The sequence below is a fragment of the Microcebus murinus genome, chromosome 16 (assembly GCF_040939455.1).
Source record: "Microcebus murinus isolate Inina chromosome 16, M.murinus_Inina_mat1.0, whole genome shotgun sequence".
Taxonomy (NCBI): domain Eukaryota; kingdom Metazoa; phylum Chordata; class Mammalia; order Primates; family Cheirogaleidae; genus Microcebus; species Microcebus murinus.
Genome location: NC_134119.1, coordinates 34024769 through 34166651, shown reverse-complemented (window position 1 = coordinate 34166651; position 141883 = coordinate 34024769). Strand labels below are relative to the sequence as shown.

The window sequence follows — 141883 nt, the reverse complement described above, 5'->3', positions numbered from 1 at the left end:
GTTTTGAAAACCCTTAGCCTCATCAGACAACAAGCAATGCTAAATTAAGAAATGGTTTTCAGCTGGGCGCAGTGGCTTATGTCTACAATCCTGGCACTTTGGGAGGCCTAGGCAGGAGGATCACTTGAGGCCAGGAATTCGACACCACCCTGGGCAACTTAGTGAGACCCCATCTTACAAAAAATAGAAAAATTAGCTGGGCATGGTGGAGCATGCCTGTAGTCCCAGCTACTCAGGAGGCCGAGCCAGGAGGATCACTTGAGCCCAGGAGTTTGAGGTTGCCGTGAGCTCTGATGATACCACCGCCCTCTAGCCTCGGTGACACAGAAGGAGCCTGTCTAAAAAAAAAACAAAAAAAAATAGAAGTCACTAGTCCATAGTATTCTGAAGTCTAGCTAGGGAAATGTCCTTGGTTAGGACTCATCCAACTCTCACTCAGAAATAATTTTTCAAGGTTCTCTGCTCTTGGTGTCTACTAGTGAGCAGGATAAGGTGGAAGTGACAATGTACAACCTCAGGGACAAGATCATACAAGTCACCATGGCTCCCTGAGCTGGCTTGCTCTAGTGCTCTGGCACCCTCACTCCCTAACATCGCTGTCAGCTGCCATGTGGCGAGAACACTCAGGCAACCCGTGGAAAGCCCACACGGTGGGGAGCGGGGCCTCCTGCCCACGCCCTGTGAGAGATCCGCCATCTTGGAAGCAGACCCTCAGCCCCACTGGAAGCCTTCAGGACGCTGCGGCCCCAGCTGTCAGCTTTACCGCTCCTCACGACAGAACTTGAGCCAGAACCGCTCAGCCAGGCTGCTGTCAGACTTCTGACCCTCAGAAACCGTTAGAAAATAAACAGTTGTTGTTGTAAGCTGATTCGTGTGGGGGTAATTTGTTATGCAGTAAAAGATAATACACTAAGTTAAAGAGCTTGGAATTTCTCCCAGATGTTAGGGAAAGAGAGTGACGTATTAATAGAAAGTTCCAGGATTGGTGTTATGGTCTGGATGTTTGTGTCCCCCTACTCCCCAAATTCATATGTTGAAATCTAACCCTCGAGATGATGGTATTAGGAGGTGGAGCCTTTGGGAGGCTCTGGCCTCATGAATGGAATTAGTGCCCTTATAGAGGGGGCCCAAGAGAGACCTGTCACCTCTTCCACCATGTCAGGATACAGCTAGGAGGTGCTATCTCTGAACCAGAGAGCCCTCACCAGGTTCCAAATCTGCTGGTGCCATGATCTCAGACTTTCCAGCCTCCAGAACTGTGAGAAATAGATGTCTGTTGTTTATAAGCCACCTGGTCTATGGCATTTTGTTATAGCAGCTTGAACAGACTAAGACACTTAGAAGTCTCCTTGTCCAGGTGTAGAGAGGGAACTAGGAGTCAGGGGATGCAGAGAACATTGAATAGAGGTGGAGACTCTGCAACTGGGTGTCTGTGCCATGTGGTCGAGTCAGGAAATTGCTCTCTGGGCAGAGGAAGGAGGCTGTGCCGGGCTGGGGAGGCCAGACATTGTGTAGTGTCAGGAGCAGCGGGGACAGGTGGAGAACGAGATTGTGAGCACAAGTGTGGATGGACAGTGAGCTGCTTAGGGCCTGGCCAGGCCCCCACACCTTCTCCACCCTATCCTCAGCCAGCACCAGCAGTGCTCCAGCGTGTGCGGGACATCTATGGAACCCCAGTCAACTTAAATCCCCTGTGAGCCCCACGGCCAAGCTGGCCCATCCCACTGCCCACTGGGGGTGCAGCAGTGAGCACACGGACAACGTCCATGTCCTCATCAAGTTTCCATGTTCATGGAAGAAAAGAGGTAATGAGCAGAAGAAGGTTGGTGGAAGAAGATAAACATTCTACTATTATTTTTTAAAAGTAAACACATCAAAGAGAGAAGTACACAGTGTAATGGGATTGCAAGTTGAGGCAGCTGCAATTCTGAGTACAGTGGTGTCTTAGTCAGCTCAGGCTGCTATAGCCAAATGCCACAGACTGGGTGGTTTAAACAACAGCCATTTATTTCTCACAGCTCTAGAGGCTAGGAAGTCCAAGATCAAGGTGCCAGCAGATTTGGTGTCTGGTGAGGGCTCTCCTCCTGGTTTGCAGATGGACACCTGCTTGCTGTGTCATCACTTGACAAAGAGAGAGGAGAGAGAGGGGTCTGGTCTCCTCCTTTTCTAATAAGGGCACTATTCCCTTCACCCTCACGTCCTCATCAATACCTAATTACCTCCCAAAGTCCCCACCTCCAAATACCACTGCATTGGGCATTAAAGCTTCGACGACGTATGAATGTTGGGAGAACACAAACATTCAGTCCACAGCAGGTGTTTAGGGAAGGGTTCCCTGAGAAGGAAACATTGGAGCACTGTGCAGTGAGCGAGCTGGCCACTTGGATTTCTGGCAGAAGTGTTCCAGGGGGAGGCGACAGGCCCTGAGGTGGGATTATGACTGTCAGTGCGTCCACTAACCAATAAAGAGCTTTATGAAAATTAGAAAAAGGCAACCTGGACTTCTACTTCTGATCATGAAGGAGTAATAAGAACCGGATTCACCCTTCTGCCATAAAGTAGACAAAACGTTAGAAACCACTGTTTGCAGATGTTGAACAAGTATTAGCATAAGACTGTGATCCCTGGGAAAAGGTAAGCAAATAAAGCAAGTTCTACAATTGACAGAGCTTTCTGCCTGGAGGCGTCTTCGGTGCAGGGAGGGGAAACTCAAATAGAGTCTAGCGGTATTGCTGGGTTGATCTTTGCAACAAAGAACAGAGTTCAGGGAGGCTGAGCTGGCTGTACGCAGAGGGGCAGAGCACCGGGATGGAGGAAGCTACACAGCAAAATAGCTGCAGAAATCCACATACGTGTCCCCTTGAATCACTGCCAAGTGCAAGGCTGCACATGAACAGGGCGAAACTCCACGCGGCCAGGCAAAGAAAGACTGAGGCCTTTGAATCTGAACAATTCCCAGAACTCACACGGGGTAGGGAGACAGTCGAGTTTTGACCCCAACCTAGCCCTTGACGTGTATCCAGGGCATTCAATCAGGCCTTGGTATTCATATTTGAAAAGTAAAAGGCAATCTTTCTTCTAAGCAGAGGCAACCCCAAACAGGCGTGGAGAACAGCAGAAGGGCCAGACTGTGGCCTCCACTCACAGCTTCTGCGGCTGCCCTCACGCCGTGAGCGCCGAGTCTCACGGTTCTGGTGTCTGTTCAGGGAACACCAAGGAGGCCAGCGTGGCAGGAGCAGCCTGAGCAAGGGGAGAGGAGGGGAGGCGGAGGGAGAGAGGCGCCAGGAGACAGGAGCGTGAGGCCCGTGGGCCGAGACGAGGATGCTAGCGTTTACCCTGAGAGACGCGGGAGCCCTGGGAGTGTTTGAGCAAAGATTGATGATTCTTCCGGAGGCTAGGCGAGGCTAGTGGAGGATGAAGAAGGGGCGAGAGTGGAGGGAGGAGGACCAAGGAGGGACCTCTTCCATTGTCTGGGCACAAGATGCTGGGCCTGGCCAGAGACAGGTCTGAAGGCTTAGAAGGGTCTCAGAGAGGCCCCTCGGAGGGAGGCTTGGCAGGGAGTGGGACAGACAGACGGCGGGTGGCAGAAGTCAGAGATGACGCCGGCTTCCGCCGCAGCCCCTGGCAGGCCACGCACTCAGTGCTAATGAGAGCAGGGAGAGAAACTCATTTCCAGGTGTGAAGATGACGCAGTGGGTTGGAGCCTCCTGGGAGGGGCCTGTGGCTTGACAGAAAGCGCTCGGGGCGGGGTGGGGGTCTTGCTGCCGGAGCAGCGAGAGAGAGAGAGAGAGAGAGAGAGAGAGAGAGAGAGAGAGAGAGAGAGAGACAGAGAGAGAGAGAGAGAGAGAGACAGGACAGACAGACAGACGGACGCTGCCCCGGAGCTAACTACGCATGCTGCGGGTGGCCGGCCGGATGGGCAGACAGATGAAGAGCCATGACAGTGACAGAGAGGGCGGAGCCCACCCTGGCCATGCCCCAGAGAGCGACGCCGCATGCGTCCACACGTGCACACAGGCGGCGGGGACGGCGTGCCGCCAGAGCGGTTCCGTGGGCTCCTCTGCAGCGGGCGGAGGGGGCTGAGGGGGGAGAAGGGAAAGGAGGGGTCCAAGAGACGGCACGGGGGAGGGGACGAGCACACTGACTCATGCATGTGAGCCATCTCAGGTTCTGGCTCCCGGAAGGTGCTCAGTGTCCAAGGTGGGTGGATGAACGGACAGGAAGTTGAGTGGGTGCTCAGGGGCGAAAGCCACCTAGAAAATGAGAGTCAGAATGAGAGAAAACTCCAGATAAAGAGGAACCCATGGGTGTGACCTGGGGTGAGGCACACGGACACCACTGTGACACCGCGTGCAGACAAACCGAGAGGGAAAGTGGAGCAGCGGGGGAGAGATCGGGGAGGAAGGAGAGAGACTCGAGAGCAGAGAGGCAGATGTGTGCACGCCTCGGCCTGACCGCGAACACTGGTTGAATGCGTTCAGACTGTCACTTGCATAATTGAAAATTAATTTTTCCAAAGAAAATAATGGAAGAGGAAGCACAAAGGGGGATAAGAAATAGGGATTTGGAGAAAAAGAAGCTGCCCATGGACAGACATGTCTTCTGTCCATCCGTCCTCCCCTCCAGCGATAGACATTCCCCAGCCTCCCTGCCACCGTGCTAGCGTCATCGTGGCTGGGGATGGGACAGAGAAGTCACCAAGTGTGAGACTCTGGCCTGCTCCGGAAGCCACGAAGCAGACTGATGAGCTTGAACTCCATCGGGAGGGCGTGGGGAGTGGCCAGGTGGGGCTGGGCCAGAGCAGGGCGAGCCACCAGGTGGGAGGTTCGGAAACGGGGCTTGGAAGCTCCAGCAAGTGCAGGCTGGAGAGGCAAGGCTGCAGACGGGCCACCCAGGAGGCCCCGGTAGGGCAGGGTGCCTACCTGGCACCCAGGTAGGACAGCAGTGGCTGCTGGAGGCAGACAGTGCCCCTAGTTCTTACAGGGGACACCTGACAGCCCCCCGGTGGGGCTGGGGGAGTCCAGCAGGAGTCAGGAAGGTGCCTGAGACTTGGTCCACTTGCGTTGGGGGCAGGGAGCTGGGCAGGGAAGGAGGTTGGAGAAGAGATGTCCAGCGTCCAGCGTGGGTGGGGCAGGGAAGGGTCCTCAGGTGTGCACAGGGAGCTCCTCCCCCAGTCCTGTTCTCAGGTACATGGGTGGAGAGAGCTGTGGGCCCGAGAAGGACAGAGGGTCGCAGCAGAGGTCCTGCAGGGGAGGGAGCCGCCCTTGGGAATCTGAGAACTGAGCCCAGAGCGTCAGTTCTGAGGAGGGTGGAGCGCAGGCTGCAGGGGGGACCGGCCCAAGGGGTGTGCGGACAGCCTCACAGGCTAGGATGGGCACCCGCTCAGGGCCCCTGGGGAGCCAAGGAAATGAGAAGGCAAAGGGGCTGTGAGACAGATCCAAGCAGTAGGTCCAGGGAGGGCTCACGGTGGCCGCGGTTGCTAGGGATGGGGCGAGGTCAGGGCGAGAACAGATGAGCAGACCGAGGTTCCTTTCCCAGATGGTTGGGTGGACGGAGGGAGGAGCGACAGGTCACCAGAGCACGTCAGTCCCCACGCAGGAGGAAAGTGGACTCGGGAGGCAGGAAGAAGATGGCTGTCACCAGGGCACCCCCCGGCTGTGGGTGGAAAGGGAGCAAAGGAGGAAGAGTCAGCACGATTTGAAGGAAGGAGTCGGGGAGGGGGACGCCTGGGGGTATGACCGAAGGGGACTGAGGAGGGGGTGCACACACACAGTGATGCTTAGAGACTTCAGAAGCCCCATTACTCCATCTTCCTGTGGGTGATAACTGGTTTTGCCTCCCCTGGGACTCTTTAGAGCACAGCCTGGGGTCTGGGATCGCCTGTCCTCGGCAGAGCACCCGGGCACTCGGTGGATGTTGGTGGCTGGGTAGACGGGTCAGGGAATGGGGCCTCTCGCAGCCCCTGGGAAGGAGAGCTGGCAGGGAGGGGGAGAGACGGGCCACGGGCAGCTAAACAGGGGTAGTCAGACAGGCAAGGCGCCCCAGGGACAGCAGTGACATTCTGCGTTAATGAGAACAGGAAAGCAGCCGGTTAGGGGTGCATTTGAGGCACCTGTGGAGGGCCCAGTCAACCCTGGCTCTAGCCAGGCATGGTGGCGCATGCCTGTAGTCCCAGCTACTCGGGAGGCTGAAGCAGGAGAATCGCTTGAGCCCAGATTTCCAGGCTGCAGTGAGCTATGATTGGGCCACTGCACTCCAGTCTGGGTGATGGAGTAAGACCCAGTCTCTAAACAAAACAAAGCAACAAAACAAAACACTGGCTCCAAATCTGTGGCATGCCAGAGAAATGGGGTGGAGTGGTTTCAGGGTGCAGGAGGAGATCGAGGTGGCCGCCCAGAGGGCTCTGTGTCCAGAGTGAGCTTGTGCAGGGAGCAGGTGCAGTGGGAGAGGACGGGGATCAGGGACGGGAGAAGCGAGGACAGACGGACGGACGTGGGTCTGGAGCTTGCTGGGCACTCTGCGTTCAGATGTAGAGTCCATGTGCGTGTCAGAGAGGCTGGGACCCAGCCCTGACCACTCCTGGGAGAGTCGTGACTCACACGCATGCCCACGCGAGCGCGCACACACGGAGAGAAGGAGTAAAACTCTACAAGCCCCAGAGAGAGAGGGAGGGAGGGAGCCGGCGGGGAAAGCGGCGGGCGCTGGGGCACGCACAGGCTCACACACACAGCAGCAATGACGCACGAATCGGAGCAAAATTCAATAAGGCTCCTCTGGAGAGCGGGAGGGAGCGCGGCTGAGCGAGGCGCAGGCGGGGGCAGAGCGGGGGCCACGTCAATAATAAAGTTAGAAAATAAATTGAAGAGGGGGGTAGGAGCCTCGGGGAGATGAGAGGCAGACAGAGGCAGAGATGCGGGCACTCGTGTGCACACCGGAAACGGGGGAAGGAGGGAGGGAGGACGAAACCCGCTACAGAGCCTGGAAAGAGAGGGGCATGGCAGTGACCCACACGCCCACACGGAAGCAGACCCAAACTCTGACCCTCAGGGCAAGGGCGAAATCTGGAGAAGAGAAGAAATGAGGAAGAAAGAAGGAGGGAAGGAGAGAGGGAGCGTGTGACTGCTCAGACAGACAGACAGGTGGGAACCCACACACTGGGCATGAATTCTGGGGGCCACCCGCAAACCCAGAAGACGACATGGCAGAAGGAAAGTTCCGGGCTCTCGGGGCAGGGGGGGATTCCTGATGCAATCCCGTGCCCATTCCTGCGGTGTAAATGCTACCCCTGTGCCAGGTGCAAGCTGCCAGGGTGCTCTGCTGAGCAGAGCCGGGAAGAGATGCCCACGGCCGGCTCTTGCCCTGGGTGCAAGCCGGCTCCAGCACTCTGGTGGCCGTGCAGCCACGTGCTCAGGGAAAGGACGGGGCCAAAAACCCACAGGCAGACCCTGCACACAGCAAATGGCATTTATATTTAAAAACACTCCCAAAAGCAGCTCTAGCAGGATGAAAAGCTAGATGCTGACAGTACGTCTGGGTCACACAGAACCAGCCATGGTGGCTTTTCTTGGTGGTCGGGGGGCTGGCATGGGAAGGGGGCAAAGAGACCTCAGTATTCTCTGTCATGCTTTAATTTTGTGCAGAGAGAAGTTCTTTGTGTATCACATGTACTATTACAAAAAGAATATTTTAAATCAGAAGAAGGAGAAAATGGAGGGGACAAAAGGGACCGTGAGAGGGAGGAGGAGGAGGAGGAGGAAGAGCTCTCCAGATCCCCAGGCCGTCCATCTACCCATCCTCCCCTCCAGCCACAGACATTCCTGCTCCCCACTCTGTGCTGATGCACATCCTGCCCTCGAGGGGGTGGGGAAGATGCCCAAACGCACCTATACTGGGTGCTCAGGGCACGGGAGCCCTCGCCCTGATAGGATGGCCCGGGAAAGGCGGCAGAGACCTCTCTAAGGATCACACAGGGCCTCCCCTGAGCCGGCCCAGCAGAGCTGCAGGGGTGGGACCTGCAGGAGTGGGAGGGGAGGGCTAGGCGTGGTCGGCATGAGGGTGGCCACCCAGGTCCAGAAGGAGACTCCCTGGTGGGGGAGACAGCGGGGAGAGGGAGGATGGGGCCCCGGGAGCAGGGACACAGAGGGGCGGCTGGAAGCAGCAGAGACTGCAAAGGAAACAGGAGGGGTGACCCAAGGGATGGGAGTCCAGGAAAGAAAGGGGGTCCGGAAACCAGGATTGACCCCAGCATCAGACGCCCCGTGGAGAGAAATGGGCCATGGGGTTTGGAGGCCTGTCCAAGCCCCGGGGGAAAGGGCGCAGGGCCACCCCTGTCGTGAGCAGGGAGGGAGGGACATGGCCAGATTGAAAGGGCTGTGATGGAGAGGAAGGACAGCAGGGTGATGGGAACCAAGGTCAAGGGAGATCGGCCCCCTCAGGTGGGTGGGAGGTGAGCATGCCCACCTTCTGAGAGAGCCCGGGGGAGGGAGGATGGATGGGCAGCCGTTGCCAGGGCAACCGCACTGACCAGGAGCGCAGAGGGGATCAAAGGAGGTGGAGAGGGAGGCCGCAGGAAGAGCCAGCCCCGGGTGGAAGTGGCAGGCGGGCGGAGGGCAGGGCCTTATCTGTGTTTCAGTCCTGGATTTGGGAAAATGGGAAGCATGGAGCAGGTGGAGGATTCGGTCCTCAGTGGGGTCTGGAGTGGACCCAGAGGTGTAGGGCATCCCGCTGTCACACATGCAGCCACACACGCTCAGAGTGACATAAAAACATGGGATGTGCTCATCGCCCCGTATTCTCAGTGCAGGTAACGGGTCTGCTGACCCATGGAACCGGCTCCACCGGGATGCAGGCTGGGCTGTGGGATCTGTGTCCTTGGCAAAAGACCCAGTAGGTGTTCAGGGTGTCCTTGTTGCATAGATGGATGGATGGGTGAGTGGGTGGGTGGATGGGTGGGTAGATCAATGGATGGATGGATGGAGGATGGATGGACAGACAGATGGAGAAGGATGGGTGATTGACGATGGATGGATGGATGAACAGAGAGATGGATGGACGGACGGACGGATGGATTAACTCAAGGAGTAAGAATAAAATCAGATAAAGGAGCCTGAAAGAGAAAGGCGCCTGTGCGATTACTTTGCTGGTCATCATGGTGATAGCCGAGATTACTTCTGGGAAAGGGGGTGGGAACGTGGATCAGGGAAATCAATGAGACTTTCTGGGCTTTAGAGCAAAACTCCACAAGCCCCCAGAAGAGAGAGCGCTGCAGGGGAAAGGCAGCCAGCACACGTTCCACACACTCTCAAACACACACACACTGCAGGAATGACGCACAGCCTCAGAGCAAAATTCAATCATTCTCCTCTGGAGAGAGGGAAGACGCAGAGATGAGCAAGGCCAAGTCAGACACAGGAAGAGAAGGGGGCGTAGCAATAAGAAAGCTGAAAACAAGAGCGGGCAGCGGACATGCAGACAGGGGCTGGGGGGAGCGGGCAGCGGAGATCCAGCTTGGGCTAACAGGTGCCCCGACCCCTCCAACAGGTGCCCCCCACACGGGGCGCCCATGCACACTGGTTGGCGGGATGGGTGTGTAGATGGGGTGGATCGATGGAGTAACCCAGAGTCTGGAAATAAAACCTGATAACAGGCCCAGACAGAGAACATTCTAGATGTCTTCTGCCTGCTGCTCCAGCTCCCCTGTGCACCCCTCTCCTCTGCTGCAGGGAGCTGACCACACCGGCCACCCTCAGGGCCTCCCCTGCCCTCTGGCTTCCTCTTGGGCTTGGTCCATGGGATGCCCTGGCAGGAGGCAGGTGCAGGAGGAGAGTGAGACGAGGATGTTCATTCCCCCGGGTCACCTCAGGCCGGTGGCCTCTCCACTGAAGACCCCAGCTCCTCTCACGGCAGCCCCTCTCTGTGGCTATCCATCCCCTGGGCCTGCTCGTCCTCCCGCCCGCACCCCTTAGGGAGGGGGATGGTCACAACCTCCCCAACGTTAGCTCTGGGTTTCTGCAAAATCTGTCAGCCTCTCTCTACTCCCACGTCTCGCAATATAGCACCTTTGTAAATAAACTGCTCAGATTTTCCTAAATTTGAGTGTTCTCTCTCTTCCTGTTGGGACCCTGGCTAACACATACACCCACAGTGAGAAAAAAACAGACAACACACACACACACAGAATGACGGCACGGCCACATGTAGAAAGAACAGGGACAGATGACAAGCTGGGAGGGAGTGAGGAAGGCAGGAGGGACAGAGAGTGACCCGGAGCCTGGGAGGTGGAAGTGAGCACCCACAGACAAGGAAGAGGAAGCAGAGGCACAAATGTTTGTGGCTACCTCGTTTTAGTGGCAAAAAAGCTGAAATCTGTCCTCTGGAACGCCACGCAGCTGACAAAAAGCCAGTGCACACCTGTGTGCATCGAGAGAGAAAGAGACCCCCAAGACTGCCGAGCTCCCCCCCCCCGCTGCAGGACCACGCCCGTAGCTCGGCGTACTTCCTGCAGGAGAAAACACCCTAAGCCAAAACCTACCAAAGAGCACTTTAGATTTCTATAGGGCAGAAAAAATATATATTGATGTTTAAAAATAAGTATATAATGTAGAATGGGACCTGCTCAAGCAGCAGTCCCCAACCTTTTTGGCACCAGGGACAAGTTTCAAGGAAGACAGTTTTTCCACAGGTGAGTGATAGCTGTAAATGCAGGCGAAGCTTCACCCACTCACCCCGCTCACCTCCTGCTGTGCGGCCCGGGTCCTAACAGGCCAGTCTAGCGGGCTTGGGGACCGCAGTGCTAAAGTAAAAACTGGTTCCCCGCAAAGGAAGTGGCTGGAGAACAGGATGGGAGGAGAGTCAAAGCGGACCCTGCAGTCTTATCTGTAATACTTTGCTTTTTATGCAAAGATGATGTGCTCATGTGTCACGTAAGTGATTAAACATTAAGTTTTTTTTTTTTTTTTTTTTTTTTTTGAGACAGAGTCTCGCTTTGTTGTCCAGGCTAGAGTGAGTGCCGTGGCGTCAGCCTAGCTCACAGCAACCTCAAACTCCTGGGCTCCAGTGATCCTTCTGCCTCAGCCTCCCGAGTAGCTGGGACTACAGGCATGCGCCACCATGCCCGGCTAATTTTTTATATATATATATCAGTTGGCCAATTAATTTCTTTCTATTTATAGTAGAGACGGGGTCTCGCTTTTGCTCAGGCTGGTTTTGAACTCCTGACCTTGAGCAATCCGCCCGCCTCGGCCTCCCAAGTGCTAGGATTACAGGCGTGAGCCACAGCGCCCGGCCTAAACATTAAGTTTTAAAAGAGAGGAGGCAGCAAAGGGAGAAAGAGAACCAGAGGGTTGAAGGAAGAGAAGAGGCCACCCAGACAGACACAGCTCCATCCGTCTGTCCATCCATCTCCCCTCCAGCTGCAAATGTTGGCCACATCAGACACACAGACAGACCCTGTCCCAAGAAGTGCACAGAGAGACTTCCAAACCTAGCAGGGCCTGCGGGCCCCAGGTACCCTGGGATCCTCTCTAGGGGAAGGGCCAGCAGAGCTGTGGGTGGGGAGGACACAGGGAGGAGCCCCATGGATGGGGGGCGTCCTTGCTCAGCAGGAAGGGTCTGGGCCACAGACACAGTCAGTGCAGCCAAGATGAATGGCCCCCGTGCCCCGGGAGGGGTGGAAGTGGCCTGGAGAAAGCAGGCAGGGGGTGGCTGGGGTGCACTGAGACCTGCAGGGCATGGGGCCAGGGAACCTGCCGAAGGAAACAGAGAGACTAGGTGGTCTGAGCAGTGGGAGGAAGACAGAACCCTCACTGTCCCTGGAGCTGAGGGAGGAGCTGGGGTCCAGGTGCCGTCCCCAGGGTCAGGGTCCCTAAGGAACGAGGGCAGGGAGGGGAGAAGAGAGCTGATTCTGTTTGGCAAGCAGATCAGTGCAGGACTCAGCTGAGCCCCAGGTGGGCTCAGGGTCTGCAGCAGGGGGCCTCAGAGGGGTTGGGGAGGAGAGGGTCAGAGATGAAAGTCCCCCCCAGGCTCTTCCATGGACTGAAGGAGGTAGACAGGGACAGAAGGTCAGTGGGGGGAGTGAGTTCACCTCCGAAAATCCCAGGAGAGGGGACAAGGTGTTGCCAGGGCCGTGCACTGATGGGTGCTGGAGAAGAGTCGGGAGGGTGGGGTGGGCGCGGCTTGGAGGAGGAATCAGTAAAACTGACAGGTGGGGGCAGGCGCAGGAAGGGGGCGCCTGGACTTCCATGCAGAGATGGGGAGGGCAGAGCAGGGATCGGGAAGTCACAGATTTCCTCCCAGACTTACAGAGTTTGTGACGCCGTGGGACGTCCTGGAGCGATGAGAAGGCACACATACGTGGGCCCCAGGTGGGCACAGGAGGGCCTGCTGGACACAGGTGAGCGAAGGGGTCTTGGAAGCCCACACGTGGGTGGCATGGCCCGGGGAGAGCCTGTGGGTGCAGAGGAGCAGGGAAGAGGACACTTCTCAGGACCGGCTGATCCTGGAGGGCTGAGGAGGGAGCAGGTGTGTGTGGGGGGGTTAACAGGAAGACAACACACACACACACATACACACACACACCCTGAATGTGATGCTCAGAGATCATCCGCCCGTCCTACGAGATGATAACTGCTCTGTCTTCCGCTGGACTCTGAGTTGCTTCAGGACACAGCCCAGGTCTCTGGGCTCCGTCCTCAGCAGGACGTGCAGTAGGTGTTCGACTTGTGTTCGCTGCGTTTCTGCTGGAGGATGGGTGGGTGGGTGAGTTGATGGGTGTATGAGTTGATGGGTGGGTGGGTGAGTTGATGGGTGTATGAGTTGATGGGTGGGTGGGTGAGTTGATGGGTGTATGAGTTGATGGGTGGGTGGGTGGGTGGGTGGGTGAGTTGATGGGTGTATGAGTTGATGGGTGGGTAGGCAGATGAGCTGGTAAGTGGATGGGTGGGTGGGTGGATGGGTGGGTGGGTGAGTTGGTGGGTGGGTGAGTTGATGGGTGGGTGGGTAGGCAGATGAGCTGGTAGGCGGATAGGTGGGTACGTGGGTGGATGGATAGGTACGTGGGTGCATGGGTGGGTAGAAGGAAAGACAGATGGACAGATAGGCAGGCAGATGAAGTAGGACAGGAAAGGCGGGCACCGACCCTGATCATGTATGTACACACACACACACACGCACACACACGGCAAAACACAGAGAGAAAGTAAAACTCCACAAGCCTCAGGAACAAGAGAGAAAGCTAGGGGGCGGCTGCAGCTACACACACACACACACACACACACACACACAGCAGCAGTAGCAATGACGCACAAACAGCAAAATTCAATAAGCCTGCTCTGAAGAGCGGGAGGGGTGAGGCTGGGGGAGCGGAAGACAGGCAGCAAGGTGGGGGCGGTGGTCAAAGGAAAGTTTAGAAAGTCAAGGAAGGGGAGTGAAGCCCGAGGGGTTGGGAGGGGGGCGCAGACAGGTGGAGGCGCAGCCCACAGCCAGGCCCTGGCTCGGGGGCCACTCACCGTGTTGTCGGATGGGCGGGGAGGGGGTGGTGGAGGAGGGACGGAGCTTGAGAAAGGTCCAGAGGGACGAGGCCCCAGGGTGACCCAGGGCTTGATGACTCCCCCTGACCCTTGAGCTCCACCGGATGCCCCACTCCCACCCAGAGGCTGAACTATGTGGCTGAAGCAATGACCCCCCTAGTTTCCCTGCTCCCCACTGGCCTTGGCCAGGGGTCCCACCCCCGCAGGAGATGGGAGGAGGAGGGAGGGGCTCCCCAGAGCTCAGGCCACTGCGTCGCTCTGCTCTCAGCAGCCCTCACTCCACAATTCTGGAAATGTCTCCACCCTTGTTCCCAGGGACCGTTGGTGATGACAAGGTTGCTGTCCCCTGGGTCCCTGCGCCCACACCTCGTGCCCTTGTAAACAGACCCTCCTGGGTCTCCTGAGTCTGGGGGAGACACCTGTTTCCTGCTGGGACCTGACTGAGGCTCGGGCAGGGGCGGGGTCAGCGGGGACCTGAGGCACAGACGGAGGCCTTTGTGTGTCCACAAATGCAGTAGGTCCTTCCAGCATGGTGCTTTCAGAGAGGAAAGAGGCAGCACGGGGTGAGACAGCAAGATCCACAGGCACCTTCTGTCCATCCCGCCTCGCCCTCCAGCCGAGCAGGACCCTGAGAGGAGCCTGCAGCCTGGCAGGGACAGAGACAGCCACATCCTGGCCCTTGGTGCTCCCAGAGGAGTGCTCACTGGGCCCCGAAAGGCCCAAGGGTGGGGTCAGCTGGGGCTTCTCTGGGGAGGACACCAGAGAGAGGCTGGAGCCAGGGCCAGAGAGGACCTGGCCAAGGGGAGGACGGGGCCTGGGAGTGGGCAGGGCAGGGAGGCAGGGCAGCCCGTGGTGTGCCCAGGTCCATGCAGGCTGGCGGGAGAAACATGCGAAGGAAAGAGAGGAGGCCCCGCCTGAGAGGCAGAGGGGACTCGGAGCCCTGGCTGTCGGGAGCGAGGGAGGAGCTGCCTTCCGCAGCCGCACCCGCCCCAGCATGCCAAGGGGCAGAGGAGAGCCGGCTGCAGGCTGTCCAAGGGCGGCGGGGCAGCCTCGTGGGTGCTCAGGGGCCCGTGGCAGAGGGGAAGGGAGAGGGACAGCAGAGCCCAATACTCCCTACAGAGGACAGTGCAAGGTGGGAAGAGCAAGGGGGAGGTGGGAGTGCCACTGGGGGGACCTGGGAGGAGCCGAGGAGGGAGAGTAGACCTGTGGGGTCTGGAGTTTGAGCCAGAGGGGTGAGGCAGAGGGGGCAGTGAGGCGAGCCAGCACCTGTGGCGGGGCCTTTGGACTCCTGGGGGTGGACGAGGAGGCAGAAGGGGGAGGCACAGCTGCAGGAGGCGTCTGTGCTGGAGAGTAGGAGGGCGAGGGGGGCCGGAGAAGTGGCTGGTAGTGACCCCACACACACACATGCACACACACACAGACACAGTGCACATGCACACACACGCACACATGCACACACACACGCACACGAGCTCTGATGCACAGTGAGACCTGGGTGCTCAGTGCGGCTTGCGCATGGATGCACGATGGGATGGACGGATGGCCGGATGGTCCAGGCATCAGAAAGCTGGTGCCTGGCTGGGGGTTTGGATGGGGATGGGCGTGGGGAGGGGGGCTGCTCACAGCCCCTCATGGGGAGACTTGATAGGAAAGGGGGACAGATGGGTGGTGGGCGGCAGGAATGAGTAGAGTCAGAGATGACTCGGGCTCCTGGCTGCGAAGCCCCAGGTGGCTGGCGGCGATGCTTAGCGCTAATGAGAACTGGGCGAGGAACACGTTTGGGGAATTGGGACAGAATGCGCCGGGCTCGAGTGCAGGAGCCAAGTCTGCGTGAGCCACAGTCAGTGGCAGGAGGGAGAGAGGAGGAGGAGGGTCTGGGCTGCAGGGATGCTGGGCATTAGAGTGAAGAAGGACTCCGTGAACTGGCCAGGGAGCCAGCGAAAAGTGGGAGTGGGAAGGGTCCAGGACAGGAACCAGGGACCCCAAGGAGTGAGGGCGAGTGAAGCAAGAGGGGTTGGACAGTGAGAGAGAGACAGGACAGACAGACAGACCCTGGGACCCAGCCCGACAGGGTGGTGTTCTGGATGGACGGACAGGCAGATGGATGAGGGGTCACTGAGAACGACAGAGAGGAGAACCCAGTGGTGACCCAGGAGTACACGCGTGCACATGCATGTACGCAGCAGGAAGCGTGCACAATCTCAGAGCGAAAGTGAACAATGCTTCTCAGGAGAGTGGGAAAGAGCACAGCCGCACAGAGACATGGAGGCAGGAGAGGAACAAGATGATGTGTGAATGCAAAAGTTACAACATAAGAAAGAGAGGGGCCGGGCGCGGTGGCTCACACCTGTAATCCTAGCACTCTGGGAGGCTGAGGCGGGAGGATCGCTTGAGGTCGGGAGTTCAAGACCAGCTTGAGCAAGAGCGAGACCCCGACTCTACTATAAATAGAAAGAAATTAATTGTCCAACTAAAAATATATAGAAAAAATTAGCCAGCCATGCTACATGCCTGTAGTCCCAGCTACTCAGGAGGCTGAGGCAGGAGGATCACTTGAGCCCAGAAGTTTGAGGTTGCTGTGAGCTAGGCTGATGCCACGGCACTCTAGCCCGGGCAACAGGGTGAGACTCTGTCTCAAAAAAAAAAAAAAAAAAAGAGGGACATGGGGCCTTCGGGGAGTCCTCCGGGCCGGCAGGTGAGACCCAGGCAGGTGTGCGCACACACACACACTCTGACACACACACGCCACTCTTCAGCCCTGGCTCCCGGGAGTAGGCACGGGGGGTGTGCGGTGGCTGGGAGGACGGGTGGATGACAAGGGCAGGGGGGACACCAGGGGTGAGAACAAAACCTGAGGAAGGGCCCGGAGAGAGGAAGTCTCCTGACATCACCCGAGTTTGGTTGTGACATCAATTTCCTGATGGGACCCTAACTGTTACACACACAGAGTGGGGACTAGACCACACACACACACACACACACACACACACACACAAGAATGAGGGCCAAGTGCAGAGAGAACTGGGAAAGATGAGGGAAGAAAAAGAGAGATTGAGGCAAGGCAGGAAAGCGGCAGAGCACTGGGAGACCCCAAGAGACAAATGAATGCACCAGTCTGGGGAGCTCTAGACGCTAAAAAACGAGGGAGCCACCAGAAGACACACACGTGTTCATGGCAGCCCTCTCTGTAGCGGTGAAAAAACAGACACAACCAAAACGTCCACCCCCGGGGAAAGGGCTGCATAAACCCCGGTGCATCCCTTCTCTGGAATCCTGGCGGCACAGGAGAAGAACTGAGTGCCACTGGATGTTCTAACAGGAGAGAGGGCCCCAGGGGAGCTGCTGTGGGTAAAAGCCCACTGGGGAATAATACACACGGTACGAGGCAATTTCTCTTAAAAACAAGAGCAGCAATATTCTGACGACGAGACTACCAAACCTATTCTACATTTCCTGGGGGAATATATAGGCTTCCATTTCTAATTGTTCATTGATCTTTTTACATTGACCTTTTCCTTTGCAACCTTGCTAAACTCACTTAATAGTTCTAGGAGCCTTTTTGTATATTCTTTAGAAGTTTCGATGTAGACAATAATGTCATCTGCTAAGAGAGACAGTTCTATTTCTTCCTTTCCAGGCTGTATGATCTTTTATTCTTTTTCTTGCCTTATTGCGCTGGCTAGGACCTCCAATATGATGTTGACCAGGGAAGGGGAAAGCAGATGCCCACGCCCTCTTCCTGGTCTTAGCAGGACAGTAGTCTTGCACCATCGGCTGTGATTTTAGCTGCTTTATGAGAGTGTGTGTGTGCGATGAATTTTTCCCCCACTAACTTGATAACTCTAGTTTCCTCTTGGGAAAGGGAAGTTTGGGGACCAAGACATAGGTTGGGGTGCAGTGGAAGAGACTTTGATCTCATATGTAATGTTTTACGCTTTTAAGGAGACAATGTATTTGTATACCACTGGTGAGAATGAAAAGTAAATTTAAAAAAAATAGGAAGAGAGATGGCAGGAAAAGGAGGAAGGGACTGATAAAGAATGAGAAGGAGGAAACCCACAGGCAGACACACCGCCCGTCTGTCCGTCCACCCCTCCCTGCCCCGGGCACACACGTTCCCTGGCCTTCCTCTGTGCTGACATCGAGGGCCACTGTCTGGCAGGGCAGAAAGGCACCAGGCAAACAAAGGATGCCTGGCCAGGCCTGTGGGCTCCGGGGAGATGATGGGGTCTCCACGGGGAGAGCGGCCAGCAGGGGCTTCTTCAAAGGGGGCGTGGTGCCTTATTCTTTTTTTTTTTTTTCATCTTGTATTTTTAAAGGGGAGATGGTGCCTTATTTTTTTTTTTTTTTCATCTTGTATTTTTAAAGAGGAGATGGTGCCTTATTCTTGAACGATGGGAGGGGAGGAAAAGAGGTCACTGTGGGCCACAGTGAGGAGGCCGGGGGACATGCACAGGGGCCTCCACGTCAGGCAGATGGGGGCGCAAAGGAACAGCGACTGTGGATCTGGAGGGGGTGAGGGCTCCGCCTGAGCACCACGGCGGGCATGGAGTGAGCAGGTGGCCGGGCCAAAGGCGTGGGAGGAGAGGGCGGGAGCGGGCAGGTCAAGATGAGCCCTCTCCACAGTAGAGCACGCTCCAGGCCCGGCTGAGAGGAGCCAGGAGAGAGGGAGAATGGCCGTTGCCAGGGCAACGACACTGGCCGTGAGGCCACAAAGGAAGTGGAAGATGGGAGAGAGATGCTAGAGGAGGAATCGGCAAGAAGTGGGGCCGCAGAGATGGGTATGGGAACACGGCGGACACCAAGGAGTTCCATCCTGTCTTGGCAAGTTTGTGACATTGCTGGGCATCCAAGTGGGGCCGAGGAAGGGACAGGGGACACACAGGAGGGTCCGCTGCAGCAGCCCTGGGCGTGGACAGCACAGCACAGGCATTGCTCGTGGACGGGCGAGGGCCAAGGCAGAGGACGCAGCCCGGGGAGGGCTGGATGGAGGAAGAAGGTATGAAAACATGGTCAAGAAAGGCAGGTGTCATTCACCCAAACACACACTGTGTCGTGACCAAAGGGACAGAACGTCTTGGAAGCCCCTGTCGCCCATCTTGTAGTCCAGTGACAACTGGTCTGTCTTCCCCCTGGACTCTGGGCTCCTGCAGAACATGGCCTGGGACTTGGGGCCTGTGTCCTCAGCAGAGACGCAGTGGGTACTCAATGCCATTCTGCTAATGGGTAGATGCATGGATGGATGGATGGATGGATGGATGGATGGATGGATGGATGGGTGGGTGCAGTGGTCTAGGCTTCCATTGTCTGGGCCTGGGCTGAGGTGGGGGCTGATAGGATGGTGGGGGGGGGTGAGGAGTGCTGAGCAGTTTTTGGAGGAAGATTCTACAGGAAGAACAGATGGGCCGTGGGCGGCAGGAGAGTGAGGACTCAGAGATGACTCGGGCCTCCTGGCTGTGGACCCAGGCAGGCAATGACACTCAGCACTAATGAGAACAGGGAGAGAAACACATGAGGGGTGCGGAAATGATGTGGTGAGTTTGTCATATGCTGTGTTTTCAGTACCCAAACCAGCGGGGAGGGGCTTGGAGTTTTCAACTTGTGCGCGTGAAGGCCGGTCTGGGCTGTGGGCACAAGAGCAGGGTGAGCAGGTACAGAGGAGGAGGGGTGGGGCCCCAAGGTATGAAGGCAGGTGGAGAAAGAGGAGAAGAAGGAGACAGAGGCAGGGACAGCAGACGGTGTGCACCCACACACGCACACACATCCACAACAGACCAGCCCCGGCCCTGACATGAAGCAGGTGTTTAATCAAACTCTTGTGGATGAATCAACAAATAGATGGACAAAGTGTGAATGATAGTGACCCAGAGACCGGGAACCGCACAGCCCAAGCCCCAGGGGGAAAGATGTGAGAGACTGACAGATGTGTACACGTGCACACACACAGAGCAAGGATGGCTCCCAGACTCAGAGCAAAAGTCCAACAAGGCTCCACTGTAGAGAGAGGGGAATGTGGCTTTGGAATGAGATAGAAACACAGGAAGTCAGGGAAGGGGAATGGGACGTTCTGACAGACAGTAGGGACATGGATTTAGGTTCAATGTGCACTCTACACACACACTCACCTTCTCTCTGGCACAGAGCCTGGTACTTGTTAGATGCTGGGCAGATGGATGGATGAGAGGATGGGGGGATGGGTGGGGGGATGGGGGGATGGATAGATAGGTGGGGGCTGGAGGGAGGGATGGATGGGGGTGGAGGGATGGATGGATGGATGGGGGGTGGAGGGATGGATGGATGGGGGTAGAGGGATGGATGGATGGATGGGGGTGGAGGGATGGAGGGATGGATGGGGTGGAGGGATGGATGGATGGATGGGGGTGGAGGGATGGAGGGATGGATGGGGGTGGATGGATGGATGGATGGATGGAGGTGGAGGGGTGGATGGATGATGGGGGTGCAGGGATGGATGGATGGATGGATGGGGGTGCAAGGATGGATGGATGGATGGGGGTGCAGGGATGGATGGATGGATGGATGGGGGTGCAAGGATGGATGGATGGATGGGGGTGGAGGGACGGATGAATGGATGGATGGATGGGGGGTGGAGGGATGGAGGGATGGATGGGGGTGGAGGGATGAAGGGATGGATGGGGATGGAGGGATGAAGGGATGGATGGGGGTGGAGGGATGGATGGATGGATGGGGGTGGAGGGATGGAGGGATGGATGGGGGTGGAGGGATGAAGGGATGGATGGGGATGGAGGGATGAAGGGATGGATGGGGGTGGAGGGATGGATGGATGGATGGGGGTGGAGGGATGGATGGATGGATGGGGGTGGAGGGATGATGGATGGATGGGGGTGGAGGGATGATGGATGGATGGGGGTGGAGGGATGGAGGGATGGATGGGGGTGGAGGGACAGATGAATGGATGGATGGATGGGGGGTGGAGGGATGGAGGGATGGATGGGGGTGGAGGGATGGATGGATGGATGGATGGATGGGGATGGAGGGATGGAGGGATGGATGGGGGTGGAGGGATGGATGGATGGGGGTGGAGGGATGGAGGGATGGAGGGATGGATGGGGGTGGAGGGATGGATGGATGGGGGTGGAGGGATGGAGGGATGGATGGGGGTGGAGGGATGGATGGATGGGGGGTGGAGGGATGGAGGGATGGAGGGATGGATGGGGGTGGAGGGATGGATGGATGGATGGGGGTGGAGGGATGGAGGGATGGATGGGGGTGGAGGGACAGATGAATGGATGGATGGATGGGGGTGGAGGGATGGAGGGATGGATGGGGGTGGAGGGATGGATGGATGGATGGATGGATGGATGGATGGATGGATGGATGGGGGTGGAGGGATGGAGGGATGGATGGGGGTGGAGGGACAGATGAATGGATGGATGGATGGGGGTGGAGGGATGGAGGGATGGATGGGGGTGGAGGGATGGATGGATGGGGGGTGGAGGGATGGAGGGATGGATGGGGGTGGAGGGATGGATGGATGGACGGGGTGGAGGGACGGATGAATGGATGGATGGACGGGGTCGAGGGATGGATGGATGGACGGGGTGGAGGGATGGATGGATGGATGGGGTGGAGGGACGGATGAATGGATGGATGGACGGGGTAGAGGGATGGATGGATGGGGGTGGAGGGATGGAAGGATGGATGGGGGTGGAGGGATGGATGGATGGACGGGGTGGAGGGACGGATGAATGGATGGATGGGGGTGGATGGATGGAGGGATGGATGGGGGTGGAGGGATGGATGGATGGGGTGGAGGGATGGATGGATGGGGGTGGAGGGATGGATGGATGGGGGTGGAGGGATGGAGGGATGGGGGTGGAGGGATGGAGGGATGGATGGGGGTGGAGGGATGGATGGATGGACGGGGTGGAGGGACGGATGAATGGATGGATGGGGGTGGATGGATGGAGGGATGGATGGGGGTGGATGGATGGATGGATGGATGGGGGTGCAGGGATGGATGGATGGATGGGGGTGGAGGGACGGATGGATGGATGGATGGGGGTGGAGGGACGGATGGATGGATGGATGGGGGTGGAGGGACGGATGAATGGATGGATGGATGGGGGGTGGAGGGATGGAGGGATGGATGGGGGTGGAGGGATGGAGGGATGGATGGGGGTGGAGGGATGGATGGATGGACGGAGGTGGAGGGACGGATGAAGGGATGGATGGATGGGGGTGGAGGGACGGATGGATGGATGGATGGGGGTGGAGGGACGGATGGATGGATGGATGGATGGGGGTGGAGGGACGGATGGATGGATGGATGGGGGTGGAGGGACGGATGAATGGATGGATGGATGGGGGGTGGAGGGATGGAGGGATGGATGGGGGTGGAGGGATGGAGGGATGGATGGGGGTGGAGGGATGGAGGGATGGATGGGGGTGGAGGGATGGAGGGATGGATGGGGGTGGAGGGATGGATGGATGGACGGGGGTGGAGGGACGGATGAAGGGATGGATGGGGTCATCCAGTGAGGAGAACAAACCCTAACAAGGGTCCAGACTGGGAGATTCACAGATGTGTCCACACACACATCTCATATCTACATTATCTAGCATATCATCTACCACAAGATATTTAAAGATGAAAAATGAATAAAGTAGTAAATTAACAAATGAATGAATGAATGAGGCACACCAGAGTTATAGCAGAGCCCAGTAAGTGAAGGAAACAGAAATATGACCCGCGGTGAGACACAGACGCCCATACTCAGGCATGGCTGTGTGTTCTCACACACAGGCACACACGCACTCACACTCACACTCACACTCACACACCCAGCAGCCCCACTCACAAACGGAGGCCCAAACCTGCCAGGGCCCTGAGGGGGCACCCAGGGGCCAGGAGAGGTTGCAGAAGGGACGAGGAGGGCAGAGAGCCAGCGAGGCGAGAGCTGCTACGGACCAGACCTGACAGGACTCGCGCACCCGTCGGAGTCGTGCACGCCGCCCACAAGAATTACGGAGCACCTACTGTGTGCCGGACGCTGTTGAAGGACCAAATTACAGCAGGAAGCAGAGCAGACCCAGCCCCTGCTCCCCCGGAACTGACCTTCCAGGACAGAGAAGAGAGAAGAAAGAACCAGTGAGTTAGTGCGGGCATTGTGGATATTGGTAAGAGCTAAAAGAGGGTCCAGCAGGGCGAGGTGGAGCCCGGGGGACGGGAGGACCACTTCGGAAGAGATGGTCAGGAAAGGGCTTCCTGGAGGAGGTGGCATCTGAGCTGGGCTCTGAGTGACAGGAAGGAAGAAGGTGGCCTTGTGAATTTCTGGGAGTAGAGTCTGCAGGAACAGCAGGGGCGAACGCCCTAAGACAGCAGTCAGCGTGGCGTTTGGGGGACGGCGAGCAGGCCAGGGGGCTGGACCCGAGCTCGTGAGAGGGAGAAAACGCAGGCGGTGGAGATGGAGACAGCGTCAGGGTCAGACCATGTCAGATTTTGTAGGGTAGGGCAGAAAATGTGTACCTTACCATCAGGAGGGGGCATGATCTAACTCACAAGACCCCCCTAGCTCTGGAGGGAGGATGAACTGGACACAGGAGGAGAAGAAGCAGGGAGCCAGGCCGGGGGCTGGGCAGGTGTCCCAGAGAAATGATGGCGGCTGGAGTTAGGATGGGGCGGCCGGGTGAGGAAAATGGGATGGATTCGGAGAGCTTTGGAAGTGCAGTCGGTGGGACTCACTCGTGGACGTGACCGACAAAAGCACAAGGAAGGGCTCCAGGTGGCGTCACTTACAGACAAGGGGGAGACTGGAGAAGGCGCCGCTTTGCAGGGGACAGGGAGGAGTTCAGCTTAGGACACAGCCTGAGATGCCTGCTGGACAGCCAAGCAGAGACTGATGGGCAGCAGGGTCTGGAGTGCAGGGAGAGGTGGACGGAGGGCATCGCCAGCGAGTAAACAGCGCGTCAGACCAAGGACTGGCTGAGGTCACCTAAGGAGAGCGTGCAGATAACAAAGAGAAGGGGGGCGTTTATCGGTAGGAGGAAGCAGCAGGATCCAGCCAGCAATAGAGACTGAGAAGGAAAACCGGAAGGCCAAGTAGTCGACCACATCCAACACTGCGGATGGGACGAGGGAGACGAGGGTTCGAGGCTGCCCATCAACTGGGCGAGACAGAAATCATTGGGCATCTTGCCGAGAGCGGGTCCGTCACAAAGCGGGGCTGGAAGGCTGGTCAGAGGGGCGGAGACTTGCAAGGTCGCGTTGAGATCCGAGCCGCACTCGAGTAAAGGAGATGGAATGGCGGCGGCGATCTCGGGGAGTGGGGTGGCTCGAAACTCAGCTTTCAGAGCTGGCGCTGTCCTTGGGCAGCAAGGTCAAAGACGGGGTCAGGCTTGAGGTCCAGCACAGGACAGGATTGTCAGCACCCGGGAGGTCCAGCCCTTGGTGTTGGCTCTGCCCTCCATGCGGGTGTCGAAGGCCTCAAGGGTGGCCACGGGGCCGGGACAGAGAAACCAGAACCAGGAGACGCAGAGCTCCCCGGGCACAGAGGGGGGTCGGCAGGCGGCCACCCAGTGCGCAGCGCCGTGGATGAAGCCGCTGTGGGCACCACCCTCTAGGGCGGGGTGCGTGGCGTCTTTGCGGACACAAGGACCCCGCAGTGTGGGGAAGATGCTGAGTCCACTCTGGGACAGGCGGAGCAGCAGGTGCCCGAGGGACCTCCAGGTGGAAGCATCCAGCGAACGGCTGGTCGTGCAGCTCGGGGGCCCAGAATGAAGATTAGGCAGGAGGTGGAGACCCCAGAGTCATCGGATCTGAGGGCGGCGGAAACAGCGGGCAGGGAGAGAGGGCGGAGGGAGGGTGGCGTGGGGGGGGGTGAGGCCCCTGTTTTAGGTTCGGCTGGTGGGTGTGCCGGTGACAGAAGTGCAGGAGGCCAGGCAGGGGCGAGGCTGGGAGGGTGGCAGTCAAGGGCGCATGTGGGGCATGCCAAGAGGGAGTGGCCCGTGGACCTGCACAGGGACACGGCCACGGGCGGCTGGACATCCAACCAAGCCTGGGCTTCCGGCCCGAGCCGGCCATCATCAACGCGAGGCTTGCTGGGTTTTCAGGCCATAGGGCCGGATGGATCAAGCTCCCCAGAGAAGCGAGAAGAGACAGAGACAGAGACAGACAGAGACAGAGACAGAGAGGATACGCAGAGGCTGGACGATGGGCCCACCGGCTTTCCAGCTGCACCTAGAAGGGTCCTCCGGCCCTTCCCCAGTGGTCGAGGGACGCGGGGAGAGCCGGGAGGGTGACTGGAAACCGAGAACAGCGTCGAAATGCTGCTCAGAGTCCAAGTGAGATGAAGGTGACGACTTTAAACGTCCACGAAATGTGGCAGCAGGAGGCCACCGCTGACCTTGCTGTGGAAGTGGGTGCAGGAAGCGGGCTGGAGGGGCGGGACTCGGGGGGCAACTCCTCCCCAGAGCTCCCCGAGAACGCGGGGAAGACCGGGCCCTGGCTGGGAGAGGTGGAATCGAGGGAGAGGCCTCTCTCTCCGCTTGCAGCGGCTAGCGAGAGCCGAGGAACTGCGGAGGGCAGCCATCCTTCCGAAATGTTAACAGCTCCTGCCCTACAGACAGGGCCGTGGGCGGGAATCTGGGAAGAGTACCAGGAAGAAGAACACAGGCCCGGGGTCAGCCATTCATTCATTCAGAAAATCTTTAATAACAGCTCCCGTTTAATCTTTAATGGCAGCGGTGGACCGCGGAGAGCCTGGCCCTGCCGTGACAGCTTTTCAAGACTGGCCTAATCCTCGAGGCACCCCAGGAGGAACGAACGGGTCGCCCGCTTCGTTTACAGACACGGGGACTTGGGAAGGCAACAGGTGTCTGAGGCAGAGTGTCGGGGTGAGGGCGGAGGCGGGGGCTGTGCTGCAGGAGGGGTCCCCAGAGCTAGAGCGGGAGGCGGCAGGAAGCGGGGACAGATGGGCCGTGGGCAGGAGAGCTGCAGAAGTCAGGGATGAGTCCCTGCAGCCCGGTGGGGGGTAACGCCCGGCGCTAATGAGAACGCGGAAGAGCATGCTTGGGGGCTGCGGAGACAGGTGGCGGGTGAGGCCTCTGCGGAGACAGGTGGCGGGTGAGGCCTCTGCGGAGGGCCCGGCAGGCGCTGGCTCTGTGTCTTCATCCCCGTGGGCCGCAGGGGGGGATGCCGGGGCAGGCACAGTGGGGAGGGAGCGAGCTGCCCGGGGAGAAGGCACAGGATGAGGGGACAAGGATCCCAGGACAGGACAGGGAGACAGAAAAGAGAGAGATTCCAGGGCCCTTTAACGGTGAGAGAGAAATGCTTAACCATCTTGCATCCCCTTACACAGTGATTCTGGAGCCAGACAGCCTGGGTTCAAATCCCACCTCCACTACTGACTCGCTGTGTGACCTGGGACAAGTCATTTAACCTCTCTGAGCCTTGGTTTCGCCATCCGTAAAACGAAGCTAATAATAATAGTATCTACAATCGCATTGACTATATGAACACGATTGTAAAGGATTAAGCAAAGAACGCGCAGCAGTCAGAACGGTTCTGGCAGGCAGTGAGCGCCCACGAGAATCCTGCCCTTGCTGCTGTTACCCGCCTCGCTCTGCCCCTGAGCGCCCGCGGCCTTTAGAAAGCGGACGAAGAGGGCAGTGACGGGACCTGGGATGCGTTGTAACAACCACACTAAGTGGCTCCCAGGGAAGGAGCCGCTCACGGAAAGGGTAGCAGGAAGGGCGTTAGCAAGGAAGGGCTGTAGGAGCTGGGCCTTGAAGGAGGCACGGGGGTTAACCAGGTGGGGAAAGAAGGCTTACTCGCGCTCCTAGCCCCTGTCCGGGATCCCCGGGTGCCTCCTGTGTGCTCAGCCCCACGCTGGACAGGTGCGGGCAGGTCTCCGGAGAGAACTGGGACTCCCCGCCCCGTGCCGCTCCAGTCCGGGGACCAGGCAGGCGCAGAAGAGATAGAAGGTTATAGGAGAATAAATATGGTGACGGCAGCGATGGCAATGTGCCCAGGGGCCATGGGAGCCCCAAGGCAGGACGCCCACTTGGGGGGTGACAGGAAGGGGTGAGGAGAAGGGGGAGCTGGGCGAAGGGCAGCCCGGGCCGAGGTCACAGCCAGAGCAAAGCCTTGGAGGTGGGGACCCCACGCTGGGGAGGCCACCCGTGTCCCCAGTGCCCCTGCAGCCTTCCCTCCCCCGCCCGCCCCGCCCGCAGGCTGGTACGCTTTCTCTCCCCGCCCCATTCTGTGAGTGTCCGTTAAACACCTTGGAAAAGCCACGCCTGGGTGGACCAACCTCCTTCCTTCCCCCCAGCCGCGCCCAGCCCCTCACAGTCTCATCCTGTCCTCCTTCTCTTGCCTCCAGAGGGCATGTTACCAAACCCTACCACTGTGACGGGATCCCTGACTTGCTCTACAACCTTCACTAGCTCCCTATGGCCCACTGGGTGAAGCCCAGAATTCCCCCTGACTGCTAAAACTTGCCCCGGGGGTGACAGCAGCTTTCCTGGCACTAGCCCAGCCTTTCCCAAGGCCAAGAGCTCCCCTCAGGGTGCCACCCGGCCCCTCAGTCCCCACTGGGCACTCTCTTGTCTCACTCTCCCCCATCTCCCTCTGTCGCCCACGCTTTTGTCTCCTGTGTCCCCTCTGTCTCTCTGAGCATCTTTCTGTCTCTCCCTAGTCTCTCTGTCCTGCTTGTCTCTGTCTCTCCCTTCATCTCTTACCTCCCACTGTCTCTCTGTGTCTCTCCAGGCGACTGTTACCCTCTGTCTCTCTCCCGCTGTCCTCCTGGGGTCTCTGGCTCCTCCCTGCCCACACTCTGCAGCTGGCCGGCCCCTCGGCGCAGACCCCAACAGCGCCTGCAGGCCAGGCTCCACGCCAAGTCCCAGGCGCTGCGTGGGGCTCCGAGTCTGCACCCTGAGGGTCTTTCCGCTGTCCCCACTCCCAACTTTTGTCTTCCCTTTCTCAATGCGCGTGTCTAGAGCTGAATTACATTTCCTTCCAGCCCACCAGTCAGCCCTGCTGTGTTCGGTGTGTGCGTGCTCATGCGTGTTCACACGTCTGTGCGCCTGCCTGCCTCGGCCAGGCCCGCTCTCCGAGTCGCTCTGGGCCAGGGGCACCTGCTGCATGCCAGCAGAGGGGCTGGGGACGCCGTCACGGGCCCACGAGCCCAGTCCAGAGGGAGAGGGCCAGTGATGGGAACGAGCACAGCACAACGGGCACAGACGTCCACGGACGCTGGCCATGTGCCAGGCTGCCCTCCCGCGGCCCTGAATTCACCCTTCCCTCCTCGCCACAGCCTACGAAAGGGGACCGCTGCCAGCCCCATTCCAGAGATGAGGAAACTGAGGCTGAAGCGGGGAGGCCCAGCTAGAAGCAGTGACACCGGAGGAAGCCTCAGACCTGCCCGGCTCCAAGCCCACACTCGGCCCCTCCCTGAAGCCCCTGCTCTGTACGACAGCTGGGCTGGGGAGAGTAAGGTACAGGCAGGGCAAAGCTGGCTTGGGGTCGGAGTTAGGCTGAGACCCTTGCGAGAGTGGGAAACCCTTGTTGGTCATCCCCTCCCTCTGCTCACTGCCCCCACCCCCAGCCCCCTGGAGCCTCTCAGGCCCCGCATGGTCCCCTGTGCACTGCAAACCTCAGAGTCGACCACAGGCTAGTGGAGGGACCCAGGCAAAGCCCAGACCAGGGCAAGGGAGACAGAGAGAAGAGAGGGGACCTCAGGGAGATGTTTGGGGAAAGGCCCCTGCCCCTGCCCCCTCGTCTCCTGGGCCACAGGAGGAAATCTCCCAGAAGCACTGTCCTGTTTCCTGCTCCCACTGGTCACCGGGAGCTGTGCCCTCCTCCTGCATTGCCCCCTCCACTCCCCAGAGCTCACCACCCTTAAGGAGCCCAAACCCAGAGGGACGGGGGCAGGAAAAGGATGGGGCTTGGGCAGGCGCCAGCACAGCCCCATGAGCAGAGGGAGGCAGGGGAGGAAGGAGGAGGAAGGGAGGCGAAGGGCGCTCGGCGCTCGGCGCTCGCTAGCTCTCTCTCTCTCCCTCTCTCTCTCTCTCTCTCTCTCTCACACACACACACACACACACACACACACGGAGGGAGAGAGGCAGGAGACCCTCAGACAGAGACATCCAGATGGACTGACAAAGACACACAGGGTGTCCCACACGGGGTCCCCAAATGCATCTGGAGGAATGATTGAGTGAGAAGGAGTGGAACGGAGTCTGCAAAGAAAGACACACACGCTCACAGAGGCTCCCAGACATGTGGAAAAGGTCATGAAAAGACCCCAAAGGTTAACCGGGTCCTCTCTGCTCAGGAGGCGGGACCACGGGGATGTTATGTAGATTCTTCTGCGGTTCCACTGAGTGTTTGCCGCCTTTTCTGCAGGGGACGCGTATTATCTCCGAAACCAAAGGAAAATAGTCACTGTCATTTCTGAAAGAAAGAAAATGTCCACGGAGGGGAACAAAGGCTGGCGAGGCTTCCGAGGGGCAGTGAGGGGGAGGCGAGAGCACACGCGGGCTCACTCGCGCCACCACGCCTGGGCTCACACACACGCACGCACACACATGCACGCGTGCTCACAGCCCCACTCTTTAGGCTCACAGCAGGAGCGGCGAGAGTGAAATTCCAGAAATCTCCAAGGAAGAAAAGGAGCGGAGAAGAGGAGAGAGGGAGGCGGCCGGGGAGGCTGGAGGTGGAGGGACAGGCGGACACGCTCTCGGGCCGCAGCGCGGGCACGCCAGCAAGGGGCTCCCGGCACGGCCGCCGCCGCTCTTGCGGTTTTTCTTATTACAAAGTTAATAAAGCTTTCTGCGCTCACGGCAGACCATTTAGAAAAAACGACGCTCTGTTTTTTGAATGAGCAAAAGAGCTTATGAATGGGAGTGACCCACGGAGACAGAGGGAAAGCGAACTGTGAGGAAGCCACAGAGAGGCAGCGAGTGAACACGCACACGCACACACACACGTGCGCGCGCACACACTCACACATGCACATGCGTGCACATGCATACAAATGCACACACACGGGGTAAGAATGCAGTTGTAAAAGGCTACAGAGAGAAGGAGACGGCAGGAAAACAACAGACACACAGGCAGGCGTCCAGGGAGCCAGCGGCGTGCAGACACACCCCCCGGGAGGCTCCTGCAGGGTGGGGGCGAGATCCGGGGAGCCCCGTGCGCCGCGCAAGGTACACGCTCCCTCAGGTGCACACGTCCGGGGCCAGCGTCTGCAGAATGGATTTTATGAATGAATGAAAGTGGGTGTGGGTGGCAACGCCGAGGGTGGCAGGCAGAGAGGCACCCAGAGACAGAGGGGCTCAGAGACAGGCCAGAGCGACACTGACAGAGAGCAAGAGAGGCAGAGAGGGTGCAAGACAGAGACGGGGCAGTGGGGTGACGGTGCGAGGCACACACCCCATGCACAGGCGCCCAAGTGCACACACCGGCTCAGGCCCCACTCCCCCGCACACTCCTGGGGCCTCTGCTCTTGGGAGATGGGACTCGTGGGGACTTCTATTGTTTTCCCCGCTTCTCTGCATTTTCTAAACGCACCATCACGAAGATGGATGTGTTACCTTTGGAATCGGGAAAGAACACGTGCCTGGAAAGAAAATGAAGAGAGAAAGAAAAATGGTGCAGAGGGAGTGAGTGGAGGCAAAGCAACAGAGAGCAAGTGAGGGGAGGCTGAGACACACACGTGCACACATGCACACATGCACACATGCACACATGCGCACATGCACACACATGCGCGCGCACACAACAATCAGGGAAGAGAGACGGGGAGGCAGTGGGCAGAGAGGAGGAGGCCGGCAGGGGAGAGAGGCCCCCAAGGCACCGAGATCCACACCCCCAGACTGGGGCGCATTTGCTGATCACCTGCTGTGTGCAGGCTCTTGGGGGTAGGTTGGGACTTCGGCCCATTCCCCTTGAGCCCACCTCAATCTGAAGGGGCGAGCCAGGGCAGGGGAAGGGTCTCCCAGAGGAGGGTCCAGAGTCCAAGAGCATGGAGCAGGGAGGAAGAGGAGTTTGCCACACGGAGGGGCGGGCAGTGTGGGGGAAGGCGGGCCCACTGGCCAGGCAGAGGAGGGAGGACTGCAGGAGCAGGAGCGCTGGCGTGAGAGAGGCACAAAGAGGCAGAGAGGAGACAGAGGCCTGGGTGCCAGGGCCTGTCCAACCCGGGGCGGGGGGGGGGGTTGGGGGGGGCTCTGCTCTTTGCACAGTGGCAAGCTCTCGGGTTTCGGGTTTGGGGATGGGGGCTATTTATGATCCCTGACAGGACCACAGAAACAGGGTCTTCCAGGGAGACATGGGGGTGGCCCGAGATCGGTGGCACGAGAGGGAGGGGTGGGTGAACTAAGAGCTGACTTGGGGACAGTCCAGGCATCTCGTGATGGTTTAGGGGCTGAGGAGGGGGAGGGCGGCCCTGGCCTGGGCAACTAGGGGGCACAGGAATCTCCCACTCTGGAGCTGGGGACCAGGTGTCAGGAGGAGGGGCAGTCTGGCTCTGTGGCCTCTGTGGGGTAAGGGGCTGCGAGGACCTCTCAGCAGGGAGCCAGGACTGGGGGAGGCCACAGCCTGGGGTGTCGGTGGGGAGACGAGGCCCTGGGAGACACACACACACAGACACACCCCAGCGGGAGGAAGGGGGCAGGACGCAGCCGAGAGGGGAGGAGGCAGTGGGGGATACGTGGCATGAGGCAGAGTCAGACATGGTACATCTGGAAAAACTGAGACGGGAGGAGAGAGGGGCCAGGGAAGGAGGAAGAGGGAGAGCAGCAGGACAGAGCGGGCAGGGGAGGGAGAGGGAGAGAGAAGGTCAGAGACTGAGGGAGAGGCATGGAGAGACATGAAGTCCGAGACCAGGAGACCAGGAGAGAGAGCAGCGCTGGGACTGGGACGAGGGGGGCAGCCCGCACTCGGCCCCCTCCCCTCCCGCCCGCCCTCCCAGAGCCAGGCAGACTGCAGTGAGCCTTGGAGACAGCGAGAGAACAGGCTAGAGGGAGGGGAGAGGCAGACACGCGCACACACACACGCACACACACACGCGGCCCGCACACGGGAGAGACAGGGCCGTCGGTGGAAGGAGGGAGGACACACATCTGACTCACAGAATGAACGCAAAAGCGAGACCCTGCAGAGAGGGGCCAGGCGGGGTGCGCTTGTTCTGTGTGTGTGTGTGTGTGTGTGTGTGTGTGTGTCTCACACGCTCAAAGAATCACAATGACCCCCAGGGCTGGAGCAGAGAGACAACAAGGAGTACGGCATGGTGAGACAGATGGACAGACAGACTGACCAAAAGACAGGGGATGGTGTGTGGTACCATGACACACACACACACACACACACACACACACAAACACGGCATCTGATGCCAAAAAGGACCACAAGGGCACCGCACTGTAGGGAGGAAGGTGGGACAAACAGAGGGACAGACAGACACACCAGGGTGAGAGGCAACCGGCAAGGGGTGCTCCAAGGAGGAGGGGAAGACAGAGGGGAGGGGCAGGGGCCAGGCATGTGGCCCTCCCTCTCCGCCCTTCCTTCCCCCAGCAAGTCCCTCTCCTCAGCTGCCTGGAGGGGTCCCACTGACAAAGGACACTGTTAGCACGCAGTAGGGCAGGAGCTATTCTGGAAGCCCCTTCCCTTGGGAGGCGCAGAGGGAGGATAATGACTGTACTTGGGAGTGGGCGGGACATCAATCTGTCAATCTGCAGGGACAGTGACTTGGAGGGGGGGGGGCGCTCCCGGCAGAGATGTGGCAGGCGCAAAGGCCCAGAGGGGTGTCTGGGATGGCAGGGGTGGTGGCCGGTGTGGGGTGACCAAGAGGGATGAGGCTTGGGAAACATGACGGGGCCTGACACCCCAGTGAAGGCCTGGACTGTGCCCAGGGGCTCCAGGGGGCTCAGGACAGACTGTCGCAGCATCAGAGCAGAGATCCAAAAGACGGGAATTAGGGAGTCTTCGGCACTCTGGGGAAACAGCGACCCGGGCAGCGGGAAGGGCATGTGCAAAGGCCCTGAGGTGGGAACGGCAAGGGCAGGTGGCTGGTGCAGAGGGAGAGTGAGGTGCCAGGGGCAAGGAGAGGACTGCAGAATGCCAGAGCCAGGGGGCCTTCCCATAGGTGGCAGTTTGTGCCTGGATTCGCCAGTCAGGCACCTCTGGAGGGGAACGGGACCCTAGTGAGGACAGGGGGAGGGAGCCCACCACCCGGCCCCGCCCTGCCCAGCTCCGCCCTCCAGGGGCTTGTGGATGGAGGACCCAAGGACACCCGGAAAGTTCCCCCAACAAACAAGTCTGTTTTCCTGAACAAACCTGCCCAGCAGCAGGCAGGAGGGGGAGAGCGGCGCTCAAGGAGCAAGCCGCAGCCTGACTGACACAGGAAGGAGAGGAAAGCTCTCGAAGGCTCAGAGGGAGGGGCGCCCGGAGAGAGCGGAGCGGCGAGGCGAGACCCCCGCTCCACCAGAGGCTCCTGGATGACGCACACACACGCACGCCGCCCACTCGGGAAGCGGGGGTCTCGGCCAGGGCTCATTGACGCACACGCCTCTCAGGCTCAGGCAGTGACGTGCAGACCCCAGCGATCCCCCAGGAGGGGGGCGGGGGGAGGGGGAGGGAAAGATTCGAGCCAGCTAGCAAGGGACGCCGTGGCCAGACAGACAGACAGCCGTGTGCCTCCAGAGCCCCCACAGAGGGGAGGAAGGACACACGGACAGGATCACCCAGGCAACCCCTCACTCAGGGAAACACCCCCCAGCGCAACCCCCCCAGACAGGACTGGCCAACAGACACACAGAGGGACATGGGCGGATGGCGGCCACACAGCAGGCCAGGCCGAGACCAGCAGAGCGCCTGTGATACCGGCAAAGACAGCCAGCCAGAAACCCACACCACAACACACAGCCACACGCACAAATCAGACAGGAGGACACCTGTCTGATTTGTGACATCAGCCACACACACACACAGACATGTCCCCTGCCCAGAGAGGGACAGCCAGAGCAGACACACACCCAACACTCAGAGACGGACAGACAGACACGGACAGGCATGCGCCCAGGAGAGATACTCACCCCGAGACGGCCCAGAGCACGCCTGCTGCCATGGGGAGAGACAGGCGGGACCCGGCGAGGGCAGGATGGAAGGAAAGGGAGGGCAGGAGGTGAGAAGACGGAGCAGAGGGTGAGGACGTGAGGCCATGTGGCCGCAGCCCAGCAGACCAGGGCCGGGCCAGGGCTACTCCTCTGTCCCCAGGCTGGCCCAGCAGGGTGCTCGGTCAGGAAGCGATTACTGAGCACACAACCAAATTCGCCCAGTGTAGGCCGAGGGCGGCTAGAGCACTGCACCAGCTGTGGCCCTGCGGCAGGTGACAGGTGACAGGGATGCCAGGGAGGGGACTGGAGCACGGCCCAAGGCAGGTGAAGTTCTGGGTGGAGAGGCAGGGACAGGCAAGGCCATCTTGGGGACCACATGGACAGACGTTGTCCTCGAGCACAGGTCTACGCTGGGTGCCACTGGGCAGCAGGGCACTCAAGCCAGGGCGCCTGGTGGCTTTGGAGGAGGCAGTGGGTTCTGTCATGGGGTGCCCACTGGACGTCCGGGAGCCTGGTGTCCGGGGAGAGCTGGAACTCAGGGGTGGAGGCCAGGGGTGGTCCCTAAAGAGGGCGAGGTCACCAGGCTTGGGCCAGAAGGGAATAGGATGAGGAGCAAAGCCCAAAGAGTGAGACTCGCAGAGGTACCTACAGGGAGCAGGGAGGCTTGTGGGGGGGGGACACCGTGTGCGCAGAGGCAGACAGCTGTGTCTCCAGGGAGGCGGTGAGGTCATGAGGTCACAGTGAGAGCCACTTGGGATCCAGCACAGGAGTAAGCAGGGGTGTGGCATGAAGGCAGCTTGGGAGGGGCAGAGGAGCCGCCGGTAGGGCAGGGAGGGGTGGGGGTCGCGCTGCGGTGGAGACTCAGACACAGCGAGCAGACAGGCCCCGGCTTGGCCCGAGCTCCTGGCTAGAGCCCCGCGTGTGGGCGGCTTGTGTGCAGCACACTGAGTTGCCCAGGGCCGGGAGGTGTGAGGGGCAGGGGCCAGGGGCATGGATGTGGGCAGGCGGGAAGCAGCCCCACGCGCCCCTCAGAGCCCGCAGGGCAGGAAGCAGGGGAGGGACAGCCAGAGAGAGACCCAGGGCCAGGCAGGCTCCCCTGGAACGATCTGGATGGAGCCCCAAGAGTGGGAGAGGGAGGGACTGCGGCAGAGTTGGGGAAGCGGAGAGGGGAGGCGTGGGCGATGGGCGCACACACACACACAATCCTGCAGCGAGCGAGTAGAGCCGAATTCAATAAGGAGGAGGAGAGGGAGCCGCGGAGAGAGCGGGAGGGAGGGCGGCGGGAGGGGGCGTTAGACACACAGAGCCGGCTCAAGAGGGATTCGGTGATTGTTGATGGAATAAAGGAACAAAGACATGGACTCCCAGGAGGGGAGCGACAGCTGAGAAAGTTCCAAACTTTCCAGACAGACAGACAGACAGAATGTCACACACACGCGCAACGAGAAAAAAAACCCAAACCACGATCGGGAGGCGAGATTAGAGGGAGCCCGCCGGGTGGCAGAGCCACAGGTGTAGACGCATGAAATTCGTCAGGGTTTTTCACTTCAGGTTTGTGTGTTTTATGGAGTGTAAGTTATACACCAATTTTTTCAATGAGAGAAAGAGGATAAAAGAGGGAAGGAAAGATGAATGCATCACTCGAGGAGACAGGAACGGGGACACACACACACACACACACACACACACACACGCACACGCACGCGAGTACAAATGATGTCCAGGTGAGAATAAACCTTGAGAAGGATGAAAAAGGAAATTAAAAGATCATGTGAGCAAGAGAGAGAAAAAGACTGACTCCTAGACCCGCACTTGGGATGGGGAGTGGGGGGTCCAGAGCCCGTAATGGCGGGGGGGCGGAGGGAGCACTGAGATGGCCCCGCGGGAACCAGCAGGAGGGCGGCAGGGCAGGCCTGCGAGAGGGGCAGGGCCAGGGGAGGGAGCAAAAGGGCCCCGAAACAGCTCTCGGACAGAGCGGTGGACAGACAGGCAGATGGCCTGGGAGATGGCTGCAGAAAGAGACAAGGAGAGACGCTGGGGGACGTGGGGAGAGGGACTGACACGGCCGGATCTGCACAAATGCAGACGGAGCCCGAGAGAGGACTCTCTCGTACACACACACACACACACACACACACACACACCCTGCACACAGACACCGCACACCTCAAGGGAGCTGTTCAGCATGTGTTGACCAAAAGAAAATATAAAAGAAATTACCCCAGAGTGTAAGAAGAGATTAGATGCAGTGCAGAGATGACACACAGACAGACAGCTTGTCACACACTCTGATTCACGCACGCAAGCCTCTCTCCATGAATGCCACACACACAGCGCCAGGGCAGATTTCAGCGGCGCCTTAGAGACAGGGTGAGAACAGGCGGGAAGGAGGAGAGGGGAAGACACACACGCACACACACACACACACACACAGCCCAGCACACAGGAGACACCAAGGGGTGTTGACTGAATGAAGGGACAAATGCAAGTGACTCAAAGAATGAGCACAAAAGCCAAGCCCTGCACGCAGAGAGGGGCCAGAAAGGGGGCTCTGACCCCGTCTCTCTTTGTCACACACACAGGGACACACACACACACACACACACACAGCCAGGCAGGAGCAGCTGCTCGCGATGAGTGTTATAGGAAGGGAGGAGGGAGTGAAAGAAATCAAACCCCCAGCCCACGGCAGGGACCCCAGCACTGGAGCGGGGGCGGCAGGTGCTCCACACCCCGCGGTCCCACAGGCCCGCAGAGACGGGGAGGGCAGGCGCCCGGGGACAGGTGAGGAGCTGGGCCCGGCTGGGCCGCACAGACGCACCCACACGCCCGGGGGCGGTGGGGGGGCTGCACAGGTGCTGGGGGCGGCGGGGGCGGGGGCGGGGTGGGGGGAGGAAATGAATGGGAGGTGGAATAATGGCCAAGCCTGTTAGAAAGAGCAAGAACACGCACACGCGCGCGCGCGCACACACACACACACACACACACACACACACACACACACACGACTCTGCAGTCACGTCCTAACGGGAAAAACTAATTAGTGCCTGAGCCGGTAACACACAGCGTTAAACTAAAACTGAGAGGCAAGGACAGAGAGAAACAGAAACAGACAAAGAGAGGCTCAGCAATGAGACAGACAGAGACAGAGAGACACAAAGCGAGAACAAAAACAAAAGACAGAACGAGAAAAGCAGACAGGAAATGGAGACAAAGACAGGAAAACAAAGCCGGACAGGAAAGGAGGAAGACAGTGAGAACGGTTGGGTTAGGACCGCAGGAAAGGACAAGGGAACGAGGGAAAGAAAGGTGTGGGAGGGCCCCCCCAGCACAGCCTGTGCAGGGTTCAGCCAGAAGCAAGGGACCACCCGCCACATCCAAGCCACACGCGTGCCGGGCTGCACACGCGCCACAATGCATACGCCGCCCGGGACGCACACGCCGCACAGTGCGACACACGCTCTGCACAGCAGACACGCACGCCTGGACTGTGGTGGACAGGGCGTGGGGACTCGGGGGCAAGGGGAGGTGAGGAAGGGGGAGCCGGACCCAAGGAATCCCACATGGACAGACAAACGCAGGAAGGCCAGAGAAAAGACAAATGCCAGTAAAACCCCAGAGAGGACAGGGAGGGAGAGAGATCTGAGAGAAACGGGAGCCCTCTGCAGCCCCGCTTGCCCCCTCTTGGCGTCTGTCTGTATGTCTGTCTGTCTGTCTCTCACACACACACTGTCACAAACCCCAGAAAAGTGTGTACACGTGGAGGCGGAGGAGAGAGGCTGCGGCGACGGGCTGCCTGCCGCCGCCTGGCCTCCCGGGCTCTGCGCGTGGGGGGTCGCTGCCCGGAGTGCCCCCTGCTCCCCACTTCACCTAGTCACCCCCTCCTCCTCCGGCCTCGGCTCAGCCTCTCCTCTCCGCCCCTCCGCACAGGCTCACAGCCCTGTTCCCATTCTCCCGAGACCCGGGGCCCTGCGCGCTGTTCTGCCCATCTGTCCTTCTAGGCAGTGAGTGGCCCCCAGCTGATTTCCTCGCCCTGAACCCCTCGCGCCCAAGCCCCCAAGCCCAGGCTGGCCCCACAGTGGGTGCCGAATGGAAACTTGTTAAAGGAACGAGTGAATGAGCCGGCGAGTGAAAGAGTGCAGGAACGCCGGCGCAGCTGCGTGACATGACGGTAGAGTTGGAGAGATGCAGGGGTTCATGCGACCCGCACAGCAGAGCGCGAGAGGAGGGGAGGGGGCGAGAGAGACTGGAGCGATGGGAAGACAGGGGCCGGCACATCTGGAACAGTCCAGATGGAGGTATGGGGGGGCACAAGAAGCCGGGGCAGGCAGCAGGCACATGAAGCACTTGGTGCATGTGCACGCACACAACATACAGAGGACAAAAATGCCACACACATGGAGCCAGGCCATCGCCTTAGAGGCAGGGAGAGGACAGGTGGGCAGGAGGGAGGGGGCCTCTCTGTCTCTGTCGCTCTCTGCTGGGCAGGAGCAGCTGCTCCACGATGAGAGTTGTAGGAAGAGCCCAGGGAGTGAAAGAAGACAAACTCCGCAGCCCACGGCAGCGACCCCCAATGCTGGAGCCAGGCGAGGCGGGGGCGTGGGGTCAGGGCAGGGAGCACAGCCATAAGCCTGCAGATCTGCGTGCATTAAGTTTTGGGGGGTTGTGGGTGAGATGTCCAAGCATGGTCGCAAGGGAAACCATCCGGGAGGCAAGCCTTGAGGCTGCGGCTGGGCCAGAATGGACAGTGAGGAGAAACTACCCCAGAGGCCAAGCCCCCAGTAGCCCCAGCCCCAGGGACGGGTGGACGGGAGATTCCGGCAGACACACGTGTATGCAGACGCGCGCGCGCACACACACACACACACACACGGAGAGGGCTGCAAGAAAGGGAGGGAGGGAGGGAAGGAGAAAGGGAGATCAGGTGGTAGGTAGAGACAGAAAGGCCAGCTGGCAAGGAGATCCAGCCACATGTGCATGGACACACACACACACACACACACACACACACACACCCCAGGGGGTGGGACAATCAAAGAAATAGACGGGCATTTAATAAGAACACAGCAAGAGGGAGGTGGGAGGCAGAGGCTGACACACAGACAGACAGATAGACGGACACAGCCCCAGGATCCCAGGAGACATGCCCCAAGGGAAGTGTAAGTCTGGAGCCGGGTGGGAAGAGCCCCAGAGCGGGGAGGGCTGGAGAGAGCAAGGACCTGGACAGACAGACAGACAGACAGAGAGCCCATCTCCCTGCCCCTGCCCTTCCCGCCCTCCCTCCAGCTCACCCGTCCCCATCTGGCTCCCTCCCCATCCGTCCTGTCTCTCTGTCTTCGCCCATCTCTCTCTCTCTGCAAACCATGGCTTTTTGGAGCCCACAAGAGAAAAATGTGAAAAGAAGACAGAGATGAGAGAAAACGCAGACCAGGGACTGTGTGCGCACGCACGTGTGCCCTGCACACAGACTGGCCCGGATAATTTTACGGGAGAGAAGGGAAGAGATGAAAGGAGCAGAGGGTGAACGAAGACGTCGCAGCACCCAGCACGGCCTGGGAGGCGGCGGGAGCAGGGACACGAGCGTGCCGTGCACACCACACCACACCACCACACACACGACACCACACACCCGACACGCACCGCACACACTCTGCACGTGCCACACACCCTCCATATACCACACACTGTGCACACAGCACACGCCCTACACCCAATACACAAATTACACACACAATACACTGCACACTGCACACACAGCAACTCCTCCTGCATACAACACACACAGCACACACATGACACCATGAACACATGACACCATGCATATGCCACACATGCCACGCTGCACATGATGGAAGGGGAGGCCACGAACGCATGCAGAAAGGGAGGCAGCAAGGGGCTGCGGGAAGACACACGGCCCAGGCATTGAGGGCCTGACACGCACACACGTGCAGGCAAGCGCCCTACTCACACACGTGCAAGGTCATGGCAGCACCGGCCCGCGGAAATCTCCAACCCAAGTTTTACAACGAGGCCAGCAGTCCAGAGACAGAGCGACAAGTGCAGCCCGGAGGCTGGAGAGAGGGACAGAGACAGAGACCTTGAGGCAGAGAGCTGGACAGGCCCGGAGGGTCGCATACACCCTGGAGACTGCCCCAGCCTCCAGGCAGGAGGGACGCAGTAGGGGGTGCGAACTATGATTTAGTCTTTTCTTACTTGTGCTTTTCTATACCTTTCCTACTCTGCCAAAAAGAATATATATTATTTTTGTCATGGGGGAAAACATTTAATGTTTCTCACAAACAAGACATGCAGGCAGAGTAAGAGTAAAACCAACTGAAACCAGAAAGGGAGAAGGCTGGGCCAGGGTCCCAGGGCCTCTCTTCCCCTGAAGGGGGCTGGGAACGGGACAGGGTTGAGGAAGGAGGGGACAGAGGGGCTGGAGGAGGGGCGGCCTTGCGCCTCTGCTCCGTGTCTCTGTGTGTCACAGGCAGAGCCGAGCAGGACTGAACTGGACGCAGGCCCAGAGCGAGGAGCTGCAACCAGAGAAGGCACCAGGGACAGGGGGAGGCAGAGGCGGAGTGGCTTTCCCGCCTCCCCTGCCTGATCGGCGTGGCCGGTGTGTCCTGCCCTGGGCTGGCAGCAGCCACCTCACCCAGGCCTCCGGTGCTGTTCTGGTGGGCAAGCTGGGACCACGGTGCCTGGGGGCAGGGAGAGCTCCCAGGGGTGGCCTGTGGCCTCCGAGGTGTGTTTTGAAGGCTGAATAGGAGTCTGCGCAGAGGGAGAACAAGTGTCCCCAGCAGTGGCAGCGGTCTGGGCAGGGGGGCCGGGGAAGCTCGGAGACGGAGAGAGACTGACGGGGAGGAAGACGGAGGGACAGGCACTGGCGGGCGCGGGAGACTAGAGAAACAAAGAGACACAGCGCCGAGGCCCAGAGGAAGAGAGACAGGACTGAGCAGCAGGGAGACCCAGAGAGACACACAGAAAGAAAATCAGAAGCGCAGAGACAGAAAGACCAAGGGGAGGGGGAGAAACAGAAAACTGTCAAGACAGAGCCAGAGAGAGCTGGAGAGGCGGGGAAAGGGCCAGTGGGGCTGCTGTCCCGACACCAGACCCCCGCCCCCCGCCTTGGGGACCTCGCCCTGGACCCCGCCTCCGCCCCTGCCAGCGCCGCCGCGCAGGCGCACTCCCGACCCAGGCGCACTCCCGACCCGCCAAGGCAGCGCAGGCGAGCGCTTTGTCCCAGCCCCAGCGGGGGGCTGGCACGGGTCCCCAGCGGCATGCTCGCACGTGGCCTTGCACCCCTGGGCACACGTGGGCCCCACTGGGAGTGGCCGGCGCCGGGTGCGAGTCTGAGCTCCCACGGGCCCGCACGGGCACACGCCGCCCCCACCCGCGTCCGCGTGGACTCAGCTACACGCGGCGGTTCCTGCACGCTCCAGGAGGCCGCAGGCTCAGGACACCCCGATCTGTGTCCAGGCGATACACACACATCGTAGGCACAGCCAGAGCGGACAGACCCATTCATGCCCAAGTACACGCATCGGGACGCAGGCCAGGAGCCCAGGCTCACAGGCCACCTGCACACACAGACGTCCACGCAGTGCATCTGCACAGACACCCGTGAGCAAACGGGCCAACACATCTGCCCACATGAACACAGAGGCGCACGGAGCCGGGCGCACACTCCTACCAGCAAGGCAAGGACAAACTCACATCCAGACCTCCCATGACTCGCGCACACCCCCGTGCAGTCTCCATTCTGACCTGGACACTATGGTGCATTTGGCTTGTGAAAATAACACTGAACAGAGACATGTCCAATTTTTGCACCTTGTTGTTAATTAAGCAGTGTTATGGCCAGAGGTGACTCGCATGCGTAGGTGTGCGATCGGATGTGTATTTATGTAAAATAAACCTCTTGCTATGGAGACGGCTTGCCAGGCTGTGTCCTTTGGTGGTGGGGCGGCGGAGGAGGGGTCTTCGGATTTTGCTTCAGAATGCCCAGGACTTCTGTTGACCTACCGCCACCTCCAGCCCTGCCCGCATTCCTCGGAAACACGCAAGTAGCGCACACAGCAGTATCCTGGGGGGGGGGGGGTTGTGATCTCCCTGTGAATACAAGGGCAACTCCACACAGGCCTGACAGTCCCCCACCCAGTCCCCGGCGTCAACGGCCACCATCCACCACAGGCATCTGAGTCCTGTCCTTATCACACTCGGGGAGTCCTGGGCTTCGCCTGGTGCTTCTCCCAGGTACTCACCCCAAACACAGGTGCGGATGTGCACACACGGCCACATTCCACCGTGGCTGCCTCCAATCGGATCATGTCACCTCCTGCCTGGCCCAAAGCCTTCCAGCTACCGGCGCTGCCAGCGCAAGGCCCTTCTAACGGCAGTTTGTTCTCACAACCCACCCATCACCCCCCGGCACACAGTAGACGTTCAATAAACTGTTGGCCAAGCTCTGAGGTCTGTTTGTGTTTAATCAGACAGTATGCAAAGTATTTACAACCAATTCTGGATCCCCCCTTCCTCCCCCCAAGCCTGGGCCACAGAATTTGGGACCACCAGGCCCTGCCCAGAGCCAGGGGTTTCCCAGGCCTCTGCATAGTCATCTGAAATCTACAAAACACTGTTTTTTGTTTTTTGTTTTTAAAAAAAGGACAGTATCAGGACACCTATACAAAGGGCCTTAGGCAGTTTTGGGGGGATTTGAGAGCACATCGAGGTGAGTGAGCCCAGATGTGACCGCGATGGACGGGAGGAGACTTGGGTGATCAACATGTATGAGAGGAAGAGTTGAAATTTCATCGGCAGGCACTGCTTGGCCCCCTTCCCCGCTGGCAGGGCCTGGCTGGCTCGAGAACCCCTGGCAGCAGGAATGTTATTGCTATGATGGGGTACCATGGGTGAAATGTACAATGTGTCTGAGGGACAGAGCAGGGGCGTTTTTACATGTTAAATATGGACACACATGGAGACACACACACATGCACTCACATACACACACACACACACACACACGGGGACCCTTGGCAAGATGCCACAAATTTGTCAGCTGTCCTTTTACAGATGGGCACACTGAGGCCCAGGGAGAAGCCACCACACACCCTAAGGCTGAACAGCAGAGCCAGGGCCTAAACAACCTCCTGATGTCCCAGGGCTGGGCTCCCCAAGGATGTCCTGCCACAGTCTGGACGGGACAGGAGCTGAGCAGTTGCAGAGGCCATGGTCACACATGGGGCAGACACTACAGCCCAGAGAAAAAGCAGGGGCTACCCAAGGTCACGCAGCCAGTCCTGGTGCATGGTAGTGGGCACCTCGTCCTCTTTCACCCCAGCCCAGGCACTCCTTTCCCATCTCATGAGTGAAGGGGTGCCAACTCAGGCTGGAGGGCAGAGGCCAGGCATTAAAATGCCACAGGACAAACTGGGGGAAGGAGGACCTGGGGTTCCCTCCTGAGATCAGGGTCAGGGCCTCCCAGCCTCTTGGCTCTTCCATTTCTGCTTGATTGCCTCCAGAGCCAGGGAGCTCAGTCTTTCATAGCTGGCTGGCTCTGAAGGTCAAAAGCCAGCCACATTCTGATTGAAGCCTGCCTCTCCACACCTGCCCCTCCCCTGTTCCCAGCTCAGCCTCACATCTGCCTCTGTTCTCCTCCCCCATGACAGCCCAGCCGAGTGGACAGCAGCTGCAGAGCTCTGCTGTGTCTAACCCATCCTCAGTCCCCTGGCCCCTGGCTGCCCCCGTCTGTCCGTGATGCCTCAGAGGACGATTCTCATTGGTTCCTGAGGAAGACAGAAGGAGCACCAGGTTCTGATCCCACCTCAACCCTGAACTTTTTTGTGGCCTTGGCAAGTCACATCCCCTCTCTGGACTCAGTTTCCCCATGGGTAAAATGGGAGCAAGCAATGGATGGTCTCTAAGGGTCCCTCACATCTAAGAAGGGCAGGGTCTGAGGGGTACTCATCCCCCCCAGCATTACGTCGAGCTGGGCCTCAGGCCACCCGGCCTGGGAGTGACGGCAGAAGGTCCTGGCCTTGGTGGCCTCCACCTACAGATGTTTCTGAAGTGGATGGTGAGGGGCAGGGTGGCAGGCAGGCCGAGGGCTGGGGGCCCATTGCTCCTCTTTGGAAAGGCTCTTTGGCCAGCTCTTGAGACAGACGCAGGGCAGGGCCGTGGGAAGTAGGGAAGGAGCTGATGAATGGAGTAGACTGGAGCGGGAAACAGGGAGCCCCAGCCCTGCCCAGCCCAGCCCAGTTCCTCCTCCAGAGACCAGAGACCGGCCAGCTCAGGGAGGGAGTGCAGGGAGGGGGCGTGTGGCTACAGCAGGAGCAGGGACAGAGTCACTGTGCCCTCCTTGAGTCCTGCCCTCACAGGCTCCCGCAGGTCCCAAAGCCCTTCCATGCCACAAAAGAGGGGCGGGCCTGGCCCCTGGCAATTCAGCCCCCCGGAGAGAGGGCAGGCAGCTGGAGGCAAGACCCGTGCAAAGGGCGCCCCAGACCAGGATCCAAGCGGAGAAGCCCGTCTGGCCCTGCCTGCTCCTAGAGGTTCTCTCCGGGCTGGTACTGGGGCTCGGTGGACGTGAAGTAGTCCTCCAGGAAGGCCTGCAGGTACTCGAAGGTGGGCCGCTCCTCCGGCTCCTTCCGCCAGCACTGGCACATGAGGTCGTGCAGGGACTCGGGACACTCGGGCGGGCAGGGCATCCGGTAGCCCCGCTCTACCTGGTCCAGCACCTCGCGGTTCACCATCCCTGTGGGCAGAGCGAGGCATGGGGCGGGGAAGCTGAAGGGGACAACAGAAGGGCTTCTTGCCTAGGACAGGCTAGGCGTGACCATGGGTAAGTCCTGTCCCCAAGGCTGACAGCCCTGACCACACAGAGAGCCGAGATCAGATGCTCAACCTGTTATTCAGATGGGGAAACTGAGGCCCAGGAGGGGTTGTGGATTGTCCAAGGCCCCCAGCGCAGAGGGGTCCAGGGACTCGAGATGGCCACGGGGATCCTGCTTACCAGGGTAGGGCACCCGTCCCTTCGTGGTGAGCTCCGTCAGCAGGATCCCAAAGGACCACACATCCGACTTGATGGTGAACCGGCCGTAGAGGGCGGCTTCTGGAGCCGTCCATTTGATGGGGAATTTGGCACCTACCAGAGCGAAAAGGGTGTGTCGCAACCACTCTGCCAGGTGGGCAGCATTCTCATCTCCGCTTGGCAGATGAGGAAACTGAGGCTCAGAGCAGGATGCAACTGCCCAGGGCCACGCAGACCCCGCCCACCTTGCCGGGCTGTGTACTCGTTGTCTTCGATGAGCCGCGCCAGCCCGAAGTCAGCCACTTTGCACACCAGGTTCTCTCCAACCAGGATGTTGGCGGCGCGCAGGTCCCGGTGGACGTAGTTCATGCGCTCCACGTATGCCATGCCCGAGGCGATCTGCAGGCACAACCGCGGGAGCCTGGCTCAGGGGCCACCCGCGCCCTTCCCAGGGGCACATGCCCAGGGCTGGGGTCCCCGCAGGGGTGGAGAGCCGACCACACTCCCCGCCCTCCCACACTACTTCAGGGAAGTGAAGTCAGTTTGTATTAAACATAAAGAGCAGAGCAGCGCTCAGCGGGAGGAGGGGTGCAGGGCAGAGGGCAAAGGGAACGCATGAGATGAGATGCAGCCAGGAAAATGGGGTGACCATGAAAAGAGGCCCCAACTGACTCAGAGACACAGACAGGACCTGGATGCCAGGTCCTGCCCACTGCCTCAAGTCCCCTCTGTGAACCTCAGTTTTTTCATCTGTCAAATGGTAATAACAGCCAATCCCAATTACTCCTGATTGTGATAAGGATTAAATGAAAAATTGATTGTAGAGCACTGCCTACAGCAAGCACTAATACACGTTTGCTGAGTGGCTAAATAACCTCTACAGAGACGAAAACTGAGGCCTGAGGTTCCACAGCAAGTCAATGATTTCTGATGCCCAGGTAAGGGCTTTCCTCTGCCCAGAACATGGGGCAAGATCAATGAGTGTGGGGGAAATCAAGGCAGGCTTCCTGGAGGGGGCACTCAGGAGGCCAGATCTGGATAAGCCGGATGGGTCTGGGTGCTCGAGGGCCCAGGGTGTGGAGAGGCAGGAGGGGCTGACTCACCTGAGCAGCCATATCCACCAGCTGAGGCAGCCGCAGGTATTTGCCCGTCTCCCCCTTGAGAAAATCCAGCAAACTCCCTGGGCAGAGAGAGACCCAGCTCTAGCCCCTGCCCTGTCCTCCCTGAGCCAGGAGCAAGGATTCCCAAATCCTGTCCCCCAGCCAGGCTGGCCTTGCTGTAGCCAACACGGCAGATTTTATGAAAACCGAACTCTGAGTAAAGCCCAACTCAGTGTTTGTCACTCAAAGGCAAGCAGGAAGGGGAACAGCCAAATGTCCCCTTCCAGGTGGACGGATGGACTAGTCCATGCGTACAACGGAACCCTACTCAGCAGCAAAACGGGAACAGACTACTGAGAGATGCAACAAGGATGAATCTCAGATGTAAAAGTTTCCATATACGAAGGTCTACAACAAACAAAAATAGATCTATAATGACCGAAGGCAAATCAGTGGTTGCCTGGCTTTGGGGTTGGAGGGTCCCATCAGCAAAAGGGTACACAGAACTTTCTGGGTGATGGTGATGTTGTGGATCTTGATAGTGGTCAGGGATACACACAGAGAATCCATTTGTTAAAACTCATTAAACTGGGCCGGGCACGGTGGCTCACGCCTATAATCCTAGCACTCTGGGAGGCCAAGGTGGGAGGATTGCTCGAGGTCAGGAGTTCAAAACCAGCCTGAGCAAGAGCGAGACCCTGTCTCTACTATAAAGAAATTAATTGACCAACTAATATATATAGAAAAAATTAGCTGGGCATGGTGGTGCATGCCTGTAGTCCCAGCTACTCAGGAGGCTGAGGCAGAAGCATCGCTTGAGCCCAGGAGTTTGAGGTTGCTGTGAGCTAGGCTGATGCCATGGCACTCACTCTAGCCTGGGCAACAAAGTAAGACTCTGTCTTAAAAAAGAAATAAAAATAAAATTAAAAAAAACCTCATTAGACTGGACACTTAGAATGGGTGTCTCTTATCACATGTAAATTACACCTCCCAAAAGTGGGGGTGTATTTCAAAAGTATTTCAAAAAATAACTAATTAATTTAAACATTAAGTCAAGGTCAAGCGAGCAACTTGACCTACATGTGGCTCAGTGTGGAGGGTTGCGGGAGTTCTCTTTTTGCCCCAATATGGCAAACAGCTTTAGAAAACCAGCAAAGTGGGGGCAACAGGATGGGCCACAGGAAATGATTTAAAAAGTGAAATGAGAAAGGCAATCTTTGGTTTAACTTTCCATTGACACGAGCATTTGATTCTGTTCCACCGATTTCGGGGGAAATCCTGCTTCCCCCCACCTGCCCTGTTGTGAACGGCTCCGTCCATGGTGGCTACCTGGAGGGGCGGCCGCGTACCCCCGTGCCAGCGGTGCTGGCCTCACCCTTGCTCATGTACTCCGTGACGATGTAGATGGGCTCCTCAGACACCACCGCATACAGCTGGACCAGCTTCTCGTGCCTCAGTTTCTTCATGACCTGGGCCTCCTGCAGGAAGGCCTCTGGAGACATCGTGCCCGGCTTCAAGGTTTTGATGGCCACCCTGGTGGTGCCGTTCCAGGTCCCTGTGGGGGAAGGGACACGGGCTGCCTCAGTGGAGGCCCCTCTGTTCCTATGGCACCGGGACCCAGGATCTGCCTGCCCGGGTGCCAGCTCCAGCTCTGGCCTCCCCAGCCACGTGCCAAGGCCAGGCAAGGCCGGTGCCCTTTCTGCACCTCGATATCTCCATCTGTAAAAATGGGCACAATTAGCCGGGCGCGGTGGCTCATGCCTGTAATCCTAGCACTCTGGGAGGCCGAGGCGGGTGGATTGCTCGAGGTCAAGAGTTCAAAACCAGCCTGAGAGAGACCCCGTCTCTACTAAAGATAGAAAGAAATTAATTGACCAACCAAAAATATATATACAAAAAATTAGCCGGGCATGGTGGCGCATGCCTGTAGTCCCAGCTATTCGGGAGGCTGAGGCAGGAGGATTGCTTGAGCCCAGGAGTTTGAGGTTGCCATGACGCCACAGCACTCACTCTAGCCTGGGCAACAAAGCGGGACTCTGTCTCAAAAAAAAAATGGGCACAATGGCGGGGTGCTCCTCACAGGGCTGTTGCGAGGATTAAATGAGTCTCTGGTAACATGCTCAAAGCACAGTGGCTGCCGTCAGGACTGTGATTACTAGGAATGTCCCCAAAGTAGCACATTAGCATGACAATTAGAGCTGGGGTTCCAACTCCATGCTCCCATGCCTGGGTGATCAGTTCCTTCTGGGCATGGCAAATGGCAAGTGCGCTGGCTGGGGCCAGGGGTGAGGGGTCAGGGGTAGCCGGCCCAGGGGCCATGGAGGCCACCAGAGCAAGAGGCCGCCTCAGGAGCCCACACTCCCCCAAAGCACAGCCCCGCACTAAGCACAGCGCGAAGGCTGGCCGCAGTCCACTCCCGCCTCTGCCTCCTGCCAGAGCCGGCTCGTCTGGAAAGCGGCAATGCGTGGCGCCTGCCTGTGGGAGCCGATTGAGGATTAAATGAGATTTTAGCGATTGGGCCGGGCCCGCTGTGAGGCTCTGTAAAGAAAGTAGTTATCGCTTCGCTATTATCTGCTTTTTAAGTTGGGGGCCTTGGGGGAAGCTGTGTTCTAGACAGTGTTTCATCCGGGTTCTCGTCCCGGCTGGGCGGGGGCCTTGGGCCCATTCTCCTCATCGCCCGCCTCGATCTGGGGGTTGGGGCTCAGGCCCACCTCTGCGGGCCCCCAGGAGTCTACCTGGAGCACCCAGGGAGGAACGGAGGCCCTTCCCTGGACGTCACCGCACACCTAAGGCAGGTGGTCTTGCAGCCACCAGCAGGGTTTATCCAGGGTTTGCGCGAGTCCTCATTTAGCTGCGTCCACGTCCACGCGCTGGGGTCTCACCCCTCCCCTCTCAGCAGCTCACGCCGCCCCTGCCCTGCCCTGGCCTGCCCAGCCTCCAGGCCTCTGTCCCCGCACCCACGCACGGCTCCCCCTAAGGGACGCCTGTCTGCTCTCCCCGGCCAGCCCTGGGGAGGAGAGGGGACGGTGACACCGCGCACACTGCGGCTCCGATGAAACAACCCTGCAAACTGCACCCGTGTCCGCTAAAGCCGCAGACTCACAGTCTGCCCACCTCCACCGGGATCAGCAGAGAGCAGCCGGCGGGAAAGGGGCCTGGCTTTTGTCACGGCTGCATGGTGCTCGTTTTCAAGGACCCTTTTGCTATTGTTCCAAGGTTAGACAAGAAATCACTAACAGGCAGGCCCGGAACATGCCAGACCCTAAGCTTCCCAGCACCCCCCTCCACGAGCGGGGGTGGCTCTTCCCTCGGCTAGCAGCTAACATGTGGACACGCACAAGCCACTGTTCATTCGCAGCCCCCTGATGGTCCTATTAGCACCAGCCCATCTTACAGGTGGGAAGACTGAGGCTCAGAGTGCGCTGGCTAGCCCTGACCAGCTCTGGATTAACAGGTGCTATGGTCTGCAGGGCTGCTGAGCACAGCATGTGGGGGGATACACCCCAACTCGGTGCCGCTCAGCACTGGGGAGCTCTATATTTAAAACAGGTCCTACTGTTCAGCAGAGGTGACTAAGCGGAAAGGGAAGCAAGGGAGGCTGAAGCTGCCACCCAGGACAGACCTCGGGCCTGGTTCTCGGTGGAGACACCACACGCCTCCCCCAGGGGCCCGGCCTTACCCATCCACACCTCTCCAAAGCAGCCCTGGCCCAGCTTGACCTCGAGCCGCAGCGACTCCCGAGGGATCTCCCAGGCGTCCTTGGCCAGGCCCTGAGTCTGCGGCTTGGACGTGGGGCACACGGTGGTGAGGCGGTGGCACAGGCCGTCGGCGTGTTCTGAGGGCACAGGCAGGGAGGTGCAGGTCAGGCGGGCCGTCTGCCCCGGGCCCCCCTGTCCCGCTGCGAGTGTAGCCCCGCACATGACACACACAGGCTGCCTGGGGGCCAGGCGTGGACAGCCATGTATGCGCGGCCCCGCCCCCCATGGGCCCACTGAGCTTTACGCATCTGCGTCCGGGTCACTCACTCACTCATTCATTCATTCATCAGACTTTAAGGGGACCCAGAGTAGAGTAAGTCCAGAGGAACCTGCCCTCGGAGCTCCCGGTCCAGGGAGGAGCCCAGTCACCCCACCCGCCAGGACCACGCGTGTGCCGGGAGAGGGGAGCCGCGCAGCAGCAGGAGGCCTGAGTGGGGGTGGACGCCCAGGGCAAGTGGCAGCTGGGCCGGGATTTGCAGGAGGGCGAGGGGCTGAGCAGGGAAGGGCACCCCAAGCACGGGCTGGAGAGAACAGCTGCTGGGCTGAGGGGCCCCAGGGGCTGCAGGGAGTGGTCGGGGGAGGGGGCACCAGGTGGGGGCAGGAGGGGCTGAGATTAGACACCCCCCCCAAGGCCTCAGGGCCTTTATCCTAAGCTCCCAAGATAGCCCCTGGAGGGCTCTCATCTGCAGGAAGGGGACCCTATAGTGGTGGCCAGCGGGAGAGAGTGGCGGGAAGGTAGGGGAAGGCGGGAGGTCCAGCTGGGAGGAGGAGGAGGGGCGCAGGGTGGGGAGCAGACCATGGCTACACACACACAGAGGCACACGGGCACAGGGGCACACGGTGGCACTGCGGTGCACACATGGTGGGCCACACCACTGCACCACGCCCCATCCCTCCCCCTCCACATGGTGGGCTCCCTGAGCCCCCGCGGCCCCCTCAGCCACTCTCGCCCACCCTCTCCCTCTTTGCTGCAGTCAGTCTAGCCGCCCCTCCTCCTCTCCCAGTAACCGGTTCAGACCGGTCCTGCGCTATGCAGACAAACGACAGCAGCCTCTGTCCCCTCCTCCTCCTCAGGGCAGCCCCCTCCTCACCAGACAGCTGCAGAGAAAGAGGAGGAGCGGTGAAGGCCAGTGGGGAAGGGCTGGAGGAGGGGGGAAGGGCAAGGAAGGGATACAGGGAGGAGGGGGGAAGGGAGAGGAAGGGGGGAGGGGGAGGGATGGGAAGTGGGGGAGCAGCAGACCCTGCAGACCAGGCCTGGGGGGACACTCACTGGAGTAGTAGGCCACCAGCTGCTGCAGGCTGTTGAACTGGGTGCGGGACGTGATGTAGAAGCCGCCATTGTCCAGCTTGCGGATCTTGTAGTGCTTCACGTTGAGGCCCTTGGCGTTGTCGAAGTCGGACACGGACAGGCAGTAGGCACCTGCAGGCCAGGCCCAGGGGGAGTGTGACCAGCACGCCGGCTGCCCCCGCAGGCCATGGCACTAAGCACTGTTCTATGCCTGTCCCACACGGGAGGGAGGGAAGGGAGGCCGGGGCTGAGAGCCCCTGGGCCACCCTGTCGCTCAGCCGCCAGCTCTGAGCCAGCCACTGAGGCAGGGCCAAGTGAGCAAAGCAACACCTGACCAGAGGGTCCTGCCATGCACCCTCGGCCCTGGCAAGACCTACAAATCCCAGGTGTGCATCCCAGCTGTGTGACCTTGACAAGTCACTTGCCCTCTCTGAGCCTCCATTTCCGCCTCTGCACAATGGGGGCACTCCCAGGACTGCTGGGAAGATTCGATGAGACAACATATAAGAGGTCCTGGCACACACTAGGAACTCAATAAATGCTTGTTGGGAGCCTGGGAAGGGCCCCATATGGCTGTGTGTCCCTGGCCTAACTGCTTTCCCTCTCTGGGTCAGTCTACGGGGGCACTGTCTGTGGCCCACCCCTTCCTGAAGACAGGCCCAGCTCAGGCAGGAGGGGGTGGTTGGCAGAGGGAGTGGCTGGCAGAGGTGACTGGCAGACAATCACATGCTAGGTGTGGCCTGAAGGCAGCCAAGGCGAAGCTGGGCCAGCCCTGGTGTCCCTTCCCTTTTCCTTTGAGCCTAGATAAGAAAGGTTTCCTCCTGCCCAGCAGGCCAGGGTAGGAACCTCTTCTAACCTGAGCCCAAGGGTGGCATGAGGGACGGAGGCTGAGCCCAGAGGCGGGAGCCTCTCAGGAGCCCGGCCCGGCAGCGCGGATAGCCCGGGACGCCCACCCCTGCAGCCACGGACCTTCCGCTGGGCAGTCCTCGGGCAGAGGTTACCACCCGGTGTGCAGAAGGGGAAATGAGGCCCAGAGAGGGAAGTGGCCAGCCTGTGGTCACAGAGCTAGCACACAAGCCCACACTCGAACATCTAAAGCCTGCACTGGGCAACCGTGATTTTCTACAGAGAGTCCAGGCCATGAGCATGTAGAAGCCACAGGCCCGAGGCTGACGCCAACCTTGACCGCGTGTGCACACGCGCACAGGCATGCCGAGCCCAGCGGCCACATGCTTACACAGGTACACACTCCCCAGGCCCCCGGGCACAAGGACAAACCGCAATTCACTCCCACGCAGAGACACACAGTTCCACCCCCACGTGCACACACACGCATGCCCAGACCTACGCGCGGCATGCACACGTGTACACGGCCACACAACTGCTCATAACGCACACGCACGACATGGATGCTCTGCTTCCCCATCTCCCGCTGAGCCCCAGGCCCACAGGAAGCGGCCCAGCTTGGTTGCCATGGTGACGAGGCGCCTGCAACCCACTTTCAGAGGGGCTGGAGAGAAAGGGGATGGTCTTCATTCTCCGGCCGGGGGGAGGGACAGGAGAGGAGCAGGGGCCGGGACTGCCCGGCACCCAGTGCAGCCCCAGGGCCCCTGGGAAGGGGAAGAAGAGGGGCCTATCACATCAGCACCCACCCTGGGAACAAGCCTTTTGCTGTGTGACACTCAGACCTCCTGACAACCTGTACCCATTCCTCATCTGAGGAAACTGAGGCCAGGGAGGCTAAGCCTCATCTTTCACTGGGCCTCTGGCCACCCCAGATTTCTCAGAGCTCCTCAGATGTACCTCCCTGACTTGGATCCTACCATTTCCACCACCTGGAGGGCTCTTCCCTCCCCACGCCATACACCAAACTCCTATTCACTCTGCAGCACCCAGCTTAAACCACCCGCAGTAGACTCAGTTTTCACTGGCCAGCAGGAGTGTTCGTACCTTTTGTGGTCTCGCTCTCTCGAACTAAGAAGGTCCCTCTCGGGTTCTCGGTGTTGAGCAGTAACCGCTCTGACTCTCGTCTGGTGATCTTGCCAAAGTACCACCTGGGGTGGGAGGGGGTGGGCGGCATTGGTGGTCCGGGCTTCTGCCCAGTCACAGCGCCTCCCCCTGGATGTGGCCGGGGCCCTGGGCAGCTCGGCCTCCCACCCCAGCCCTGGAAAGACCTCTGCGCAGGCAGTGGCGGGCAGTGGCGGGGATATACTCACTCCTCGGCCTGGATGGAGTCCGAGGGCGCCACGTAGTTGCTGGGGATGTAGCCCGTCTGTCCCGTGCTGAGCGAGTGGGCCAGCCACCAGTCTCCCTCTCTGAGCAGGGGCAGAAGGAAGAGCAAAGGAGAAGGGAGCCGTCAGCGGGAGCCCGGCGCCCGGCCCTTCCTAGGTGCTGTGCTGGGGCCCCGGAGGGCCAGCGAGGCCCGGGAGGCAGCAGGGCCGGCTCGAGCTCTCGCACAGTGCCGGGCAAGCTGGCCTGGGACCCTGCCCCCCCGGCCCAGATGCCTCTTTGCCAAAGCTGGCTCAGATGGGCTTTGTCCAGGACAGGGGCAGGACTGACCTTGATCAGCCCGAGCCCCAAACCCACAGGGGCAAAGGCCTGGGATGGGCAGTAAGCTGCTTTCTTTCGGATGTATCAAGACATCTCAAGATGCCACGAGCTGCTTTGGGAGTGAGGGAGGGAGCTCCCTGTCCCTGGGGGCAAGTAAGGTTGTAACAAGAGAGAAGATTCCTGCCCGCAATAGAGTCAAATTAGACCTATGGCGTTTCCCAAGCCCTGAGATTCAGAAGCCCAATCCTGGGAGCTGATGAGATGTGGGTGGAGGCAAGGGGTGGTTCTTTTGGGGACCAGTGACAATCTAGGCCCCAACCCTGCAAACTAGAGCAATGCTTATCTCTGTCACATATCACAGGTCACACCTGAAGGGCTCCTCGGCTGAAAACTACAGGCCTCCTCCTGCAGCCTTCCATCTGTAGGGGGAAACTGAGGCCAGGGTGGGCTAGGACTTGCCCAAAGTCACACAGCAAGCCAGTCAGAGGGGACTGAGGTGGCAGAGCCCCAATGCCCAGAGCACTTCTATGCTAACTGCCCCGTGAGGAGGAGGGAGGGGGAGGAGGTGCTGGGGGCAGGGGCGGGAGGAGCTCTTGGCGTGGAGGCTGGGTCCCTGGACCAGGGTGGGCGTTGGGAGGGGTGGAAGTACCTTTGCAGCCATCTGAATGTGAACCAGGTCTGGCTGGAGCGGGGGTCCAGAGACACAGAGGAGGGAGGAGAAAGCGAGAGCCCAAGAGGAGAGAAGAGGCAGAGATGGGGGTGGTGAGAGGCAAAGAGTGACAGGAAGAGCCAGGGAGAGAGCAGGAGAGCCAGGCGGTGCTGGGGACGGGGACGGGGGCAGCCGCAGAGGCCTCACATCCACAGCAACCAAAGGGGACAGGGAGAGGGTCCACAGGGACTGGGGGAGGGTGTCACTGGGCAGGCGACCTGGGAACTAGGGCCCCCTCTCAATCCCACTGTACAGATGGGAAGACTGAGGCCAGAGAAGTGAAGCCCTCTGCTCAAGGTCACACAGCCAGGCCTGGGTTCCCGGAGGAGGAGGATCCCTCCCGTACAGGGCGTGGCGGGGCTGCTAGCTTGCTGAGCTCTTCTCAACCCAAGGCCACCTTTGGACCTCACCATGACCCTGAGAAGATCTATGTAAGCAGGGTGTCCCCCCAGACCCTGCTAGGGTCCAGTCAGAGAAAGGACCTTGCTTACAGTCACACAATCTGAACTCGAACCTGGCTCCCTGGCTCCCAGTCCTTCTGAGCTGCCCTGGCCAGATTCTTCAGCCCATTCTAAAGATGGAAAAGTTGAGGCCAGGAGAGAATGGGGCTGAGGGAGCTCTACGAAGACCTGTCAAAGGACAGGTGAGCACCCCAGACCCTGGGGCTCAGCTGGGTGGTCTGAGGTGAACCAGAGGGTGGGGGTCCCTTCTGGATGGAGTGAGCCAAAGGGGGTACAACTGGGGCTGTGTGGGCCTGACTCAGTTGTGCAATGGCTGCACGCATGCTCAGGGAGGGGGTAAGTTCACGTGGGGTCTCTAAGGAGGGAGGCCCTGGAGGGAGGGGGCAAGTCCCACGCCAAGGAAAGAAGCCTTTGGATGCACAAAATCTCCATCCACCTCCGTGTTGCAAACCCACCCGAGGTGTCCACACTTGTCTGTCTCATTTGACCCTCACAGCCACCCTTCAAGGAAGAAACACAAGGTCCCAGCCCCTAGATGAGGAAACTGTGGCTCAGAGATGTTGAGAGATCAACCCAGGGACACACAGCACCAAGACTAGAGTAGCCCAGCACTTTCTTTACCGAGTTGGGGAAACTGAGGAACAGATGGGGCAGGGACTTGCCCAAAGCTGTAAAGCCAGGACTCAAGTCACAGGGAACAGCTCTCTGAGATCTCCCAAACCAAAGCCTCCATCTCACTAACGGGGAAACTGAGGCACAAAAGGGCATTGATTTGCCCAAAGCCGCACAGTGAATAAATAGCAGAGCAGGGGTGGGAATCAGGGCCTCTAGGTGCCCACAGCTGCCCCCACCCCAGCCTCACAGAGGCTGAGACCCTCGGCAAGGCCAAGGGAAGACAGAACCCGAGGCAGCAGGGCGGGGGCAGGGGACGGCCCCACCAGGACTGGGCCAAGGTCTAAGGTCAAGAGGCTACAAAAAGAGGCCACTTGGCCGGCTGCAGTGGCTCACGCCTGTAATCCCAGCACTTTAGGAGGCCGAGGCGAGAGGATCACTTGAGGCCAGGAGTTTGACACCAGGCTGGGCCACAAAATGAGACCCTGTCTCTACAAAAAAATTGACAAAAAAAAAGAAGAAAAAAAGGAGAGGCAGTTTGACAAAGCCAGAGGCTGCAAGCTGGCCTCTGGGGAGCCCCTGGCCCCCGACTCAGAGTGGGAGGCTGGCAGAAGCAAGTGCCCAGGGGCAGCCAAGCCAGGCCCCAGAGGCAAGACGAGTGCAGCTGACATTACCCAGACCTCGGCAAGCAGAGCTCCCGGCTCCCGACAGCAGCCCCCGTGTGGGTCTGGGCTCTCGTGGTCCAGGCCGGGGTTTATTCACAAGGGGCGGGGAGAGGAGTGCACGCAACACCACTAAAGAGCCACGAGCTCCGGCCTCAGCCTGGCCCTTGACTTTGGAGGCGTGCGGGAGCTCGAGCTCCAGAAGTGGCCTGCTCCGGGCGCCATCCCAGCTCACCCCTTGCTGGCTGTGTGGCCTTGACCCCTCCACACCACACCCTCCAGTCTCAGTTTCCTCGTCTGTCAGAGGGGCAGTCATGCCAGAACAGGGCCCAGCTATAGTAGGTGCTCAATGCGCAGGAGCTTTGGCTAAACAAATACATAAAAACAACTAAATCTGTATCTGCGCCGTGCCCCTTCCACTCTCCAAATGTTTTTAAAAAACCAAAGCAGCACAGTCTCAGTCTCCAACAAGGATTTGCTGTGTGACCTTGGCCAAGTGCCTTACCCTCTCTGAGTTTTAGATATAAAGATCATATTCATGGAATCTCCCCTGCAGGCAAAGTGTGCAAATAATCAGCATCAAGCTGGGCTCAGGGGAAGCTAAGAAAATTACTCTGATTATCATCAGGGCCTCAGTTTGCCCACCTGTGAAATGGAAGCACCAATCCCCATCTTCCTGTGTTAAGGGTTTGGGAGGCTCAAACCTGCCTCAGGTGGCGGTGGTGGGGGGTAACCGAGACATAGATCTATCAGGTGGAGGAGTTTTACTGCATCCAGAGCCTTCCCTGGGGCCTGACCTGTCCCCTGCTCAACCCCTCACCTTCCCACCCGTGGCCGCAGGAGGAAGCGCTGGGCCAGGAACCCCCGAGCCGAGATTTTACATTTTTACATCCCAGCTGCTGTTCACTGCCTGTGTGGCCTCAGGCAACTGACCTCACCTCTCTGAGCCTCGGGATCCTCTTTATGGACTTAATCCCGTGTCCAGCCAGGCTGGCATGTGGACCGGGGCTGTGGCAGCTTTGGAACCTGGGACGTGATGCCAGTTTGGGTCTTGACATTTTAACTCGCTTGGGCTGTAGGGACTGGTCAGAGAAGCGGGGCAGCTGGGTGTGGCCAGCTGGGGCCTGACAGCCCCAGGCTGAGGCTGGCCAGGGCCCAGTTAGAGCCAGGCAGTCAAGTTTCCAAGCCCCAAGGCCTGGCGCGCACGGTCTGTGGGCTGGGTAGCGGGGTGAGGGAAGGGCGAGGCCAGGGCAGGTCTCGGGAAGAAGACAGGAAGGCAGGGTCCTTGGAGGCTCTGAAGTCCTGAGGTGCCCCTGCCCTGGCATGCCCAGGCAAGGAGGCAGAGGTTGGCTGCAGTGCTGTTGCCCGGCAGTACCTGCTGGAAGCTCTCCGAAAGAAGATGCTGGAATGTGGATGGGAGGAGGGGGCAGTTGGTGGAGCAACCCAGAGGGGCCCTGGAAACTCGGACGCCAGGCCAGTGGGCTCAGGTCAGCCAGACCTCAGACCCACGGCACGCTCCTTCTGACCCAGGGCCACGCAGGACGCAGGACGCTAGAACCCAGGGCCATTTGGCACCGGGGTCCATGAAGCGGGATCTCTGGGCCGCTGTTGTGAGGGCCCCAACCTGGCCAACCCCGACAGACGGGCTCCACCTGCCCTGACAGCCGCGTGGGTGGGGCCATGCTAGAGCGCAGGGTGGGAGGCGCTAAACAACAACGGCCCCGAAGCAGTCACGGTGGTCCCTGGGTGAGGGACGAGACCCAAACATCTCAAATGCGGGTGGCCCATCTCCACGAAGCCCCTCCTCTCCCCTGCTCTACCGCCAGCCCCAGCTGCCCCCGCCTCCCCAACTTCTAGGCAAGGAGTGTAGTGGCCCCCACCCCATCACCCCGGCCCCCAGCGCCCCCGCCCAGCCTGGAAGGCAGGAAGAGGGGAGGGAAGGGGCTGGGCAAACGAAGCAGTGGGACTGCCCTCCGACCCCGGTGGAAGAGGCAGAATCAAAGTTCCCCGAGCCTTTGCTCACAACGTGACCCGGTCTGAGATGCCCCCAGCACCTGAAAGCCGCCAGCCTGAGGCGTCCTCCCTGGAACGGGCCTTTCCCCGCTCTGGGCTCGCCGCACCTCCACTGAGCCCTCCCGCAAGGGCCATGGGTCCGAGGGCCAGCCTACCCCTCCCAGCTCTGCCACTACTAGCTGTGTGACCTTGGGCAAGTCATTTCCCCTCTCTGGGCCTCAGTTTCCTCATCTGTAGAATGGAGCAAATGAGCGTCCCCACTTCTCAGGGCTGCGCCGACGTGTAAATAATATAATGCAACTGCAAGCGCGCAGCACAGGACCCGGCTCGCACCCAGGGCACGAGAAGTGCTCGGAGCACTGTTATGACTGCTCACTCATCCGCTCCCCAGCACCGGCTGGCCACCCCGTGTGCTGAACAGCAGGTGACATGGGGACTAGAATGGAGGTTGACCAGAGAGTGGCTCAAGGAGCTCCCAGCTTGGGGGGAAGCAGGTGCAAAGAGCTGGTGACAATAAAGGGCCTGGAGCCAGGACCCTGATACGCCAAGGGGGAGCCGGGACAGCTCCCTCCCCTCCCCCGAGAGCAGCCTGAGGAGGGGAGAGAGCCACAGCCCAAGTTCCAATCCTGGCTTTGCTACTTGGTAGCCATGTGACCTTGGACAAGGGCCTTCACCACCTCTGAGCCTCAGTTTCCTCATCTGCAAAATGGAGTCAGGCCCCTCCCCCATCACTACAGCCCTGGCTGGATGCAGAGAGGAGCTAATACAAGGGGGACACGGGCAACGATGGCTGGCACAGCACCTGGCACCTGTGCTCCCTTCTGCCTCACAGAGAAGGCAGTCCTGTGCCGGACCTTGAGGGATGAATAGGAGTCCACCAGGCAGAGGCTGGAGAAAGGGCATTCAGGCAGGGGAAGAGCATGCACAAGGGAAGGGAGGCATGAACAGGCAAGACACGCTTGCGGATGGTGGAAATGTCCCACTTCCTGAGCCAGGCCTTTGAGGACACCCAGGGATGGAGTCTCCTGTCCCCTCGAGAGCCCCTGCCTGCCACAGCCCTGAAGGCTCGGCCCCCTCCAGCCCTGCACCCTCCGTCCTCGCGGGGTGGCCGTCCACCCCTCTGCCGTCACACCACTTCCCTGTCTTTCCTTCAAGGCCTTTAGCCCTCCCAGGCCCTGTGGGCACCACCAGAGGGGCACACCGCAGGGGCTCCAGGAGCTGACCCCATTCCGCCTGACACTTGGCCTGGACCGGGGCAAAGGGCTGGCTCCCGGCCACGCTCTGGCTCCAGGAGGGTGTGGACGCGGCCTGCTCCGCGCAGGCCCCAGCGGGCTCAGCACTGGAGCCTGCCTGCAGCTGGTGCTCAATGGGCCGATGGTCTGATGGGGAGGGGTGAGGTGGTGGGAGGGCACAGGGAGGAGGGGTGAGGAGGGAGCGATGGATGGCCCCATCTCAGCCTGGGGTCCGGGTCCAGGACCCGGTCAGTCCGGCAGGGGTGGAGAAGCGGGGGAAGTGGTGAGGGCGGCGGAGGGAGCAGAGAGCACAGGCAGGGACAGGGCGGTGGAAGCACATGCGGGCGGCGCCGCACCCGACCCGGCAGCGCCCCCACCCGCCCGCCGGCCCGCCGCTGTACACACCTGACATCCACCTTCCTCCTAAGGGCCAGCGAGAGAGAAGCAGAGAGAGGGAGAAGCTGAGAGAGGGCTGGAGGGAGCAAGCAGAGCCGGAGATGGGGAGGGTCCCCGTGGCCAGGGATGGGTGCCCGGGGCTGGGGAGGGACAGCAGGCGCTGCCAAGGTGGAGGTGCAGTCGGTGCTGGGCGCCACTTGCCCTCTGTCCCACTGCCCTGTCGGCAGCTCCAGCGTGGCAGGAGCCCACTGTGAACTCACCCCACTGCGTCGCGGGGCCAACGGGGAAGGGGGCACTCACGTGTTGTTGACAATCTGGAGCCGTTCCCCTTTCTTGAAGGACAGGTCCGTCTCTGTCCGTGACTCGTAGTCATAGAGAGCCACAAAGGTGGTCACTCCACCTGCAGAGAGGGTGGTGTGTCAGCAGGGCGGCGCCGAGGGGAGGGGGGTCTCCCACACCCACCAGTGCCCAGCCCAGAGACGCGGTCACAGTCAGCGGGGCCTGTATGTGTGTCGACACGGCCGTGTGTCCGTGCGTCGCTGTGGGGGCGTGAGCGTCCCTTCACATCTGAGTGTGCCCTGGGCTTTAGGTGGCGCTGGGTATCGTCTTAGCTATTTGGTGTCTGTCTTGCTCACAGAACCAGAAGTGCTCGGTAACAGGCATCTTTGTTTTGTCCCCAGAGCCTGGCACACAGTAGGTGTTCAGGAAAGAACTTCGGGCTGAATGAGCAGTGGCTGCAGAAAGCCCCGCGGGGAGGCACACTCTGTTTCTCCGTGAGTGACTGGGTGCTGCCAGGTGTCTGGGAAGACTTGGCTCCAGGTAACTGTCCCTTCAAAGAGGCCCCTCTGTCCCCCATTTTAAGTGACAACGTCCACCTCCACAATCCCCCAGTCTCCCCTCCCCACCGTTTCCTTCCTTCCCAGCCGTCTCCACTTCCAAGCCCCTGCACAGGTGTCCACACCTGTCCTGTTTCTCTCTGCCCCTGACAACAGTCCTGGCACACAGTAGGAACTCCACAGATATTTCTTGAACAACTGAATGGGTGTGTCTGCATGTGTCTCACCTGGGTGTGTGTCTGTGTCTGCAGGTCCACACCTGCCCATGTGTTCTCACTGCACACAGGTGCATTCACGCGCCTGTGAGCCTGAGTGTCCACCATGGTGTCCCCAGCTCAGCGTGTCCCTGTGCGTCCTCTGTGTGTGTCTCTGAATGGGCTTCAGACTGTATGGCACGCGTCTTCAGCGGAGACACATCGTGCATGTGTGTTTGTGTCTGCATGGGGAGTGTCTGTGCGCCCACGTGTCCCTGGGGTGCCTCTGTGCGCTGTGTCTGCGAGTCCACGACGCCGTCCCGCTCAGCGTGTGTGCGCGCGCCGCGTGGGTGCGGCCCGGCCGAGCGCACGTGTCTGCGCGCACCTGTCCCTGTCTGAGCGTCCCGACCCGGTCCCTCTGCGCGTCTCCGAGCGGCGCGCCGTGCCGCCGTGCCCGCAGGCGCCAGCAGAGGGCGCAGGGGCGCACCGGGCGCGGGCCCCGCCTGGAAGCCGCCCTCGCCCCGGGCTCCGGCCCCTGCCCCGCCCCGGCCGCCGGGCAGAGACCGTCCTGGGCCGGGGGCAGCAGCCGGGGGCCTGGCCCCGTCGCCGCCCTTCTCTCGGGCAGCGCCCCCAGGCCCCGCTAGCCTGCGTCGGTGCCCCTAGAAGGCGCCGCAGGGCGCGCGACGGTAGAGCCCTCCCCGCGAGCCGCCGCGGACCCTCCCCTTCCCGGCGGGCGGGAGCGGCACCCGCGCCCGCACCGGAGAGGGGCGCCCGCGCCCGGCGCACACACGGCGCCCCGCAGGGCAGCCCGGCCGGCCAGCGGGGGCGAGGCCGTCCCGCGCCGCCACCCCCACTGACCGGCCAGCGGCCCCGCCCTCTGCGGGGAGGTGACGGTGTCCGAGGAGTTGAAGCCTCCGAAGAGCTTGGGCTCGGCGGCGGGCGCGAAGGCCACGCTGGGGCCGCGGTGGCCGTCCGCCGAGGCTGGCTTGCTGGGCGTCTGCGAGGTGGGGAAGGCGCCCCCGCCGACGGCGTGCGCGCTCTCGGCGGGCTCCAGGCTGCGGCGCCGCTGGCTGGCATCCTTGGGCTTGCTCTTGTTGCTGCCCATGATCCTGGCTGGAGGGAGAGAGGGCCCTGGGGTGAAGGACAGCCTCTAGGAGCAGGAAGGGCTGCCTGGGGAAACTGAGGCCCAATGAGGGGCGAGTTAGTCTCCCAGAGCCTCAGTGTCTTCATCTGTAAAATGGGCATAATGATGGCACCCATAGAAAGGGCCTGGCACAGAAGCAGCCCTCATCATCAGTAGTAACCCTGACCCTTCTCGCCTCCCCTTCAGTTACTGTTTCTTTCCCTCATGGGCAGCAGGGACAGTGTCTGAGTCATGCCTATGTACTCAGCACCTAGCTCAGAGGCGGGGACTCACTGAGGGTTTGTTGGATGAACATATGACTGACTGGAATGGTCTAACACTGGGAGAAAGGTGCTAAAGACGGCAACCAAGGCAGCAACATGGGGGCAAGGGTTAAAGGAGAGATGACTGGGAGCTGACTCCAGCCACAGGGCCTTTGCACATGCTGTTCCCACTGGCCTGAGCACTTCACCAGGATAACCAGTGCCTCCTTCAATTCTCAGCTCAAAAGTCACCTCCTTGGGAAGTGCTGCCCAAATCCTTTCACGGGGTTAAGTTACCCTGACTTTTGTGCCTCTCCTTGATAAATGGCCCTGTTTTTAATTTTTCTTTAATTCATGTGATTATATGATTATTGTGATAGCCTTTTTTTTTCTTTTTTTTTTATTTCGGCATATTATGGGGGTACAGATTTTAAGGTTTCAAAAAATGCCCATTTCCCCCCTCCCCCCATGTGATAGCCTTTTATCTGTCTTCCTCACTGCTGTGCTGCTAGTGCCTAGCACAGGGAGTGGCACACAGTAGGTGCTCAATAAGGAGTTGAATGAGTGGCTATTCAAAAGTTAAGACATTCCTGCGCCAGAAAGCTAGGAGGTCCAGAGATCAGGAAACACACAGGGAACCAAGCTGAAAACTCCCAGTGCCCACGGCCCTGCCCCCCCCCCCGCCCCCCGCCCCCCACCCCCCACCCCCCACCCCCCACCCCCACTTCCTCACCCACAGGCCCTGGGTGGCCGCGGCTCCCGGAGTCAGCCATCATCTCACCTGGTGAAGGCAGGGGCCGCCCCAGAGGATCTGGGAAGCAGCCTGGGGTCTTGGCTCGAACACCAGGTGTGGAGTCAGGGGTTTCAGACTAGAGGCCCAGCTCCACCTCTCCCTGCTGTGTGTCCCTAGGCAAGTCACTTTCCCTCTCTGGGCCTCGGCGTCCTCATCTGCAAAGCAGAGACAAAGCAGACTTGTCAGGCTGCTGCGAGGAAACGGTTAGAAAGAGAAATCGTCGCGGCTGTCCCTCTTGGATCACTGCTCGTCGGGCTCTGGCGGGCCCAGTGCTAAGACCCTCCCAGGCCCCAAACAGCCTCCAACCGTCCCCAAGTGTCTTATGAGCCAGAGGGGGGAGGCAACGGCGGTGAAGGTGGCTCTGGAGCCAGAGTCCCCAGGTTCAGATCCTGGCTCTGTCCCCAGTCGACCGTGTGACCTCAGGCACATGACCTAACGTCTCTGTGTGCCCCGTTTCTTCCTCTGTCGATGGCGGGGTTGCTGTAGTAGTAAGGGAACGGGGCGCAGAGAGCTGGGAGCGTCTCGGGTCCCCACACCACGCCAGCTGTTGCCCACACTGGCGACTCTGGACGCACCAACTGGGCGGGTCCTCAGTATTCTCCAGGGGACGCTGAAGACCCCGGAACCAACCCAGAATTTCCTCTGAGAACCCCAGAATGGGGGAGAGTCCCCGTGACTAGCCGGGGCCTTGGGCAGGGCTGCCTGTCCTGAGCACCCCCCCTGCACCCCCTCCCCACGTGAACCCCAGGCGGGGCCTGCCCCCTCTTGGCCTCGGGCTGCCCGGCTGCACAATGGAGGTGTGGCTGAGTGCTCCCTGGGGACCGTCCGGCTCAGACTCTGTGGGGCTGGGAAGGCCCTGGGGAGACCTGCTCAATAGCCCACGGGGTCCCCAGGGCCTCCTGAGGGACAGTCAGTGGGCCTGGGAACAAGGCAGGCCAGTCTCCATGGCAGCCCTTTCCATTGCGGTCACAGTGCCCGTGAGCACTCAGACAGCTGGCGTCCCACAGGCCCGGCTGGCCTCACTACCTGCAGCCCCAGGCCCGACTGCAGGGGACACAGAGACGAGTTAGCCAGGTCCTGCCTCCGAGGACCCCATAGCAGGGGACTTGTCTGTGGGACTTGGAGAGGAAATAAAAATTACAGAAAGTCTTTTTGAGAAAGTCTCTCTGTTGCCTGGGCTACAGTGCCGTGGCGTCATCACAGCTCACAGCAAGCTCAAATTCCTGGGCTCAAGCGATCCTCCTGCCTCAGCCTCCCAAGTAGCTGGGACTACAGGTGTGCACCACCACTCCTGGCTAACTATTTTTTCTATTTTTAGTAGAGACAGGGTCTTGCTCATGCTCAGGCTGATCTCAAACTCCTGAGCTCAAGCGATCCTCCTGCCTCGGCCTCTCAGAGTGCTAGGATTACAGACATGAGCCACCATACCCAGCCATAAAAATATAAAGTAACAAATTTTTTAAATATATAAAGAACTATCTAAAAGCCCTCACTTTCTTTAGAATGAACTAAATGATGAAGAGTGAGCTCCCTGTCACTGGGGGTAATCAAAGACAGGAAAATGTGTACCTGGCTGATGTGGAGGGATAGGGCAAGCCAGGGCTGGACCTTGAGGGCCCTTCCAGCATCAAGAGAATGCACGTGCCCTCTTGGGAAGGAGCAAAAAAAAAAAAGACACGGCCCCTGGCCACAAGGCTCCTAAACTAGTCAAGACGACCGCTGCCCACTGGGGCACTCGGAAAAGCATAACAGGACCCGTAAGACCAAGATAAGGGGACCTGAGCCGCCAACTGCAGTGTTTGTTGGTTTGTGGGCTTGTGTGTTTGGTTTTTTTTTTGTTTTTTTTTTGGTCAGCGGTTGATTCTGATCATACGAATGACACGTGTGTGAGAGGCAGGCAGCGTGCTGGAGCACACACACTCCCGGACGACAACACCCGTGTCACCGGGCTGCCAGGAGCATCAGCGAGAAAAGTACACGGAACATGCTTAGGACAGTGCAGCACGTGGCCAGTCCTCAGCAAAATGGTCGTGTTTACCGCTCAGCGTGGACTCTCTGGGAACTCCAGGAAGAAAAGAAAATGGCCCTAGAAGACACCCACCCGGGCAAGGCGGTGTGTTTCCTTCCAGCATGGCGGGAAGGCGAGACTGTGCACAAAGCCGGGTTCCGTCCGGCACCCTTGACTGTGAGTGCCCCGAGGGCAAGCCCCAAAGGGACCCATCTCCACATCCCCAGGGACCAGGATGCGTCTGGAAATATGCGCTGAATAGACAGAAGACTAAAGGAGCACAGATGTGTAATCCGCACCCGGTTTTGTTCCTGAAACGGCACATTGTAGAGACCAAATATCTGTCCATGATATTCAAATACTTCCAGGGCCCTGACCTTGGCCTGGGCCCTGCTCTAAGCATTTTGTAAACATTGACTTACCAAATCCTCATGGTAACCTAGGAGGTAGATACTAATAATGTCTTTATTTTACGGATGAGGCAACTGAGGCACAGAGAGGTTGAAGAACTTGCCTGAGGTCACACAGCATGGGTGAGAGTGGAAAGAAAGGGGAACAGGGACGCACACTGGGCAGGCAGGAATCAGGGCCTGCTCGTGGGGTCCAGTGGGGGAACTCCGGGCCCGCCTCCTGCCCTCGGGGCCTCCCTGTCCTGCGGAGCAGCCACATGCCGCTGGCAGAGGTGAGCTATCGGAGAAGACAGCCCAGCCCCGCTCCTGGAGAAAGTACCAGACTGCAGGCTTCAGCCAAGCAGACGGTGCGTGAGGAAGGGTGGCCTGTTCAGGGTGGGCTCAGTCTCAGCGGGGTGGCTGCCCTGGGCTGTGTGACCTGGGAGAGACAGCCGTCCTCCCAGGGCGGGACCCTATGTGCCCACTCCTGGTTCTGGGGCCCAAGCGCCCAGTCACCGTGCGTCTCCCCAGGGAGAAGGGCCAAGCCCCGCATCTCTTCCTCCTCTCGCAGCCTCCGAGTTGAGATAGATCCGGGGAGAGGGCGGGCAAGGGGAAGCAGTGGGGACCCGCCCTGGGGATGCCTGGGTTCCCAAGGGGAGGTGGCCCCTTTCCTCTGGGGAGTCACTGCTGACCACAGCTGCGGACGGCTCCCAGGCAGCAGGCCTGCGCTGTCGCTCCCGAGAGAGGTGCCAGGTTCGGCTCCCCGCATGCCCCCCCCCATGTCCCCTGCGCTGCGTGCTCCCGGGGCCACAGCTGCCATAGCATGTCCCCAGGCCAGTGCCCCCCCACCTCTGCACGTGCCCCCACGTCACTCACCAGGTATGTGCAAAGCACCTGCTACGTGCCAGGCGCTGTGCTGGGCTCTGTCACGTGGAGCCTTGGGGTATCTCCTCCCCGCGCCCCCGTGCCTCCGGCTGGGCAGGGCCTGTGGTCCTGGGCCTGGGCACAGCGGTGGCGGCCCCTCCAGCCCACCTCCTCCTGTGGCCAGAGTCGTCTGTAACCACACAGACAACTGGGGCCCCACAGAAAACCTGCGACAGCCTAAGTGTTCATGGGGGGGGGTCTGCCAAGTTAAGCGATGCTCCAGTCTCCGAGCGGACGGCGGAGCAGCCATTAAACAGAACCAGAAGCCGGGCGTGGTGGTGCAGCCTGCGATCCCAGCACTGTGGGAGGCTGAGGCAGGAGGATCTGGTTCTGGGGCCAGATCCTAGCTTGAGCCCAGGAGTTTGAAACCAGCCTGGGCAACAGAGCAAGACCTCAACTCTGCAAAAAACATTTTTTTAATTAGCCAGGCATGGCCGTGCGCTCCTGCCCATAGTCCCAGCCACTCAGGAGGCTGGGCCAGGAGGATCACTCGAGCCTAGAAGTTTGAGGTTGCTGTGAGCTACATGCCCCTGCACTCCAGCCTGAGCAACAGAGCGAGACGAGAGGGCCTGTGTCTAAAAAAAGGTGAAAAAAAGGAGAAAAAAAAAAAAGAACAAGCGGTCACCACACACTGTTAAGCGAAAAGAGGAAGATGGCAGCACAGAGTCTCCTCTGGGTATCTCAGGGCCTCAGTTTCCTCATGTGAAAAGGGGGGACAATGCTGCCTACATCCCAGGGTGGTGGGAGGATTAAATGTGACAGTGTGTGCGATGGCCTTGGCGTGGTGCCTGGCCTGTAGCCAACATGAACAACTATTATTTCTGTAAGAAAACGGGTTTGTGCATGCATGTGGACGCGAACACATGCACGCACACAGGCACTCCGGAGGCTTAGAGAAAGTTCTGGAAGGATTCTAAATTCTTCACAATGTTTCATCCAAAAGGTGTGGGATGGGGAGAGGAAAACCTCTTTTTTACTTTATATCCTGTGTCAACTGACATTTAGAAATTACTTTGTTGTGATTTTTTTTAAATTTTTTTTTAATGAGACATTAAAAAATATGCAAGAGCTTCCTGTCACTCCCCTGTGGATGAGGCTAAACCCCTCACCTGGGTCCACCCCGGCCTCTCCCAGCCTCCCCCCACGACCTGCCTGGCCAGAGGGCCAGGCTGTCCCTCACCTCCTGGTCTCAGATGCCCACGACACACGGTTGTTTAGACAGGACACACCAGCCCCTTCCTTCCCAGCTCTGAGGAACATCACCTCTGCCTCCACGTGGGGAGGGCAGGAGCCCAGCAGGTGACAGGGAGCACTCCAGGCAAGCCTGAGGTCAAGCCCTGGCCCCGCTCACTAGCTAAATCTCCAGCGAGTCATTTTGCCTGTTTCCTCCCTTTGAAACGGGAAACATAATAAGCCCAACATCTGAAAATTGGAGAGCAAGTGCACGTGCCAGGAAAACAACAAGTGCTCAATAAGCAGCACCCTGTGCTGTTCACTGTTGTGTCATCCAGAGGAGGCAGGACCCTGGGTGCCAAGCGCAAAGCCGGCCACTGTACACGCGGCTGCTTCTCCACTGTCCCGACAGCACCATGAAGCAGGGACTGTCACTGCACCCACGTCACAGATGGGACCGAGGTTCAGAGGAGCCGGAGCCTTGCCCGAGGCCACACAGCAGGTGAGTGTAGCAGAGCTGGGACACTCACACGGCAGGAGAGTGCTGTGAGGACGCACCCCCGCCCCCCCTGCCCAAGGCCACACAGGGGTCAGAGGTCAACCTCAAACATCGCCACCCAGATCTCTGGGTCCTCCAGGGAAGCAGAAGCACCATGGAGGGGTCCAAAACAAATTTAAATATTTAGGGCTGGAACAAGAAAGCCAGGTTCAGAGGCCAGCTCACCCTGCCCAGCCACGCGGCCTTGGTGGCCCCAGTGGGCCCCAGCTCACCCCTCCACCATGGGAACTGGTGTGACTGCTCCTACGTAGTTGGGCTCACTGTGAGGAAAACATGAGGTGACATTTGTAAAGTGCTTGGGCGCACAGAAAGTGCTCAACAAATATTAGCTACTGTTATCATTTCTCCCATCCAAGGACTAACCAGGCCCGACCCTGCTTAGCTTCCGAGATCAGATGAGCTCGGGCGCGTTCGGGGGTGGTATGGCCATAGACGATCATTATCGTTTCTATGGAAGACCTTTTGCAGACCCTGGCCCTCGTTTCTAATCACTCTCACGATTAGGCAAACGCCTCCAACACTCCTACTATGTGCCCCACCCTGTGCCTGGCCCTGGAGGGACTGTCTGGCAGAACTGATTGAGAGCTGAGGCCTCCAATAGCCACTTCACAGGGAGAGAGTCCAGAGAAGACAAGCATGTTGCTGTGGACTGACTGCGTGTCCTCCCCAAATTCATGTCGAAGCTCCAGTCCCCAGTGTGATGGTATTTGGAGGTGAGCCTTTAGGTGGTCATTAGGTTTACATGCAGTCACGAGGGTGGAGTCCCCCTGATAGGATTAGTGCCCTGAAGACAAGAGGAGAAGGCCAGAGCCCTCTCCTTCCTCCTGCCGTGAGAGGACGCAGCAAGAAGGCGGCCATCTGCAAACCAGGAGGAGAGCCCTCACCAGACGCTGAATCTGCCGGCACCTGGGCCTCAGACTTCCCAGCCCCCAGAACTGTGAGAAATAAATGTTCGCTGTTTAAGCCACCCAGTCTGTGGTATTTCATTTAGAGAAGCTTGAATGGACTAGGGCACATTTCCACTAGTTAACCTCTCTAAGAGGCCTGCCAATGCAATTAGCTTAGAAAATGAAATGGAAGAAATAAAATGGAATTAGAAAAGAGAAGATAAAAGTCTTATTGTGGACAGGCACCATGGCTCATGCCTGCTATGCTAGCACTCTGGGAGGCCGAGGTGGGAAGATTGCTTGAGCTCAGGAGTTGGAGACCAGTCTGAGCAAAGAGCATGACCCCATCTTTACTAAAAATAGAAAAAATTAGCCGAGTGTGGTGGTGAGTGCCTGTAGTTCCAGATACTTGGGAGGCTGAGGCAGGAGTATCATTTAAGCAAGCCCAGGAGTTTGAGGTTGCCGTGAGCTAGCCTGATGCCACGGCACTCTAGCCTGGGCAACAGGGTGAGACTCTGTCTCTAAAAAAAGAGTCTCATTGTTTGCAGATGGTATGGATGTAAATCAGGGGAAATCCAAGAGAATTTACTGCAAAACTATTAAACAAAAAGCAAATTAAATAAAGTGGCAGGGAATTAAGTTAACATTCAAAACTCAATAATATATCTACATACCTATAGCAATTAGAAAATAAAATGAAAGAAAGCTTAGCATTATAAAAATATCAATTTTACAAAATCAATCTAAAAGTTGAATGTGATCCCAATAAAAACCCCAGGATTTTTTTTTTAACTAGGCAAGTCAATTTTAAAATTTATAAGTTAAGGCTGGGCATGGTGGCTCACCCCTGTAATCCTACCACTCTGGGAGGCCGAGGCTGGAGGATCACTTAAGCTCAGGAGTTTGAGACTAGCCTCAGCAACAGTGAGACCCCATCTCTACTAAAAACAGAAAACTGGGGTCTCTACTAAAAACAGAAAACTTAGCTGGGCATGGCGGCGCATGCTACTCAGGAGGCTGAGGCAGGAGGATCTCTTAAGACCAGGAATTTGAGGTTGCTGTGAGCTAGGCTGATGCCACAGTACTCTAGCCTGGGCAACAGAGCAAGACTCTGTCTCAAATAAAATAAATTTATGATTTAAAGTATATAGATAGGCCGGGCGCGGTGGCTCACGCCTGTAATCCTAGCACTCTGGGAGGCCGAGGCGGGAGGATTACTCAAGGCCAGTAGTTCGAAACCAGCCTGAGCAAGAGCTAGACCCCGTCTCTACTATAAATAGAAAGAAATTAATTGGCCAACTAATATATATAGAAAAAATTAGCCGGGCATGGTGGCGCATGCCTGTAGTTTCCCAGCTACTCGGAAGGCTGAGGCAGGAGGATTGCTTGATTCCAGGAGTTTGAGGTTGCTGTGAGCTAGGCTGATGCCACGGCACTCACTCTAGCCTGAGCAACAAAGCGAGACTCTGTCTCAAAAAAAAATAAAATAAAATAAAAAAATAAAGTATATAGATAAGAGTAAAATCCTAAAAAGAAGAATAATGAGGGAGAAATAGCACAACCAGATAGTGAAACTTATTATAAGGTCACTATAATTAAAACTGTGATATCAGTACATAAATAGATCAATGGAACAGAATAGAGGGTCTAAAAACTGTCCCCAAACATATAGAAATTTAATACACAAAGAAGGTGTCATTTCACCCTAGTGAGAGCAAAGGTGGGGTATTTTTACAATGGAGTTGGGACCAACAATCTGCCAGCAGGAAACAAATGAAGCTGGATCTCAGTCTCACTCCTTATGCCAGTAAATTCCCTATCAATCAGATTCAAACCACAAAAAAAGTGAAACTATCAACCTCTAAAAGGGGGAGGAGAGAATATATAATATTGTCTGATCTCAGAATGGGGAAAGCATTCCTAAACTAAACATAACACAAAACCTAGAAATTATTTTTAAAATGATCAATCAATGTCCAATAAAAATCCACAATATCAGTGTGGCTCAATGAACACCATGCACAAATTCAAGAGACAAAGATCAATATTTGCAACTCATATGATAGACAAGGGTTTTTTTTTTTCCTTTAATATAAAATGAGCTCCCACAAAATAAGAAAAGTGACCAGATAGTTTACAGACAAAGCAAGCCAAACAGCTCTTCAACATATGATGCTCAACCTCACTCGTATGATAAATGCAAATTAAAACTACGCAAGCTACCCAACAACAGCAGAACACACATTCTTCTCAAGTACACATGGAACATTCTCCAGGACAGACCATATGCTACACCATAAAACAAGCCTCAATAAATTTAAAAGGAGTGAAATCATACAAAGTATGTTTCCAACCATGAGAGAAGGAAATAAGAAATCAATAACAGAGACAAATTTGGGAAATTACAAAGATGTCAAAACTAAACAACACACTCCTCAATAACCAATAAATCAAAGAATAAATCACAAAAAAATCAGAAAATACTTTGAGATGAATGAAAATGAGAACGCAACATATCAAAATGTACGGAGGTAGTAAAAGAGAACTTAAAAAGGGAAATTTATAAATATAAATGCCTAGATTAAAACAGAACATCTCAAATCAATAACCTAACCTCTACCTTAAAACACTGGGAAAAGAACCCAAAGCAAGGAAAAGCAAGGAAACAATAAAGATTAGAACAGAAGTTAATGAAAAAGAAAATGCCTTAAAATAGAGGGAAAAAAGCCTAAAAGTTGCTTCTTTGAAGAGATAAACGAAATTGACAAACCTTTACCTAGACTGTACAAGCAAAAAAGAGAGAAGATAAATTTCTAAAATCAGCAGTGAAAGAGAAGACATCACTACTATTCTTAAAGAAGTGAAGATTATATGAGAATAGTAGGGACAACTCCAGGCCAACAAATTAAATAACTTAGATAAAATGGGTGAATTCCTAGAAAACACAAACTACCAAAACTAAAAATAGAAAATCTTAATGAATCTAAAGTAAGTGAAGAGACTGAATTAGTAATTTTAAAATTTTTCACAAAAAAATACTCCAGACCCAGATAGCTTCACTGGCGAATTTTACCAAACATTTAAAGCGTTAATATCCATTCTTCACTAGAGAACATTTCCCAACTCGTTCTATGAAGCCAGTGTTACCCTGAGAGCATAACCAGACAAAGACATCATCAGAAAACTACAAACCAATATCTCATATGAATATGGATGTAAAAATCATCTACAAAATAGTAGAAAACTGTATCCAACCATGACCGAGTGAGATTTATCTCAGGAATACAATTTTGGTTTAACTTCTCTTTTTTTTTTTTCAGACAGAGTCTCACTTTGTTGCCCAGGCTGGAGTGAGTGCCGTGGCATCAGCCTAGCTCACAGGAACCTCAAACTCCTGGGCTCAAGCGATCCTACTGCCTCAGCCTCCCAAGTAGCTGGGACTACAGGCAAGTGCCACCATGTCTGGCTAATTTTTTCTATATATATTAGTTGGCCAATTAATTTCTTTCTATTTATAGTAGAGATGGAGTCTCGCTCAGGCTGGTTTCGAACTCCTGACCTTGAGCAATCTGCCCGCCTTGGCCTCCCAGAGTGCTAGGATTACAGGCGTGAGCCACCATGCCCAACCTTGGTTTAACTTCTGAAAATCAATTAATGTAATGTACCATACAAGTAGAATAAAGGACAAAAACCATATAATAATCTCAATACATTCAGCAAAAGCATTTGACAAAATCCAACACCACTTCATGACAGAAACAATAGAAGGGAATTTCCTCAAGCTGAGAAAGGGCAGCTGTGAAAAACTCACAGCTACATCATATTTAACAGTAAAAGACTGAGCGCTGTCCCCCTAAAATCAGGAATGCAACAGGGATGTCCATTCTCACCACTTCTATGCAAGATTGTGCTAGGCCGGGCATGGTGGCTCACGCCTATAATCCTAGCACTCTGGGAGGCCAAGGCTAGAGGATCACTTGAGGCCAGGAGTTCAAGGCCAGCCTCAGCAAGACCAAGACCCTATCTCTATTAAAAATAGAAAGAAATTAGCCAGACAACTAAAAATAGAAAAAAAAAATTAGTCAAGTGTGGTGGTGCACGCCTGTAGTCCAAGCTACTTGGGAGGCTGAGGCAGAAGAATCACTTCAGCCAAGGAGTTTGAGGTTGCTGTGAGCTAGGATGACACTACGGCACTCCAGCCCAGGCAACAGAGTGAGACTCTGTCTCAAAAAAAAATAAAATAAAATAATTGTGCTGGAGGTTCTAGTCTGAGCAATTAGGGAAGAAAGTGAAATATGAGGTCCAAATTAGAAAGGAAGAAGTAAAACTATCTCTATTTGCAGATAACATGATCTTATGTATAAAAAATCCTAAGAATTCTACTAAAAATTATTAAAACTAATAAACAAGTTCAACAAGGTTGCAAGGTACAAGATCGATACATAAAAATAAACCGTATTGTTATACACTAGCAATGAACAATTCACAAATAAAATTAAGAAAACAATTTACAATAGTTGGGCACAGTGGCTCATACCTGTAATCCCAGCACTATAGGAGGCCAAGACAGGAGGATTGCTTGAAGCCAGGAGTTCGACACCAGCCTGGGCAACATAGAAAGACCCCGTCTATACAAAAAATAGAAAAATTAGCCAGACGTGATGGCATAGATCTGTAGTCTCAACTACTCAGGAGGCTAAGGCAGGAGGATCCCTTGAGCCCAGGAATTGGAGGTGCAGTGAGCTATGATGACACCACTGTACTCCAGCCTAGACAACAGAGAAACACCCTGTCTCTTAAAAAAAGAAAAAAAAAAGTGTGTGTGTGTGTGTGTGTGTGTGTAGGCATAAATTTCATGACCTTGGATTACAATGATTTCTTAGATATGATACCTAGAGCACAAGCAACAAAAGGAAAAACAGATAAACTGGACTTCATAAAAATTACAACCTTTTATGTTCCAAAGGACACCAACAAGAAATTAAAAAGAAAACTCACAGAATGGGAGAAAATGTTTGTAAATCATATATATGATAAGAGACTTATATTTAGATTATATAAAAATCTCTTACAACACAACAACAAAAAGACAAAACAACCCAATTTTTACATGGGCACCAGCCCTGAATAGACATTTTTCCAAACAAGATATACAATGAGCACATGAAAAGATGCTCGACATCACTAGTCATTAGGGAAATGCAAATGAAAACCACAATGAGATACCATTTGCGCTCCCTGGAATGGCTAGAATCAAAAAGACAAGCGTTGGCAAGGACGTGCAGAAATGGAAGCCTCCATACATGGCTTGTAGGAATGTAAAACGATGCAGCTGCTTTGGAAAACAGTCTGGCAGTTCCTCAAAAGGTTAAACATGGAGCTACCATATGATCCAGCAATTCCACTCCTAGGTATTTACCCAAGAGAAGTGAAAACATATGTCCACACAAAAACTTGCACGTGAATGTCCACAGCAGCATTACTCATACTGGCCAAAGAGTGGAAACAACCCAAACATCCATCAGCTGAAGAATGGATAAATAAAATATGGCATATGCATATAATAAAATATTATTTGGCAAGAAAAAGGCACGAAGCATTGATACATGTGACAACATGAGTGAATCTTGACAACATTATGCTAAGTGAAAGAAGCCAGTCATAAAACAACCACATATTGTACGATTCCATTTATGTGAAATGTCTAGAATATGCAAATCTATAGAAACAGAAAGAAACTAGATTAATTGTTCCCTAGGCCTGGGGGAGGGAAGTTTAGGGGGAAGTGGAGAATGACTATAATTTGTACCCAGTTTCCTTTTGGGGTAATGAAAATGTTCTTTTTTTTTTTGTTTTGAGAACTCTCAAACTACAAAATGTTCTAAAATAGACTGTGGTGATGGTTGCACAACTCGGTGAATATACTAAAAACCACTAAATTGTATACTTTAAATGGATGAATTATATGGGATGTGAATTTTATCTCAATAAAGCTGTAATGTATTTTTTTAAAAAACTACATTGGAAGCCACTGTTCTATCAGATTGGCAAATTGGCACCTATCAGACTTATCACAAAATTCAATAATATCCTGTGTTGGTGAGAGTGGGGAAAACCAGGAGGCGTGGCACAACAGCACACCTCTCTGAAAGACAATCTGACAATATCTATCAAAATTACAAATGCATACACCTACTGCCCCTGCAATCTGGGATCAACCCTAGAGGAATCCTCACACACAAACACTAAGCATATGATTGGAGATATGCACTGCAGAATTGTCTGCGACAAACAAAAACCTGGAAACAACTCAGATATCTTTCACTAATTAAATAAAACCTTGCCTCCATGCACTCAATGGAATACTATGCAACCACGAAAAAGAAATGCATGGCACAAACTGATCCCCGAGGTACACTCTCAAGAGAAAAGAGTAGTCAGCTGTAGAACAGAGTAGATGCTATGCTGTCATTTGTTTTAAAAAATATTTTATTCTCTGGCTGGGAACGGTACCTCATGCCTGTAATCCTAGCACTCTGGGAGGCCGAGGCGGGAGGATCGCTTGAGCTCAAGAGTTCGAAACCAGCCTGAGCAAGAGCGAGACCCCCGTCTCTACTAAAAGAGGAAAAATTAGCCCGGCATGGTGGCACATGCTTGTAGTCCCAGCTATTCAGGAGGTTGAGGCAAGAGGATCGCTTGAGGCCAGGAGTTTGAGGTTGCAGTGAGCTGTGATGATACCACTGCACTCTACCCTGGGCAACAGAGAAAGACCTTGTCTAAAAATATATATATATATTTTTTTATTTGCAAATGTTTAATATTGAGTAAAATGCAGAAGTTAAAAATATCAATACCCAGCACTTCATTATTGAAATTCACAGTATGTTTAGCTACACATGCGTATCCATGCCTGGATCTCCCTGGAAGGAAAACTGTAGAAATTCTCTGAAGTGGTTGCCCCTGGCTAGGAGACCTGGGTAGGCAGGAAAGACTGACTTCTCCCTGTCTCCTTTTAGATTCTTTGAATTGTTTTGTACTCTGTGTGTAGGTGTGTGTTTTAATGGTTTTTCTTTCCTTTCTAAGAAAAAACACAGGCTTACCTGGTTTCAAGTTCTGGCTCTGGCTCTCATAGCGGGACCAGTCACTTCACTTTTCTGCGCCTTGTGTTCTGCTCTATAAAGGGAAGGACAAGACGAACAGCTATGTCGCAGGGTTGTTGTGGAGGGTTAGATAAGACAATGCAAGCACAGGTCCTTGCTGGGTACTGATCTGCTGCTAGGACCCCAAGGCGGACTGTGCCAGGTACCACCAGACAGCCTCAGACCCGGGTTCAGAGATCCCCTCCAGCGGGGAGAAACTGGGGCAGGCTTCCCGGGAGAGGCAGCGTTTGAGAGGGGCTTCAAGACAAGCAGGATTTCCACCAGTATAGATGAATGGGGGTGATGATCCTGGCGGGGAGCCACGCAAGGAAGTAGGCAGGAAGTAGGAAAGCCCTGGATATTCATTCAGTCACTGCGCAGTCTCCGGCTCCTTCCACAAAGCTTAGCTGAGCACCTGCTACCCACCAGACACTGCAGGAGGACAGATACCAAAAGGCTAACAGCTGGGCTAGCCTAGGGACGAATTACAGAAGCTGCAGTGACAGTGACCACGAGGGGCTGGGACAGAGCTTTGCCCAGGTCCCAGTGCTCATAGAGCAGACCAGGCTCAGAGAAGGAGAGGGACTGCCCGAGATCACACAGCATGTTCTCAACTTCTGAAAATAACCTCTCTCCGCTCTGTCCTCTCCTCATCCCCTAGACCTGCAAAAGGAAAACAGGGACCCTCCTGCCATGCATTCACCACAGGGTACACTGGGGGCCCCCCGAGAGGAGGGACAGCTGGCTCTCAGAAGGTAACAGCACCGGGTGCAGCAGGCACCACGCTAAGTGCGCTCTAGAAGCATGAGCCCCGGCACACCCGCCCCAGTCCTCTGTGGTCGGCCCATTTTGCAATGAGGAAACTGAGGCGCAGAGATCTAGCTGCTTGTCTAATGTCACATAGCTCGTAAAAGTCAGCGTCAGGAGGCCACCTGGATTGTCTGGGCTCCCAGTCTCTTCCCCAGGGCCCCTTCCCTAAAGGGGGCACCTGCAGGGCCTCTGACGACAATCCGCAATCGCACCTCTCGGAAGGGCCCTAGGTGGAGGCTGTCCTCAGCTGGTCCAGGAATGTCCCTTGATAACAGTGGCCCAAGGGGGGCGGGGTGAGGAATGTGGTGGGGGACATGGGGGAGGAGGCGGCGGGTGGGGACCTGTTGGCCATGCATCTGCCAGAAGAGGGCAGAAGGCTGCACCAGGCACCTGCTCCCGCCAGGTGGGGGCATTGTGGTTAAGGGGGTCCTGGGCAAGTCACCACAGCTTCCTTTGGAACCGCAGACGCCCACATGGTCCTCGGGCAGTTGCAAAGGCGCGCGAGCTAATGTGCGAAGTCCCGGGCGCACGGGCCGTGCTGGGTAACGGGGGCTGTCGCTGCCAGCATTACCATTCTCATCGTCACAGTCAGCTCTCCAGTTCTCACCAGGACCCCGCTACACAGTGACAATCAGCCCCCTCTTCCAGAGGAGGGGACAGAGAGAGGCTCAGAGAAGCCTTGTCAGGTGCCTGGGCCACCATCCAAGACGGCAGAGGGCCGGCTGTGGTCCCTGCTCTCCTGGCCCCGGGCCACGGTTGGCACCTCTCACTGGGCCTACTGGTCCCAGCTGGGCTCGTGCAGGAAGTCCTTACACCAGGCACTAGGCAGTCCCTTAGCCCGCCCATTTTCCAAAGGGGAAATGGAGGCCCAGAGAGGGAGAGTGGCTGGCCCAAGGCCACACAGCAGGCCAGGAGTAGGGCAGGGAGCAGCCCCAAGCCTCCAGACCCAATAGACCTCCCCCTCCCACGCCGCCGGCCTCTGAGCTGAGCCGGCTAGCGTCAGCGCTGGGCAAGGAGCCTCAGAAGGACCAGTCTGCAGTGAGCATGTCACCCCTCGGACCTCACAGGGCTGGGGCGCAGCTGGTGCCACACACTCCTCAACAGCCCTAAGGGGCAGGTCCCCACCAGCAGTGGCCCTGTCCACAGAGGGGGAAACTGAGGCCGGGAAGGGCATGAGAGGGCACCAGCCCGACCTGCCCATTTTGCAGATGGGAACTGCGTCCCCTCTGGGCCCAGCGTCCTCTCCCTGCCTCCTGTGTGGCCTGCCACACCCCAGTGGAAGCTGCCCCCGGGCAGGAACCGTCACCTGGTTCTTTGCGTGTCCTTCACACCATCAAAAGAATTACCTGGGCCAGGCGAGGTGGCTCACGCCTGTAATCCTAGCTCTCTGGGAGGCCGAGGCGGGCGGATTGCTCAAGGTCAGGAGTTCAAAACCAGCCTGAGCAAGAGCGAGACCCTGTCTCTACTATAAATAGAAAGAAATTAATTGGCCAACTATATATAAAAAAAAAAAATTAGCTGGGCATGGTGGCGCATGCCTGTAGTCCCAGCTACTCAGGAGGCTGAGGCAGGAGGATCACTCGAGCCCAGGAAATTGAGGTTGCTGTGAGCTAGGCTGACACCACGGCACTCACTCTAGCCTGGGCAACAAAGCGAGACTCTGTCTCAAAAAAAAAAAAAAAAAGAATTACCTGCTCCGCTGGGTGTTTTTCTACAAGTGTAGAAATGTAGAAAGGACAGCAACTTCAGGGAGACTCTGAGTCACAGTAGTAGTAATAGCTAGCATCTATTTAGCACCTACTGTGTGCCATTATTACCGCACTCTACAGCTGAGACTGAAGCACAGACAGGTGAGATGATATGCCTAAGATCCCACTTCTCAGCAGCCGTGTGACAAGCCCCCGCGCCTCTGAGTGTCCCCCTGGCGGGGGCTGCCACCCAGAGCTGCCGGGAAAGACCAGCAGCTGGGACCAGGGTCTTCTTGACAGGGTCCAAGGTCAACTCAGCCCCTCCCCAGAACCCACGGTTGTCAGCTGCCCCGGTGCAGGCTGGGGTGGAATGGCGGATACGCTGTCCCCTGGGTGTCTCTCCGCCGCCCTCCCGCCTGGAGTCAGCACGGCCCTCCAATGCCCCCACGGCCCTGGCGCAGCGGCGGCCACACTCACTTTACACACGAGGACACAGGAGCTCCAGGAGGCCGCCCCGGCCAGAGAGGGGAACAGCCGGGGTGCAACCCAGACAACCCAGACCCGAGTAGCACCAAAGCCCCCCCACTGCACCTGCCAGGAGAGCAGGGTGGGGGTAGGGGCGGGGATGGGGGTGGGGGAATGGCCAGCCACAGAGGCCTGGCAGGGGCAGAGTGCAGGGGCTTATCGAGTCCCTGCTTCACGGGGTGGCTGCTGGCCCTTGGCCCAGGCACGAGGAGGGCAGGGGAGACCCCAAAAGGGGTCTGTTCAGCAATCCATGTCAGGAAGGCCTAAAAAACTGAGGGGGGCCGTGAGGATTTTCTCAGGTCCCTGGGGCTGGGGAGGTCACGGCACGGAGGCCCCTCCCACAGCGATCCCAACGGAGACACCTACATCACGGTGGCCTTACCCGAGGAGAGGACACCTCGGCTGAGGCCCGAAGGCGAGGCAGCTGTGCAGAGAAGGGGGAGCGCGGTCCAGGCGGATGGGACCGCTTGCTATGGCCTACAGGTGGCCGCTGGACAAAGGCAGAGGGCGGCGGTTTGAGTCAGGCAGCCTCAGTTTCCCCGGCAGCAAAATGGGGGAAAGACAGGCACACCGGGTGGCTCCCCTTCCGTACCTACTTCCTCCCACCCCTTCCCCCTCCTCCAAGGCCATGGCCGGGAGTGTGGTCACTGAGAAGGGGGCTGCTGGGTCCTCTTGGGGCCAGTGAGCTTGTAGGTTTGGGGAGCTTCACTGACCCCCGACCCCAGCCTCCAGCCCAGAGTCCACCGCCCGGCAGCCCCAAAGGGAGGTGCGCAGGGCTGCTCACGTGGCCAGGAGGTCACGACCCAACCGCAGGGAGCCGTTGGGAGATGTCCCCTTGCACAGGTGAGGCTGGGGCTCAAAGAGGGGCTGCCCAGCCCTGGGCCACACAGCAAGGCTGAGGCCTGCCCTCGAGCAAGGCTGTGCGCAGGGGCCCCGGCACCAAAGGTAAGATTCTTGGGGCGCCAGGCCCACGAGCGCTGTGCTAAGGAGGAGCTAGAAGGGGAGACACCGTCCCCAGGGGCCCACAGACCATGGGGGCCCAGCCTGCTGGGGGCTACCACCTGCGGCAGAGCGCAGGCCCCCGTCGCAATCTCTGCGACAAGTCACCACCCCAACCTGGGCCTCAGCGTCTGTGCCTGCACCCAGAGGGCCAGGCATGACAAGGATGCCTTAGCAGACAGCAGGCGCCCCCAGTACCAGGAGGTGACAGGCCTAAGGTCATCAATTCCGGCCCCCAGCTGCCCCGCCCCCGCTGGCTGATGGCTGGCGGGCCCTGGGGGTGCAGGCACCAGCCAGCCCTGCCCACGGCCCGCCGTTCCCTGCCAGCCGCTCCGGCTGCTTCTCTGCTCAGGGAACACGCAGTGCCACTCCTCCCCACCCACGCCGTGCGGGGACACTGGTGGGCAGGAGCACACAGCGGCCAGGCCCCTCTGCACAGTCCTCCCTGGCTGTGACTGCAGGAAGGTCCAGCTCCCTTTACTCAGCCACGAAACGGGGTCTCCGGCAGATCTGCGCCTGAGGAGGGGGCACGGTGGCCAGCAAGGTGGTCCAAACCTCCAAACCGCGGTCGCCCTGCCTGCTGCTCACAGGGCCAAGGCCAGACTCGGCTGGAGGAGCCCGCTGCGAGCTCCTGCCTCCCTCTCCCCTCCCCGCCCGTACCTCTCACCATCCTCCCGCCTCCGAGCCTTTGCACACCGCCCACCCCACCTCCGTGTCCCCCCCATGAACCCCAGGGTACCCTCTGGGCCTGATCACAGGCAGTACCTGACCTTGCTTGCTCCCCAGGCTGAGAGAGGTGAGAGAGGTACCCCCCTTTTCTGGTCTCACACAATCCCCATCACACGGGGATTAAGAGCTGGCCTGCTGGATTCAAAACCCTGCTCTGGACATTCCTTGCTGTGTGACCTTGGGAAAGTTACTCCACCTCTCTGTGCCTCTGTTTCCTCCCCTATTAAACAGGGATAAACATAATAACCTATTTCAGAGTTGTTGGGAGGATTAAATGAATTCATACATGTGAAGTGCTCAGGACAAGGCCCTGACCCTAGCAAGTGTGCCCTAAGTGTTTGCTATCAATCAAAGTCATAGTAGCAGCTATTACACGTTGAGCACCTACTATGTGCCAGGCCCTGTGCTCAGCATCTCACCTGAATGACTGCACAGCAGCATGGGTTCATAACAGGCCTGTCATGAACCTCACTTCATGGCAAGAGGAGGGAGGCCCAGAGGCATCAGCCTCACCATCAAGATATATCTAGGGGAGAGGATTTTGCCGACATAATGAAATTATCGTTGGCTGGGTGCAGTGGCTCACGCCCGTAATCCCAGCACTTTGGGAGGCTGAGGCAGGAGGATCGCTTGAGGCCAGGAGTTTGAGATCAGCCTGGGCAATATAAGGAGACCCTGACTCTACAAAAACAATCAATCAATTAATTAAATTTTAAAGAAACTAGTATTAACTTCTTTTAGATGGATTATGGTTCAATGGCTACTTGTTAAAAACACGAAGTCCTTGTCTTTTAGAGATGCACACTGAAGTGTTTACACATGAAGGATGACACCTGGGGCTTGCTTTAAAGCGACACAGGAGAGGGGTGGGGTAGAATGGGTGTGGAGGGGGAGTGCTGGGGTCAGCAATGGGTTCGGGAGGGTTCGTTGCAGTCATGCGCCTCCAGCATACAGAGTGGAAAAGGAGGGATTAAATTAAATAATGAAAAAAACATGCTTGCCCCTTCCCCCTCCAACAACGAGCCCCCATCGGGGCACACCGTGACCTCCCTCCCCCGTGCTCCCTGGCCCACCTGCCCCACCCCACTCCCCAGCCTGCCCTCCACACCGCAGCCAGGTGCGCCCAGAACCCTCCTCTGCGACCCCCATCTCACTCCAAGTCCAAAGCCAGCGTTTTTAGAATGGTCCAGGGGCCAAACCCGATCCGGCCCCTCAGTCCTCCTGCCCTCACCTCCCTGCATTCTCCCCCTAACTCGCTCTGTTCCCCTGGCCTCCCTGCTGTTCCAGCACTGCAGGTCCGCCCCACCTGGGGTTTTTGCACTGGCCGTTCCCTGCCCAGAGAGCAGAAGGGCTCATCCCTCCCTGCGGGGATGTGAGCTCCCTGGAGGTGCGAGCTGCTCCCGGGCCACTGTCTGACTGCCACCCTTGCTCCGCAACCCGCTTCCTGCTTGAGGCCGGTTCATGGCACTTCCCACCTCCTTCCAGCCGTGTGTGCGGCCTCCTTGTTTGTTGTGTCTCCTGTCTCCCCTCCGGAAGGTGAGCTCTGCCACAGCAAGGGCTTTTGTCTGGCTGGTTATGTGCTAGACCTGCATCCTCTAGAACGAGGCTGGCGCACAGCAGGGCTCAGTGTTTGTTGGATGGACGGAGGGATGGACGGAGGGATGGACGGAGCCCACCCACGGCCCCACCGGATGAAGAGGTGGCAGGCCTCAGCCCCATGTCTGTCCAGCCCCACAGCCTACGTCCCGACCACTGCACTCTCCTGCCACCTGCCTGGCGCGTCTCTGAGCACCACTCACTCAGGGCAGTGCGCAAGGCTGCGACAACTCCAGGCCCCAGGCCGCACCCCGAGGGAACCGGGTCCCAGGGGATGTTTGCTGAGTGAGCGAAGAATGCGCGGGGAGCCAGCAGGGCCGCGCAGGCCAGGGCAGCCAGACACGCCTGGTCACGGTGAGAACACGCTCAGGGCGGACGGGCTCAAACCGGCTCTGCCAGTGGGGCCGGGTGGCGGGCCGAGGACGCGGCTGGCAGGGACGGAGGGTGCTCCTGGAGACGGCGCTGCAGCCAGGGGACCGGGGGGCCCCACTAACTCACGCCCAGTCCCAGCCCCAGCTGCTCCAGAGCTTCCTTGCGGGCAGGAAGGGGGCCCTTCTGGCCCCCAGCCCAGCCCTGCACTGCAGGGGACAGAAGCCCGTCCCACCCCACTAGGACCAGTGCGGGAAGCCCTGGAGGGGAGGGCGAGGCCCGGAAGTGGGTGGCGCCTGAGCCTGAGCAGCGCAAGGTGAGTTGGGCCCCAGGGCTGGGCGCAGGCGACCTGGCATAGAAACCCCCGCTCTGTCCCAAGTTGCTGGGTAGCCCTGATTGAATCCAGGTGCCCTTCTGGACTCAGTTTCCCCAAGTGGAAAGTGCTGTTGGCCATGGATCCCAGGACCTTCAATGCCAAGGTGCTGAGTTATCTGGAAGAGGCCACTCAGCACCTCCAGCCCTGCCCAAAGCCCAGCTCTGGGCTGGACACAGCGAGGGCCCGGGGTCACACGCACAAAAACAATAATCAGAACACCTGCGACTGCTGGGCCCAGACCGTGCGCCTGGCACCAGGGCCGGCACTTTGCCCTGTCTCCTGTGGTCCTTCCTAGAGCGCTGTGAGGTAGGGACCATTGCTGTGCCCATCTCACAGTACGGGAAATTGAGGGCCAGGTTGAAGTCCAGGCCTCCTGACCCCACCCCGGGTGTCACACTGGGCAGCTTCCATCCCCCCCCCCCCAGAGGGTCTAGGTCCGACACCAGGCACACTCTGAAGTTGTTAGCTGGGATTCAGGGGGAAGGGTTTGTATTTCCCAAACGCACATGCTGGGCCCTGAGAGGCCAAGGTCCAGCCCTGCCGTGTAACCCAGGCCATGGCATACCACTCTTGGACTCAGTTTTCCCATCTGTACAATGGGCATGATCCAGCTGGCTTCCCCTAAGGTATACCCAGTGTTTGAAGCTGCAGGAACTAGAGGACTCTGTCCAGGCCTCGGGGCGAGGCCGGGAAGCCACTAGGCCTATGTGTCTCCACATGGAGGTGGGGGGCAGCAAACACGGACCAGAAGCCCACAGTTGTCTGTGAAGGGACGCTGGCCCTCGCCGCCAGCTGCCCAACAGAGGCAAGATGATTCTGCCAGCACCCCCATGTCCCCCTGTAACCCAGTCCCAAGCCCGGTCAGTCCACCTCCACACACGCCCTGAGTCCACTTCCCTCCCTCCTGGTCCAGTTAGGGTCAGGGCTGTCCAGCCCAAGCCAGAGCGCCGTTCTGAAACGCCAACCTGAAGCCTTCCACCCTGCTAACACACCTCACAGCCCCCGCTCCTAAGACAAAGGACAAAGTCCTCAGGAGGCCCTACAGTGACGCTACCAGCCCCACCCCCACCCTGCTCTATCCACAGGCCACTTCCCCTTTCCCAGAAGCCGGCACACTCCCGCCTCAGGGCCTTACCACTCATTCCCTCTGCCCAGAGCACACTTGCCCGACATCCAGCCCCTCGCTCCCTCACTTCCTTCCCATCTTCAGGAGCCATGTCACCTGCTCAGACAGGCCTTTCTTGACCAGCTATTTAAATGGCAACACCCCAGCCAACGCTCTCGCGGAGTCTCAGTTCAAAAGCCACCTCCTCGTGGGAGGCCTCCCTCGTGCCCCAGCTCAAGGGAGGGCCTTCAGCTTCTCCTTCCCAGCATGAACCACAGCGCTGATGACATAGCGCGCCGTGCAAGTGCACGTCTGGTGAAGGCAGGGGCCGCTTCTGTCTTTCCCATCGCTGAACACTCTGCGGCGGGTGTAGTGTTCAGAACAGTTGGGATGCTCGGGTTCCACCCCGCCAGGACAGACACTGGCCGAAAGTGCACAGTCTAGCACGGGGAGGGAGGGATGGATGGATGGATGGACGGACGGACGGACGGACGAACGAAAGGATGGATGGATGGGTGGATGGACAGATGGATGCATGGATGGACAGATGGGTAGATGGATGGACGGACGGACGGACAGATGGACGGATGGATGGATGGATGGGCAGATGAGTGGATGGACAGATGGATGGACGGATGGACAGATGGACAGATGGGTAGATGGGTGGATGGACGGATGGGTGGATGGACAGATGGATGGATGGATGGATGGATGGGTGGACGGATGGATGGACATATGGACAGACAGATGGATGGATGGATGGCTGGATGGCTGGATGGGTGAGTGGGCGGGTGGATAGGTGAGCAGGGCACCCACAGTGCACCTGCTGCCCAGAGAAGGGAAGGGTCCACTCGAGCTCACCAGCCAGGCCTTGGCAAGAGCAGCTGCGCCAGCCCGGCCTCTCCCCCTGCACAACCCGACTTTCGTTTCCCATCCTCTCTGTCTGAGGAAGCGCCTTCTCCCCGGGGGCACGGAGTGAGGCAGAGGGGGCTCCCAGGCTCCATCCGTCCCACCACAAAGGGGCTTTGTCCTCCGTGCTGAGAACCCAGGGCAGACCGGAAGCCGCCTTCCACAGCCCCGCGGGTCTCCGCTCCCCGGCCGGCGGGAGCAACAGCTCAGACACCAGACCCCAGAGGCCGGCACCGTGCTGGGCACAGTCCCCCAAAATCTCACTGAATCCCCTCATGAGCCCTTGGATGGAGGCCTTAGGGTGACCCCCATTTTTGGAGATGGGGAGACTGAGGCTCAGAGGGGCAAAGTCACTTGGCCGAGGTCAGGCAGCCAGCGGATAACAAAGCTCGGCTCAAACCCAGGCCCATCTGGCACCGGCGTCAGCAGCCACAGCTCCCAGCCCACCCCGCCTAGAGTCTGGACTCCCTGGGTCTTCACGGAGGCGGGTGGGCAACCATGCCTGGGCCTCTGCCCGCGTGGGGGGCTTTGCCTGGTGAGGCTCCCCTGCCCCACGGCCAGGCGCCCGCCCTCGCGATCTGCCAGTCAGGCCGCGACACATCCCCATCTCTTCATGCCAGGCGGCGTCCGCGAGGAGGGCGGACAGGCGGCAGGCAAGGGACAGGGCCCCTACCCTCACCACCACCCCCCACCCGCCCCCCACCCCCGCTCCCTCGTCATCCCGCGCCTGGCCGTCCGCCTGCCAGCGCCCACCTTTCCCCAGGCCCACCGGTTCTCTGTGCAGCCACCAGGGTGCCTCACCGAACCCACACGCCCGTGGGCCAGGCGCTTCCAGGGCTGGATAAACCTGTCCCGCCCAGGGCCCTCCTCGCTGCCCAGGCCTTCCATCAATGGGTGCCAGCCACCCTCCTGGGTCAAGACTCCACGGCTCCTCCGGGCTCCAACATGAGGAGCTGCTTGCAGGTCACCTTCCGGCCCCCCTCCCATCCTTCTGCCCATCAGACATCAGAGTACCTCTTCCTCCAGGAAGTCCTCCCTGACCCACTCCCTCCAAGCCAGACCAACCCCTACCTTCTGCCCCAGGTAGGGGGTTTGGATCCCTGTCTCCAGCCCCAGCCTCTGTGGGCTGCCTCCACTCGGCAACAGTCGTCGAGCAGCTGTGCTGGGTCTCATCCTTCTTTTTGTCCTCCCTCCACACCCACAGCAGAAGGCCAACCACAAGCACCCTGCTCCCGTCAGCCCCAGGCCAGAGCCTGAGCGCCGCGGTGAGGGCTGAGGCCCTGCCTGATCAACCAAGTCACCTTCTAACCGCCTTGTACACGACCTGCTGCTCCCACCTCCCGAGCCACACGCACGCATGCCAAGCTACTCCCCACCTCCAGCCTTTGCACACGGGTCCCTCTTCCTGGCCCGCCCTCACCCTTCTTTTTTTCTCATGAGCTCCTGTCCACCCTTCAAGACCCAGGCCAGGCAGCACCTCCTCCGGGAAGCTCTCACGGCCCCACGCAGGGCTGCCACCATGCTCGTGGCTCCCACCCTGTGGTAGGGAAAGGATCGGGGCCTTTGTCTGGCTTCCTCAGAGCACAAGCCGCCCCCAGAGTACATTCCTGGGGTCCTCAGCACTCATCACAAGGCCCAGATATCACCAGTGGGTAACTGAGAGTCCCGCTGCCAAGTCCCTGCCGGGGAGCTCAGGTGCGGCGCCCGGGGGCAACTCCCAGTGGCAACACCGGGTCCCACTTTGCCACGACGGCCACAGATCTAAGGTGTGGGCAGAGTGGGCGGAGGGGGGAGCTCTCTGCAAGTGGCCAACTGGTAACCAAACCCACGTAGTTTCTAAAACTAGGGCACAGGAGAGAAACGGGAACAGCAGAATTGTCCCCAAATAGAACTATGGCTCATCTGGTTCCGGGGCCTTCGGGAACACCTGGCAGGGGTGGGGGTGGGGAGGCCAGGCGGCTGCTCCCGAGGCTTCAAAAGGAAATCTGAAGTTTGGAGGGCAGGGCGTCAGCGTCACCATCCTCGCGCAGTCAGCGTGCTGACACCTGCCACTTCCCTCAGGGCCTGTCCAAACCCAGGGGGTCGGCGCCTCTCCCACTTGACCCACCTAGGTATGGGGTGCGCCCTAAACTGTCCCACCTCCAAGCCTCTGCTCACGTGGGTCCTCTGGCTGAGATGCCGCCCCCTTCCTGCCAGTCGGCACCCTGCCCATCCTGACAGCCGTGACCGTTGACAGTTAACCGTGACACTGCCTTTTTTTTTTTTTGCTTTCTTTTTTTTTAAAACAGATCCCATAGAGAACTAGACGCTTTCTATAAACCAGGCATGGGCGGGCATTTGGGAAAAATGAGCTTGTCAACAGCCCTAGAAGGAAAAGTCTCCTGCCCATACATAGGTGAGGGAACCAGGGCTCAGAGAGAGAAGCCATTGTCCTGGGCACACAGCCGAGGAGGCAGGTGGACCAGGTGACATGGTAGCACCCACGTGCTGGCAGCCACACGGCACCCACAAGGCTTGGTGGAGCCTGGTTCAGCCTCCTAACCAGGCCCAACCTTGGAGACTCGGCACAGCTCAGGGACAAAGTCTACAGGGTACAGCCACACCCACCCAGGCCATACAGGAACCCCTACCTTCCCTTCCCGGCCCTGCCCCCTGCCTAGAGTGGCTGCTAAAGATTGAAGAGCCACACTGGTGGGATGTGATACAACTGTCTCCCCAACAATATGCACAGACCCATTGCACAGACAAGAAAACTGAGTCTTAGAAGGGGGCAGGAACTTTTTCCTTGCAGCTGTTTGTTGAGTGCTGCCTCCAGGCCAGGACTTGGACTAATTGCTGATGTAGACGATCATGCACAGCCCTCACCACAACCCCACCGAGGTGGACACATTTATTTATTACCCTCATTTCCCAGATAAGGACACTGAGCCTCTTGGCAAGGGGAAGCAACGTGCCCACAGTCCCAAAGCAAGAAAGTGGACACGCAGGCTTCAACCCAGTCAGAAAGCAAGAAATTGGGATCTTGGCTGAGTCCCTTCTCAGGTTCTAGGCCTCAGTTTCCCCATCTGGAAAGTGGGATGTACCCCAATAGCCTTCGGGCTGTGATCCCCTGTTGTGGCCTGGTGGATGCTATTTCCTTCCTCTTGGTTCCCCCATCTAAATATTGGGGTTGCCTTTCCCTTCCTCCCCAGGTTAATACAAATTATAGTAAATTAACAACTAACGTGTATTGAGCGCATGCTAAGTGCTGGCACAATACCTCACTTGATCCTTGGAACAAGTCCATGGCGTGGGTACTGCCAGTGGGCCCATTTATCAGATGGAAAAACTGAGGCACAGAGGTTAAATGGACTCACCAAAGTCACACAGCTAGTGGGTGACATCTGGGGGTAGAGAAGTCTCCTGGTTTCCATGCTTCCCAGGGAGGAACTGTGGGGAGGGTTGGGGAGTGGCCATGAGTGTAGGGGGAGGCAGAGAAGGCTCAGCCCAGCTGAGGCAGGGCAGGCCCGCAGTGCTCAGGAGGCCTGGGTTCAAATCCATGCCCTGGATGACCTGGGCAAGTCCCCTTGTTTCTCTGAGTTTCCCCCTTGGTGAAATGGGGCCAGGACCACAACCTCGCAGGGATACTGCGAAGACGGGACACGCCATTTGCCTGGCACGGAGCAGGGGCTCAACTGTGTGCTAGGGGACACAGTGACGCTGAAGGATCCAAGGGCTGGCCCACTGTGGCCCACGGCCCCTGCAGGAGCTTGAGTGTGTCTGATGCTCCTTCCAGACAGGGAGGGACAGTGGGCATAATCTGCCTCTGCTCTGATTCTTAGAAGGCACCACGCTCTGCCCCTTCAGGGCTGTGTGACCTCAGCAAGTCACTGTACCCCTCTGAAATTCCAAGTCCTCCTTTTGACAATAAGTCAAGGCTTTCTAATATGCCGAAATAAAAAGTTACATAAAAAAATAAATAAATAAGTCAAGGCTTTCATGGGGCTCAGGGAGAGGGGTTCCTGCCTGGGGAACTGGGGGTTCGGTGGGGGGAAGAGCCCAGGTCCATGTGCCCAGGCAGAGACAAGACTAGCACGAGCCTGACCGGACCCAGTTTCCTCATCTGCCCAGTGGAGATTATTGTGGCCGATCTGTCGCTCTGAGCCCTGCTGCAGACGCTCAGAGGTGACTGTGGAAAGTTCTTTGTAAACTGTAAAGTTCCGTGCCCTTGGGAGTGATGATTATATTCCCTTAGAGGCAAAAAGAATCCTATGACTGCAGAATGTGCCGGAGCCACGAGAGAGGGCACAGAAGGGGCAGGGGGTGCAGAGGAGGGCAGTGTGGGCTCAGGGAGGGGAAGGTGGTGGAGCCGGTGGCATGCCGGCCACCTGCAGGGCACGGAGAGGGCGGGCACGCTGGGCAGGGGGCCTGCGGCCGCTAAGGCACAAAAACCAGGCAACCCCGGGCAAGCAGGAAGATCGCCAATGGCTCAGAAAGGCGACAGTGTCACCGGAGTGACAGGGAATGTGGGAGGTGGTCAGGGCAGGGCAGAGGGCAGAGCTGTGGCCCAGACCAACAGCACCTCTGGGGGCCCGTGGCTGCCTCTCTCGCAGCCTCCCCAAAAGACAAGGGCAGGAACAAACAGCCCCTGCCTCTCAGGCCAAGCGAGCAAGGATCAAAGCACTTTCATTCCCATTACATAGAACAAGAAACTGAGGCTCAAAGAGGCTCACAGTGCTCAAACGGTAACCACCTTTGAAGAGATGAGCCCATTCAGCGGGAGCACCTCGAACGCCAAGCGGAGGCTCAGGGCGGGGGACACTTTGGTGGGTCACATGTGGACAAGGGCAGCAGCGGGGGCGGGGAGGCTGGATGGAGCTGGCCACTTCCAAGAGCTCCAGCCACCAAGCCTCTGTCTCCAGGTAACCTTCCCCTGACTCCCTGCCCCATGGGACAAGCCAACCGCAGACAAAGGTGCCAGTCACAGCCCTGGGGATCCCGAGCGCGACTGCCCTGCCGAGGCCCAGAATTCCTGCCACGAGGGAATTACCTTCCTAATCACAGGCTCCTGCAAATGCCAAGCACTTCCTGAGTGCGGGCCCTGCGCCCCAGCCCTTGGCACACATCGGCTCGCCCGATCCTCATGCCATCTTGTCAAAGCTGGCACTGCTATCCCCATTTCACAGATGGGGAAACTGAGGCTCTGAGCAGTCATTTTCACCCAATCGTACACAGCAAATAAGGGGCCAAGCCAGATTTCGAACCCAGAAACAACCAGCTTCAAACGCCTTGCTGCTTCCACTACCCTGCATGCCACGAGCATCCGAGATCTCAGTACCCCGGGTCTGAGTGGAGGTCCACCAGCCGGAGCTGGAAGCCCAGAGGGTCAGGGTCGCCTGCCCCCAGCACTGCACCCGTCCTATACCTGGGAAAGCGTCCGGCCTGCCTGCGTACTGGGCACACACGCAGCAGGAATCAGATGCCCACGGGTCACTCACGAGCCAGAGGTCTGAGCTCACACTTCATTGTTTTGGGTGACTGTGGCCTCAGCCCTTCACCCCTATGAGCCTCAGTCTCCTCTTCTGTGTAACAGGAATAAAAGCTCTGCAAGGATGGACCGGGCCACCGTAGCATGACCCAGCTCAGGAGGGCACAACATCAGACGGGAAGATACTGACATCAGACGGAGTGAAAGTTAAGACCACAAATTTGGACAAGGCATCCTTGCAGAAGCTAACCAGGGCTTGCCGGGAGCCACGCTCCCCAATGCCAGCCCAGCCCGACTTCCGCCCCCGCACCAGGCGCTGCCAGTGCTGGCCTCGCAGCCAGTTCCTGGAGCCTCTAAACAGCCCCACGGCCACCACCACCCACCCGCCCCGGACATGCCCCCACACGGGCACCTCAGGGGACTCAGCCAGCCCTGCCCCTGGGGGCTCCACAGCTGGGCTCACCGTCTCGGAGCCTTAGGGAAGGGAGCACCCTCACTGTACAGATGAGGAAACTGAGGACCAGGAGGGGATTTAGCCGAGATCACTCAACTTCTCCTCCCTTCCAGCTTCTCCTTTTATTCTGGAACTTATTTGGGGAGTTCTAGGAGGACAGAGGCTGGAAGGGACCAAGGTTGGGGGAGTCACTTGCCCAGGGACCCACAGGAGTAGGGAGAGGGAGGTCCTGAAGGCTTCCAGCTCTGGGGTCCTCCCCAGGCATCTGTCCCTCGACTCAGCCCCACCCAGCTGTGCTTTGGGAAGGGGCAGTACACCCAGCTGGCTGGCTGGGGACAGTCCTGGAACAAAAGACAAGAGATCTGCATTTTCCCCCAGCTTGGATGACTTGCCCTGGGTCTCTCTGGCCTCAATTCCCTCATCTGTGAAAAGAGAAGGTCAGAACAGATCAGGAATGACACACTCTCATGGCATAAGTACAATGCTCTCTTATCCTCCACCCAAGGCAGACATTACTAATCTATCACAGCACTCTTTCCCACGAAGCCAAGACTGGACCTCAGAATGCTTCTCAACACAGCACTCCAGGTCTGGGGGACTTGAGCCTTGGGCCATTTCTAGACTGGATAATATCTAAGCTCCCACAAGGGAGGAGAAGAGAGAAAGAAAAATGTATAATTTACTGAGCATCTAGTAGATTCAAGCCACTGGAATATGTTAGTTGATTTAGCCCTCACAAGGAAGGTGTGTAGAGGCTGATGTTCAGAGAGGCTAAGTGACTTGCCTTTGGACACACAGCTCAGAATGAGGCCTTGAACACAGGTGAGGGCCTTGGGCACAGCCTCTCGCCACCCTCCTTAGCCCTACTAGATGCAAGCCCTATGCCCATTTACAGCTTCAGAAACGGAACCACAGGAAGGGGGCATTTGTTGCCAAAGGAGGCAGGACCGGAGCAGGTCTGGCTCTTCTCTGCCCTATTTATTGAGCACCTAATGTGTGCAAAGCACTTTATTTCTGTCCTCTTGGGCCATCTCAGGAACCATGACTCACTATCCCACTTCATGGATGAGGACACTAAGGCTCCCCAGAGGAAGTGCCCCCCCTCACCGCAGGAGCTATTCAAGGGGAAACCAGAGCGGTTTCCCATGGAGATAAAGGGGGAGGGGGAGGGGAAGTAAAGGCCTGTGGGAACCTGAAGGGAGATAGAGGGGCAGGGGCCACAAGCCCGGGCAGGAAGTAAGGCGCAGAGGCCCTCTGTAGTGGCTCTACAGCCTGCAGAGACCCGGGAGGCTCCTGGTGGTGCCGAGCACTAGACCAGGAGTCCAGAACCCTATAGCCTAGCCCCAGCCCTGTCACTGGACAATTGGGAGACCCTAAGCAAGTGGCTTTCTTCTCTGGGTCTTAGTATTTACGGTTGGAAAATGGGGCCAACCTCACCCAAGGCAGACTTTTAGGAAGCGGGGCTGGGCTAGACCTATGGCATTCTCCCCAGTTCAGCCTCCTCGCACAGAGAAGACACAGAGAGAGAGCAGGGCAGAGCCCAAGGTCACCCAGCACATTGGTGGCCTTGGCTGCCAACATCATCTCCTAGGCCAGCCCTGCCTGGACCGGGACCTTCAGACTCAATGAGATCATCACTCAAGGCCTTATCACATAGCTGGCAAGGCCAGCCCAGAGATGCCAACTGATCTGCCCAAGGTAACACAGCACAGAGCAGGTCCCGTTTTCTCAGCATCTACTGGTGCCAGGCACTAGGCATACAGCCCTCCTTTAACCCTGACCTGACAGGGAGATATTTATTGTCCCCATTTTCAAGACAAAGAAACTAGTCTCAGAAAGATACAATGAATGACCCAAAGACACACAGCAAGTGGGGACAGTCAGAACTTGAACTGACTCCTGAGCCTTTACCGCGTCTGTGGTCTCCATCTCTCCAGCTGACCCCACCCTGTTCCCCACCCCACTCCGGCTGAAGCCGGTCTGCTTGGTCTGCATGGCGCTTCCCTAATCCCTGGCTGTCACCCTCTCTGGCCTTCCTGCTAGCAAACTCCTATGCCACTTCCAAAGCCCAACTTCAAATGCCTCCTCCTCTTAAGACCCCCATAGAATATCGGAGTCCAGCCAGCAGATGTTTCCATCAGGAGCCTTGGTCTGCTCCGTACCTCTGGCCTCCAGCATGGGGCTGGTCACCAGGGGATACAAATCAGCCCCCTGTGTGAGTGTGACAATGGAGGCCAAACTCAGCGCCTGCATGGCCCAGCCTGGCTGATAACATCTCCCCTTCCTTCTCCATGCTCCAGCCCAACAAGTTTTCCCATTGTTTCTCCACAACAGCACACACTTCCCTGCCTCAGGGCCTTTGCACATGCACTTCCCTCTGTCTAGCAAGGCCTTTCCCTAATTCCATGCCTAGCCCACTCCTACGCACCTCCTTAAAGATTTCTCAGCACCCCTGGCCTCTCTCTCAGAGCCCTTATCATATCTGTGCTTATATATTAATTTATCTGGCAACTTGTTTGCTACTCGGCTCACCCTCCAGATTCAAATTTCTGGGAGGCCAGGGACCTGTGCACAATTCCCCAGCAAGTACTCAGCCAGGCTGGCCACTCCCCACAACCCCAGGGGCCCTGAGAAGTGTCTCAACAAGAGGGGAAACAAGAGCTCCCTCCCCCCTTCTTTGTTGGGTGAACTCCTGCCCCTCCTCAGCTCAGACACACCTCCTAGAAGCCTCGAATGCCCCCCGCAATTCCCACTCACATCTAACCCCATCACAGTACTGCTCAGCCTGAGTCCAAAGCTCCCAGCACATAGTAGGTGCTCAATACAGGGTCATGGATGCTTGTACTGGGCAGGTTTGGGAAAATGGGGTCAGCTGAGGACCAGGGGGCTGGAGGGGTCCATCGGCAGGTCGCTGAGCCATCTCCTCTCTGGTTCCTGCGGCTCTGGGGGGCCAGACACCTGCCACCCCCAGCCCCCAGGTCACAATTGGAGAAGCAAAAGCAAGTGCTAGGCTGTGTGCTGGGGATCATTCATGCTCCAAGAAGAGGCTAGGGGACAGGAGAGAGCCGGCCCTCGGGGCAGGGCACATTCGGGAGCAAAGGCCCAGGGGCACACAGGAAGGCCCGGCAGGCAGTCAGCTGAGAGAGGTGACACACCATAAATCATTTCCCTGGGTGGAAAGACCACATCACCAAAAGGGCCTCGTGGCTTCCATGCCATCACTCCTCAGCACAGTCTTTTCCGATGCCGTCTCGGGCGCCCCTGCTCCCCCACACCGCAGGGCTGCCAGGGCAGCCACACTGGGGTCTCTGAGGTCGACAGGCCCTAATTCCAGCTTCAAACAGTATGGCCTTGGTCAAGTCACTTCCCCTCTCTAAGCCTCAGTTTCCTCGTCAGCAAAATGAGGATAAACAAGAGGCCCTACCTTCTAAGAAGTATCCAATAGATGTCAGCAGCTATCATTATTATGGGCCCATTTTACACTTGGCAAAACTGAGGCCAGAGGGAACAGTGAGTTGCCTATGGGCACACGGCTGCTGGTGGCAGGACTGTGCTGGGATGGCTTCTTTCTCAAGGCGTCATGAGGTGCCTTTTCGGACACCAATCAATCCTCTTCTGGGGCTGAGCACCACTCCGGCCCGCCCATCTTTCTTAGGCAGTTCATCCAGGGAAGGACTCATTTATTGAGCACCTACTACATGCCAAGCCCCTCCATGCAGAAGCGCACAGAATCGTCGCCTGAGGAGTCTCAATTCACATACGAGGACTTAGACAGGCAGTCCCTGGGCCCGGGTCACCCAGTGCTCCCAGGGCACCCAGTGTTCCCAGAAGACTAGGTGTCTTAACTCCCAGCCTGGCCCACTCTTGGAACCAAGTCTGATCTCAGCAGCTCTGGGCTGGGCCTGGACTCACCCAGGTGGCCCAGTGACCACTGCCCCAATTGTAGAGTCCATGAGGTTCAGGAAGCCCTGTCAGGGCCACACTCACGTGCTCTGTCTGCACTTGAGTCCACCTAAAGCACCAGGGCCTGAGGGGATACCCCACACGTGAGCCCCTTCTGTTCACCCCTATCCTTCCACCTGCCCTGCGATCCCAGCAGGGCCCACATGCTACTGATGAGGGCCCCAGCTCAGAGAGGGCAGGTAGTTGCCTAAGGACACACAGCAAAGCAAGCAGCATCCCTGGTGGGCACTCAAAACCACCCTCACCCCCAGCCCAAGCAGGCAGGTGGGCTTGGCCCAGTGGCGAACACCCAAAACTTTTGCCAACTTCGAGGGGGCCAGTGGCTGGGCCTGCTCAGGGACAAGGCTGGGGGCTGGGGGCGGCAGGAACCGATCGCAGTCTGGCCCAGTCCCTTCTGGGCCGGCAGCGCCAGGCCCTACCAGAGGCCCCACGAAGGCATGGAGGTCCTGGTGGCCCAGCCCGGCGCCTCGACCCAGGGGCCCCTCAGCCCGTCCAGCCGGACCTCCACCTCCCACGGGCGGGGGGCGCGGGGCCCGCAGCCACGACCAGAGGCGGCGCCGACGGGCTCAGATTTGGGATTCGGCCTAGACCTAGCCCGGGGCCAGGGCCGGCTCGCGCGCTTCCCGGGGCTCTCAGGGGAGCGCAGGCTGCAGGGGTGCCCGCGCGGCCAGGACCCGGCGCCCCCGCCCAGCCCCCTCCCCCGCGGCATCACAACAAAAGGCCGCGCCGGGCTCGTCCATGCGCCGCCCCGCGCTCCGAGACCGCCGTTCGCGCGGCGGGAGTGGGGCGGCAGGAGCGCGGCGGGCCGGCGCCCGGCGCCGGGGTGGTCGCGGGCGGGAGCCCCACGCAGGCCGGGACCGGGCGCGCGGAGGGCGGGGGCCGCTCACCTGGGCCGCGGGCGGCCGGGCGCACCGGCAGACGGACGCGCCGAGGGCGGACCGCCGGACGGCCAGCGGGTCGGCAGACGGCGGCCTGGCCGCTCCGGCTCCCAGGCCGGAATGGAGTCCGGGCCCGGAGAGACAGACCGGGAGAGAAAGGGAGGAGGAGGAGGCGGCGGCCCGGGGAGGGGAAGAGGAGGGAGGGAGCGCGCGAGCAGGGAGGAGGGGCCCGGCAGGCAGCGGGAGGAGGAGGAAGGAGGAAGCGCGGGCACGGATTCTCCGCCGGTGACCTGGGACAGACCCAGGCGTGGCCCGAGCCGGGGGTCCGGGCGGGGCGGGGTCGGGCGCGGGAGCCCCGCCCCCCACTCGCGCCTGAGCACCCGCCCCCGCGGGTCCCCATCTGTCCCCGGCCACAGCGCCCTACCTAACTCCGCGACCCACCCACCCGGTGTGCCCCAAATCCACCTCTCCCGCAATTATTGTTAGTAATAATAACATCAGCACGGATGGAGCGCTCGCTCCTTGCCAGGCGCCATGCCCAGCGCTCATGTCGACAGGAGGATTTAATCCTCACGACCGCGGGGCTGGGCGGCTGGGCATCACCTGTACCAATGAGGAAACTGAGGCACTGACAAGAACCCACCTTGGACCTTGGACCATGTCCTTGACCTGAGTTTCTCCAAGTGGGGACTGGGGCAGGAGGGACAGGGCAAGGAGGAGCAACATTTGCTTTAATGGACATGTGTTCATTTTAATTGCATAAGAAAAAGACTGGCAGCCCGTCAGCAGTCAGCGAGTTCTGGATAGCACTGCTTAGGGGGGTTCGCACTGGCATTTCAGCGGCAGTCACACTTCCAAGTAAATGAAGAGGCCAAGTACCTCTGGGCCCAGGGGACAGGAAGTATCACAGAAAAATGAGACATTGAGGAAATGCTGCTTTAGGCCACAAGGGCTCCCCGGGGGGCACCCTGGCCCAGGCTCCAGGGCTGCCCCGTTGGGCGTGGGCACCGCACCCTCAGCTCCTCCCCTGTCCTCCCCGAGCCATGGCACAGGGAAAGGTGGGCCTGAATCTGGCTTTGAACGCCACCACCTGCCTCCAGGTTCCGTCTTTGAAAGTGCTCCCATTTCACAGCTGGGAAACTAAGGCCCAGCCAGTCACAGTGGCACCAGGTCTAGGATTCTCCTCCCTGGACAAAGGGCCCTGCAGAGAGGAGCTGGGAGGAGCACCCAGACTGTGGGAGGCAAAGGCCTCAGGCTACAACATACCTTCCAGGAAACCAGGAATGAGCACGGCCCCAGGCCAGACCCATCTGGGTTCACATCTGGGTGAGTCGCCCCTGTGCTATGCTGCGCAGAATCCATCCACGCCCCCAGCCCAGTCCCCGCACCTGGAAAACCAGAGTGAGCAGGGCCAGAGGGGATTCCTGGGAAGGTTAGAACTGGCCAGTGTGAGGGTGGCTGGGGTTGCGCTTAGTGAATCGCAGGGCTTGTGTGATAAACCCAGGCCAGAGGGGCAGGGGGAAGGGACTGCCTGAGGTCCCATAGCAAGGCAGCGGCAGAGCCAGAGGCAGCCTGGGCTGGCGAAATGGCCGCAGTTGTTTGCAAGGCTGGCTTAAAGATTAACGCAGCTTCCCAGGCCCTGGGCGGGCCCCTGGCTGGAGGAGCAGGTTTCTCAGCGCACACTCACTCCTCAGCCATGTCTGAAGGCCTTTACTGGCCGTGCTGGGCTGCAGCGGGGAGGGCTATTATTCATCCAGTGACATGCTGGAGCCGGCTCTTACCGCTTGCAAGAACTCACTGTGCTCCTCTCTTCCCAGCTCCATGTTCAATGACGTCACATCGGTGGCTTCCTATCAGCCGCGCTGGGGTATTTACACCTTGGAAATCAGCAAGCGCTACAGATTAAATCTTTTTTTTTTTCCTTTCAGAGAGCTGGTTGTTAAATATTTACCAGCACATCATTAAATTCGTCCCTGGGGGTTCAAAAGAAAGTTCTGGGCTTTTCTAGAGCTGAGATGAAAGCTTAAAAGCACAGATTTCAGCTCCACAGACCTAGGTTCAAGTCTCAGTTCTGCCACTTCTCAGACATATGACCCTGAGTGTGCCATTTCTCTGAGCCTCAGTATGCCAACCTGCAAAATGGGCTAAAGATAGCACTTCCCTCAGAAGGCCACATGAGGATGAAAGGAGGTGCTATGTGTCGCCATGTGTGAGCTGGCATGTGTGAGCTGTCATTGTTATTCGCACCCCTACATGCTCTCCCTCTGGGAAGGCGGCTACTTGGACAAGAATCGGCTCTGGGAGCTCAGATGAAGCCTTCCACCTGAAGCCGTGCCGGCTTCAAGGGTCTGGCTCAGCGGCTGAAGACTTCAGGAGGATGTGGCCAGCACAATGGTTCCATTATTGAGCTTTTGAAGCGCTCTTTATTTTTAACCACCCCTCTGGGCCTTTGCTCAGGCTGGAACCCCTGCCAGGGGTGCTCACTCCCGTCCCAAGCTTCCCTGTCCCTTAAACGGCACCTCCTATGGTGGGGTTCGATGGCTCACGCCTGTAATTCTAACACTCTGGAAGGCCGAGGTGGGCGGATGGTTTGAGCTCAGGAGTTTGAGACCAGCCTGAAAAGAGTGAGATCCTGTCTGTACTAAAAATAGAAAGAAATGAATTGGCCAAATAAAAATATATAGAAAAAATTAGCCAGGCATGGTGGTGCATGCCTGTAGTCCCAGCTATTTGGGAGGCTGAGACAGGAGGATCACTTGAGCCCAGGAGTTTGAGGTTGCTGTGAGCTAGGCTGATGCCACGGCACTCTAGCCCAGGCAACAGAGTGAGACTCTGTCTCAAAAATAGAATAAAATAAAATAAACGCCACCTCCTCTGCTACATGCTTCCTGACACAACCCCATGGAGGCACATCCCAAGTCCACTCTGTGTGTATCTGTCCCCACCCTGAGAACAATGACTATGGCCCATGGCCAGCACAGAGTAGGCACCACTTAGATGCCCAGGAGAACATGCTGCCTTGGGAGCCACAGATAAGAGTTCAAGTTCCAACTCCTCCCATCCTTGGCTATGTGACCCTGCCTTCTCTGTGCCTCAGTTTACCCATCAGCAAGATGCAGGTAACAACCCCACCAGCTTCCAGGATTATGCAGGTGGAAGTTGCTGGTCTGGCCTGGTGGATAACTCTTTGTGCATTATTTTGTTTAAAACATTCTGTTTATCAGTAAAACAGCAACTCATTGCTTTATACCTTCATCATTGTTAATGGACAGCAAACATACACTGACCACTGACTACATACATAGCCTTGGGCCAGGCATGGAACCCCAATAGGGACAACATCCCAGCCCAGTGCACCCAGCAGATAGTAGATACTATTAATGTCAACATTGTTGAGATAGTGAGCACTGGCTGTACACAGTCCTCTGTCTCCAGAAACTTCCTCTTCCCTACTTCCCTCCACCTGGGTCAAAGCCACAGCTGAGGGCAGGAGGGAGAATGTGGGGGAGACCTGGCCTCCCATGACTGGCTGGGGACCCACAGATCAGAGCTGTGACATCGGGACAGGGGTGCTGCCCTTACCTCCCCCACAGCCTTGGTGGCTGTGGCTCAATGGTGGCCAATGCCCAGCCCTAGCCCAGCTCACCGTTGGAGCAGCGACTGGGCAGCTGGACCCATCACAGACACTCAGTGGGGCATTCCAGACCAGCTCTGCCATTCCCCACGTGGTTGGCTGGGAGTCACCTACATGAAGCCATCAGGCTCAGGGCTACAGAATGGGGTGGAGGGGTGGGCAGGCTCCAGCCTGAGGCTGTGGAGTGGGCTTGGCACCTCCTCTGGCACTGCACTTCACAGTTTACATAGAGATGTCCCAATTTGCAGGCCCTGGTTCCCCTCCCTCCTCTGCCAAGCCTGTCCCCTGCTGTCCCTCCACATAGCAGCTCCTTCCTGCCCTGAGGCCTTTGCACATGCTTGTCCCTCTGCCTGCACTGTCCACCATCCCCTAGCCCTGGCTAGGCCACACTCATCCCTCCTCCTGTCGATAGCTCTTTACTAAGCATCTACTATGTGCTGGGGTCGGTGCTAGGGACACAGCAGTGAGCAAACCAGGGCTGGCATCTGGCCGGGAGGAGCTCTCAGTCAGAGACAGGCGATCACAGGGGCTGCAGGGGCCCAGAGGGCTCCCACCCCAGCATGTGTTAGGGGTGGGGGTCATCTATGGAGAGTGTAGAAGCCTGAGATGGTGGCCGGGGAAGAATGGGACAGGACAGGTGTGCAGGCAATGGGACAGCATAAGCAAGACAGAGGCTGGGCAACCCACCGTGTCTGGGACTCCAGGCAGGTGCTCGTGGGGCAGGACATGGTGGCTGGGCTGGGAATGGCGGGAGTGGGCATCCCAGAGCATCCCTGAATGCCAGGTTTGGCTTCCGTCAGGAGGCATGGGGAGCCATGGAGGACGGTGAGAGAGCCTGGCCCCGGGAGATTTGGAGGCGAGGACAGCCTGGGGGCAGGGAGGGAGCACTCGGGAGGCCTCTGTGCTGATGGCAGCCGTAGCTGAGGACTTGGTTGCACGCGTGTGTGGGCGTGGGCACATATCTGCCTGCCAGGGAGTGAGGCCAAGCCGGCTTGGAGGCCTAAAACCCAAGCCACTATAGACCCGTCCACAGCCACAGGAGAGTCGGAGGAGCTGGGAGCAGGTGAGTGCGTCCTCCCTGGAGGCCACCGGCAGGTCCCTGCAGCGTCCACACACGCGCCAGGGAAGGGGTGGAGCCAGCAGCACCTGAGCAGGTGGAGCCCAGTGATGACATACAGATGGCGCTAACCACTGCACATGGCCCCGCACAACCCTGACAGCTTCATACAGGTGGGAGACCTGGGCCCAAGCACGTCTCCGCCCAGCCCGGAGTCTGGAGACAAAAAGTGGACGTCAGAAGCGGCAAAGATCGGCCCACGAGAAAATGTGGGAGACGCGGGCGCCACGAGGCTCGTGTGAAGGCCACGTGCCCAGCAACGCGGCCGCTGATCAGGTCACTGCCTTCAGCCACAGGAGAGGCCTGGAGAGGGACAGACAGCCGCCCAAGGCCACGCAGAGAGGCACCGGCAGGCAGAGCTGCCCTGCCCCCTCCAGCACAGTCCTCCTTCGGCCACGTCCGGGCATGTTTGTGTGACAAGATGAAAGGAGGCAGGGCCCTTGATCGTCCTGGCCCGACAGGAGCGCAGAGGGCAGCCCGGAAATCTGCAGCCATAGCTGTGACCCCGCAGACCAGAGGGGTTCAGAAACCTGCTGCGCAGGAAGGAGACAGTCTGCGACAGCAGCGCTTGAAAGAATAACTGTAAAAATAGCAATCGCAGTAACAGCTCACCGTCATTGTGCATGGAGCTTCCCAAGCAGAGCTCTGGAAGTAGCCTCTCGTTTATTCTTTGCAACGCTACTAGGTACGAGCTACCGTTATCCCCACTGTACAGATGAGAAAACTGAGGCTCAGTGAGGTGACATGACATGGTGGGGAAGAGCAGGACCCCAAATTCAAACCCTGGCAGAATTCACTCTCCCTGACTCTGGACCTCAGGCCCTGTGGTCTGTGCTGCTCGGACCTCGGTGTGTCACAGCCCAGAGGGACAGGAAGCAGGACCCACAGGGGCCCGACAGGGAACCTCAGATCTCCCGTCGAGCCTTGCCTTCCACCTCGGTGGAATGTCTCCATCTTCCCCATTTCCCAGGCTGTTGGGAAGAGGGAATGTAGCAGCGTTTTGTGGGAGTACTTTGAAAAGTAGATACTAAAGAAGAAAAAATGTTAATACTAGACTCCTACCTCCCCCCTCCTTAGGTGTGGGCTGCACAGACGGACTCCCTTCCGGAGAGCGCATCCCGGGGAGAGGGGCGGGGGAGAAAGCTGCCGAGCACGATGGCTGCCAGGTGATCGCGGTCAACACCGGGGGAGATCAGTCCTGTGGATAACACGCACCCTTGATGTGATGTGATGGGAATGGCATTTTATCTCTGCGGTCTCCCCCGCCCCCAAGAACCCAGAACCCCGGCCAAACCACAAGAAAAAACATCAGAAAAATTCCAAGAGAGTGCATCCTATAGAATACCTGACTAGTACTCTGCAAAACTGTCAGGGTCATCAAAAACAAGGAGAGTCTGAGAAACTATCACAGCCAAAAGGAGATATGTTGCTGGAACAGAAAAAGAACGTTGGAGAAAAACTAAGGAACTCTCAAGAAAGTATGGACTTCAGTTCATAATGATGTATCCGTATCAGTTATGTATCCTTATTGGTTCATTAATTGCAACAAATGTACCAGGCTAATGTAGATGTTCATGACAGGGGAAATCGGGCAGGATGCATGCACCGTGCTGTGATCTAGCAGGCATCATCAAACTACGGCCCTCGGGCCACATGCGGGTGTTTTTGCCCGTTTGTTTTTATACTTCAAAACAAGATATGTGCAGTGTGCATAGGAATTGGTTCATGGTTTTTTTTTAAACTATAGTCCGGCCCTCCAACGGTCTGAGGGACAGTGAACTGGCCCCCTGTTTAAAAAGTTTGAGGACCCCTGTTCTAGAGCAAAGGACAGAATTTTATGGAGGAAGCTCAGAGAGCTGTCTCTAAACACTTCTTTCTAAGGCTCAGGGAACTGAGGACCAGAGAGAATAGAAATGACTTGCCCAAGGTCACGCTTAAGACAGAGCCTGGACTATCATCAAGATTTCTCAATGTCACAGAATTTATTAACAGCCTACTGTACACGAGGCACCAGCGCAGGTCCTTATCATGGTGGAGGCAGGTGGCGAGGGTCAAAGGTTTGTCCGTAGTCAGCAGCTCCCCAGGCCAGGTCTCCAGGGACGTAGACCCTGGCCGAGGGGGATCTCCAGCCACAAGAGGAAACAGATGCTGACACACTCGGAGCAGGACAGCCAGGGAGCCGCGAGCTTCGGTGCCCAGGAGACCCGGGCCCACTGTCTGCAGCCCGTGTCACCTCCCCGAGCCTCACTGCGCTGCCGGCAGAATGGAGCTAGTGATGGTACCCGCTCCCAGCGACTCTTGGAGGAGCCAGCAAGGTGCAAACAACGCACTGAGGTCTTGTCCATGGGGAGCGCTCAATAAACAGCGGTTCTTTTTATTTTTAAATGTGTTCCGAGTGCTGCAGGAGCTCAGAGGCGGAAAAATTGTGAGGTGGCCTTGCTCCGGGCTTCCCAGATGAGGGCCATCTAGACTGGGTCTCGAAGGACGGGGAGGAGCTCACCAGGAAGGGAGGATGTGGAAGCTGCAGCCCCGGCCTCCAGATCCCACAGGCTGGTCCCAGAGAAAAGGAGACACGTCAGATCACTCTCCCGGGGGATTCCCACAAGAGGGGACTTCCCCTGTTCCTGGCCTTGTGGCTCCTTTCTGGCCTCCCTGGGCTCTGGGGTTCACCAGTGCCTGAGTCCAGGGCAGAGACGGCAGGGGACGCGCAGGGGTGGGGGCGGCCGCCAGGGCTGAACAAACTCCGGGGCTTGTCTGGAAAGGAAACCAGGCCCTGCCTCCCACTCACCAGCTGAGTGTCACTTGTACAACTTCCCCCTTCTGTTCCTGTTCAGGAATGACCCAGGCAGGGCGGTGTGGTGGCGGGGTTGGGGGCTGCCCCACAGGCTGGGCCTGGAGTCTCCTGGGCATCGACTCTGGCCACTCCCGGACCCACGGACCCTCTGCCTGTCTGACTCCTGGGCCTACCCCGCCCCACCGCGTGGCGCTGTCCCCCCTGCCCCCTCGCCTCTGCCCACGCAGCTTCGCCGCCACCACTCTGCTGGTCCGAACCCCACTCTGCCCCTTGGCCTACCCCAGGCCCCTCCTGGGGGCCTTCCGCAGGAAGACAGGTCCCCGCCCGACCATTCGCCCCTCCTGCGTGTCAGCGCCTGTGCCGGGGGAGGGAACAGACGCAGCAGTGGGTGACCGAGGCTGGCACGGCCCCTGCCTGCCCTTTGGAGCTCGGGCCGCTGCTCCCTCTGTCCTATGTGTCCTGCGTGCTTTCTCCACACCGCGGGCGGGGAGTCAGCAGCCGGGACCTCTGTCCTGTACAGCCTCTGCCCAGTGTGGCCGTGGACAAGTCCCTTCCACTCTCTGGCCAGCATCGTTTCCATGGCTACCGAGGGCAGAGCTGCAATGTCCAGGGGGCCTTCGGGGGCTGGCCAGGAGGGATGGTGAGCACCGCCACCCCACCCTGCCTACCCCAATGTCATTCCCCCAACGTCTCCCTCCAAGTGGAACTGGTAACGTGCGCACACCGTGCCATGCGTCATCAGACGTTCTTTGCAGAAGCAAATACGAGGGCCCTGGAGGGGGAGCCCACCCGGCGGCTGCACATCATGGTTGAGAGCAGCTCTGGAGACAGAGACAGGTTCTAGTCCTGCCTCAATAGCTATGCGGCCCTGAGCAAGTCATTAACCCCCACGCTCCCGCTTCTCTCCTTCACAACCCGAGGTAACTGCACACATCTCACTCGGCTGTTCAGAGATCAGCAGGACGTGCACGTGCTAGGTGTGCAGTAAATGGATGTGACTATTATTATTTTTGGTGCAGCTGACCTGAGATTAATGCCGTTAATAAAGTAGACAACTATGACAGCCTTACAATTAATGATGTAGGCTGGGCGTGGTGGCTCACGCCTATAATCCCAGCACTCTGGGAGGCCAAGTTGGGAGGATCGCTCAAGGTTAGGAGTTCGAGACCAGCCTGAGCAAGAGCAAGACCCAGTCTCTACTAAAAATAGAAAGAAATTAGCTGGACAACTAAAAATGCATAGAAAAAATTAGCTGGACATGGTGGCACATGCCTGTAGTCCCAGCTACTTTGGAGGCTGAGGCAGGAGGATTGCTTGAGCCCAGGAGTTTGAGGTTGCTGTGAGCTAGGCTGACGCCACAGCACTCTAACCTGGGCAGCAGAACCAGACTCTGTCTCAAAAAATAAATAAATAAATAAAAATTAATGATGTAGACCTATAGATTTTGACATGGAAAGAGTTCATGTTGTATTATATTAGTAAATTGAAATGTTATAATGTTAATGATATAACCCCATTTCTGTTTTTAAAAAGAGTGGGCACAGGAAAACTAGGGGGATGAACACTTACTTCCTTGTTACTAACTGCTGTCCCAGGGTGGGGGATGGGGTCACAGATGAGCTAATAATTTTTGTCTTTGGTGCTTGTCTTTTTTTTTTTTTTTTTGAGACAGAGTCTCGCTTTGTTGCCCAGGCTAGAGTGAGTGCCGTGGCGTCAGCCTAGCTCACAGCAACCTCAACTCCTGGGCTCAAGCAATCCTTCTGCCTCAGCCTCCCGAGTAGCTGGGACTACAGGTATGCACCACCATGCCTGGCTCATTTTTTCTATATATATTAGTTGGCCAATTAATTTCTTTCTATTTATAGTAGAGACCGGGTCTCGCTCTTGCTCAGGCTGGTTTTGAACTCCTGACCTTGAGCAATCCGCCCGCCTTGGCCTCCCAGAGTGCTAGGATTACAGGCGTGAGCCACCACACCTGGCCTGGTGCTTGTCTATTTTTTAAGTTTTCTACAGTGAGCTCATGTACTTGGGCAATAGAAAATAGTATAAGTTTTTAAAAGTGCCATCTAGCACCCTCTAATCACAGTGAGTCTCTGCTCCCCAGCTGGTCCGTGTGCCCAAGGCCAAGGCCTGGTCACAGAGCTCCACAGCCCAGGGCTCCTGGGGGCCGAGGTCCTCCAGGGCGGCTGCCCACGCACTTGGCCTTCCCCGGCTCTCTGGGCTGGGTCGGCCCCTCCTCTGCTGCAGATGCTCTTTTGCCCCCGTCCTCCCGCCTGATGAGGAAGCGAGAGATTCCCAGGGGGAAGTGCCCAGTTTTCTTCCATGACGTTCTGGGACCCAGCTCTTCCCCTTCCCCTTGGCCTTGGCTCACCCTGTCTATGTCCACGAACCCTCCCCGGGTGGGGCAGGGGCAGGTACTAAGGAAGGAGGACTCCTCTGCCCTGGGCCTGGCTTTGGGGCTGAGAACCCAGCCAGCGTCAGCCCAGGAGGAGCCCGTCTGGCGGCTTCCACTAGACTTCATCTCAGTTGGGGTCCTCCTGAAGCAGAGCCAGAGACCAGCGCTCCACTGGGAAGTGACCCCGGGAAGCTGGAGTGAGGGAGCAGGAAGAGAAGGACGGAGAAGGAGAGATGCCAACACCGGGAGCTTATGGAGGCCACTGCTGCAGGCCCCGGGGGCAAATCTGGACCCAGCTTCACACCACAGCCCCCTCCCCAGCCCTGGGTCTCTCCAGAACTCTGGCCCCACAGTGCAGTCAGCCTGCAGGCCTACCCTCGGGATAACTCCCCTGCCCCCACCCCAGTGACCCAGAGAGTCCACTCATCCCCAACAGAACACATCCTCTGTTCCCTGAAACTGGCCTCCTCCTGGGTCCCCGGCTTAGGAATAGCTGAGCCCGCTTTCAGGAATTGCACCCAGAAACCCAGCATCCCCGACCACCCCCTCCCCCACACTCGTCCCCACCCTCCCCCACACTAGTCCCATACCCTCTGTCCCCCACCACAGTTCACCTTGTAACAGCCCTCCTGTTCCTCTTTCCAACAAATAACTCTGGTCCTTCTGTGGCTCCCCCGTGGCCTCAGGCCAAAGCCCACACTTAGCAGGCCAAGCAGGGCCCTGCCATCTTCCCACCCATGCCTCCCTCTCATCCGCAGGCTCCTCTGCGTGGGGTGTCTTCTTGCCTCTACTCCCCAGCTAACTCCTGCTCATTCTTTGGCCCTGCCCCCACCCCCCAGCCTGGGGCAAAGCCTCATGGGCCCCGCCTGCACTCCTCACCACGAAGGCTCCTGGGGGCTGGGGGTGGAGAAGTCGGGCCTGGTCACCGTTGTGTCCCAGCATTGCTCAGACCAAGGCTTGACACTGACCAGGCCCACGCTTGTTGGGACAGGAATCTCAGGCCTGGATTCCCCAGGTCCGTGGAGCGGTGCCAGGCATGTCCCAGCCCTCGCCCGCGGCTAGCACTGCAGCTCTGGCTTCCACAGCAGGAACCCAGCCAGCCACCCCGCCCCAGGTCACACCCTCGGTCTGGCCTCACCTTCTCCCTGTGCCTCTGCCAGCTCAGGGAGGGACTCCGGGGGTGGGGATCCCCAGAGGAACCCGGAAGGAGCCCAGCCCCTGCGCTGGCCCAGGCCTCAGCCACGTGGGGCCACAGGCCCTGGCTGTGACCTCTCCCATCCAGATGGCTGGATCTGGGGGCGGCTCCTCCCCACAGCCAAGTGTGAACCAAGCCTGCTGCCGCCTTGTCTGTGCTGAGCTTTCCACCACAGGCACCTCCCAATAATTAAACATATTTAACCATCCAATAGTCAAATTAGCTCCCTCGGCCTTGAACTCCTAGCTCCCCTGCAGCCTTCTCATTCCTAGAGGTATTGGCATCTGTGTTTCCAGGTCCTTCTTTTCTCAAAAAAGCCAGCTCTATTTGTTTTTCCTTTTTTTGAGATAGAGTCTTATTCTGTTGCCCAGGCTAGAGTGCTGTGGCATCAGCCTAGCTCACAGCAACCTCAAACTCCTGGGCTCAGGCAATCCTCCTGCCTCAGCCTCCCAAGTATCTGGGACTACAGGTACATGCCGCCGTGTCTGGCTAATTTTTACTATTTTTAGTAAAAATGCTCTTTTTTTTTTCTTTTTTTTTTTTAGTAAAAAAGCTCTTAGGCTGGTCTCAAATTCCTGAGCTTAGGTGATCCTCCTGCCTCAGCCTCCCAGAGTGCTGGGATTACAGGTGTGAGCCACCACGCCCGGCCTCTAGGTCCTTCGATTCAATTCAGCTAACACCTGGGGAGCTCTGTCTGGAATCTTGGCCCAAGAAGCGCACCGAAGGTGAAGGACCAGCCGGGGCAGCCTGCCTTCCCCACTGCAACTTGGCCCAGGGATAGGAAGAGGCGTCCGTCACCAGAAACTCAAGGCTCAGAGAGGGTAAGTAACTTCTCCAAGGTCACAGAGCCCAGGGCTGGAGATCTGGTCGAGGCCTTGGGTATGGATGAAGCATTTACGGAGTGTCTGGTGGGGCACCCTGGTTGATACACTGCACACGGCTCCCGCCTTCGTGGAGGTCCCAGGCTGGTGGGAGAGGTGGCCGACAAAGCACAGAACAAGCGTCCCGATGCAGATCATGCCACTGCTCAGATGGGAGTAACTGGAGGGCAGGCTGGGGAGGCAGGGAGGGCAGGTCAGGGAGGGCTTCCCGTAGGAAAGGGATTTGAGCTAAAGCTCAAAGGATGGAAACGAGAAGCTATAGTAAGATTTGAGGGGAAGAGCATTCAGGCAAGAGGTGGGGACTAGCTCGGAATCATCTGAGCGGGCCGGGGGGTGGAGGGCGAGTAGTGGGAGATGAGCTGGAGCCTCCTGGGCTATGGGGAGGCATCTGAGCCTGACGCACACGCGTGGGGGCCACTGTGCATGTTGAGGGAGGAGGCAGGTGGTGGTGACAAGCCCCAGGGTATGTTTTTGAAACATCCCTTTGGCAGCTGCATGGGAGGAACTGGGGAGGGGAGTGGAGGCAGGGAGGCTAGCAAGGAGGCTGGGAAGGCTGCGCCAGGAGGGGGTGAAGTAGCTCAGCCCTGGCAGGGGAGGTGGTGAGGGTGGATGATTAGAGAACTTTTGGAGGCGGAAGCACCCACAGTCCTGGCTGACGGATCGGGAGTGTGCGGACTGGAGATGCCCCGGCCCTTGGGTGAGTGCGTGGAGGTGCATTTGCTGAGATGGCAGAGCCTGGGTAGGGACCCGCGGAGGGGAAATGTCAAGAGCGTGGTTTTGGCCAAATGATATAGGACACATCTCCTAGATATCCAAGGAGATGTTGCAAAAATTAATAATTTAACCAACACTCATTGAACCCACTGCATCAGGCGCTAAGTGCCTTACAAATATTAACGTATGTAATCCCTTCGTCAACCCCTTAGGAAAGATATTACAGATCGAGTCTCCCTTATCCGAAATGCTTGGGACCAGAGGTGTTTCAACTTCAGAATTTTTCATGTCTTGGAATATTCACATCATGCTTACTGCATCCCCAATCCAAAAAACCCCAAATCCGAAATGCTCCAGCCAGTGAACCTTTCCTTTAAGCATGATGTCAGCGCTCAGAAAGTTTTGGCAAGACTTGGTGGCATGCGCCTAGAGTCCCAGGTATTCGAGTCTAGCCTGGGCAATATAACAACAACAACAAAAAAAAAAAAAAAAAACAACAACAAAAAACCCATCTCTTTAAAAAAGAAGTTTCAGGTTTTGGAGCATTTTGGATTTCGGATTTTTCAGATGGGATGCTCAACCTGTATTATTATCCCCATTTCACTGATGAGGAAACTGAGGCTGAGAGTAAGATGTATATAGATGAGAAAGCCAGGCAGAGCCCCAAGGAGCCCTCCTAACAGGCTTCTTGGAAGGGTGTTCTCCTGCCTTGGATGTTGCTGGGAGGCCATGTGAGATAAGACAGGGCTGGCAAGGTATCCAGGGGACTGGGCCACAAAGCAGCCCTGGCCGACCTCAGGGAGTGAGGCTGCAGGGGAGTGGAGGGCGGAGCTGGGCTGCAGGAGGTCCTGGAGGGAGCGGGAGAGCCGGGCCTCAGGAGCTAAGCCTGGCAGGAGAGAGACAGGGGCCGCTAACAGGGACTGAGGCTCCCGGGACAGACCCTGCCCATCCGGGGCCAGGGACTCCAGCGACTGTCAGAGAGAAGGACACTTCAGGATGAGAACATCCTTCGTGACACTGCCCGGCAGCTGTGCACCGAAATCCTTTGTTGGCCGGAGGGCTGCTCCTGCCTGCAGCAGCTTCTCCAGTGGACCAGGGCCAGGGCACGGGGCCACGGGCGGGAGAGCGAGTCCCGCTCACCTCTCTCGGCAGGTGTTCCAAGGGCCGTAGGGCAGTGCCCATGCTCCTGGAGGACTCTGGGCCTACGGAAGATAAGGAAGGCCAAGGCCTCAGACGCCAGAATAGGAGAGTCGCTCCTGGCCCCTGGCCGGGTACCCTTGAAGCTCACAAACTCACATCAACACTTTCCCCACCCCTAAAGCTCAGAGGCGAGAGACCCTCAGCCATGGGCGGAGCCAGCCACCCGCGATCATATTCTGGGACACGTGGGCCCAGCCTGGGGAAGGGCCTTGCCCAAGGTCTCATTCCATTTGATCATCGCCTCCTTTCATCAGTGCCTCACGACGCCACCCCTCCAGCGGTGCCACCTGCCCCTAGATGCCTTCCCTGACTGTCCTCCAGGCTGGGTTAGGGCCATCTCCTATATTCCCAAAGCCCCTCGGGAATAGCGTCCCCAGCCTTGCCAACATGGCCTATTGTCATTGTCTGTCTGTGTGTCTGCCTGGCCGCACAGACCGAGGGCAGGGACTGGGTCTGGTCCACCTCGCTGTCCCCGTCCCCGAGACCCAGCACAGTCTGGACAGAGCAAGGGCTTCGGTGTGTTTGTGGAATCCACCTCCGCTGAGCTGAAACTCCTGGTCTCTTGTTAAGGGCCACACACTTTGATCCTTCTCTGGCTTGGGAAGCAGAGAACCACATGTCAGGGGCCGAGTTGTACGCCCGTGGCCTCGGCCGCGCTCGCCGGCTCCCTTTCCATAAAAGCTAAAGCCTGGGTCTCCTCATCTGCAGAAGTGGGCTGGCCCCAGCAGTGGAGAAAGCACAGCCGCAGCCCAGTGCCATGAACTCACAGGCGTCAGGCCCCGGGTGGGGGAGGAGAGGCCTTTGGAGAGGCTGTTTATCATCTTGTTGTACCCCCTTGAGCTCTTGGAGCAAAACATTCCCGAGAAGCCAGGGTGATTCATTCCCAGCACCACTTGCCAGTTCCAGAGAAAAGGCAGACCGTGAAACACGCTCTGCGACTCTCAAAGAGAAGAGAGAGGAACTTCAAGATGGAGTTTCTCTCTCGTGGATGAAGGCCGAAGAAGCTGGGACAGCTGTATATTTTTCCTCCCAGAAAGCCGAGCTCTTTTGATAGGAAACGGTCACGATTCGAGCCCAATTCTCTCCAAAACACAAGATGGTGCCCCCCAAGAACACCAGAGACGACGTCGCTTTTTAAACAACTTGCTGGGCTGAACCCAACAACAGCCACTCTTATTGTTGACTGATGGGACGTGGGTTAGGACCAAATTAGACTGGCTGATTTCGCTGTTCTTGACACTAATCCATGTCAGAACTCCTGCTGTCAAGGGGAAGATGAGACACTCAGCTTACTCTTCTTGAATTAAGCAGACGGAAGCTTCTGGATGTGCTGGAATTGGACATCTTACGACCCAAGAAGGCATGGAAGGGAGGGAACAGGCGAGTCTGGGAGGGGTCTGGGGGGAACATGAGGCAGTCACAGGGAGGGAGGATGGCGCGGCTCCACGACTCACAGAAAACCAGCCTGGAACCGCTCCAGCAACGCAAAGACAGATGGAAAGCTCCATCTCTCATTTTGAAGTCACAAGATATCTATGCCCCGAGTTTGGGCCTCCCACGATATGAATGTTACATTGAACTCTTTAAAAATTATACTTTTAGCTCCAACCCCTAGCCAGGCAGACGTGGGAGTGAGTTTGACCTCTTTGCCCAAGAGTGTTGCAGTAAGAAAGCTCTGGAGATCTGGGTTCTAATTCGATTCTGATTCCAAAGAGCTAAGTGGCATTGAGCATGTCTCCAGCCCTCTCTAGGACTCAGTTTCCCATTTGTAAAATCTTAGGGAAAAGAATGGGTTGACGGAGAAGAGGAGACCCTTGAGGCATGGGCTTTGGAGTTAGACTGCTGGGTTTTAATCTCATTTTTCTAGCTGTGTGTCCGGAGGCAAGTTGCTTAACTTTTTTTAGCCTCAGTTTTCTCATGTATAAAGCAGATAATACCTACCTCAAGGGATTTGCTGACAAGTTAAATGACATAATGTGTATAAAACACATGGCTTAGTTTCTGGCCCACAGGAAGATTTTTTTATGAAAGTAGAATTTACTTTGATGAAAGTAGAATTTTATATAGTGAAATGCTCAGATCTTAAGCTTTCAGTAAATTTTGATGACTGCATATCAAGATACAGAACATTTTGATCACCCCAGAAAGTCTTCTCAAGCCCTTTCCTATCAATCCTCTTCCCAGAAGCACCCACAGATCTGATTTCTATCACCGCCGGTCAGTGTTATCCATTTTAGAATTCCATTTGAAAAGAACCAGACAGCATACAGATGCTCCTCAACGTAGAATGGGGTTCATCTCGATAAACTCCTCATAAGTTAAAAATATCACAAGTCAAAAATGCATTTAATACATCTATCCTAGCTAGGTGTGGTGGCGCCTATAGTCCCAGCTACTCAGGAGGCTAAGGCAGGAGGATCGCTTGAGCCCAGAAGTTTGAGGTTACATTGAATTGTGATTGCACCACTGTACTCCAGCCTGGGCAACAGTGTGAGACCCTGTCTCTAAAAAAAAAACCCAAACAAACATATATATGCCTAACCAAACACCATAGTTTAGCCTAGCCTACCTTTGTTTTTCTTCACTACCGTCAATCCCCGTGGGATAGCCTAGCCTACCTAAAACACACGCAGGACACTTACAATCACCTACAGTTGGGCAAAATCATCTAACCTATTTTATAATGAAGTGTTGAATATCCCATGTAATTTTTGACTACTGTACTGAAAGTGAAAAACTCCAAGTACAGTTTCTACTGAATGCATATCACTTTCGCATGATTATAAAGTCGAAAAATCAAAGTCGAAAATCATTTGTATTAATGCGCATAGGTAGATCATTTCTTTATGGTGTGTACATCTCATTGCATAAACATACTACATTTTACCCATTCTATTGTTGATGAGCATTGGGGCTATTTCCAGTTTTTTTACTATTATGATTGAAACTGCTATGAACATCCTAGCTCGAATTTAGTACAAAACTTTTGTGGACAAATATTTTCATTTCTCTTGGGTAGTATCTAGGGGTGGAATGCTGACTCATAGAGTAGATGCATGTTGAATTTTTTAAAAGAAACTCCCAAATGGTTTTCTAAAATGGCTGTCCCGTTCACATTCCCACCAGCGATGTCTGGGAGTCTGGTAACTCCACATCCTCTGCGACATTCGGTGTGGTCAGTCTTTTCGATTTTAGCCATTCTGGTGGGTGCTTCGTGGTATCGGTATCACCTTGTGGTTTCAATTTGCATTTCCCTGATGACTAATGATGGATTCCTTTCATATGCCTATTTAGAGTTTTTTTTAAGGGTAGTTCCTTTTCCCTTCACTGCCATGTATTCACAAGACTGTTGAATAAAAGAGGAAGCGGGTCGGACACCTATAATCCTACCACTCTGGGAGGCTGAGGCGGGTGGATTGCTCAAGGTCAGGAGTTCAAAACCAGCCTGAGTAAGAGCGAGACCCCGTCTCTACTAAAAATAGAAAGAAATTAATTGGCCAACTAAAAATATATAGAAAAAAAAAAAATAGCCGGGCATGGTGGTGCATGCCTGTGGTCCCAGCTACTCGGGAGGCTGAAGCAGAAGGATTGCTTGAGCCCAGGAGTTTGGGGTTGCTGTGAGCTAGGCTGACACCATGGCACTCTAGCCCTGGCAACAGAGACTTTGTCTCAAAAAAAAAAAAAAAAAAAAAAAAAGAGGAAGCGAAAAACTGAAGGCAAAGTCTACTAGAAATATAAAAATCCAAAAATAAGCATGAGCTCAGCCTCAGAACCCCTCCCTTAGCTTTGGTGGCCCAGGACTCGGGGTGCTACGGACGTGCTCGCCTTCCGAGGGAGCCAAGACCATGGCTGCCTTGGGATCACAGTGTTTTCGTGATAAATTGGTCCCTGATTAGATAATCATTATCTCTGCCACCATTTATAAACCACCTACTATGCTCTAGGCGCCTTACATATGCCCGATTGCTACAATAGCCCTGTGAGGTTGCTATGTGATCTCCCCTGGGTGGACTTTGAAAATCAGAGATGTGAACTCCCTTGCTTAACGCCACACAGCTACGTCTCCGCAAGACCCAGACTCAAAGCGTGGCTGTCCGGCTCCAAACTCTCATTTGCCAAGTTGCCTCCTTGGAAAACTCCACCTTATACACCACACAGTAGAATATTATTCAGCTAAAAAAAAGGAATGAAGTCCTCATGCATGCTACAAAATGGATGAACCTCAGAAACGTTATTCTAAGTGAAAGAAGACAGCCACCAAAGATCACATGTTGTATGATCCATTGACACACGAAATATCCAGAAGAGGTAAATATACAGACAGAGAGCAGATTGGTGGTTGCCAGGGGTTGGGGGAAGGCAATGGGAAACAACTGCTTAATAGATGTGGGGCTTTCTTTTGGGGCGAGGTGACAAAAATGTTTTGGAACTTGATAGAGATGGTGGTTGCAGAACACTGTGAATGCACAAAAATGCTACTGAATTACTTGAAATATTTTTAAATGGTTAATTACATGTTATGTGAATTTCACCCCAATACAATTAAAAAATAAAAAACTCTACCCTAGAGTCTCTTCCTCATTGACAAGCATAATTTTACCATTAGTGATTCAGTCCTTTGGGTACTGAAGCCTCCTGCACCCAGGCCTGATCTTTTCTCCCCCACCCCAGAGACGCCCCCCTGCCCCACCCACTGAGAATCCCAGGGCAGAAAGGGAGGAAACAGCAGCAGCATGACTCAGAGCGGGCACTGGAGTAAGGCTGCCTGAGTTCAAGCCCAGGCACTTCCATGTCCTCATCTGTAAAACGGGATGATGACGTTACCAGCCTCATGGGGTTGCCGTGAGGACTGACTGAAATCCTGCATGTCTGGACACATGTGGTGTCTATTCGATAAGCCGTCAGGGCAGGCCGCCCTCTCCTGCTGTCATTCATGCCACAAATACATCAAGCACCACCTATGTGCCAGGCACTGTTTTAAATCCCCAGGCTCTGGGGATTTATCTGGAAGCAAAAACAATAAAATTCCTTTCTTCTTGGAGCTCACATTCTATTTGGTGAAGAAGACAACAGGCAAAATAAGTAACATATTGTTAGATGACACTATACGCTAAATTGAAAAAAAAATAAATGGATGTGGGATGAGAGAGAGGAAGTTTGGGGGAAAGTGGTAAATTTTGTACTGGGTGGCTACAGAAAGCTGCCCTGGGTGATGCCCTGGGGCACTCAGGGGGATTAGTTTCCTATTGCTACTGCAAGAAGTCACTGTGAACAACACAAATTTAGCATCTTATAGTTCTTGAGGTCACGAGTCCAAAATGGGTTTTACTGGGCTAAAGTCAAGGCGCTGGCAGAGCTGTGGTGGTTCTGGAGCCCCCAGGAGAGCACTCGTCTCCTTGCCTCTCCCAGCCCCCACAGGCCGCCCACCTTTGTTGGCTCATGGCCCCAAATTACTCCGACTTCCGCTTCCGTCAGCACATCTTCTCTGCCCTTGACTCTCCTGCCTCCCTCTTTTCCTCGTGAGGACCCTGGCGATTACATGGGGCTCACCTGGAGAATCCAGGATCATCTCCGCATCTCAAGATCCCTCCCTTGGTCCCCTCTGCACGGAAGGTCACGTATTCCCAGCTTCCAGGGATTAGGACATGGACATCTTTGGGGGCTACTATTCTGCCTACCATATGAGGCGTAGTATCCAGAGGAAATGGGAAAAGCAAGTTCAAAGACCTTGAGACAGGGGCTGCCGGGCATGCTGGAGGGAGATGGAAACAGTGAGGAGGGAGTAGAGTGGGCAAGGGGGAGGTGAGGTCAGAGAGATGAAGGGGATGGAGTGGCTTGCGCAGGCCTTGCCAAGGCCCTCTGCGGCCCGGCAGGGACCCTCGTGCTCTGTGCCTGTCGACGCTCACGATGTATTTGTTATATACCAAAGTACCAGGGACTTGGGTCCAAACCCCAGTTCGGGCACTCTCAAACAGTCTGGATTTCAGGCTCCCATCTCAAAAATGGAGATGGTAGATGCTGATCCCTTAAGATCCTCGTCAGCCCTGAAAACACTGGCAAAGTGTCTGGCGGACCATACATGAGCTGGACGAATATGAGTTACCAAAGGTCGGGGCTTTCCCTCAGCAGCTGATTCCAGGCACGTGAACAGACCCGCCGGCAGCCACGTGAGGCCTTCCACTGTGCTGCGCTTGGTTTTCCTCAGGCCACTCTGAGGGCAAGCAGCATCCTCCTCGGGCAACAGGAACCTGAGGGTGAGCGGGGCCTGGACCCAGTGGAAACTCTCACACACCCGTAGATGTACCCACGTGTTTCCAGTGACTAAGGGCCACACGAAGCAGGTGGCTGGACCCTTCCTGAAAACTTGTTCCAGAATGGATCAGCCTGCAGAGCCACTCCGACCAAAGCCGCCCCCAGTTCTGGCCATCCTCGCCCCCACCCTCCCACCTCTCTGGGCTGAGCCTTTTCCTCACCCCCAGGCAGGGGCCCAGGCAGGGGCCCAGGCACCCCCTTTCCCCCACAGCAGACGACACACAGGCAGGTTCAGCATGCGGGACAGTTTATTGACCCTTTCTCCTCCAGTAACTTCTCCTCGTTGGGCAGGGAATAAAAGAATTGAGGGGGGGATGCAGAGGTGGGAGCCAAAGGGCACACCTTGAACATGCTGGGGTGGGCTGGAAAGGGCTTGGTCTGAAACTGACAAGCCTCTCATCTCGGAGGCTCGAAAGTTTGTGCCCAAGAGACATGAACTCACCCAGCCAAACCCCTTCACTTGCTGGAGGAGAAACAGGCATCACCCTGGCCCTGGCCCTCTCCAGGCTCCCACGCCAGCCTTTTCCAGACCTGGCTGTCACAGCTGGCGGGATCACTAGCACCGTGTGGCCATGGCATCTTGACCTAGACCAACAGGTGAGGCCTGGCTCCGTCCGCACAAGCAGAGACAAAGGTGACTGATTAGCAGATGTGCGGCACACACATAATGGGAGAGGGTGTGCTTGTCAGCATTAGATAATGATTCCAAAATGGAATGTAAACCCACAAGGGGGGTGACTAAAGGCTGGACACCATAATTAAGTGAGAAAATGTGACTCTGTGAGCTGACCTGACTTTTGAACAAACCTCCTAACACAGTTTTGCTCACAGCATGTTTCGGTCCCCATGACTCTACTAGACCATCATGGAAGCAGAAGGAAGAGAAAGTGGCGGTCTGCCCAGTGGAAGCCTGGGGACTGTCATGACTGTCCAGATCTCTGTGGTCAGAGGGTGTCGCAGCCGTCTCTGGCTCTGAGCCTGGGACGGAGAGGAGGAGCCAGTGGCTGATTTCCTGGAGGGCTGGCCCCACGCGCCTGCCTGCCTGCCTGGCTCCTCAGGCCTCCTCTTCTATCGCTTCTTCTTGGTCTCCTTCTTGGGCCTCTTGTTCGTGGCAGGAACAGTCGCCTTGGGCTTCCTCGTTACCTCGGCACTTCTGGGCTCAGCCGGCTCTGCCTCCTGCATGGCGAGAAAAAGGAGAATCCTGCTTAGATGAATCAAGCCCGACCCCGGCAAGATGAGATCACGTCTGAAGGGACTTTGCAAACTGAAGCACGCAGCAGGGCTGGAAGCCGTCATTACGGGGACCGGGAGCCGCACGGCGCGTGGGACTGCCCGGGAGCAGCGCGGCTCCGGGTGAAGAGCGGGGGAGGCCTGGGGAGGCAGCAGCCTGGGAGGTTTCACAGGCCTGAGTGGAACTTGGGCTCCTTCACTTTGCGGCGGAGTGACCTTTCGGGGAAACTCACTTCCCCTTTCTGTGTCTCGGTTTACTCACCTGTGAAATGGGAAAAGCGAGGGACACCTTAGGGGACTGACGTGAGGGGGCAAAAACACACGGAAAGCCCCAGGAAACGGCAGTGGCACCCCACCCCGTGGCTGGCCGGCCGGTCGCCCCCAGCAGTGAGGCAGCCCTGATACCGCTTGCTCCCCTCCCGCTGCTGTTCTCTTCCCACAAACCCACAGAGCCAGGGCCCGGGAGCCAGCCCGCCCCCGTGCTCCCTGGGGCTGGCAGGGATGTCCCTGTGGGGGAGGGCGGAACTCCAGACCCTCACTGCACCTGGAGCGGCTGTTTCTTAATCCATTTCATACATTGTGGTTTTTTCCTCCTAATATTTCGTTGAAACAAAGTTCTGCTGCTAAGAAAAAACAGGCTGAAAACCACAGATCCAGCCCTGGCTTTACTGCACTGATAAAGAAGGTGCACTCCAGGGAAGAGACATGGCCTGCCCCAGGCCACTCAGGCGCATGTCAGAGAAGACTCTGGAACAGGCTCAGCCTGCTCCTGCCTAGCAACTATCCTCTCCTCTCTCCTCTCTGGGTGGTAACTCGCAGTGTGCTGCAGCCAGGGAGGACTAGAGAGGCCAGGCTGCCCGAGAACATTCACCACAGCCCCCGGGCCTCGTCCGGCCCACAGCGGACTTCACTTGGCCTGCAGTGTTTATTTTTAAAATTTTAAGCCAACTGGGAGACTTTCCATTAAATCTAGATTCCTAGCTTTTCTTGAAAACTAAACATCCGGTGACACTGGGCCTAAATTCATTCCCTCATGGCAGCAGTGGGCTGAGCAGTGACGGTTGGTCCCTTTATTCAGGTACCCATCCAAGAGCCCCCACCACCCTCCTGCCCCAGCACTATGATAGGGAATGTTTCTTGGCACCTGTGCTCTTTATTGAAAGTGGGAAAATACAAGGCAGACTAAGACACTGGGAAGGAGCACACTTCTGGATGAGAAAAACACCCTCTGCATCTAATCCGCCAGCTCCCTTCCAGCTCGCTGTACTCTGGCCTTCCCTGCTCACTCCATCAACCCCTGACCCAAGTCCCCGCCCTACAGAAAAGGAGGGACCTCTCTGGGCAGGGGCAGTCCCTGCCCATGGTCCAGTCCAGAGGAATGTCAACTCCCTTATCAGCCACCATTGTCTCCAGCCAACCAGGCAGATACCAGACATAAAGGGCCAGCCTGGTCCCAGGCCCCCAAGGAGTGATGGTCCCAAGATAACCAGAGGGCTGTCTCCTCCCCTGGCCAGGTCTGTGACTGCAGCTCTGGACTCCCCCAGCCTGCTGATCCTCCTCCAGCCAAGAATCAAAATGATTTGAAGGTTCCCCTGCTGATACTGTTTATGTAACTTGCTACCCTCCCCCACCAAAAAAACAAAACCAAACCTGCAGAGGCCTGACCATATATCGCCATGTCGGAGCTCACTTTCTGAACTCCAGGCTGGGGGCCTCCTCCAGTTCAGAGACCACAGAGACAGTGACACACACCCAGGCTTCCTGGGGTTCACGGGGCTGGGGATAGTGTGAATCTAACTGTGAAATCTACTTTCTCTGGTTTAGCAGCCCCTGGAACTATGAGGTGACTCTGGAATGACAAGAACAATTTATTCTAGATTCTGTCGATGGGTCACGCAAACCCCTTGTTTGTGATTAAAGTTCCTAGAGGAGTCAGAAAGGTGGGCTAGTGCTGCAGAGTCATGCAGTCCCCTGTGGGTGTGCACACACATGGCAGTCATCGAGTCATCCGAGCGCATGATCCGAATCCTCCTCGCCCCAGACCTCCTCTTCTCTTCCCCATCTCCACTTTTGGCATCCTCACCTACCCAGTTACCCAAGCTAGAAACCTCCAAGTCAGTCATTCCTGAGCTCTCACCATTCCCTCGTACCCCCACATCCAATTTGTCCCCATGGCCTGTCCACTGTGCTTTCCAGGGGCCTCTAGACTCAGCCAGTCCCCCCGACACACCCTACTGCCCCTGTGCAGCCCAAGGCCTCCCGCCAGCCCTGCTCGGTGCGTCACCCGCTCACAGTCTTCCTCCTCTGCCCTCCCGTCTCTCCAGCCTCATCACCCTCTGCAGGGCGTTCAGAGTCGATCTTCCCAAAACAGTGACAACAGTCCTAATCATGATTGTTTTCTGCCTTATAAATGTTGCTGGTTCCCTCTTCCTACGAGATGAGTTCCAAGAGACCCAGCCCGGCCCCAGGCCTCTCCGCTTCAGCCTGGGCCCCATCTCCACGCCCGCCCCTCCGGCAGCCCTCTCTCTGTCACTCTGGGCTGCTGGCCAGCCAGCCTCTTCCACTGTGTTCCCTTCCATCCTCCGTACAGAGGCTCCGCATTCATCGTCTAGCTACCTGCGCCCAGACAACACGCACAGGTACCGTGCCAGGCACGGGGGAAGGACGAAGGGCACACACGCTCAGTGGATGTGCGCCACGTGGGCGCTGCCCCGCCGTCAGGCCGCAGAGCCTCTCAATTACCCTGCTGCGCCAGCCAGTGCGAGCCGCGCCCCACAGGCGTGAACACCTGAGGCTCCCTGAGTCTGGGTGACCGACCCAACCTTTCCATCTGGGAACACTGCGCCTCCCTTGCAGCAAGTTTAAGTTTCCTCAGCAATGTCAACGTCACGTATAAAAGAAAACCTCTGCTGCCAGGTGGTTCCTGGTCTGCGGCGGCGCCACGGTGGACAGAGGCCCATCAATCACGAGGCCGCTCCACAGCGCTCACCAGGCCAGAAAATTGCTGCCATTCATCAGATTCAAATAATCGAATCGGTGCCACAATGCGTCAAACCCCTTCCAGGGCGAACTTTATGATTTCCACTATACAGTTCGGTGTGGGTTTAGTCCCATAAATCAGAACAGAATGTCATTCGACAGGGACCAAAACCGTTCTTCCCTTGCGACAGTCCAGGGAAAGAAAACCACTATGCTACGCTCGGGCACCTCACTCGCCGAGCCGTCCCAGAACTCTGCTGATGGGGTGGCAATGGCCTCTTTTGATGGCGCAGGACCCTGAGGCTCGGGGAGGTTAAGGGCAGGTCAGCACTCAGACCAGACTGCCTCATGCCGAAGCTCCCACCTGTCCCCCTGTGCTACGCATGCCGAGGCCCTGGGCAGGTGGGGCTGAGAAGACCTTGCAGAGACGGAGCTAGCACTGGCCTTGAGAAGAGGACAGACCGGCTGAAACACGGAGCGGGGGAGGCCACCCATGTGGGCTCAACAAGGCGCACCGAGACACAGAGGCTGGGATGCACTTGGCAGGCAAGGAGAACTGTGATTAGAAAGAACGGCCTTGGGAGCCCCTTCCAGACACAACTCAGCACGACGCTGCGGGCCCTTCCCACTGGCTGGCCTGTGGCTCTTTGTGTGTCCAGCCGTCTCTCCCACAAGCCAGGACCCATCTCCTGACCGGTGGCTGGTGGGAACATGCTCGCACCCTCACCCTGCCCTCCACACAGCAATCTCCCAGGAACGGGTCATTAAGTAAAAACCACCCTGCCTCCCAATTCAACAGTAACCTCCTCCCAAATCTTACCAAAAAAACCCAGAGCATAATTGCAAAGTTGGTTCCGTGTGGCTGTCTCCTGAGGTGTTGAGAACGGGCTGTATGCTGGCCTGAGTTGACTGTTTAGTTATGGCAGCCCCCACTGACAACCAGGGGCCTGGTTCAAAATCAACACCCTCGTGCAAAATTTTCCGCAAGGGTCCTGACCTTCTAGGCCACTGTCCCACTGCACCAGGGGAAGGAAGGCTCCCTCCTTTTCAGGGCTCTAGATGCTGCAGGGCTTTCTGGCTGAGGGTGAAGTCTATACAGGCATCACACTGAAAGCCACCACTCTCGCCTTCAGTTCTGGTGACTTCTCCACTAGGTCACAATGCTGGGTATCTGTTGTCTTTGCCCAGCACCCTCTTTCCACTGGGGCCTGCCCTTTCCCTGTACCATGGCGTTCAGGGGACTCTCAATCACTGCGGCCACAGGAATAGGCAGCTAAATGTGGCCAGGCTAGAAATAGTCCCCACTTCCCTGACCCACCTAAGGGGCAAGGCGTGTGTGTGTGACCAAGCAGAGGACTTCCATGAGATTTGGAAAGTGAGCACAGGCAGAGAAATGGTTTTTCTCACGTGTAAATGGAAATGGCCAGTGATAAGGATGCAGACTGTGGCTGCTGCAGCCAGCTTTCCTGTCACGTGAAAAGGGCCTAAGAAGGGTGCCAACACTCCCAGGAAAGCCAACAGTCCCAGGAAAGCCAGGAGTTAGACAGACAGGCAGAGCCCTGAAGACTCCTTGAGCCCCTAAATCCAGCTGTGCCATGAAATTGCCAGTTCCAAGGGCCAATACTATTTCCTTTTGGGGGACACTGCTGGAGCTGAATTTCTGAACTTTCAACAGGAAGCATCCCTGTGAATATAAAAAGAGACAGACCAACACAGCAGAGTGGAGGTGAATGTACCCGCCTTCTAGGAGCTGGCTGCTGGGTGACAAGATGTGACATAAACATGTGAAGAGATGAGAACAATCAACATTTAAGCCACTAGGAGTTTATGATTCACTGCCAGTTGAACTATTACTGCCTATCTGCTATATGAGTCGCTGAACTAAAAGTCTACACCCACTTGCTTAGGGTTGAGTGGATCAGCGTTCTCCCCCAGGGAACTGATCCATTGGGGGGGGGGCGGGAGGTGAGCTTGGGAAGGCTATGGGAGGGAGGGAGACTGGCTCCCCACCTTTACTTCCTCGCTCCCCACTCCTTAAGCTCCTGGAATTTGGCTCCCATCTCCTCAGAGATACTCTACTCAGAGAAAAGCTATGGACTCTCTCCCCAGAAAACAGCCTGAGCATGTACATGTCACAGTTACGGGGGGCTCGCAGACCCCTGAAGCCTGTGCAGGACCTCCCTACTGAGAGCGTTGTTCTGCCGAAACCCAGCCCCAAGGAGAGCAGTCAGAACGTGGCACTGTCGCTGTGCTGGGCCAGCTCTCCTCCACTGTCTCTGTGGAGCTGGTTTTCGGGAAGGCCACACTCTCCTGGTCCCCTGCCCACTGCTCTGCCTGTCCCTTGAGAGTGAGAGGAAAGGAGACCCCAGCTTTGTCTGCCCAGGGCTCCTGCGGAAACAGACTCCCCAACCCCCACACCCAGCAGTCACCCCACAGGACCCAGCCCTCCCCCCAACAATGGCCATAGTTGTCCCAAGCTGGATCAGCCACAGTTCTTTCCCAGGGGTTTTGGAACTGGGGCCAGGCAGGAAGGCAGTCTCTCCGGGATGCTGCAGCTGAAAGATGTCAACTTCGGGAGCTGTCAGGGGCCGTGTTTCACCTCACCACAGGGACAACAAGCAGAGAAAAGTGAAAGACAGAAGAGGGTCAGGGAGGGGGGCAGAGGGCATGCAGATGGTGAGCGGGAAGTCCCCAATTTCCACCCCAGCAGCTGCTTCCCTGCTCTTGAGTCCCAGGACAGCACCCACATCTTTTCAGTATGTCTGCATCATGTGGAAACCACTTCATGCAGGTTGGGCATGTCTGCTGTTCGGCCTTTTCCTGAATCTTAATTTCCCTTGAAAAGCTCAGCAACTCATTCTTAGGTTTCAAGTGATAATGCTATGTTGATAAAATAATTCCCAGGTCTCTATCTCCAACTTCTCACTGGCTTTTCCTTTTCTGCTTGGAATGTCTTGCTATTATTTTAAACTTAACACATCTCAAATTGAACATCTCCTGTCTTGCTAAAATTGGTTTGTGCTTCAGGGAAATCATCTAAGGACTAGACGAGTGGCTGTGCATTAGAATCACCTGGGCACTTGAAGAAAATACTGATCCGACAGCTGGCACAGTGGTGTGTGCCTGTACTCCCAGCTACTCCCAGCTACTCAGGAGGCTGAGGCTGGAGGATCACTTGAACTCAGAAGATTGAGACCAGCCAGGGCAACACAGCAAGACATAGTTTCAAAAAAAAAAAAAAAAGAAAAGAAAAAAGAAAAGAAATACCGATCCAAGACTTCAGAGAACAACCAAATCAGAATCTCTATGGGTGGAGTCCAGGCTTTTGAAAGTTCTAATGTGTGGCCATGCAGAGAATCATGGGCAGCTCAAGGATGGGCGATTTGTGCTACCTCTCCCTAGCCCCTTGCTCCTGGTAAACATCGCTGATCAATTTCTTTCCTTTGAAGCCTAGAAGTAGCCCCAGAACCCGGTTCACCATCACTGCCATACACTATCATTCAGACATGGCATGAGAGAAGAGATATATCTGCCATCCTGGACTAGATGAAAATGATATAAGGATCTATTTTAAATTTTAGACTCCAGCATACAAGAAAATGTGTGGATTGAATGTGGCCCAGGCCTCAATCAGGCTCAAACAAATGTTTGTTTTCTCAGGTCTTAGTTTAATGAGGTGTCAATGAGAAAACCTTCTCATTTGGCTTAGGATTCCAGGGACTTGGGTTTTGATTTTACAAATTGGTTCTTGCTCCTACTTTGAAAAGGAAGGGGGTGGGGTGGGAAGCATTTGTATGTGTTCCTTTTTTTCTTCCCTGATTACCCCCAAAAGAGCTTTCAAATAATCTGCTAAGTAGTGAAATACTGAAGTCATAAACTAGCTGCAAAAAATCGGCTTACTGGAACAACAGGAAAGACATTCTTTTGCTTTTCAAAGGCTTTCCCATCATCTGGAGCCAAAAATATTATCTTCTGACCCAAAAAGCTACTAATAAACCTTGTTTCTATAGGCTAAGCAAGAGGGATGGTTTTGCCCTAAGCAAAACGGCAAAGAGAGCAAGATTGTCTTCCCAGCCCCACTTCTGCCCTCCTCTCCTGCCACCCTTCACGTCCAGGTACCTCCCGACCACCCTCAGGCTGCCGGGAGTCCCCACAAGCTGCCTCACTCCCATGGGCTCCCTTCCTCCCTAAGCGCTCCCTGTCCCCAAGTTAAAGCCTTCTTCTCTCCCCTCCCCATCCAAATTCCAAATCCTAGCTGTTGGGTACAAGCTCCTGGTAGCAGCCTAGGCACTCACCCTCTCTTTGTAATCCTATTTATGCACAGAATACTGTGTTTCCTTTCCATTTGGTTAGGAGTTTGGGGAGTGAGAGAAGGCTGCCTTATGGGGACACACAGAAGAAAGCTAGCAGCAGAAGACCTGTGTAACTAGGGCCATTTGCTGTCCTCATGCACCCATAAAAATTTAGATTGACAATACTGTATTTTTTGCTACTGATCCATTGAAAAGGTAAAAAAAAGTTAAAACAGCAAGCTTCAGTTGTGAAGACAATTCACTTGTGTGAGCCTTGTTCTCCTAAACCACAAGATAAATAAAAATGAGGTGGGATATATTATATTTATATTTAAAAAGATGAGGTTGCTGTCCCAAATTCACCTCAAAATGGTGGTGGGGGGGGGATAGGGTATGAAGCCATATTTTTGAGCCTTTTGTCAAACTCCCTGCCTCAAAAGACCTTAACCCAACATGCCACTAAAAACCTCAAAGACAGCAGCAAAAAGATCGCTTTTCTGAAAGTCTGCTGAACTGACCCGGGCCTCTGAGGTCTACCTCCAAGAGTTAAGAACACAGCAGGAGGTGAGCAGCTTCCCATCTCTCCAAATGGCTACACACCTCTGACTCTGCATCTCTGTCTATAAAACAAGAACATTCATCACCTCCCTCCCACGGGACTCTTAGCAGGCTTCATCAGCGGCCAACAACAATAAAAATGTTTGTTATTTATAATACCCAATAGCATGCCATGTCTGTGAGGACAGCCCAAGAGCATGGGGCTTGTGTTTTTAAAGTGTGATACAACTGTGGGTAGAAAAACTCTAACCTTGAGCTCCTTCTGAAAATACCAGAATAAGAGATGGACAGAATAACCCAGAGGCCACAAGCCTGTCCACATTCACTAAGATTGGCTCCCTCACTGGCTGCTCCTTCTCCCCTGCTTGTGACCCAAAAAGCTAAAAAGCTTGTGACCCTAAATGCTGGAGCACCTCCCAGCTCTGTCCTAGGCTCTCTTCTCATCTCCTTCCGTATTCTCTCCTTGGGAGGCCTCGTCCCCTCCCATGGCTTCAATGACATCTCATCAAATCCCAAACTCTGGTCAACATTCAGCCCAGCCCCTCCTCCTGCTGTAGACCTGTGAATCCACCAGCTTACTTCGACAGAACTACCTAGACATGTTAAAAGCATCTGTTTAAAACTGAACTCAGGCCGGGCGTGGTGGCTCACACCTGTAATCCTAGCACTCTGGGAGGCCAAGGCAGGTGAATCATTTGAACTCAGGAGTTCGAGACAAGCCTGAGCAAGAGTGAGACCCTGTCTCTACTAAAAAAAATAGAAAGAAATTAGCTGGACAGCTAAAAATATATGTATAAAAAATTAGCTGGGCATGATGGCACATGCCTGTAATCCCAGCTACTTGGGAGGCTGAGGCAGAAGGATTGCTTGAGCCCAGGAGTTTGAGGTTGTTGTGAGCTAGGCTGATGCCATGGCACTCTAGCCCAGGCAACAGAGTGAGACTCTGTCTCAAAAAAGAAAAAACCTTTAAAACTGAACTCAGCATGTTCCTTCTCTGCCCCTTCACCGCAGTTCCCCGTTACATCAGTAAATCCCCATCGTCCTCCCGGATATATGCACACACGCATATATGTATTTGTTTATGTATTTAAAACAAAACAAAGGAAAAACAAATCTAAACAATAAAAATGGTTACCCATGGGGGGAGGAAGGAATAGGATGGAGGATAATAAGATTAAAGGAAACTTCAGTGCATGAACCTTGATTATATAGTTTTGACTTTGGGAAATATTATATATAACATTTTATATAATTAAAAAAATTAAATCAAAAAGGAAAAGAATTCCTAAAAATTAAAAACACATTGAAGCAAATTAACCTAACTGTATGTTATGGTGGGAAACCTACATGGAGAAAAAAATTAACTAAACATAGTACTTTGACTATATAGCCCTACAGGGACATATTCTAAAGCCAAAAAAGAACCACCAAGAAATCTTAAATTTCATTCTGAGTCTTACTGCTAGTAGTAAAAACCAATATAGTTATTTTAAAACTATAATTAGTATATCGTAGGTGTGCAGAATAGAATTAACACAAACTGCTATCTTAGAAAAGCCTGCTTGCAAGGTTGGCCTGTGGCTGGCATCTGGGAACCTAGACTGGGGTGGTTCCCACAATTCCCAGAAATGAAAAGAGTGGCTCACTATGCCTAAATTGTTTGTGCAAACACTGTTGTCTATGTCCTGCTTTCTTTCTGGAAGTGTAGAATTTTGGTGTGTGCTCATGTGACGAGTCCCCAGTATAAATCCCGGGCACTGAGTCTCTAATGAGCTTCCCTGCTACACAACACTTCATACACATTGTCACAACTCCTTGCTGGGGGAAGTAAGCACATCCTGTGTAACTCAATGGGACAGCACTCTTGGAAGCTAGTACCTGATTTCCTCCAGTCTTTGCCCCATGCACCTTTTCCCTTTGCCAGGGCTGTTCGGTGTCCTCTCACTGTGATAAATCATAGCTCCTGGTGAACTACTGGGGTCCTCTGATACAGTAGGATATAGCAAATAAGTCATTTTGTTACTGCTATTGGGAAACAACATTGCCAGCATAGGATAAAGATATACAAGATACCAGTATAAAACCAAATAAATAAAAACATTACACCCTTAAATTTGAATGGGAAATACCAATATGAACTCACAACTCTTTCTTTTCTTAAAAAATGTTTATTTTCTAACTCTGTTCACTGAAAGGCCCAGAAGCAACCATAGCTTGGTAGCACCCATCACTTCTAGTGTTCCAACTGAGGTCTCTAAATACTATTTTCCAGCTAAAAGGAACCAGAGCTTGTTGGTGAAATGACTGAACCCAAGACTGGGGCTGGAAATGTACAAAATAAGCCTGAGACATCTTATTGAGCAAGGAAGCTATTAAAGACTAATGAAGTATGACAAAGAACAAAGATATAACTTAAAGCGGGTCCTACTGAGCCAATCTGAGCAAAAAAAACCAAAACAAAACACAAATTAATTAAAACATTAAATGTATAAAAATGTATCTCTCAAAATGATATGAAAACCAAAGCTTCACAGGTCAACACTGGAGGCTGCTAGGGCCCGAACTCACTACACTGAAAATTGATAAAGGGAAAGAACCAAGTATTTATCCTGCTTTTCAGTATGAAGAGCAGTTCAGAGTAACCATACAGGTGAGGAAAAGGTCTTCGTTAAACACCTTTGTTAAATTCCAGCTAATAGGTGCAGAAGGAAATAACAGACCTAAGCAATAATCGGCAATGGATGCTACAACCATTTAGGCGAAAGAGTGATGGGGGGTTTTATAATGGAGGGATCAGCAGACACCACCTGAACCCATCGATCCATCCTAGAATCTCTAAATGTGTGGCAGCCAGATACCACGTGCCTGCTGAAGACATGCAGTAGGAAGTGCAGCACCAGCTATGAGGTGACCTGAACCGGATCTGAATGGAATCAGGCCTCTAATGGAACTTCCAGTTGACAGGAAATATGGGGACCAGAGAAACATGTTAAATGACACCATTGAGAAGCAATCAGCCAAATCCTGGAAGGTGTATATCACAGATGACAAATGACCTGCTCTCACTCGGAGGAGCTGAGGCTCCCAGGGAAGGACTCACCGCCTCGTGGGACTTGGGGATGGGTACGATGATGGCCAGCACACAGATGAGCTGGAAGATGGCACCCAGGAAGAGTCCGTACCGAAGCAGGTTCTCCAGGAAAGTGGGCTCGGGCACCTCGGGAGGTGAGAAGTCCAGGTCGGAGGCCATGGTCCAAGCCGCCCTCTGCCTGAGGTCGCTTCTGATTCACTCTCCAGAGCCAACTTGTAAATGCAAAGGGTCAAGTGTCACGTTTCTACAACTGACTTTTAGCTTGCACAAATGCGCGCACACACATGCAAAGATGATATAAAGCAACTGCGGTGAAATGTTAACAAATTTTGAATCTAATAGACGATATATGGAGTGTCATTGAACCATACTTTCAACTTTTGTGTGTTTGACGTTTTCCAAATATAAAGTTAAGGAAAATAAATAAGCAAATGCAAAGGGAAACGCTTCAACAAAAATCTCAAATCAACATATATTTACCGAAGGTCGGCTAGGTTTCAGGCTTTGTTTATTCATTTATTTTTCATCCAGTCACTCGTTTGACAAATATTTATGGAACGCCAAGCACAGAAAAGTGAGCAGAACACACAAAACCCTGACTTTCCTGGGCCCACATGCTCAGCACAGAGGCAGACAATGAACATATCGAGACGTGATATGTATGCTAGGCAGTGATGACTGTTTTGGAAAAACTTAAGAAGGGCATCATTTTATTGTGTGTAGGCTGACAGGAAGGGCCTCTCTGAAGCACGGAGATGGAAATGAGATGGTGGAGACACGAAGTGAGAGTGAGCCATGTGTGTATCTGAGGGAAACACGTTCCAGGAAGAGAGAAAAGAAACTGCAGAGGCCCCAGGTGGGGAAATGAGGCCAACACAGCCAGAGAGGAGACAGTAGGAGGGAGAGCAGAAGGAGGCACGATCAGACAAGTGGGGCAGACCTTGTAGGTCCCTGACACGTGCAATTTGAAAGAGTAACTGTAAAGCCACCAAAGCGTTTTGAGCAGAGAAGTGACCTGATCCCACTAACATTTTTAAATGGGGGAGGGACAATGCAGAGAGGGGGCAAAGTGGCCAGAGGGAGACGAGTGACAAGACCACAGCCAATAAGTCAGATAAGAAATGCTGGTGGCTTGAATGACGGGGGCAGTGGTGGAAGGTCCGGCCTCAGCCTACCTCTTCTCTCAGCAGGGCCCCCAATCCTAACACCCTGGCTGAAAGAACTGCCTGTGGTTCTCTAAGAGCACTGGGCTCTTTCAAAATCCTGGCCTCTGTCCAAGCTGCACACTCTGCCAAAAACGTCCTTCACCACTCTGACTGCTTGGTGAAGCCCCCACACTACCTGCAAGCCTGAGCTCAAGTGTCACCTCCCCAACATGCCTTCCTTTTTTTTTTTTTTTCTGAGACAGAGTCTCACTCTGTTGCCTGGGCTAGAGTGCCGTGGCATCAGCCTAGCTCACAGCAACCTCAAACTCCTGGGCTCAACCAATCTTCCTGCTTCAGCCTCCCAAGTAGCTGGGACTACAGGCATGTGCCACCATGCTCGGCTAATTTTTTTTCTATATATTTTTAGTTGTCCAATTAAATTTCTTTCTATTTTTAGTAGAGACAGGATCTCGCTCTTGCTCAGGCTGGTTTCGAATCCCTGACCTTGAGCGATCTGCCTGCCTCAGCCTCCCAGAGTGCTAGAATTACAGGCGTGAGCCACCGTGCCTGGCCCCAACATGCCTTTCTTGTTACCCTCCTTTACCATGGTACCTCTACCATGGCACCACCAGTGGCTTTCTTCTGCCCACCCCTATGATAAAGAGGCAAATATCCTTTGGAGCCAGGCTCACTTGAATCCAAAGCCCTTTGTGTTTTCAGAGATTTGTGCCACAATGCAATTTTCTGCTAAATCTGAGCTACTCCATAAGGTGGCCATGAGCCACAGGTGAGTATTAAGACTTGAAATGCAACAAGTCTGAATTGAGATGCTAAGTCAAATACACACCCAATTTCAAAGACTTAGTATGAAAATCAGACTGTAATACATCTCTTTAATAATATTTTTATAATGATTACATGTTAAAATGATATATTAGGTTAAATAAATTATATTATTAAAATTAATTTCAACAAATTTTTAAAAAGAACAAAGTTGGAAGACTCACTTTCTGATTTCAAAACTTACTACAAAGCTACAGTAATCAAAACAGTATAGTACTGGTATAAGAATAGACATATAGCCCAATGGAATACAAAAGAGAGTCCAGAAATAAACACATATATGGTCAATTGACTTTCAAACACAGATGCCAAGACCATTCATGGGAAAAGGACAGTCTTTTCAACAAATGGTGCTGGGAAAACTGGATAGTCACATGCAAAAGAATGAAGATGGAGCCTTAGAAAAAAACATAGGGGAAATGTTCATTACACTGGAGTTAGGCAATGATTTCTTGCATGTGCTATCAAAGCAGAAGCAACAAAAGAAAATATAAACACACTTAGCATCAAAATTAAAAACTTTTGTGCACAACAGGACATCACCAAGAGGGTAAAAAGACACCCAGAAAACATGAGAAGATAGTTGTAAATCATATATCTGATAAGGGTCTAGTATACAAAATGTGTAAATAACTACAACAGGCTGTGTGCAGTGGCTTACACCTATAATCCCAGTCTCCCACTTTGGGAGGCCAGGGTAAGAGGACAGCTTCAGGCCAGGAGTTCAAAACCAGCCTGGGCAATGGTGAGATTCTATCTCTACAAAAAATTAAAAAATTAGCAGGGCCGGATGCGGTGGCTCACATCTGTAATCCTAGCACTCTGGGAGGCCAAGGTGGGAGGATTGCTCAAGCTTAGGAGTTTGAGACCAGCGTGAGCAAGAGCGAGACCCCCATCTCTACTAAAAATAGAAAAAAATTAGCCAGGCATGGTGGCATATGCCTGTAGTCCCAGCTAACCGGGAGGCTGAGGCAAGAGGATTGCTTGAGCCCAGGGGTTTGAGGTTGCTGTGAGCTAGGCTGACGCCACGGCACTCTAGCCAGGGTAACAGAACAAGACTCTGTCTCAAAAAAAAAAAAAAAAAAATTAACAGGGTATGGTGGCATGTGCCTGTAGTCCTAGCTACTCAAGAGGCTGAAGTCGGACAATTGCTTGAGCCCAGGAGTTTGAGGGTGCAGTGAGCTGTGACTGTGCCACTGAACGCCAGGCTGGGCAACAAAGCAATACCCTGTCTCTTAAAAAAATAAGAATAGGCCGGGCATGGTGGCTCATGCCTGTAATCCTAGCACTCTCGGAGGTCGAGGCGGGAGGATCGCTCAAGGTCAGGAGTTTGAAACCAGCCTGATTAAGAGTGATACATCATCTCTACTAAAAATAGAAAAAAATTAATTGGCTAACTAAAAATATATAGAAAAAATTAGCCGGGCATGGTAGCACATGCCTGTAGTCCCAGCTACTTGGGAGGCTGAGGCAGAAGGATTGCTTGAGCCCAGGAGTTTGAGGTTGCTGTGAGCTAGGCTGACGCCACGGCACTCTTAGCCTGGGCAACAGAGTGAGACTCTGTCTCAAAAAAAAAAAAAAAAAGAATAAAAAATAAGTACAACACAACAACAACAAAAACCAGAACAAGTCAATTAAAAATGGACAAAGGACTTGAATAGACATTGAAGTATATCTTGAATGTATGTATATCTCCAAAAAAGATATACAAATGACCAGCAAGCACATGAAAAGATGTTCAACATCATGAATTGTTAAGGACATGCAAATCAAAACCACAATGAGATACTACTTCATATCCATTAGGATGGTCATTATTAACAAAAAAAAAAAAGGAAAATAAGTGTTGGTAAGGATGTGAAGAAATTAGAACCCTTACGCATTGCTGGTGGAAACGTAAAATGGTGCCGCCCCCATAGAAAATATTTTGGTGGTTCCTCAAAAAGGTAAGCATAGAATTATCATATGACCTAGAAAATCCACCCCTATGTATACACCCAAAAGAACTGTAAGCAAGGACTCAGACACCAATGATCGCAGCAGCACTATTCACAACAGCCAAAAGATGGAAACAACTAAGAGTCCATCAACAGATGAATGAACAAATGAATGTATTGTATACATATGACAGAATATTAGCCTTATAAAAGGAACGAAATTCTGATACATGATACAACATGGATGAACCTTGAAAACATTAGGAACTGTGAATAAACATATGTGAAATAAGCCAGGCACAAAAGGACATTGTATGATTCCACTGATACGAGGGACCTAGAATAGGCAAGTTCATAAACACAGGAAGTAGAATAGAGGTTACCAGGGGCAAGGGGCAGGGGAACTGGGGAGTTACTGTTTAATGGGTATGGAGTTTCAGTCTGGGAAGATGAAAAAGTTCTGAAAATAGCAGTGATGGTTATATAACATTGCAAAGGCCACCGAATTTTACACTTAAAAACAGTTAAAATGGTAAATTGTTATGTATGTTTTACCATAGTTAAAAAAAACTCACCTGTTTCTTTTTACTTTTTACATGTGGCTACTGGAAAATGTACAATTACACACGTGGCCTGTATTATACCTGTGTGGGATGGTCCTGGGCTAAAGGGATTGTGCTAAAGACCTTCCCCCACCTTGGTGTTGAGGTCTCACTGCTTCGTACCATGTTTCCAACAAGAAACAACTGAATAAAAATAACCTTCTAAGTACACCGAGCGGGACTTACACAGATGAGCACTGCTGCCCTTTCAACCTGCTCGCGGCAGAAGATCACGTGCCTGTGCCAGCAGGGCGGCCACCTCTCACACCAGCCCTGTCCACTTTGGGAATGGCCGTCAAAGCCGGAGGCCCTTTATTTTTATTATTTTTCCCCCCAGAATCCTCAGAACTGGCAGATCATCATATTCCCAGGAAGGATTTGACTTCTGGAAAGAACCCAACATCACCTGATTCCAAGTCTGGTGAATCAGGTGGGGCAGAGCTCGGGAATACCATTTTTGGTCAAATACAAGGTGACACTCAGACGCTAGGCAGATTATTTGAGGAGGCTCATAAACTGGGCCTGAAGTGAATGCCACGGAGGTTGTGAGAACAGCTTCACTGGGAGAAACACAGCCTCTACAGGCTACCACTGCTGGAACACCACGGTTTAAAAAGGCCTTCTCATTGTTTCACAGTTACACCTCATAAAGTGTACTTTTTAAAAAATGCTCTTGGCTCCAAGCCTTATGCTGAAGGTTGTAACAAGCCTACAAAACTTACAAATACTCAGATTTATCAGTTACTAACAGCAATATTGTTATAAATATTTGCAGTGATGCAACAGAAAGATGGGGCAGGGGTAAGGCAGCCATAGGCACAAACCCTGACTATCAGCAAGTAGTTGGGTACACTTGGGGCAACTCTCTTGACCCCTTGGAGATTTGATGTTCTCACAAGTCAAGCATTATCAATGATATCTATTCAAACTTATAATACATTTAGGCTTTTTTTTAATGGCAATTAGGCAATATATACCAAGAGTCATATAAGTGATTATATCCTTTGATGGAATAACTTACTTCCTAGAATTTACAGTAAGGAAACAATTCAAAACAAGAAAAAGCCTCCAGGTACAAAACAGTTCATGGCAGTGCCATTCATAATAATGAAAAACAGGAAGCAACTAAAGTGTCCAACAATAAGAAAGCAATTAACTCAATGATGATACATCACAGCATAATCTCCCGTCACTAAAATGGCAAATATAAACACAGTGTATCAGGTCAGTGGAAAGTCATTCCAAAATAATATTAATTTAAAAGTAAGCAATTATATAAACACTGTGATTGGAACCATCTATAAGCTGATTTCACTGGCTAAAGATCAAAAGAGGCCACAGGAAAATGTAAATAGTTGCTATTAAGGTGAAGGAGTCCTGAGCTGTAATTTTTTGGAACGTTATTGAAACAATAAATACAATTTAAAATAAATCTATGTATGCCCTGTCTACTTTCTTCACAAGACTTTTGTTAGGATATAATGAAGCACTGTTCAACAAAGTTTTCTGCAATGATGGAAATTCTATATTTGTGATCTCCAAATGGTAGCCACCAGCCACATGTGGCTATTGAGTACTTAAATGTGGTTACAGAGGAACTGAGTCTTTAATTCAAATTTTATTTAACTTTAATTAATGATAAATAGCCACATGTGGCCAAAGGCTCTCTCTTGGACAGCACAGGTGTAATAGAAGGGTGGTTGTGAAAAGGTTCTGGAAAACATGAAATGCTCTACACATACTGTGTATGCTTCAAAACTCTCATCTAGTCTTCCCTGCACCTCTGTGCTTTACTTCCCAGCTTGCCTGCCAGGACCTCTGGGTTTTCCTTTACTGATTGATTACAGAAGTCACAGAGTCCTACTCACCCTTTAGATCTCAACTAGGAGGCCCTTAACCCTGACACTCCCTGTGGCAGGCTTTGTTACCCCCTGCCACTGCCGCAGTGCCAGCAGTGAGCAGATCGTATGCCCGGTGTTGTGTGTCACACTTTACAGTCAGCATCTCACCCACTTCGTAACCACTCTGGGAGGTACTACTAATGTGAATGAGGAAACTGAGGCTCGGAGAGATTGTGTGATCTACCCAGGGATAACTTGACTGGTAAGTGGCAAACTCAGGATTCAAATGGGCTGGCTCCTCCAGAGCCCCGGCTCTTACCCAAACTGCAGGCTGTGACCCATTGGTGAGCCATGAAAACCATTTAGGGGGCTGCAACCAGCACTGTTTCTTTATTAGCCAGCACTTTATTCAATTAAATAAATGGCAATAGAAAGTATCAGAGTGCATCCCATTAGTAAGCGCCAGTATTCTGTCCTGAAACTTTTTAAATATATATATCTATATGCAAGTATGTATGTCCTGGATCAAGTTTTAAAATGTATTTATTGACTGAAAAAATAAATAAAATGTATTTATTGATTGAGAAATATTACACTGAAATTGTGCTTTTTACTTGATCCACTCTAATCTCTTGACAGTGGCGACTCTGGGTCCATCTTGAGTTTATCCCAGGGCCTGACTCATACATTTTTGGTAAATGACGAAGCCTGTGCCTCTGTTTCCACCTTTAAAGCAAGAGCAGATGCCTCAACCAACTGTGTCACTTAAAAATGAGGAAGAGGAGCCGAGAGGCCACGGACGCCTGTAGGTTCTCCCAGCCGGTCAGGGCACAGCTGCCTATCCTGGTCTCCAGCCCTGTGATGCTCCAGATTTGCTTTAAGGGCAGAGATTTTTTTATATATTGGGGGACTCTCATACCACCATTAGAATTTAACAAAAAGTGCATACTCGTTTATTACCAAACATGGCAAATACTTTCATGAAGTTACTGGACACTTTGAGGTTCATTCCTGAATACCAGACACTGTGGTCTGAGACATTCATTCACTGGACACATATTTATTGAGTATCTACTATGTGGCAGGCACTATTCCAGTCCCTGCCATGGAATTTCTAATTGGAAGCCCTCAAAACATGCACATACACATATAACGTAATGCCAGGGGTATTACAAGAAAATACAAAGGAGTGAGGAAGAGGGTGCTATTTTACATGAGGTAGTCAGGGAAGGGCCTCTCTGAAAAGGTGACAGAGGCAAGAAGCAAGCAAAGGAATAAGTCATTTAAATATCTGCTAGAGTATCCCAGGATAAAGGAACAGCAAGGGCAAAGGTCCTACGGCAGGAATGAACTTCACAATCAAGGAGAACAGCACAGAGCAAGCTGTAGGCCATTATAAGGACTGGCTTTTTCTCTGAGTGAAAGAGGAGCTACTAGAAGGTTCTTACATGATCTGACTCATTTCCATATGGTCCCTCTGACTGCTTTGTGGACAACAGACTATAAGGGGACAAGAGTGGAAGCAGGGAAACCAGGTAAGAACCTTCAACAGTTAAAAGACATGCCTACACCTCAGTGGTAGCAGTGGAGGTGGTAAATTCTCAAGTTATAGACATATTTTTGAAGAGAGAGCCAACAGGATTGCTAAAGTGAGATCTAAATGAAGTTAAAAATAATCCCTGGAGGAGGGGAAACTATTCCATTAGACACTATAATGATGCATATAAGACATTAAGCAGTTGTCAAAACCCATAAAACTTTACGGCACAAAAAGTAAACTTTCATGTATGCAAATATTTTAAAAATCACATAGGAGATCAAGGTATCCCAGGATGGAATGCAGAATGTGACGTTCTGAATCTAAACATACTAATAACTTCATTGAAGAGATGGGGGAACAAAATGCTGACCTAAGTAACTGAAAATCAGTGGAGTCCATATAACTAAAGGCAAAAGGAAGTGTACATATGCACTGCACTCTAGTTGATAAAGCTGTTTCCCACAGGGCACACAGGTGAACAATTCTAAAATCCACTATACATATGTACTGGAATTGAACAATTAATTAAACGTATGGTGCACGGCGGGAGTCAGGTTTGTCACAGTGAAGTGGGAGGTTACAAATAAGCAAGAGGATACTAGAATAATCCATGTGGTAATGGATGAGGGTTGGAGACATCAGTTATGCATGTTTACCTTATATGTACCTTATATGTATACCTTATGTTTACCTTAATACAGATACAGGTGGTTACATATAGGAATATTTATAGATATATATCTCTTGCTCTGTCCACTAAGAAGGCCTAGAAGAAAGCACACTCAGTAGCAATAAGCAGATTTCATTCCCAGATCTTGGTTTCTAGGCCATTCTCCAACAAAAAGAACCAGGGCTTTTTGGGAAATGGCTAATTCTAAGACTGGGGCAGAAATATATAAAATGAGCCTGGAGTAGAAAGGGCTCAACAAAACAAAACAAAAAACACATGGGCAGGGGAGCATATCAAAGGGATGCAGGAGCCAACTGAAAGAGCTCCCAATGGCCAAAGCTGGAACAATTTGAGCGATGAAATTAAGTAGTACTGGATTATGACCCCAAATATACAATAAACATTAATAAGTTCACACTGATATAAATAAATGATTGAATAAGTAAATAAATAAATGAGTAGACAAATTTCCCATGGAGAAGAATTCTAAATAATTTATATAGATACTCTGCCTTAAGTGTGAGGTATAATTCCACACTCCTCCAGTGTTGGCTCCACATAATGATGTTCTTCCAAAAGGATAGTAAGGAAGGGGGCAGGGAAGAAGAGGAAAAAGTAACTTTACAGTGGAAAAGCTTGACTACTACCTCAAGTCAGGTGATCCAAGTTAACATCAACAGTGATAACTCACACTGATAGCATGGACCTTTGTTATGATGTGATGAGCACCTTACCTCTGGGGTCTTCCTCTCCAAAACCCATAACCCTAGACCAGGGGTCCTCAAACTTTTTAAACAGGGTGCCAGTTCACTGTCCCTCAGACCACTGGAGGGCTGGACTATAGTTTAAAAAAAACTAAGAACAAATTCCTATGAACACTGCACATATCTTATTTTGAAGTAAAAAAACAAATGGGCAAAAGCACCCACATGTGGCCCACGGGCCATAGTCTGAGGACGCCTGCCCTAGACAAATGCCAAATGAGGGTCATTCTGCAAAATATCTGACCAGTAATCCTCAAAACCGTCAAGATCATCTAAAACAAGGAAAGTCTGGCCAGGCACAGAGGATCATGCCTATAACCCCAGCACTTTGGGAAGCCAAAGTGGGAGGATCTTTTGAGGCCAGGAGTTCAAGACCAGCCTGAGCAACATAGCAAGATCCCATGTCTACAAAAAAAAAAAAAAAAAAATTAGCTAGGTGTAGTGGCACATGCTTGTAGCCCTAGCTAATCAGGAGACCGAGGCAGGGGGATTTCTTGAGCCCAGGCTGCTCAAGGCTGCTATGGCCACACCACTGCACTCCAACCTGGGCAACAGAGACCCTGTCTCTAAAAAAGAAAAGAAAAGAAGGAAAAGTCTGAGAAATACCATGGAGAAGAGGGCCAAAAGAGACATGACCGCTAAATGTAATGTGGTACCCTAGATAGGATATTGGAACAGAAAAAGGACATCAGGGGAAAATTGATGAAATATGAATAAAGTATGGTCTTTAATAATAATGTATCTATATTAATTGTGGCAAATGTACCATACAAATGTAAGATGTTAATAATAGGGGAAACTGGGTGTGAGGTATATGGGAACTCACAGAAGTATCTTTGCAATAACTCTGTAAATCTAAAATGGTTCTGAAATAAAGATTGAGGGAAAAAAGAATGGGTCAACATTTCATAATACATAATAACCACTGAGACACGTGGTTGCTAGAGGCTTTACCATCTTCCAATGTTGTACAGTGTGTTGGTAGGGGATTCTTGACTTCTAATGAAGGGATTTTAAATTCTGTTCTGAGAATTCAACTGAAACAGACTGGGGAATAGAAAACCATTGTCAGGAGTTACTGCCTTACAGCAATGGACGTGTACCCAAACCTATCGCAATATAACAAATTCCCAAGAACTGCTCAAAACTGGGTTAGAGTTCTGTCCTATGGAAAGCTAAGTCATTTCTCAGGGTGGAGCCATAACTGGTAGCCGATAGGCTGAAACTGATATGCAGATGTCCTGCAAAGTATAATGATTAATCCAAATTTGTTGCCATCACTTTAAAAGTATGAAATTTCTCACTTTAATTCCCCGCTTCTCTTAAAAAGAATTCGTACAACAAACACGCACTGCGCACCTACTATGCTCTTTACATTCACTATCCCATCTTCAGCCAGCGTGCCCATTTTACAGAGAAAACTAAGAACCAGGTAGGGGGAAAGTGACTTGCCCACGGTAACACTGCAATACGGAGCACACTCAGGGTTCGAACCCCGGCCATACTCACTGCGGAGCTCAGGCTCCTCCTAATGCTCCAGCCGTGGCAGGAAAGGCCCTGGTACGGCCTTGAGGAGCTCTAGGCTCCAGCCCAGGCTCTGCACTAAAGCTCCAAGTGGCACCTGGCGAGGCCCTGCGCCCCCCACCCTAGGACTCAAACGCCCTCTGCAAGTAACTTTCTAACGAGCACCGAGGGAAGTTATTCACGCCCCGCGGAGCGACGCCCAGGCCGCCGGAGCAGCGCCGTCGGGGACAGACAGGCCGAGCCGCCGGGCCGGAACCCGCCCCTTCCCTCGGTTCCCGCCGCACCGCGAACTCCGCCCCCACGCGAAGCCGCGGCCCAGCCGCCGGCGCAGCGGATCTCACCTCCCGCGCCGCCGCGCCGCTCCCCCGGAACTGGATCCCCGCAACCCCGGGTCCCGGAAGTGACGCGCCCTGAGCAACCAGCGGGCTCTGCTCCGCCCGCGTTGCTAGGGTTGTGGCGCCAGTGCTAGGTTTTGTCCGACTTTTGTCTCTGTTTTGTGGATTTGAGCTGGACGGAGAGGCGTGAGGAAGCGAAATCCAGTCCCTGTTGATTCTCCAAGCTTCTTCATCACTCAGCCTAATTCAACAAACTTTTATAGAAGCCTTAATTCTAATGCCAGACCCTGAGCTAGCAACCCACTACGTAGAGGGGAGACAAAGACATCTTATAATTCAAACTGAAGCAAATCATTATCATTCATTCAAACAGCTTTCACCAAGCACCTACTCTGTGACTTGTGCTGGTCACTGAGGGCACAGTGCAGAACCAGACAGATGCAGTCTCTGCCTTCGTGGAGCTTACAGTCTGTTGGAGGGAGACAAAGTAAAATAACTAAATGAACATGTAATCATACAATGTGATTAGTGTTTGGAAGGCAAAGAACCGGGTTCTATGGGGTGGGATAGAATGGAGGGGCAAGTAATAGGAGCAAGGGAGACCTCGTTTAGCTCATGGTATCAACCTCTGTAGACCCAGGTGATTCTTGGCTCCCGGTATCCAGGCCCTTGTGTAGTTCCCTCCCACAGTGAATAGGGCCGACATGCATAATCCATAGGATATTGTGGAAGTCATGGAGCATGAGTTCCAAGATAAAGTCATAGAAGGTATTGCAGCTTCTTTGCTGTTTCTTGATCACTCACAGGGAATCCATGTTGTGAGGACACTCAAGCAGTCCTATGGAGAGGTTCACATGGATGGTTGGCTAAAGCCTCCTGCCTAAAACCAACTCCAATTTGCCAGCCCTGTGTGTGAGCCACCTTCAGAGTGGATCCTCCAGTCCTAGTCAAGCCTTCAAATGACTGTGGCCCTGGCCAAAATCTGTAATGTAACCTCATGAGAGACCTTAAGCCAGAAACACCCAGCCAAGTCACTGGAATTCCTGACCCACAGAAATTGTGAATAATAAATATTATTGTCTTAAGCTCCTAGGTGTCAAGGTAATTCATTATACAGCAGAGATAACTAATATAATACATAGAAGATCAAGGAACAGAGGTTGGATGCTTGAAATTCAAAAAAGAATGAGATTTATTTTACCCTGAAGGCATTTACTCTTTCTTAGAAAACACAGGCAGAAATAATTCACTAAACATTGATTAATCCCATAACATATGAGATGGTATGGGGGATCCAAAATACATAATTCATTCCTTCATTTATTCATCCAACAAACATTTATGGAATTTCTACTCTGGAACATGCACTATGAAACTGGGAAGCCAGTGGTGGGTAGGTAGGTCCCTACCCTCACTGTGCTTATAGACTAGGGGTTAATGTCTGTCACACCCACTAATCGTTCACACAGATAAATGTGTTTTCTGGGTTGAACTGTGTCCCCCAAAAAAGGTATGTTTGAATCCTAACCTTCAGTACTTCAGAATATGATCTTATTTGGAGATAGGCTCTTTACAAAGGTAATCAAGTTAACATGAGGTTGTTATGGTGGGCCCTAATCCAACATGACCGGTGTCCCTATAAAAAGCAGAAATTTGGACACAGATGCAAACAAAAGGAGAATGTCATTGAAGATGAAGGCAAGTATCAGGGCGATGTTTCTATAGCCCAGGAGCACCAAAGATTGCCAGCAAACCACCAGAGCCGAGGAGAGAGGCATGGGACAGATTCCTCACAGCCCTCAGAAGGTACCTGAAGACATCCTGATTTCAGATTCCCAGCCTCCAGAGCTGTGAGAAAATAAATATCTGTTGTTTAAGCCACCCGGTTTGGGATACCTTATTACAGCAGCCATAGCACACTAATACCTGTGTGCAGGTGCTTTGAAACTTGTTATTCTCTGTATCCAAAGGTAAAAGATCCCCAGTGTGACTGCTGCAGGCACAGCTACTTGCTCACTCTCTGGAAGCTCATGGAGGCCTCCAGCACAGTTTTGCTCATCTCTGTGCCCTGCATGGCTCCATTAGTGCCACAGCACGGTGGAGTGCTGTGTGGCATGCTTGTTCCTACCCATAATATCTATGTGAGGCACAGTGTTTGCACTATGAAGGAGAAAAAATTGAAAAAGGCATGATCTGTGCTCTGAAAAACATTTTCTAAACTAGATTAACACTTGAATGGGTGAGCCAGTTTTAATTAATTGTATTAATTGTAGTGGCCATTTATTTAGGTGCCAAGAACTTTACGTGTGTCAATATTTCCCCCAGCATCCTTATAAAGTAGATATTACTATCTGCATTTATGGGTGAAGAAACCTAGGACTGGAAAAGTTAAGCAACTTCCCTAGGAGACTGTGTGCTTAACCATTGCACTACCCAGCCAATCTATGCAAGCCAGGTGAGTGCTACAGCCACGAGAACTCCAGGAAGACAGGAAAGATCCACAGGTATCTGGGAAGCTTTCATGAGGGAAGCAGCTTGGTGTGGGTCCCAAATGATGGGCTGGATTGGATACAGGGAAAGGAAAGTAGAAGTGCAGATTTGCTTTTCTGAATCTTTGCCTTTGTTGGTCTCTCTGTCTCGAATGCTCTCTGCTCCTGGCTCTTCATAAGACAGGCTCCTTCTCACCTCTCAGCCCAAGTGTCAC

General features: G+C 55.4%; 2 protein-coding genes across 6 annotated transcripts; both read right to left on the bottom strand.

Annotated features, from left to right (window-relative positions):
• Nucleotides 1–42088: 42088 nt before the first annotated feature.
• On the bottom strand, nucleotides 42089–95791 carry SRC (SRC proto-oncogene, non-receptor tyrosine kinase). 5 transcript variants are annotated; one of them, XM_076011107.1, is made up of 17 exons: nucleotides 95596–95791; nucleotides 75680–75752; nucleotides 73117–73207; nucleotides 62628–62794; nucleotides 61319–61573; nucleotides 59731–59830; nucleotides 59440–59457; nucleotides 53995–54027; nucleotides 53012–53110; nucleotides 52746–52849; nucleotides 50778–50927; nucleotides 49429–49584; nucleotides 47125–47304; nucleotides 45753–45829; nucleotides 44895–45048; nucleotides 44632–44763; nucleotides 42089–44373 (listed from the first exon to the last, which is right to left on the bottom strand). In XM_076011107.1, the coding sequence occupies exons 5-17, from the start codon at nucleotides 61563–61565 to the stop codon at nucleotides 44165–44167; spliced, it is 1659 nt and encodes a 552-aa protein (XP_075867222.1). In that variant the 5' UTR covers nucleotides 61566–61573; nucleotides 62628–62794; nucleotides 73117–73207; nucleotides 75680–75752; nucleotides 95596–95791; the 3' UTR covers nucleotides 42089–44164. The 5 variants fall into 5 exon arrangements, with proteins under 5 accessions (XP_075867222.1, XP_075867223.1, XP_075867224.1 ...); XM_076011108.1 differs by having other exon boundaries at nucleotides 61319–61569; XM_076011109.1 differs by lacking the exon at nucleotides 53995–54027.
• A 20267-nt stretch (nucleotides 95792–116058) lies between these two features.
• Nucleotides 116059–139246, bottom strand: MANBAL (mannosidase beta like). The gene is made up of 3 exons (XM_012755266.2): nucleotides 139186–139246; nucleotides 127988–128190; nucleotides 116059–117004 (listed from the first exon to the last, which is right to left on the bottom strand). The coding sequence occupies exons 2-3, from the start codon at nucleotides 128135–128137 to the stop codon at nucleotides 116897–116899; spliced, it is 258 nt and encodes an 85-aa protein (XP_012610720.1). The 5' UTR covers nucleotides 128138–128190; nucleotides 139186–139246; the 3' UTR covers nucleotides 116059–116896.
• Between the last annotated feature and the right edge of the window lie 2637 nt (nucleotides 139247–141883).

Excerpts from the sequence above, each read along its gene's own strand:
- SRC (XM_076011107.1), bottom strand. The coding sequence starts at position 61,565 with ATGGGCAGCAACAAGAGCAAGCCCAAGGATGCCAGCCAGCGGCGCCGC. Across the intron at positions 44,764-44,894 it reads CGAGTACACAGCCCGGCAAG|GTGCCAAATTCCCCATCAAA; the intron begins GTGGGCGGGGTC and ends TCGCTCTGGTAG. Across the intron at positions 44,374-44,631 it reads GGGACGGGTGCCCTACCCTG|GGATGGTGAACCGCGAGGTG; the intron begins GTAAGCAGGATC and ends CTCTGCCCACAG.
- MANBAL (XM_012755266.2), bottom strand. The coding sequence starts at position 128,137 with ATGGCCTCCGACCTGGACTTCTCACCTCCCGAGGTGCCCGAGCCCACT. Across the intron at positions 117,005-127,987 it reads TCCCCAAGTCCCACGAGGCG|GAGGCAGAGCCGGCTGAGCC; the intron begins GTGAGTCCTTCC and ends CTCGCCATGCAG.